The sequence below is a fragment of the Myodes glareolus genome, chromosome 19 (genome assembly GCF_982192425.1).
Source record: "Myodes glareolus chromosome 19, mMyoGla1.1, whole genome shotgun sequence".
Taxonomy (NCBI): domain Eukaryota; kingdom Metazoa; phylum Chordata; class Mammalia; order Rodentia; family Cricetidae; genus Myodes; species Myodes glareolus.
The window spans coordinates 44,956,871-45,101,049 of NC_142044.1; the positions used below are offsets into that span (position 1 = coordinate 44,956,871).

Genomic DNA, 144,179 nt, shown 5'->3' on the forward strand with positions numbered 1-144,179 from the left:
AAATCAGAAGAATTGAGTAAAGTGGAACAAAGTCCTTATGATTCTGTCCAGAAGGCAGAATTATATGCCATCCTTATGGTGCTTAGGGATTTTAAAGAACCTCTTAATATAATTACTGACTCACAATATGCAGAAAGAGTTATTTTGCATATTGAAACTGCTGAATTTATACCTGACGATACAGAACTGACCTCATTGTTTATCCAGGTACAAGACATGATCAGAAACAGGTTCTGTCCTATGTATATAACGCATATCCGATCCCATACGGGTCTGCCATGTCCTCTAGCACAAGGTAATGCAGATATTGATCAATTATTGATTGGTAGTGTGCTGCAGGCATCTGAATTTCATAAAAAACATCATGTCAATAGCAAAGGCTTCAAAAAAGAGTTTTCTATTACATGGCAACAAGCTAAGGAGATTGTAAAGAAATGCCCTACTTGCTCTTTTTATAACCAAACACCATTGCCTGCAGGGACTAATCCAAAGGGTATTAAAAGGAATGAAATTTGGCAGATGAATGTGTTTCACTTTCCAGAATTTGGCAAATTAAAATATGTACATCACACCATTGACACGTACTCAGGTTTCCAATGGGCAACTGCTTTAAGCTCAGAAAAAGCTGATTCAATAATCACTCATTTGTTAGAAGTTATGGCCATCATGGGTATACCTACACAGATAAAGACAGATAATGGTCCAGCTTATGTTTCTAGGAAAATGACACGATTTTTTGGGAAGAGAGATAGAGCCAGGCATCCCACAGGACCTGCTGAGAATGGCATGAAAGCCTCGAGCTTCAAAAAGTGGCCCTGGGCATCCAGGACGTGCTCAGGATGGAAGCAGAAGGGCTTCTCCCAGACAGTCTCATCCTTCAGCACTGAGGACAGGTTGGTGAGGAGGGTCATCCCCTGGCAGGAGGCAAACGGTGGAACATGGATTGCGATGGGGTTTCCAGTACCCTGGTTACCATGGTCACATGCACAACCTCTCCCTATAGACACGGGTTCTTTCGTTCACCTCAACCTCAGATCCCTTTGGTACCATTTTCTGGTACCATTCAAGGCCATACGACAAAGCTACCCTAAGTACCCAAATCAGAGGCTGCACTGTGTGTAGTGCTCCCTGCAATCCTGTGGCTTATTCCACTAGCCATCCTCTTCCCTGGGGAGCCCTGGGCAATGGCTGCAGTGTACTCACACTCAGGCTGGGCCCTTCACCATCTGCAGATCCAGGATGTGGAGGTCTTGGTCTTTATACCCTCTGTTTGTCCAGTGGTGACCCAGGGACAACAGTGACCGTGCCTACCTTGGGGATGAGGAAGCCCTGTACTTCAATGTCATGGGATGTCATGTGTGGTATATTCACTGGGACGATGTCACTAAATCTCTGCACCTCATGAATGACAGCATTGGTGTAGGGCATGCGGGCCTGGTCAGCCATCTCTGGACGCCGCACCTGCCCTATGACTTCATCAATCTCCTGTTGGACATGGCCTGGAAGAACAGCTTCCCCTCAGTGAAGCAGTTCCTTAGTGGCTCTAACTTGACCTTCTATCACTGGGTGAGTAGGTGATTGTTTGTAAGTGTGTGCCCACCTCTCTACATCTCACCCATCACCCACCAGCCTCCTTGGTGAAGGTGTCACAGAGGTGTCCAGCCTCCTCTGTCACCACTGATCCACGGATTTCTTGCCCAGGCCAAAGTCTCGCATGGTGGACAAAGCAAATCGCCGCTGTTCTCTCCATTCGTGACCATAAGGTGCTAACGCCACACCTGCAGGGACATCTGTGTGTAACCAAGGATACATGGCTGTGCTGTCTGCTCTGCTCCCAACATTTCCCTGTGGTCAGTCTGAGCCATCAGTGCCCCAGCACTTTGCTATCACAATCAGCACAGGCCACTTTGGAGGCTCCACCCTCTATTGCAGTGACTTCCATTGAAACATATTGCCTGAACACAGTCCCTCCATTAACCCTGTCCATCTTCTGGTCACTGCTCCTTAATCCCTATTCTCTCTGCCCTGTCCCCATTATAACTCTTTGCCTTTTCCTTTGGGCCCATAGCCCAGAAAACCATAGACGGGCATTGGAGGGCGATCAGCAGTGTCCTCTCCACAGGTCACCAGCACTTACCGCACCGCCTTCAGTCCATTGATCACAGGCTTCCAGGCCATCTGCAGGCTGAACACGTCACCATAGCGCTGTCGAAGCTGAAGTAGAAAGACAGAACTCTTAGAAAATGGAGGTCCCTAGCAGACTGGACAATCGAAGCACAAACATGCATGTGTGTCTGTGTGCATATGTATTGTGTCACATGTGTAGTTGCACATAAGCACATTATATGTTATCCATTATTGAGCCTTGGTCCTGTCCTGTGCTGGGCAAATGCTCTACCACTGACCACATCTCTCGCCTGAGGTATGACACCTTGTGCCTGCATGATCCTGTCTTCTAAATCTAGCAAAGTTCTCACTGTAGATATGATCATTAAGATGTCACCTTGCTAGAAAAAGGTCCGTGCTCCCTCATACCCCACCATACATGAGGGAATTCAGGTTCCTGAGATGGGCAGCAAGGCCTGACACCTTACAGCAGCAAGAGATTATAGCAGACACAGCCCATCCTCACTACATGCTACAATGAAACCTGACTCTTCCCCTCTGTGACTGAGAACACAGCCAATGATGGGATCACAAAAGAACTGGGGCCTCCCTGACCTCTGTCCTGTCCAACCACACTCCACACCTGTCTCCATGGCCTTTTCCATATATGTCTCTGCTCTTAGAAAGACCACAGAATCCTTAGAACCAGAAGGAAGTCCCACAAGGCAACCACCAAGCCTCTTCCACTTGGTGGCCATATTCCTGTCTATCCTGTGGCTTCAGCACCACCATATACTGCTGGGGGCACCATGACCTCTACTGCCCTCCACTGCCATCTCCCTCACCTTGTACACACTATATGGCATGTTCTCGAAGTCCACCTGCAGGAGGTTACCCAGCCCAGGAAGGGGCACAGGACCTGGAGGGTAGCGGGCAGTCCAGAACTTGTGTCAGTGCATCAGGTCCACCAGGAGCAGGAAGATGGCCGTGAATAGGACCAGAGACCACAGTCCATCTCCAGACTGGGCACCTGGTCCCTAATGAAGGAAAGAATGCTACACTTTGTTCTCTACCCTGAGCCAAGTAGCTGTGTTTACTGTTCAGTCAGGTTGTGTAGCAAGACATCAGGCAAATCCAGGGCAAGTCAGGCTCAGAGGTTCCTGCCCTCTCTTCTCTCCCTGGGTACTTATCCGTGGAACTAGCTTCAGCTTCTCCTCAGGGAACTGAACACAGTGGCCATGTAGGGCTGGGCACTGTGAGCACAGTGGGCAGGCGACCAGTGGTCCCTCTCTTAAGGTACAGCAGAAGGTATAGCAAAGTCAGTCAGTGATGTGCCACACTGGAAGAGTTCTGGGGGCCTGAGGCCATTGTCTCAGAATGAATGTGGACATGTTTGAAGCTTCGTTGAACGAACACTCAACTCACAGGACAGGAGGTGTGACTGACTCTGCATGAACCATCACTGTGTAGCAAGGGTCACTGAAGTGGCTTGTGTGGCTAGACAAGGAGGGTGAGAGAGAGGCAGTGTGCAGAAGGCAGCCACAGCCCAGGGAGCCATGAGTAGAGGCATGAGGTCAATCAACACATGAGGAAGGCTAACCTCATAACCTGGGAACTTCTTAGCTCTGATCTGAAAAACCTAGGAAATCGTCTACAACTCTTACGAGATTCCTGAAGAGGCCAGCAGGATGTCCAGGTGCTTGTCACAGGGAGGCCACTGTCTACTTTTATTCACCCTTTACTTCCTGCTGGGTGGAGCCCTGTGTCCGCCATTATCATACTCTGGGAATGGATTGGGTGTTTCCATCGTGCTACACAGGCGTTTTGAGGGACTTGTGAACTTTGCCAGAAACATGGAAAGACCGCCAGGGAGGCTCAAGGAGCACTTTGTTGATAGGACACAAGGATACAGCACTTTAGTACACACCACCTCTGCATCACAAACTCCGGCTTCAAACTCTACTACAGAGCCTCAGTACTGAAAACAGCCTGGTTTGGTGTGAAAACAGAAAGAAGGACAAATGGAACTGAATCAAAGACCCGGATATCAACCCACACACCTACAAACCCTGATTTTTGACAAAGAAGCAAAAAATATCAAATGGAAAAAAGAAAGCATAATCAACAAATGGTGCTGTCATAGCTGGATATCAACACGTAGCAGAATGAAAATACATCCATATCTATCGCCATGCACAAAACTTAAATCTGAATGGATAAAAGACATCAACATAAAACAACTGGGAAGTACACTTGAACACACTGGCACAGGAGACCACTTCTTAAATATAACCCAATTATCATAGACACTGAGAGAATCAATTAATAAATGGAACCTTCTGAAACTGAGAAGCTTCTGAAAAGTAAAGGACATGGTCAAAAAGACAAAATGGCAGCCTACAGAATGGGAAAAGATCTTCACTAACCACACAGCAAACAGAGGTCTGATCTCCAAAATATACAAAGAACTCCAGAAATTGGTCATCAAAAGAGCAAGTTATACAGAAAAAAAAAAAGGAATACAGACCAAAACAGAGAACTCTCAACAGAGGAATCTAAAATGGCTGAAAGACACTTAAGGAAATGCTCAGCATCCTTAACCATCAAAGAAATGTGAATCAAAACAACTCTGAGATTCCATCTTTCACCTGTAAGAATGGCCAAAATCAAAAACACTGATGACAACTTATGCTGGAGAGTTTGAGGGATAAAGGGAACACTCCTCCACTGCTGATAGGAGTGCAAGCTGGTACAGCCCCTTTGGATATCAGTATGGCAATTTCTCAGAAAATTAGAAAACAACCTACCTCTAGACCCAGCAATACCAGTTTTGGGTATGTATCCAAAGGATACTAAATAGTATCACAAAGACATGTGCTCAACTATGTTCATAGAAGCATTGTTTGTCATAGCCAGAACCTGGAAACAACCTAAATGTTCCTCGACCGTAGACTGGGTAAGGAAAATGTGGTGCATTTAAAAAATAGAGTACTACACAGCAGAAAAAAAAAATGACATCTTGAAATTTGTATGCAAAAGACAGATCTACAAATTCCACACAGGATATACAACACTTGTGTGAAGCCATTGTTTCAAGAAGTTCTTCTGTTAAGAAGTCCCATGCTTTCACTCTTTCTTATTTCATTAAGGCATAAGAATAAGGATTTTTTCTTCCAGAGTTTCTGTCCCTATTCTGATAATAAGTGACTGTTCTAGTAATAAGGTCACATTCTAATGAGGAAAAATCCTGGATGATACAACTCTATAGAAGATTTAACCAAGATCTATAATGTATTGTTAAGGAAAGACCTCGTGTTCACGTAAATGTTAAAACCTTCGTATAGTAGACATATAGAGCTCTTTCATTTCATGCTATCCATCTGTGAAGCTCTGAAGAGCTTGGTATTGGAATAGTGAAAGGTGACAAATCAATCTTAGTGATGATCTAAAATAAAACAATAAATACTGTATTAATAATAAAAAAAGACAGATCTAGAAAACATCATATTGAGTGAGGTAACCCAGATCCAGAAAGACAGTTATCATATGTCCTACTCATAAGTGACTTTTAGACATAAATAAAGAAAAATCAGCCTGCAATTCAGTCCCTGAGAACCTAGACAACAATGAGCACCCTAAGAGAGACATATGTAGATCTGATCTACATGGGAAGTAGAAAAAGACAAGATCTCCTGAGTAAATTGAGAGCAAAGGAACCATGGGAGAGGGCAGAAGGGGAGGGGAGAAGAAGGGAGGTGAGCAGAAGAAAATATATAGCTCAATAAAATTAATAAAAAATTAAAAGAATTTAAAAAAAGAGTAAATGCCCATGATTGGTTTTGTAGTGAGTTGGGGGCAGGGAGAGGACGGTGGCTACAGCCTCTTGAGTCTTGTGGACAGGTGTGAGGTTGCAGAATTGACCAGGAAGTCCTGACTCAGAACCTGGGCCCTTCTTACTTCAGATCCAAGAATGTTGAGAAATGCCAACAACTGTGAGATAGTCACTGGTGACCCTTAGGTTAGGTGAGCTGCTAGGCACATGGTGGTCTCTTTCCTTTATTCACCCTTTGTTTCTCCTCATGCCAGAGGTCTGTGGTTAGTATGGGCGGCCATGGGGAAAATGTAAGATGACTTCCAAGCCTTCCAACAAATGACACTTGTGTGCTGGGCACACTGTATGTGCCAAGTCATAACTCCTGGGGTCAGCAAAAGTGCAGTCGCTGTCCTTGCTAGGGATACAGAGCTGTGAAGGTCAAAGACTCAGAAGTCCCAGTGGAATCCAGGCAGGTGCTCTCTGCTGCCCCTCCAGTGTGGCAGAAGGGAGACATGAGGTGAGTTAGAGCCAGATTCACACTATGCAGCCCTCAGCAAGGACTAGACCCTGGGTCATCTCCTCTCGGCTACCCCTAATGCCCCCCTCCTCTGCCCACATCTGTGTCATTAGACCTGTGAAGGACTCCATGCTTGTTGATGTCCTAAAGACCCAAGTCTGCTCCCTGTTCCTCTCCAGGACTCCTGGCCACGCAAAACCCAGTTACACAGGATGGAGTTCTAGGTTAGACTGCAGACAACGGTCTTTGTTCAGCTCCAACTGACTGAATTTTGCCCTGAATGGAATCAGGACACTAGCCTGGGTCACAGTCAGGAGGGGAGGGACAGAGACAACTGTGCTCTGGTCACTCATAGGCTCAGGCTGGTGACTTCCTCCTGGTTTGCACCAGGATCCTCCCAAGGTAACTTCAGAGACCTAATGGCTAGGCCGGGATGCTAGGTTTCACACCTTCTGCTTCTTCTCGAATCTCTACGTCTCTTCTGTGTGCCACATATAATCACATGAAAGACAAGCCACAGTGCTGACTGGGTCTGATCTTCCTACTTCAGACTGAGTGAGGCCCTGAGAGGTGAGAGGTAAGTGCACCGAGCAGGTGAGGGTGTCACACACTGTATGTTGTACAGGTTCCTGGTCTGTCACCAGCTCATGGGAGATGATCTGGATGCTCTGGTAACATCTGCCTGCTAACACTGTTTGCTTCCCTTTATCCTCAGTCCATGGTCTCTCAGTCACGTGAACACTTGTGTCCTGTAAGTCCAGGGGGACTGCGGTCTTGGAATCCATGTCAGCTGCACAGATGTGCCATGTCTACAACAGGAAGGTGGAACTGAGTCCATGACTGTCATTGGTCATCGGTGTTCCCAGATTCACAATTCTCTGTGCACGTGTCATCAGATAGTTAATCACTGTCCTTTGGACTCCACTGGAAGAGGACAAATGGAATCTGGGCATGTCTGGCTTGGACTGTCCTCTGTGCCCTTCCTTTTGTTGGCACAACTGCCTGGGTTCATTGAAGTGAAGACCAACACTGACAACTAAAGCCATTCCTAGTTCTGTGCTTTCTCTCCCTAGCCATGTTGGGAAGTGCAAAGCCAGTCAGTTTAGGAAGAGTGATGACTCACTGGGGTCATTGTGACTCAGACTGTTGACTTGGGAAAGCTCATTAGGGCAAAGGACAGCCTGGGTTTGTTTGGTGTTGGTGAAACTCCCATACCTGAATGGTTACTTCACCCCTCTTGGTATGACAGGAGGGTAGTTATGGAAACACAAACCACAAAACTTATGCTTGAGATGACATATGGAAAATACTGAATCAGTCTCATATATAATTCCTGGATGTTTTTGTTTATTCCCAAAATGAAAACAAAGGAAACTGTCGAATTATGTCATCACACTGAACGAATCTCAATTTCAACTTTCCAAGTTGTCAGTGGGCTGAAACTGTTCTGGAGCAGACATGATCTCATGTCTTCTCGCCACAAAGAACAGAGTCCAAGGGCATAGGGTGTAGGGCAAAGCCCAGCAGCCACTGAATTGAGTTACCTAGTGGCATTGTTTCTTATGTGGGTGAGCAGTGTCATCAGTCTCATGAAAACCTGAACTCCAATGGAATATGATGGGCACACTGGAGGCTCTTGGTTCTGAGTGTTATGCAAGTGTGATCATACATACACAGGACCACAGCTCACTTGAGACAATGCATCCCAGGTAGGAAGGAGGACCACAATCCTTGATCATAGATTATATAATTGTACATGTAGGTGATGGGGAGGTTTCATGATACCATATAAGAACATTAAACAAATTCAGCAAAGATATCAGGTAACACAAGAAAACCACTTGTTGTTTTTTTAATCTAACAATGAACCATCTGAGAACTGAATGACAAGTGGTAGTATATATAAAATAGCACCAAAAAGAACAAATATTTTAGGGTAAGTCAGTGGCTCTCACAGACTGCTGCTTGCTGTGTAAGCATGAGGACACGCATTCATTCCCGAGCATCTGAACCCACCAACCACTAGTGCAATCCCAGTGCTAGGAAGGCAGCAAAGTTGGGTGCTCAGTTGCTGGCCAGCCAATCTAGCTCAATTAGTTGGCTCGAAGTTCAGTGAAACCATCTCAATAAACAAGATGGAGAACAATTGGAGAATACATTCAACTTTGACTTCTGGCTTCCACACAGCAATGAGGACATGCATACATGTTCATTTGTTCTCCCCTGAAGAAGTCACACACAAACATGTGCACACTTATATAAGACAATGAATAAATTACTTGCACAGTGACCTATAAAAATCATCAGGAGTGAATAATATGTAAATAGAATGCACTGCCGAAGTAAAATTTATTTTTTGTTTGTTCTTCTTTTGGTTTGTTTTTTGGGGGATGGCAGGATTGAGACAGGGCTTCTCTGTGTAGCTCTGGCTGTCCTGGAACTTGCTCTGTAAACCTGGCTGGCCTAGAACTCAAGTACTGGGATTAAAGGCATGTGCCATCATACCTGCCAAGAAGTAAAAATTTAGAGAACATTAATATGGGAAGTAAGACTTGCTTTATTGTTCACAGGTTAAATGGAAATTCTGTTACTCAATAGGATTTAAGCATTCAATACAATTCCTACCAGATTCCAAAATTCCTAACATTTATATGGAATATCGAGACCACAAATGTTACCAAACATTAGCTACACACAGTGTAAATGAACTGCCGGTGAAATAAGCCATACAAACAAAAAAAAGTGGGATTACACTATGTAAATTCAAATAAAGTCTGTCATTATTAGCAGCTTAATGCGGTGAGGTATGGAGAGCTATCATCTATGGACAGGGTTTTTAATTTTTCCTTTTAAATTGTATGTTTGTGTGTGTGTTTAATGTATGAGCACATGAGGACTTCTGAGAACAATTATAAGGAGTTCTTTCCTGCTGCCTTTACATGGTTTCTGGGGATCAAACTCAGGTCTCCAGTTTTGTGCAACAAGTGCCTTTCCTGACTGAGCTACCTCTCTGGCCTAGAACTTCAGTTCTGAAGACAAAAACATCTGTGGATGGACAGTGGAGGTGGTTGCCTGTCAATGGACTTGACAAATTGGGTCTAGATTGAGAAATGCCCTTGGAGGTCATTAAAGGACACATCTGTGGGTCTTTCAATAAATAATAGATGATAAGCATTTTTGATCTAGAAATGGGATTAATCCCTTGGTATGCTCAAAATATAATGGTTTTACTGGACAATGATGAAAAACAGGTTGTGGTGAGAGTTAGAGGAAATAGGAGCTGGGTGTATGACTTTGTCCTAGCTCCTTCTTCCTATCCAGAATGCTGTGAACATCCTCCTTGTGCATATGTTCTGGATATTTTCATGTTCTGCCCAAGCAAATGCACTACAGGGTGATAATGTATAAATCTTCCCTACTTGAGTTGTTCTTTCAAGTATTTTGGTCAGAGCTCCCAAATACTAACACAGGGAGCCTGGGGGTTCTGTTCACTGGTAGGATCTGCTGCATATAAGGACTTGGCTCCAGCACCAGAAAATAGGGGAAGAGGTGGAAGCTAAAAATATATTATTATTCACAGGAGAGTTAACTCAGTTTGGGGAGTTAATCCTTTACATTCCAAAATAAATGTTGGTGATGTGGGATGTCCTTCTGTATGTGTTGCTTTTATTGGTTAGTGAACAAATCTATTTCAGTCAGTGGCTTAGAAGAGTAAAGCCAGGTGGGAAATCTGAACAGAGATAGAGAGAGCAGGCAGAGTCAAGCAGATGTCAGCCAGCTGCCAAGGAAACAAGACATGTAGAAAATGAAGTAATGCCTGGGCTACATGGCAATACATAGACTAATAGAAATGGGTTAATTTAAAATGTAAGAACTAGCTAGGAATTTGCCTGAGCCACTGGCCAAACAGTGTTGTAGTTAATAGTTTCTATATGCTTATTCGAATCAGTGTGGCTGGGAAATGGGAGTCTCCGTTTACATAATGGCACCCAACATTCAGCAACATACAGTCACATAAAGCCTAAGAAAGTTTTTTTTTAAAGGGGCTTCTAGACTCACAAAAAGGGGAGTCAATTGGAGCCTCTTGGTAGCCACATATTTTCAGATAGGCTCTGTTTGTTGGCGGCAAGCAAAGGTGTGGCTCCTTTAAAAGGCTTCCTTACTCAATATTAGCAGCAAAAACTGCATGGTTCCTTTAAGAGACAGTTTCTTTTGGGAGGTCCTGCTACAGAACACTTGAGTGGTGTTTGTGGGCAGCATGCTACAAATTACTTGGTGTCAGCATGGGCCAACTATTTCCCAGAGTTGGGGTAGTAAACAAGACTCCCAGAGCTGGCAGTAAATGGATCTCTGCCATGTTGGAAAGCCAAGCAGGGTGGAACCAACAGGCAAAGTGGTTGCTCTGATCCTAGCCATGTCTGCATACAGTTTAAAGCAATGATCAAAAAGGATTACGGATATGCAATAAGGACATATTCTGACAAAAATGGGTCTAATGTGTTTAAAAATGTACATGGACTCAAAAAAAAGGAAAATGGGTATAGGCAGTTATAGAAATAATTTTTAAAAATAAAGTCTTTAAAGAGACAATAAAATTAACATAAAAAACCATGAAAAGATGAAAAATACAGTCTGGATTATGTATATTATTGTGTTTTCTTTGTATATTTTGACTGCAAATGAGCTAACTACAAAGAGACATTTCATTGTACAAATCTGCTAAACTAAACCAACATATATACCTTTTATACACACACACATATGTATGTATGTGTGTATATATATGTGTGTGTGTGTGTGTGTGTGTGTGTGTGTGTGTATAAAAGGTATCTTGACTTCATAATTTGAGCCTAAGGATATGTTACTTTGGAAAAGAGATTTTGCTTTTGTTTCCATAGAAGATGAGATCCTGTGGATTCCTTCCAGACTAATGTGGTTTGATGGAACAAGACCTCTCCCCCAAAGTCCATTAACACTAAAAATATTTTGCCCAACAAACAGCAGGAAGAAGTTTGGAAAAAACTACATTAAAATTCCCAAAATGACTTTTATAAATGTTTGTTTTCAGTAAATTTCCAAATAAATAAATAAATAAATGAAAAAAGAAAGAAAAAAAGGTAAATCTTAGTTTATTGATACAAATTAAGGTCAATTTTGTTACACTATATATTATAAATATATATATATATATATTATAGTATGTGTATACAGAGATTTCTCCTCTTGTTTAAGGTATTAGGTTTATGTACCTCATTTAAAATGTAATGTATAATTAAAAATACAGGATAGTCAACTATAACAGTCAAATTTTACTCATATTAGGTTTTCTAGATGTGTCGAGATATATTTCAGATATATAGGTATTCTTCCAACCTTTCAGAATACAGAATATGGAATTTAAAATGTTTTAAGAACTTAGACTTCTCTCAACAGTGAGATATATCTGCTTTGGCAGCATCAATTACTTCAGAGATGTTGATAGATATAGAAGAAACTTGTTATGAAATTTGCCTTCAATGTGACAAGGCTAGCCATTTGAGCAAGAAATTGTTCTTGCCTGAACTGCTTGATTAGGTATGCTGTAAGAGCTGAACATACAGGACCCACAGAGAAGTGACTGCCAAACTTTCCAAAAGACAGAATAGTCCTTCATAGTTCCTACTTCAAAAAAGAAACTGCCAGACATTCTGTAGAACAGAAAAAAGCAACTGACAAACTTTGCTAGTACAAGGTAGAACAGATCTTCAAATTTCCTGCTTCACTGAAAAGTCTGCCTGATATTATGGGCCTATAGACCGAAGATGAATGCCCCAATGTTACAAAAGAACTTTGGATGACTGTCCAGGCATCAAAATATTTTTGTCATTTCTAGAACTTTGGAAGTTGCTTACAATGCACTTCCTGTTTACTTAGGTAATATATTATTCTGGGGTCTTTTATGGAGTTGAAGACTAATAGTTACAATCATAATTTTCTTAGTTATGATAAAAGATAAATTAGATATATAACTTTATACACAGATAGATGATAAAAGTATTTTCCTTAATTTGCCAAATGTAAATAGACTAAATATTTCAACTATAATTTTTGCTTGATACCTACTTTCTATATGTAATTTTACTATGTTAAAGTTAAAACCTTCCTTTGTAATTAGATATAAAAGAGGAGATGATGCGGGATGTCCTTCTGTACATGTGTTACTTTTATTGGTTGATGAAAAAAGCTGTTTTGGCCAATGGCTTAGCAGAGTAAGTCAGGCTGAACTCTGGGAGAGAGGGAGGCAGAGAGAGAGAGAGAGAGAGAAAGAGAGAGAGAGGAGTCAAGCAGATGCCAGCCAGCTGCTGAAGAAGCAAAACATGCAGAAAATGAGGTAATGCCGCAATCACATAGCGATACCTAGACTAATAGAAATGGGTTAATTTAAGATGTGAGAGCTAGCTGGGAATATACCTGAGCCATAGGCCAAACAGTGTTGGAATTAAAATAGTTTGTTACTACTCAGGTCTGGGCAGCAGGAAAACAAAAGTGCACTCTCTGTTTATATGTCTTACTCTTGAGGAGTTAGACTATGGGGAGTTAGTTATCTAACATTTACTGGTGTCAAGGAGGTAAGAATTAAAAAAAAAAAAAGGAGTCTGAGCTGTGGGCCGTAACATTCTGTTTAGGTCAGAGTCTTGGAATGCTTAAGTTTGATCTTAAGTTTGGTAAGAAGACCAAGGTCAGCTCTGTGGAGTTCTCCATGCCTCCAGAATTGTCCTCCCTTCTCCCATCCCTACCAAATCCAAAATTTTCAGTTCTCTAAGACTTTTGAACTTCCCATTGATCCTTGCTAGGTCACACAGGTTGCTGGAAGCATTCTCCTTTGTCTGAACAGATATCTTCAGAGAGGACATGAAGGAATCATCTCCCTGGACTGTTGTCTGTCACCTCTTACTGCTGCAAATTTTCGCTTTAGCCTTGAGAATGGCAACGTTTCTAACTGAATACTTTCAGCAATTTGAAACATCACAGGGTCTTAGGGACTACCATCACCAATATCTGTCATCCAAAAGGAACTGTAGTGATTTATACAAACTCATTTTATTTGCCCAGAGTCTTGTCTTCTGGTTGTAGCTCATCAAACTATGGGTGTCTATGTGTGATACAGGTTTAGCTGGCACTTGCTGAACATCAGCACAGGTGTCCCTTTCTCTTCTCCCTTCCTCCTTTTATTTTTATTTATTTGTTATTATCATTATTAAAGATACAGGCTGCTTTTTAATTCTTTATACAACTCCTACTAGCCTAGAACTTGTATTCTGCTGCTGGCCTCATACGTTGAATGTGCATGCTTATGCCACTGTTTGTGACACAGGACTTTTTCATAATATACAAGCTGTTGTGGAGGGATGACATGGTAAGGGTTAGTTGTAGATTCTTGTCTGAGAACCCAGCACACAAGAATTGAGGTTAGATCAAGAAATCAAATGACCACCTTAAGATTTATTATTTATTAGTCTGGAATTGGTACCCTTGCTAGTGTACAACTGTACAGAGCTGTAGAGGCTTGGGCTAACTGGAACTATGAAAATGCCATGGTCAGTGTACTAGTACTGTCCACTGGGCATCAAAAAACTAAAGGAAGGGCTTTATGTTAGCCAGGAGCTCCCCAAGGCATATTAAGCCAGCCTAGGATCTGACTCTATCCTCCAAGACACCCTGGAAAAGGCACAGGGATATAGACAACCCAAAGATACCTGCTAAGTATAGCTTGAAGACTTCTTGTTTCATAAGGTGGTCCTGGGATTCCAGAAAGCGTTCAGGATGGAAAGGGGTGGGGCATCTCCCATCCTTCATCACCATGGCCAGGTTGGTGATGTGTCTCAGCAGGAGGCACAGAGTATGAACCTGTGGTCAATGGGAATACCAAGATCCTAGATACTAAGTTCATATGCATAAACTCTGCCCCTAGAGGCTTCTTGCCCGCTCCCAAGAAGAGTCCCATAGTTCTCCTTGCCCAAGCCTGTGTCTGTATGTAGTGCTTTCTAAAATCAGTCAGCACTTGCTTTCATTTGTTCTCTCACTTCCTGGGAACTCTATCGGCAATGGCTGCATCACTGTAGATGCACTCATCGGTATGCTGGAAATCCAGAATGAGGTAGCCTTTATTTGGGGTGGCTGTGCTAGGGAGGAGAGTCCGTGATTAATTAGGGGAAGCCCTATACTTCAATTTCCTAAGATGTCATATGGGACCAATTCACTGGCATCTTATCCCCAAAAAACTGCACCTCAAGGACCATGGTAGTGGTAAAAAGCACACAGGCCTGGGTGCCTTCTGTGGAGGCCACACCAGGCCCCATGAGGCCACCAGCCTCCTTTTGGACATAGCCTGGAGACTGCATATTCCCTCAGCGAAAAAGTATAAAGACTTCACCCCAATGTTTTTTTATCTCTGTGTTGAGAGCTGATCCATATGAGAAAGATACCCACTACTTTTGTGAAAATCTGGGTCACGCCAGTGCTAGGAGCCACACGTGTCACAAGTCTGGGACTGCAATCATACTTTTGCCTCCAACCTCAGCCTTACACCACATTATCTAAGGACAGGATCATGCACAGAACCCAAACCAACAGGGTCAGATGGCTACATTCCTGCTTAATAGGTTAGCAACCACAAACATGTTGTCATCAAAGTTGCTCTTGGGGTTCCTCCTGTCCTGGACCAGGCACAGTGTGCTCAGGAACATAAAGAAGTCCCATAATCGTTTTATTGTTTTCAGACAGCCCAGGTACCAGGTTACTGGTTTTAAAAACATACAACCCACCAGACACTGATGTCCACAGTCTCTTACTTTTCCCATCTCAGCCAGCAAGGCATCAATAAGGTCTTAAGGATGCTATTTAGGATCTCAGACCATCTTCTACCCTGCCATTAGCTCATACAGCAGGGGTGCCTTCTGCCTAGGGCAGACTTTGCTAGGCAGTCCTGGCATGTGCAGAAGCATCAGGAATATCTTCTGCGCCCGTGACACCCAGAAAGGGTGTGGATGCTCCTGTGTACACTGTTCACCAGGACCTGTCTCAGTTCCCAGTTTAGTCCAGTATTAACCTATCCATCTTCCCCAACCCATCACTGGTCTCATCTCTAGTTCTAGCCTTTAGAGTCCCTTACAGTCTTGCTTTATTGAGAATTTATTCTAGCCTGCAAATCTCAAAGGCTGGTATGGTCATCACATGGAAGTACAGACCCTCAACTTCTTTGGAGTCTTAGACTTGGGCTGTTCCTCTCCTTCCTACTGCCTGTGCAGCTCCACAGCATCCTTCACGCATGAAAAAACTTCTGGAGAGGCTCTAGTGCATGAAGCTGGTTCTACAAGACTCCCGTGAGCACAGTGGTACCTTCTGAATGAATACAAACCTCCATGTTTCCTTCTAGCAGAACCAGCACCCAAGCAAAATGTGTGGGTACACTCTACAAACCACATTGCAGATTGACCTAGGATTGCGTTAGAGCTGAATGGGTGTCCTGGAAGTGAGGATGTGGATTAAGTTGACCTTATCCCACACTGTGGCTCCTCTCCCTCCCTTCCTTGTGTCCTTTAGTCCATCACTCACTGGCCTGTCAACTAGTACTGAAACAATGAGCATTCTCAGTCATTAACTGCTCCAATGATTTCTTGTGTAGGCTGAAGCTGTGCAGGGTTAACACAGAATACCTGTGTCAACAGCTGCTCCTGTCACTTCCAGTCCATGGGATATGTGATGGTTTGAAAAAAAATGCCACCCCATAGGCTCATAAGGTGTGGCACTATTAGGTGTGGTATTGGAGAAAGTGTGTGCCACTGAGATGCTGCTTTGAAGTTTCAGATGTTCAAGCTAGGCTCAGTGTGTCTCACTCTCTTCCTGCTTCCTGTGGATCCAGATGTAGAGCTCTTGTCTCTCTCTCCAATACCATGTCTGTGAGCTTGCTGCCACACTTTCCACAATAAAGAACTGAACATCTGAACTATAAGCCAGTCCAAATAAAATGTATTCCTTTATAAGAGTTGCAATGGTCATGGCGTCTCTTCATAGCAATAGAACCCCTGAAACAGGGTACCACATGTAGTATGTTTGTAAGCAAGTATCCCTGGTGGTGCATCCTACTCCCAACATTGCTCTCCACCTCTGGGCTCAGCAGCCAGCACCGCCCTGAGCCCCTCCTCCATTCCTTCCACATACTATTTCTCTTTCTTAGACTCCACTGTAGAATCCAGTAGCTTTTACTGTATCTCTTGACTACATCACCATCCCCACTAGCCTCTGTTCTGGTCACTGACCCTTCTGTGCCATCTTTGCTAGCCGCTGCCCCCCCCCCCGACCTTTGTCTTTGGATAGGAACAGGTGGGTGATCTAAGAAGTTCTCTCCACATTTTACCAGCACCTTCTGCATGGTTTCCAATCTGTTGATCACAACCAATGGCATCCAGGCTAGTTGTAGGATAGTCACCTCTCTGAAGCAGTGTTTTAGCTAAAGCAGAAGATGGGAGCACACTTACCAAGAACCCCAGCAGATATAAGGACCAGACATAGCAAGAGGTTTGCTGTGTGTTGTTACTGAACCCAGGGTCTCAGATATTCAAAGCAATGCTAATCACTGAGTTGCTTCCCCAGTCTGAGATATGTTGCCATGTCACTGGGAATTGTATTATATCTAAGTTCAGCAAAGGGCTGGTATTAGATGTGATTACCAGCAGTGACCTTGTCAGAATCAGAACTCAGTTTCTTGAGGTATAAGACCTACATAGCATTAAGATACTTGACCAGTCCTAGCACCTCTTTCCACTGTTTCCTGACTAAAATCCTGCTCTAGAACCTGACATCTCTCCACCACCAATACCCAAACAAATCCATTGATGTGATCAATGACTCAAGCCTTCATCATGTCTGCTGCCTCTGACTGGATTGCAAATCAGTTTGCACAAGAGCACAAGTTTGCCCCTATGTCTTAGTACTCCTATACTTCTGCTCTTGGAAAGTGAAGACTGTCCTCGGGTCCTGTAATCCCTTTCTCTTGGGGAATGTTTGTGGATTCACTATGTACCACTAAGGGCACCATTACCTCTGTTGCCGTCTATTACCAACTCCCCCACTTTGTACTAGTGGTAGGTATATTCTCAACATACCTTAAATTAAAATTAGAGGAGGCTTGAGCCTTCCAAGGATTATGTGCCATCATTAGTCCTCCCCAGGATCCGCAGAGAGCTGCAGTTCTGTACTGTCTGCACATGACAATCTATTGGTGGCCAATATGGATTTACTGTTTTAGAAAAATTCAAACTGCCCATAATCTGGGACCTCTATCATAGGGTGAAAGACACAATGTGCTGGTGGGCCCTCTGGACATCGTCATGAGACTGGAGTTCAAAAGTACTGCACTGATAAGGTGGATTGAGTCTACACCTGAGACCCATAGGCTTCACGGGGAGGGGCTGTAAGACCCAAACGCTTTCATGAGAATTTTATAAACCAATTATGGAGTTGTTGCAGCCAGCCAGCACAGGTTCATTAATAGGATGAAAGTTTGAGCATTTTTCTGACATGGTTTCCCTTTGTCAGGCGTAGCTATGTCACTGGGAGAAAACTTCCAACTCACACAGCTCCTCCCCAAGAGTGACAAATACAAGGAGATGGCAGTCTCGTGAGTGGCAGTCCCAACAACTATCACTTGGGGGAGCCAGAGATCAAGGACAGTAGAACATTGGAAAGTAGGCCCAAACTCACAGGCAATTTTTTAATGGGCAGTTTCTGTTCTCCAAGTTGTAAAAATTGTGGATATTAGCTCCTGAACAACATATATAAATTCAATGTCACTGAAATACATAGAAACCATGCCTAGGATGTACATAATTCTAAAACAACTTCAAGTCTAAAATTTAAATATGCACTTAAAAGAGGGGCTGGAGAGATAATGGCTCAATAGCTAAGAGCAGTGACCTTACAGAGGACTTAGGTTCAGTTCCCAGCACCCACATTATCGGCTCACATCAGTTCCAAAGGCTCTTCTGCCCTCTCCCAGCCTCCACATGTACTAGGCACACAAGTGACACACAGTTGTACATGCAGGCAAAAGTTCCATAGACATAGAATGAAATAAAATTTAAAGTTTTTAATGAGTATTGGAAAGAATCTACTACATACCTACAAGCATAGTCAACATAAAAGACACCTTCAGACGCTGGTGAGGATGTAAATCAACAGGAACTCCCATTCATGGGTCATGAGAATATAAATGGTAGATTCATTTGAAAAGAAGTTTAGCATTACTTACAACAAAACATATCCTTATCACATGACACATTAATCTGAAAGCTTATACCTACACAGGAACCCGCACAGTATTTATGGCAGCTCTACGTATAAGCGCCCAAACTGGAAGCGATCAAGATGTCCTTGAGCAAACAAAAAGCTAGAAAAACTGGGCATATCTAGACAATGGAGTAATTTTTGGCAGCAGCAAAGAATTAAGCTGTGTATCCATAAACACATGAAGAAACCATAAATGTGAATTACTAAATTGAAAGCAGCCAATCTGAAATGGCTACATACATACATATATACATACATACACACGTCTCTAACTATATGACAGTCTAGAAAAGGAAAAACTATGAAGATGATAAAAAATATCAGTGGTTGACAGGTTTGGTGAGGAAACGGAGGAGCAAACCATCCTGTAAGAGACTGTAATGGGAATAGATGGACGCCATAAATTTGTACAAATCCACAAAGCGTACAGCACCAAGAGCAAACCCTGATGTAGGTGCATCACTTACAACAAACATGCTCCTTCACTGGTGGCATTAATAACGGGGAAGGCTGCACATGACTGGAGGATGTGGGTACATAGGAGCTTATCTTCCATTCAATACAACAGTAAACCAAAAGCTGCTTTTAAAAAAAAAATCTATTACAACACACATGCACTGACCTTAAAAACTGCAGGAGCTGAAAGGCACAGTCAGCTAGGGCACTGCAGACATCAGAAAACTGTCATCAAGAGGAGCCCAACAGGGCCACTGCCCACCTCAGACTCATTTCTGAATTCAGTTTAAGGAAAGACAGACAATCATACTAAAGCCGTGCCCTGGTGTCATCAGAAAGGAACAAAAGGCAAAGTGACAAACATCTGCTGTCAGGAGAGTATTTTCCTCAAGATACATATTTTTCAAGTTTTATGACTTAGTCCTTGACACCTGAAATCTATCAATTGCATTTTAGCTGTGTTTATCATTTCTATTCAGGTCTTGGGCAGCTGCCTGAGCAGGGTCCCATGGCTGACACAGCACACCACTCACATCCATACCACCATCCAGGCAGGTGAGGTGAGAAATAGACCACACTGCTTGGTACAGTCATTAAAGCAAATTAACCTGCCATTTCTGCGGCCCTGAATTGATGAACACACTAGAACTCATTTATAATTACTTACTTCCAACTCAAAACACTATTTCCAATATTTCTTCTGTTCTCTTAAAAATAAAAGTCCATTAACATTGAATTATACATTTACAATCCTTAAAATTAATGCTGATTGGGAATATGTCCTCATGTCAACTTCAAAAAGTCAGAATGGTCCCATGGGGCAGAAAAGAACCGTGGCTCTGCTGACAAGAACCACTTAGACTTAGAGAGGCCAGGGGACAAAGGACTGATGGTGGCCTCCTGGGGAATAAACAGAGCCAAGGTCCCCTTTGGGAGGCTGGTCCTGAAGAAGGAAGAGACACATTCACTTAAAGTAAATGAAAAAGGACACAAGGTTAAAATGAAGTTTATTATGTTTTTGATTTTTTTTTTGATTTTTTTTTCGATTTTTGTTTTTTTAAATAAAACTGTTTGTAAAACAGCTATTTTATCCCCACGGCAGAGTGACCCCTGAAAGATGCACATATCCCTTCTTAAGGCCTTAACAAGATTTTTTTTGTACTTTTTTTCTTTTTTTAAAACTCATATATTTAAAAATTATACAATTTACAAAACAAAACAATACAACATAAAGATACATGTAGCATGGGGCCACATATCTAACAAGCCCCCTTTTCCATTATAAAAATGAAAGCAATAAAGTGTTAGAGTGGGTGGTTCTGGCCAGCTTTACCCACCCAAATGGTTCACATGCTGTTCTCTCCCAGACCTGGCCTATTTCAGCAGCAGAGGCCTGGGCCTCCATGGGTTCCATGGATTCTGTGGGTCCACATGGGTCCCAGCTACATGGAATGTGTCAAGGAAAGAGGGAGCCAGAGGGAAGCCATTCCTTAGTATATCTGTTGCTGTGAGGCTACTTTACCTACTTGGTGGAGCCACAGTGATGCAGGACACAGACATGACCTTGGGGCATCTCCCAATTTCACCACCACCCCCCCAAAAAAGAAAAAAAATAAAAATAGTGTTTCTGGAAAGGAAAAAAATTTATTTTTGAGTTTAAACATCATTCCCCCCCTTTTGAAGATGACCATCCCCCTTCTGCCCTCCCCGCAAACCTCCCCTGTAAGACAGACTGATCAGAGGAAAGGTGATATCGTTTGTCTGCTCCTTCAGTCCTGGTCTAGTGTTCACTGAATTGTTGTGAGACAGGCTAAAGATCAAAGTCACACCTCATCCTTCATGAGATGAGTTTGTTCAATTCAATTTCACATTTAAATTTCATTGTCATTGGAACAAATTTTGAGTTAACTAGATAATTTTAAAATAGAATCAAAAGGGATAGCGCACCTTTCATTTAAACAAAGTCTTTCCAGACTAAAAATAGATTTATATATATATATTTTTATCCCTCCCTTTTAACCCCCCCTTCCCCTTCAGCCCCCCTCCCCCCTCCCCCATATTGTCACTATGGAGATTGTGTCCATGGAAACAGCCATTCCAACATCTTGTGTCTTTCTTTCCTGTGGTGTCACCAGTTTGAGTGTGATGTGAGAACATATGAAGGAAGTGCTGGCATGGGCAGGCGCAATGGGGGTGCAGGGCAGGGCAGGGTGGGGTGTGGTTGCACAGCAGGAAGATTCCATTCCATCATGTGTGTCCACCACCTTCTCTCATCTCCACAGTCTCACCTGAAAAACAAGCAGTAGATAGAGGGTGCTGTGAAGATCTATATGGTCTCAGCACAGCTGTGGTAGCGATGGGAGGATACGAGTTTCAATAGGTATCTTACACTCATACCTTTTTGTAGATGGCAGCTGGTTTTGAACACATCCAAGATCAATGCTAGAACTATCATGAGGTTTTGGACCAAACACAGGGAAAAACAGCAGTGATTTAAGCTAATGGGCTTTGCATGGAAGGGATCAAGACAAAACAAGATTCCCCTTCATCTCTTTCTCAAGTCTCTCCCGTTCTTGCCACCAATAGATAAACTTCAGAGTAGAACCCAAGTCCTGCCTCCACAAAGCTTTCCAATAAACAACAGCTAAGAAGGTTAAATTGTGTGAAGGACCTAAGAATGTATCATTCAAGTACACATACACACACCGGCCCTTTACAAAAAGTCCGGTAAGGAGGAAGGCACTTTGCAGTATAGTGCAGCCCGAGACTCCAGCTCTGAGAATACAGGTGTTTTACCACAGCACTAAGGTAGCTTGAATCCATCTTCAAGATGAGGAAGCTCAAGTTCAGGGAGGTGACACTTGCAGCCCAAAGCACGTGGTTAGTTCAATGCAAGATTTGGGTGTATAGTTACCCAATCCTTTGCTAACTAGGTTCCAGGGACTGTGTTTCATTGTATGAGACATGGCTGAGAAGAGGTAATTAGGCTTCCTGTGAGCTTTCTGCCATTCCAACCTGTAAATATTCTCTTTAAATTTTACTGAGCATGTGGCTACTGTCCATATGATTATCACTAAGAATGGGAATGTGATAAGACCAACTCAGCAGCAGAACTCTTATATGGTACTTAACTACCACACTACAACCACAAAACAATAAGCACCTAATGTTCAGCAAGGAGAACAGAGAATTCTCTTTGGACTCCCCCACCTACCCTGTGGCCTGAACCTGAGAGGGCTTCCTTTGTATCCTTCTCCACCAACTCTAAGCCTGACTCCCAACTACAGCAGGCATCACTCAGCTCAACTATGCCAGGATTCAGAGGCAGACTCTTCTCTGAAGTACATGTGATTCCTACCTGAAGAGGAATTGAATTCTGACTCAGTGCAGATTTATGGCATCGGGGAAATGTGATAGACTAAGGGTTTCCTTTTGGAGGTATGACCCCAGCAGCACTTCCCTAGAAGAAACTAGGATTGAGGTGGCACTCATTCATCTGTGGATGGGCTGCACGCTGCTCAGAGAGAACAGGAAGGATGCCACCCCTTTCTTTTCATGGCTGTTTTGTGCAGGGCATATGGGTAGGTGGCATCCCTAGCACCCAGGACAGAACATCACTTCAAATGATGCTTTCTGTTCCCTGTCTACTACATCTCAGGGCCCAGCAGAGAAGCCACATTCAGGGGTCCTTTTGTCAGAAGACTGTGTAAACCTGCAATGAACCCAAAGAGTAACAATCAATCTTTCTTTGATTCCGGAGAGGGCTTCTTTGTGTACCCTTAGCTGTCCTAGAACTAGCTCTGTTTTTCAAGACAGGGTTTCTCTGTAGCTTTGGAGCCTGTCCACCAACTAGCTCTGTAGATCTGGCTGGCCCCAAACTCACAGATATCCACCTGTCTCTGCCTCCTGAGTGCTGGGATAAAAGGTGGGCATCATCACTGCCTGGTGAGTTAACTATCCAACACAACAGACCTACCATGATAAGATGCTTTCTCATCCTCAGAAATGGATGGGACATGGCCTACTGGACAAGTATCCAAAGACTTTACCTCTCTTACATTCTTAGCCTGGTGAGGACAAGTGCACAAATCCCACATGTTGAAGCAACATCTTCTAGTCCCTAGCATTGGGTATTTTCTGCTAGATAGAGCAGTTTTAGCTCTCAGAAACACACAACTAGGTAGCATACAATGGCCAGTGTGCTCTGTATTTGCCAAGGCCTTGTCAAATCCTCCTGAGTTCATCACTGTTATTTCTTATGAAGCATAGAGATACTAAGTAGCTTTAACCTCAGTCACAAAGCCCCTTTCACAACGTTCTGTGTGAAGAAATGGGCTACCAGAAGGTCAGAACACATGCACACTCACTGTCCCATCTCTGCTTTGTGTGACTTAATGGTGGCTATCCTGAGCCCGAGTATTCTTTGAGGACAGTGGTTTGTTTTTGTCCCTTAGCCTTTGTCACTGAGGCTTCAATAGCTAATTGGCTTTTGAAGAACAATGACTGACCTCAATGTAACAACTGAACAGATAAGCATAGAAAAAAAAGTTTTTTATTGTACAATATGTTTGCAAAGAATATTCCAGATATTATGACTGAACACAGGGTCTGCTCTTTTACTCAATAGGTGACTGCTACAAACACCAACAGACTTGAAGCCCATCCCCACAAGAAGGTCAGGTCTATTATGGCCAGATACCAGCCCATGAAGGATGGAGTTAAAACTGCTCAGTCTTTCTGTTCAAAGTCCATTCTGCTTCCAGTCTAGAGCTGGAAACATCTAAGAATGAGTAGGGATGATAACCTAGGTCCCTAAGAGACAGGTTCCCAAGGCCCAAATTTTCTAAAACTCAGGCTGGAATTCAGGTTAAAATCAAGTTTCAAATGAACTCATTTTTACTTCACCCAAGCCTTCTAACACACACTTACTTCGGGGATCCGAATTCCCCTTAGAATTCGACTCCAACCATCAGGGTCAATACAGAAACTCTTACAGACACTGCAGAGCCTACTTAGGCACAGTGGCAATAAAGTGCGTAAGTTCCACTGAAGGCCAATACAATTCTCCAAAACCCATATATGTATCTCCCACCACTTTGTACTGAGGGCCACAGGACTGTACCAGAAGGATTATGCACAGCCTGTAAAGCCCAACAGCTTCTGTAAGTGCAGAAATGACAATGTCTTGTCAGTCCACAGTCTTCTTATGTTTGGGTCTTGTGCCCCAAGAACAAATGAAGTGGTTCCAATCTGTCTTTCACACTGTGCTCTGCTCCAGGCATTCATTTCCAACCCTACTCCCTGCAAGAGGAAGGCATAGAGAAAAAGCACAATAGCAATGCACTCACCATCCCCACCAGGGAGTCTGGGGGAGCCCACATCTGCATCCAGACCTATCCCACAGTAGAATGCAAACAGACTTCTCTGAAGTCAGCACTTGAACTACCAATTAAACATTTTCTTGGAGGAGGAACACCACATACTATTAGATTAATTCAACTGTTCTTCAAATTAACATTGATTTTTTTCCAAAAATGAAAAACCTCCCAGTTGTATCCAGAAAGAAGGCACACTCCACAGAGAATATGCCTGCTGTGTCTGTGGGAAAAAGAAGATCCTCCATTTAGAGAATGATACCTCAATACAGCTAGGCCCACTGTGCAGAGCCCATGTCACAATGATTCTGTTCTTTTTACTCCCTACTTTTTTTCATCTCTCGGTGACAGAGCAGGGCAGGAAGGGTAAACCAAGCTTCCAGGGCCCATATCTTCTGAACTGCATTCTCATGGCTGCACAGAGACACTCACTACAATCAGTTTAACCCCTTGACACTGTTAAAAATCCACATGACAGTCTGAGGCCATAAGAGGCTGGAGGCTCAGACACACATGGAGCTTGGTGAGGAGGTGGTGGGAGCCCAGCAGGCCCCAACTCACCTGTGCTTGCTGTCCATTCCCACGTGCACATTGCCCCCCTCACCCCCGCTCCGACTGCTCTGTGCTGAGGCTGCCTTTCGCGGTCTTGTTCTGCAAGGGGAGGAGAGGGCACGGAAGGGGAGGCTGACGCCGGCCAAAGCCAAGGGGAGACAAGACAAAAGGACAGAACAGAAAATACAGAGTCGGAACCAGGGAGGGTAGTGGTAAGGAAAGGAAAGGATTGGCACATGGAAAAGGAAATAAAAATCAGAGTCAGTACTGAATGACAAACAGGAGACACCCAGATGGGGCTTTCTGAGACAAAATGTGATCACAGGTAAAAATAGAGAGAATGTTGTCTGACCCTGAGATCCACCTCTGAAAGCATTCTTAGAAGGAAACGTAAGAGTCTGCCAGGAGCATTCTGAGGTCAGTTTTCTACAGATGGTTCCTTTGCTTTTTTTTTTTCCTGGTCCTTTTTGAGGATTGAGTGGTCAATGACCACCAGATGTCAGTGTAACCTCAGCTAGACAGGTGCAGTGCAGGAAACACAGGCAGCAGAGCTCTCTACCCTGACCCTCCTCCTTTACCCCATCTGGCCTTCTGTGGCATCTCAAAAAATGAGTTACTTTCATTTTTCCACCTTTCCTAAAGGGAATGACCATGAAAGCCCCACTTAAGCACACTGGGAAATGAGTCAGTGGCAACCCATCCCTATTCATTGTTGGGTTGCTTCTGCTGTGCTACTGGGGAGAGAATGAGAGTTTCCCCAAGCTCTGGGGTTGACTCTATTTCCTAGACAAAGATATGTTTCTATACCAGGCCCTGTATCAACTCACTAAGAATTGATCCATAAACTAGGTAGAGTTCTAGTAAACTCAAAAAGAAAACAGTAATAGTTTCATTGAGTCTGATCTTCTAATTTCTTGTATTAAACAGACATCCCCCTCAAAACACCATACCTCTTCCCATCTTACCATGAAGGGTGTTGGCCCCCTGCCCCAGGGATTCTTTTAGCTTTGTGCACCCCCTAACTTTCAAAGACTGGGAGAGAGCTTCAGCTAAAGGTATATGTTGGTCAGATAGGCATGGGTCAAGTCTTTCAATGCTCGGGACTTTAAATCTTTTAAAGGGAACTACCCTTATTCTCTAGTTGCACAGCCAGTCTCACTTAAGAGTGCAGAGGTCTATGACTCACCTTGTGCTTGGGGCATCTCACCGAGAAGTTCTCCTCATGCAGCAAACAATCTACAAAACCAAGAAGACAGTCAAATGAGCCTTTGCATGCTCAACCAAGGCAGGGCTATACTGGCTAAACTGATAGAAAGGAACATAAGACACCTCAATACTGATTTATTTCCTTTCTTATTTCTGATTGTATATATGCAATACTCTTTATTTAAATGAAAAATGAAAGTAGTTGCATAAAGGTCAGATGCCATGGGACACATACACTTTTTCCCAGTTTTGTTATGCTTAGTGGGTTTTCCAGGGAACTGCCATGGGGTGCTCACATGGCAGCTGGAGTTCAGATCCTGTCTTGCTATCTTTCTAATAAGAAAACATCAGTGACAACCAAAATCATCTATGATAATAACATGTTATCAAATCACAAAAAAAATTAGTATTTTTTTAAAAAAGTGGTTGATGATAAGGGTAAACAACCATGATATAGTTACACAAAAATCACTCCAACAACCAGGATATACAAATGTGTAACTAAACCTTAAATTTCATTAACATTTTTTTTGCTGGGTGGTGGCAGTACACACCTTTACTCCCAGCACTCAGGAGGCAGAGGCAGGTGGATCTCTGTGAATTTGAGGCCAGCCTGGTCTATAAGAGCTAGTTCCAGGACAGGCTCCAAAGTTACAGAAATACCCTGTCTCAGAAAACCAGGATTTTTTTTTTTTACATACATCTAAAAAAAGGACTGAGTGCACACCTTTAATCTCAGTACTTGGCAGAGGCAGGTGGATCTCTGTGAGTTCAAGACCAGCCTGGCCTACAAGAGCGAGTTCCAGGACAGGCTACAAAGCTACAGAAAAACCCTGTCTTGAAAAACCAAAAAGATTGAAATGAAATCTTCCAAAACATATCAGAGACTCATTTGTAGGAAGAAAAGGGTGATTTCCACTAGAGATTTCTCTCTATATTTCCAAAATGGCAATGCTTAATTAAGCATCAAAGATATTGTGTTCAGCTAACCTCATAGGATCAATGCAAAACCTTTTCTTAAAAAAAAAAAAAAAACCACCACCACCACTACCACCAACAAAAAAAACTACCTGAAATACAGTGACACCCTCCCCCTTTGCATTTATTCAAGAGAGTCAGTTTTCAAGACAGAATGGCGACCAAGCCTGGAAGCCCGGCTGTCACCTGCATCCCACAGCCCCTAGAGACACAAGAAGACACTTTTGACGTGATCACACAATAGGCATGGCACACTTCAGAGGGAAAACAAAGTCTCATAAGGGTGATTTTAATTCCTGGAGGGAAAAAAATGATATATTGCAACTTTTAACTCAGTGACAGCATGCCTGATGGCAGCCAAGAATACATGTGCCTTCAGGTAAGTCCAGCTTTAAGGCACAAGAGTGGTGTATGGAACAGGGCAGATAAATCTAATTAATGAGTTCACTCTCTACATCACAGCTCTGAGAAACTGACAGTCAGGTCACTGGTGCAAGATGTGGTGGCAGGATGTTAATAAATATTGATCACGCGCTCTCAGAGAGCTCTCAGGCACCACAGCAATAAGCTGTAGTGCTTACCTTATTAAGTTTACTATTTAACCAGTTTAAAATGAGACACAGATTAGCAGCCTATATAGCCACATATTTCAAATGTAAGCAGAGGAAAACACAAATGAAAACTTCTCAGGTCCTCAGTATCCTGAACAGTTAAGATACTTGGAGAATTTGGCTCACTTCAGTATTACCTGCCTATGGAGTCTCAGATCACCTCAACTACAGAGTAAGCTATCAGCTTTCTCAGATCAAGGCCCCAGAACTCAGTTAACCTCTAGGCCCCTCCCTCCGGCATGCAACAAGCATAGCAGTAAGCAAAATATGTTAATTAAAAACCCACACGTTCATAGCATGACCAAGACTCCTGCTGCTCCAATCTGCCAGTGAGTTTAGAACAGGAGGAGGCAGACAACTGAAGCTCAGGGAAGCATTCTCTTCTCACCTGGAGTCTCCAGCAGACTGTGCCACCAATCTCTAAGTCCAGTCAAACATGGCACCTGTGAAGCTTGGCCACCATAATGCCACAGAGTTTACAAAAACATTCAGGATAGGGACCATGTCAGTTGCAAAAGGTACCATCAGAAAGGCACAAGTGGGTTTATTCACCCTCAGAATAAAAGAATAGTGTGACCAGCTGTGACAGGCCATTAATAAAATGTTTCTTAAAGTTAGAAAATGTTTCTTTCTGAGTTAAAAGGAAAAAATAGTCACAATTAAAATAATATAAATATACATTACTTGGGGAGATGGAATTCGCCTGAAGAAGTCTTACAGAATGTGCCTACCTCTGCCATTGCAGAACCACTGCTCTGTTCTCTTCTCATACAAATCTGTGAATCATGAGGAACTGGAATTCCACTCTTAGCAAAAGTCAGAACATAGGCAGAAAGCTTAGAAGCTGGAAGGGTAGAGGGGAGATTAATCCAACTGCCCTAGTGCTACTGAGGTAAGAGCGAAGAGTACAAACAAGTGTAGTGAAATCCCAAATGAGGACTCTGACAGGTGTCAGGTCCCCACGTGGTCAGCCAGCAACAATCACTTGATTTGTTTTTTCTACGGCCCTGACACTACCTTGCAGTACACAGGGCCTGGTCAGAATTCCTATAGGGTAGAAAACAAAGCAACAATTCATCAGATCACATGAGCTAGAAAAGACTCACAAAGTGGATCAGTCAACAAGATGGCTTCCAGAAACAACCATCACCTCCATACTTTCATTACCCTCTAAGCTTAAAGGCCAGGGTTACTTTGCTCAGTATTTCCTAACAAGGTCCATAAAGCTCAGGTACACTATCCACATACATATATATACTATCCATATACTCTATCCATATACACATATACACATACATATACACCATCCATATACATATATACACTATCCACTGTCCTTTAGATTCCTTGGTACCAGACACAGGCAGGCACCAGCTTGGCTAGCCACCTCTGGTACGGGAAAAGTGTCTGTATTCTGTCAATCATGTTTTAAATAAAACGCTGATTGGCCAGGCAGGAGGTGTAGGTGGGAAAACCAGACAGGAAGTGGAAATGATGCAAGGAGAGCATGAGAATTCTGTGGAGGAGGAAGCTGATTCCTCCCACTCCTGCCCAGATCACCGAAGCAGCAGGATGTGAGCTGCCCCACTGAAAAAGGTACTGAGCCACATGGCTAACATAGATCAGAAAAATGGGTTAATCAAGATGTGAGAGTTAGCCAGTAAGAAGTCTGACCTAATGGGCCAATCAGCATTACAACTTATAGAGTCCTTTGTGTGATTTTTCTCTGGGACTAAACAGCTGGGGGAACTGGGCAGGACAAAAACCCCAACAAGCCGACCCCTCATGTTACACACCTCAGCACATCATCCTTACACTAGTAGAGATGGACACTACAGCCTGTTGGCCACTCCTAAAGCATGTGGAGGAATGAGTCCTCAGTGCTGATAAAGCCCCTCCCAGAAGATGCCTTACCTTTGTGTTTTGTCATGAACCCACCCTAGGCTCTGACCCCATTACTCAAACATGGAAGTCTTCAGCAGAGAGAAAAATGTCCAGCTATGTTTCTTCATGAGAGTTAAAGAAAAATGTTCCCAGGCAAGATTCTTCACACACAGTAGAATTATTAATGAGCTACTACAGTCTTATTCCTTGTCTCAATTGTTGTGTTCAACATTTGTTCAGAATCAGAACTTATGTTCTTTTAACTATATCCTCTATCTGAAAACAAACTCTTCTGTAACCTTAACAACCAACACAGAAAATCTAATGATGGTGTCAGAAATGTGGGACTACACTGGGTGTGGGAGTTGCAAGAGTCAGAGGACCATCTGAAACAAAGACTCTCAAAGCTATCAAGAGTTCTTCAAAGATTTGGATGCTGGCAGCAAGGCACAGATGAAAACGTAATACTGTTACTCCACCAATAAATTAGGGCCACTTAAACCCAGAGACTTATCTTGACTGTGAATTTAAAAAAAAAAATCAATCAGGGTCAATGAACACACCTTCCCTAAATATAAGGCATATTACACAGAACTCCTGAGGAGACAATGGAATAAGCACAAAAATCCAGGATCCAGGCCTGTGGAGTTGTGCAGGACCTCAAGGTCCTTGCAACTTGGATTATCAAGACTGATGTGTCTACAGCTTGTAAAGCTGCATCTTTGATACCAGTTCTGCACTTATAAAGAGCCGAGTACAGCTGAGGCAGTCATACCACACCCCTGAACCAGACCTCTCCCTTGCTGAAAACTTGGTTAGGTTTGTTAAACAGAGACACTATGGGATTAACAGGGGCAGGGGGTGGAATGAAGAGTTTGGGTAGGCACGCATGCAAGACTGGAAGAGAAAGAGACAGGCATCATTTATTTACTCTCAGTGGAGGTCTTGCTTTTGATAAGGTGGGTTTGGGTTGGCAAGCTTCTATTAGAAGCCATCTCCTAAAACCCCTAGCCATACTACCCGAACTTTATTAAGATCTATTCTGCTATGAGTCATACACAGCTATTTGATTTCAACTTTAAAATTTTAACTTCCACCAGGAGGTTTTGATACACACTTTTAATCCCAGCACTCAGGGAATAGAGGCAGGCAAATCCCTGAGTTCGAGGCAGTCTGGTCTACAGAGTGAGTTTCAGGATAGTGAGGGCTACACAGAGAAACTCTGTCATGAAAACTGTCTTTTTCTGTGATATTTTGATTGTGTCTGATAAATAAAACTTGCTTGGAATTATTGGGCAGAGCTTGCCACTAGCTGATCATAGAAGTTTGTAGAGAGAGGAGACAGGAAGCGGTAAGGCGGGGCTGAGAGAGAATCTTGGCCCTTTTGGACGGAGGAACTTATGAGGTAAGAAGTAAATGGTGACTGCTACCTGTTCCCTGATCTTTCAGGTTCTTACCCCAAAGTTTGACTCCCAAATTTTTACTGATAAAGATTAATTAATGTTTCATCTGGTGCCCAACTTTTGGGGCAACAATTCACAAAACAGTCACTTGCTCGAGGCTTTGCAGCTACCAGTATCCACCAGAGCTGCACCTACTGAAGTCACTGTGCTGCTGGCTGGCTTTTCCTCTTTTCCCCCAAGCCCTCTGAGTGAGTCTGGGATTTTCCTGTTGCAGCCTCTCTACAGCAATCTCCAGAAGCCCCAAAGTCCACCAGAGTTAGCCCCTTGACACCAGCCAGCTCCTTCTTCAGGCAGCTCTGTGCTTTCATTTCCTGTTGGTCACACATGCTGCTTTCACATGTTCCTCTCTGTCTGCCTTTCAGATGGCTGACTCTTTGGCTTCTTTCCCATGGGTTGTGGGCTTTCTCTGAACCCTTTCTTCAGGATGCTGACACATTATCAGTGGCAGCTGTCCTCAGCCAGGCTGTGTAACATCTGTGTTCTCTGCCTAGACGTGTCAGCCTTATACTTATCATTATCAGCCATTTGGTGAAACACCTTGGAATTCTTAAAGGGGCAAAATTAGTTTTAAGAGAGATATAGAGACAGAGATTTTTTTTCCTACATTAAAAGATGGGAAACACTATTATGATAGAGGGAGTTTAGGTCTCTCTCTGTATATAAACCATTCCACAATGGATGGTTTAAGATGGAACATTCAAATGAGGCAATAATTAACTTAGCTGAGATTTATATAATGTCAGTTATAAATGTTATTGGTTTGGTAATTGTTTTATCCCTAAAAAAGTTGGTTGATATGAGTGTCAAGATACAGGCCTTAGAGAAAGGTTACTAAAGAAAATAATGCAATTCTGACTGATAAGCTACAAGCCTTACAAAACTTACAAAACTTAAAAAACAGAAAATAGAGATATTCAGACAAACACAGAGGAATTTAGGGGAGAACCAACCTCACCATTATATTATAAAATTAGAGAGGAACATCCCAAGGTTATCAAAAAACCAACATTAATTTATCTAGTCACCATATAGGACCAACTGCCAAATGACAGACATCTCCAAGGCTGTTTAATAGATTTGAGGAGATGTAATGAAGTGATAATCTCATATGGTATGCATTCACCTTTTGTGAAGCAGATGTTAAATTCATGGTCAACTAATAATAGAATTCTACCACAAGACTGCAGAGACTTGATTATCGAGCGCTACTGGAATCTGGTCCTCAATTACAGTGGAGGAACTGGCGAGGCTAAGACCACTGAACAAAGAAGTAGGGTTGAAGGTATAAAAATTTCCCAAGTCCAACTCCTTGGAGAGGATGGTTACACTGATGTACAGAGACAGTTTACATATGATGAACACATCTTGACTCTATGCCGTGCAGCAGCTTTGAATGCTTGGAACAGAATTGAAGAAGTCAAAAAGAACTGAGACATTTACTAAAGTTATACAGGGCCCAAAAGAAACCTTCACTGATTTCTTACAAAGATTGACTTCAATTATAAATAGAATGATACCAAATTCAGATGCAACACAAATTATAATTGAATCTTTGGATTCTGAAAATGCTAATTCACAATGCAAAAGGATAATTGTGCCTTTAAAGGCAAGGTCAGCACCCATAGAATAATAGATTTGAGATAGTCAATATTGAATTGCATAATCATGATCATGCTTGGATAGGAGAGGTGATTTCCAATGACTTGAAGAAAACCCAAAATGTCAGATGTTTTCAATTGCAGTAAACAGGGTCACCTAAAAAGTAGGCAGGGTGTTCCTAGAAACAATGTATTTTCTAGCAATAATACCAAGAGAAGACTCCCCTCTCCTGGAGTATGCAGAAGGTGCAGCAAAGAACTTATGACCAATGAATGTAGATCAACAAGGGACAAACAAGGTAACCCTTTGCCATTGGGAAATGGCTTGGGGGGGCCCTTTTGCATACCCCCATGTCAAATTTGGTTGAATCATTCTCTGCTACCATGGGGGAAACTCCTCCCCAAAGCAATTAAAGGACTTAATGCCTCCACTGTGTTAAAAAAAAAATAACAACAACAACAAAAAAACCATATTGTTCTGGATAATAGAACAGCCTTAGAAGATAAAACAAAACTTTCAAGAGAAACCATAAATTAAATATGATGAAGACTAGATTTAAACAAGAGAAATCTCTTGATTAGAAGAGATGATAGCTCAAGAAACAGCATGACCGGGGGGAGTGGGAGGGCGTTGGGAGGAGGGGCGTAAATGGAAACTTTTTATAATTTAATAAAATTACTAAAAAAAAAAAAAAAAAAAAAAGAAAAGAAACAGCATGACCATTCAATCTAAACTAACTTCTAAGACTGACAAATGCTTTTCACGTGATCAGATATAACTTGCCAAAAAGGAAGTTCTCCCAAATTAGGGTTGGGACAGGGTTTTGCTTTTGTCCTTTCAAGAGAATGAAGGCATCCAACTAAGGAACTGATGACCATGGGACAAATGAGACATTTGAAGAAAAAGGATGAATCATCCAGAGAAAATGTCCCAAGAAAAAGAGGAAATTGGTCTACTGGTATATCACATCTCCAACAGAACAAAATTTCATAAATCTTCCCAAATGTTTGTTTCTGCTATTCTCTACAGACATAATGCAAATGGTCTTCTTTAGTACCAGTTTAATTAAAAAGTAGAGCTGTCTTTGGAGTTGGAGTATGATTCTCTCCATGAAACCCAACCATGGTTGTTAAAAGGAAAATCCAAAATCTCTGTCTCAAGTCAGAAGACCCACCAGATATGGGACAGAAGAAAAACCAAAATTAAGGGACTATTCTATTGCCAGCAATCTCATAAGTCTTTGGTTTATTTTGACTCTTTAAAACTTCTCTTAAGGTATAACTATCATTTAAAAATTTGTAAAATTAATATATACATTAAACTTTTTGTCATATTAATGGTCATACAGAGTACTAACTAATTCTAAAAAAAGGCTTCATCTAGCTTTCTATACATGACTTTGGGTTTGAGTTTCTATCAGGTAACTAGGAATTAAGTTTTTGTACTCTGGATGTACATAACAAATTATGGTCCTTAAACCTCTTCGAGATCTGCTGCACAACATGTAAAATATTTAAGTTTTCTGCAGTGAACCAGGACCATGCCTAACAGCAATCTTTGAAGTCTCCAAATGGAGGGTGGGGCCCCACAAAGATGACTCCACCAGAAATAAAATAACACCACTAAGCTGAAAAACAAAACAATACTCAAAGATGGGCTGTGGATTATAAACTGCTCGGGACAATTTCAAGGTGGCTAGGTGAGAAGGTCCAGTCTCACAGACTACTCTACCCAGGACTTGAGACAAGCCCTGCATTTCCCATTACATAGAGACTGGACAACAAATGATACAGATAGCTCTTCCAGGATTTGATAATTATTCTTTTTTTTTTTTCAGAGTCCCCTAAAGATGCCATCGTCCCCAGACAAGAAGAAATAATTATAAAACAATGATGTTTTATAATTATAAAAACAAAAAATTATAAAACAAAAATAAAATAATGATGCCTACATTCCCAAGACGTGGGGTGAGTGATTTTTGATCATTTGGTGGGTTATGAATATTTGTCACCATTTAGGGGAGTTGGTTACAGCTTGTTATTGGTAATGGTCAGGAAAAAAAGCTGAAAAAAAGGAGATTAGATTCAGGAATGTTGTTCTGAAAAGAAAAGAGGGGGATATAGAAATGATAGAGTAAGAGGGTAGATTATTAAATCTACTTTTAAACCAAAAAAGGACTACTAGTTTTAAATATTTTACATTGGTTTGAATTTTTGTATACTGAGTCCAATTTTATTTTTGTCATACTGTATGTTTCTACTCTTATTTATAATATTTTTGAATACTGATATAAATTTAAGATTATTTTTGTTAGAAAATGTTGTGCATACATTTCTACTCTTGTTCAAGGTATTGTACCTATGCAGCTCATTTTAAAATGTAATGCAAATTTCTAGTCCTGGAAAGGTATTATCACAAATTATTAAGGATAATAAAGAAATGCAGGCTAGTAGTTAGTCACCTATAACAATCAAACTTGTAGTCACATTAGGTATGTTTTCAAGGTCAAACAGACATATTTTAGGTAGACAGGTAATTTTCAAACACTTCAGAGACCTACAGAATACAACATTTAAGATGTTTTAATAACATGCAAATCTTTTTTTTAAATGACAATAAGACATGTCTGCTCCTGGCAGCACCAATCTATTTCAGAGAAGATGGTAGCACTGAAGAAACTCCATATGGAGTTTACGTCTTCGTAGCCACTGGACAAGAAACTGCCCCTGTTTCAAGCTGAAGGTATGCTGTCTAAATTGGACAAGCACAACACAAAAGTGTCAAACTTTGCCAAGAAAAAGCAGAACAGTACTTCAAAAATCTTGCGTCACAGAAAAGTGTCAAATATTCTAGGCTTGCAGGCCAAAGATACATGCCCCAACGTTACAGAGAAACCTTGGTGAATGTCCAGGCAGCCAGCTATTTCTATCATTTCTTCAATTTGGGAGTTGATGTTGAGCATTTCTTCTTTACTTGGGTAATATTACATCACTTTCAGGTCTCTGATGTCAAGTTAAAGACTAAACAATTAATAGTTTTCCATGTTAATAAATTCAGAAAAGAAACTCACAAAAGAGGTATAAAGGGTATATGATTGAAAGACATTTAAAAGAAGATAGTTTTGGGTTGGTAATGCAAGTTAGGATAGGAAGTGAATTAGGTACAACACTTTGGACTCACCAAGAAAGGATAGAAATGGAGCATTTTCTCTGGATTTGTCAAATGCAAATGTACTAGACATGTAAAAGTAATCATTGCCTATATATGTGTATATAATTACTGTACTTATATATGGTTTTAGTATGTTAGCTAAAACCTTCACTTTTTATTTAGACAAAAATGGGGAAATGTGTGATATTTTGATTGTATTCTGGCAAAAAAAGAAAAAAAGAAACCTTTCTTGGAGTCAGAGGGCAGAACTAGCCACTAGCTGTTGAAGGACTGTAGAGAGAGGAAACAGGAAGTGGTAAAGCAGGGCTGAGATCCTTTCTGAGATCTCAGAAGGATCCTTTTTGAGAAAGGATCTCAGCCCTTTTGGACAGAGGAAAAAAAGAGGTAGGAAGCAACTGGCAGCTGCTCCCTGTTCTCTGATCTTTCAAGTTCTTAACTTAGTATTTTGACTCCCAATTTTTTGATAGATTAACATTCCCCCTCTCTCTCACACACACACAGTTTCCTTAGTCCCATTATCCACATTTCAAGTACTCAATGGTCACATATGGGTGAAGCTACCATTCCACCCCACCTCCACCCCTGAGCAGAAAGGTCTACAGCATTTCTATTACTGTGGAACATTCCAGTGAACAATATGCTTTACCCCTGAGAAACTGTACCAGGAAATAGACAGAAATAGACTGGGAGCTGGAAGCAGCATTCTAAGGCCCTTGCTGTTGCAAACCTTGCTGCCATCACAGCTGATATTTAAGGGTAAACATGAGGCATGCTGAAAGTCGAAGGGGTTACCTGTCAAAGTGTACAAGCTTCTGTTGCTGAACAGTCTTTGCGTGGGAGACCAGGCACTGACTGGGACAGTCAATTACTGCATAACTCCCTCATTCAAAACCATACACTTCAGAATTCTCATTTAAGAGAAGCTTCAAGTAAAGAAAACCAGATATTCTCATGTAACTACAAGCAATGAATATAATAAAGAAAAGGAACTGCTTGACTTTAAAAAGATTTAACAGTCTAAGCACAAGTTAGGGTGAATAGCTGAAACAACATGAAAACGTACTAGCAGGGAGAATGAGGTCAATTGTGAAGGTACATGCCTACAACCTCAGCACTTAGGAGCAGACAGTAGGATCAGTTCAAGGTTATTCCCGGTCACATAGTGAATTTGAAGTGAACATGGGCTACGTGAGATCATATCTCAAGAAAACAAATAGGGAGGAGAAAGAAAAAAGTACAAGTAGAGGTATAAGGAAGGAGAAAGGAAAACAAAAGTCCAAAACCCAAATCCCATAAAACAATGGTTCAAGGTTCTTTACTTCCTTCCTACCTATCCCTATAGTCAATGCCATGCCCATAAAGTAATTGCACACAAACGCCTATATTCAACATTTTTAAAAACCTCTATACAATTCTTTTCCTTTTTAGTGCCTCTAATAGAAACTTGGAGAAAAGACATAGAAGGAAAAGAAGGACATAGAGGATGTTGACTCAATACAAATAGTTACCTGGGAAGGAGAAACTTAATTTGGGAAACTGACTCATAAGACTGGCCTCTGGGTGTGTCTGTGGAGCATTTTCTTGACTAACGACTGACTGGTTTTGACGGGCCCAACCCTCTGTAGACAGTGCCACTCCTGGACAAGTGGTCCTGAGTTATATAAGAAAGTAAGTTAAGGAGGTCAGATGGCTCAGTGGTTAAGAGCACTGACTGCAATTCCCAGCACCCACCTGGTGGCTTACAACCATCTGTAAATCAAGTTTCAGGAATCCAATACCCAGTTCTGACCTCCAAAGGCATCAGATAGGCACACGGTGCACATACATGCAAACATGCATACATATAAAGTAATAAGTTGAAAAGAAAAAAAAAGGAAAAGAAAGAAAAAGAAAACTGATCAAGACATTAAAAGCAAACCAGTACACAGCATTCCTCTGTAGTCTGAGCTTCAGTTCCTGCCTCCAGGTTCTTGTCCTGACATTCTTTAGCAATGGTCCATGATCTCAGAGTTGTAAAATGAAACAGACCCTTTCCTTCCACAGGTTGTTTTTGGTCAGTGTGATCACAGCAACAGAGAAACTTAACTAGGACACCAAGTATGTAATCCCAATGCTGGGGGAACGGGAAACAGAGACCAGAGGATCCAGCCCAGCTCAAAACAAACAAAATGATGAGCTCCAAGTTCAGTGAAACCTTGTCTCAAGGGAATGAAGTGGAGCATGATAGAGGATCTGTCACTCTAGTGCACCTACAACTCCCCATAAAACAAACAAATTCCATTATAGCACTTCCTTTTTTTAAAAAAAAATTATTATTTTTATTTTATATGCCATTAGTGTTTTTCCTGCACACATGTCCGTGTGAGGCTTTCAGATCCCCTGAAACTGGAGCTACAGTGAGTTTTGAGCTGCCATGTGGATGTTGGGTCTTCTGAAAGAACATCCAGTGCTCTAAACCTCTGAGCCATCTCTCCAGCCCCCAAAATTATTTTTGTTAACTCTCCCCTGTTCCTGTACCCCATCTGTTTTATTTTTCCCCTCAGTAACCAGTACTCCGTTTTCACGTCACATGTATTCTATGATTCCTTTTTCCTCCCTGCTAAAACCACTTCTCCATTCACAGTCCCCTTTTTAATTTTGTGACCTACATTCACACCCACACCCCCACACACGAACACACACTATAAAAATTAGAATCTAAGATCTGAATGAGAGAAATGTGTAGTATTTGTCTGGGTTACTTTGCTCAGTACTGTTTCTTTCCATCTACTTTTTAATAATAGTGTTTTCCAATTCATCTACAGATTCAGTGAAATTCCTATCAAAATTTTAATAGTTTCTTTTTCACAGAAACGTGTAAGTTTATCATGAATTTCAAATGGAACAAAGAAGTACCTAAAATAGTGAAAACAATCTTGGGAGGAAAATAAGGCACAAATTTTCCAATTTTCTTGTTCCTATTTTTTTGGAGGAGGAGCGAGCATACTTGGAGACCAAACATGCCAAAGCAAGCATTCTACCATTCCCAATTTCAAAACCTACTGCAAAGCTATAGTAATCATGATAGTGGAATATTGGATAGAATCAAGAAATAAGTTCAAGCACAGTGGTTAAGTGATTTTCAACAAAATGACAAAATTCAATGACAGAAGAATGGTCATTTCTGTAAACTGAAGTAGGACAACTAGATAACTGCTCACAAAAAACAGATCTGAATTGTTGTTATTCCGCAAAACAGTCAAATACTAAAATAAAAGAACTAAAGTTTTAAAACTCTTAGGAAAAAGATCACCAAAACCCCACTTTGGATTAGGTGTTTATTACTTTAGGATGTTAACAAAAGAAATAATAAGATGAATTAGACTTTATCAAGAGCCAACTTTTCCTGGGGGTCTATCTCAGTTGGTAGAGTGCTTATCTAGCATACATGATGTCCTGGGTTCCATGCTCAGTATTATGTAAATTAGGCATGGTGGTGTACACCTGTAATCTCAGCACTAGGGAAGTAGAGGTAGGGCATCAGGAGTTCAAGATCATCCTTGACTACATAAGCAAGTTTGAAGCCACTTGGGCTACATGAGACCTTGTTTCAAAAAACACCTTCAGAAAGGTGAAAAGAAATGAAAGAAAATATTTGCAATCCATGTATTTGGTAAGGGGGGCTTAGAATTCTTAATACTTTACAGTAAAAAGAATAAAATAATTTAACAGTGGGCAAAAAAACTGGAATAGACACTTCTCGATAGAAGCTGTACAAATGGACAATAAATACATAGATGCTTAACATTAATAGATATGTACAAAATTAATCAACAGCAACACAGCATTTCATACCCATCGGGATGTCTATAGTGATAATAAAGACACCTAAGTATGGTTGGTAAAGATTTTGGGAAATTGGAACCCTAATACATTGCTGGTTCGAATGTAATACTTTGGAAAACCATATGGCAGTTATCCAAAGGTTAAACATGGAGTTAACATGCAAAGAGAACTGAAATCCTATGATCATACAAAGGCTTGTGTGTGACTTTTCTGTGGCAGCATGACACACAAGTGAAAACTGAAAACAAACCCCATGTTCATCAACTGATAAAAGGTAAATCCAACACAGCAATAAATCGTTAGGCAGTGAAAATGAATGAAGTGCTATCACATGCTGCAACATCTGAACCTTAGAAATCAGAAGTGTGTGTGATCCCAACTTACCTGCGTCAATGGCACATGGGTAATGGTATCGGAAGGAGCAGCCTTTGTTGTAGCAGCCCAAGGTAGCGCCAGCCTCCTGGCAGTGGGAGCATTTCTGAAAGGGAGAAATGAGCATGTCAGTAACTCCAGACCTGCCCCTCTCTTGCAGGCTTTTCTTTATCTCATCTGTTAGACCTCAGCATGGCCTTTGTGGTTAGAGATATCTGTGGTGGTAGGATAGGTTGATCCATCTCTCAACCACCACTCATTAACCACACCATGGGAAGAGATCCAGCAGACTGTTTTAAGGCCAGGCCTCATAAATAACTTCAAATCAAACAAAACACACCAAGGCAAGTAAGTGACACTATACATGTGGTAGACACACCATGGGTGTAGCTACTCTGGTACTACCCTACAGTGGGTATACCAGACCTACCTGTTTTAGCTACTCCCATGATCTACTGGTAAATTCCTCTGTTACTATGCAATGCCTACAGATCCTGCTTCTATTTCTGCCATAGAAATCTTGTGGAGATGGGGAGTTAAAGTATACATGCACACAAACACACACTTTTACAATTAAAAGTAGAATTTGGTTCCTTGTTCTTATATTTTTAAGATTTTATTTTTAATTTTGCTCTACTTTATCCCAAATGCCCAATACAAATATATTTTTCTTTCCAGAAAATATGGGTTCCTGTACACAAATGGTATTTTTATACATGAATCCTATTTTAAATGTACTAGGAAACCTGCCATGAATTTCTGGCTAAGCGAGATACTATTCTCTAATTGCAATGCTCCTCCTTATATGGTCAGACTTTCTTTAAGCAGGGCATATCTCTATTACCACTTCCATGTGGCTGCTGTGAGTATTCATTCTGTCAATCCCACCAACATTATCAAAATGCAACCACATGTGGCCCTGCTAAGGAAAATATGCAGATTAGTTATCCTTCTTGGGTGTGGCTATGACCCACCCAGAAAAGCTAACCAGAAGACACAGACACTTGTTCCTGATTCTATGAAAAATAAAGTGTGTGTGGCTCCTTAAACCTTCACATCTGAGCTGGCTAAGCTCCCAGAATACTGGTACCTATGGAGCCTAAATGTTCACCATGTCTCAGGATGGGATAGTTATGAACATTAACAATGCAGTCACCTGATAGAAAATGTACCTGTCCATTGTACAGGTTGGAAAGGTAAAGTAGCAGAGGACAGGACTAGCATTAGGTCAGAGCTAAGAATGTCTATCAGAGACAAATGATGCAGAAACTTAAGCCTCCCTCTCAGAAGACTAAGAGGACCAAGATCAATTTAGGAGCAAATAATCACTAAATGTTTACCATGTATCCTTGTGCCTATGAGAAGAAAGCAAAGATCATTTAGTCTAGAGTAAAACAAGGTCAGTTAAGAGCGCTGTCTATTACTCCTTCAGGATAAAAGGTCTCATTGCCAAACCAAAAGAACAAGAGTATGGCCAACCTGTCAGTGGAAAACTGCCAGCTGTTCCTGCTGTCTACCTTTTTACTCAAGGTACCCAAACACTCATGTATCCAGAGAGTTTGAGTTTCAGGCCTTCTCCATCTTGGAAGATGAATCTCAGTTCATGGCAGCCACTGATGAATGAATAAATCAAGTACTTTTCAAAGTCTGCAAGCAAATGTGCTTCTGCAACAGTTTTGCTCTTAAATATGGACTAGTTGGAAAACAACAGCATTCTGGGGGCAGAATCAAGCAGATTTCTATGAATTTCAGGCCAGCCTGGTCTATATAGTGAGTTCCAGAACAGATAAGGCTACACAGTGAGACCTGCCCTTCTGGTACTTTTACCTCAAAACAAAACCAACCAAACAGAAAACCAGACCATCTTGTTCAGCCTCTCTTGAGTATAGAACAACAGGATCTGTGACAATTGCCTAATCACAAAAAGACAATCCTGACAAATCCCAGCTGTGGGGACAAAAGAGCAGAAGAATGAGAGACTTGGACTCTGTCACACTGCTGAGCACTAACTCAACCAACCCAAAGATCAAGGACCATCAACCTCCACACTTGTGATGGAACAACACAGACACACTCTTTTCAATTAATTTTACAACTTATAGTCAACATATCCTAATTTTTCAGATACAGAAAAATCTGAGTGGAGTTGGACAAGGAAGGGTTAAGTGTACAGACTAAAATCTAAACAACTATGCTGTAAGTGACTCTTTCACTGCCTCATGATGTCTTACCAGCCAATTTCCTGACCTCTGTTCAGTCCATCTTCACGAAAAATACTCACAGTGCTCACTTCACAGAAACGTTAAGTGTTGAATGCACGAATGCGGAGTTAGAACAGTGGTTGGAACAGAGCTGCTGTTCTGTCAGTCACGGTAACTACAGGCCAGAGATACAAGTCCTACTGACCAAAACTTGAACAATCACCCATTGAGTGGCCTTGTTACTGCTACTTACAGATGATGACAGAGTAGACAAGGGGCTGGGAATGGACGCCTGCTCCTTTCCTACTTCAACATCAGCTGTTCTGCCCCTCACAGAACCTCTCAAAGCAATCTGATCACAAACAGCCCAGTGCTGTGGGAACTCCTTAAGCCAATAACCTTTAAGATACCAACCCACTTTAGGCATAGTCTCATGTACTAGAAATGCAGGCAAAAAAATATGCACTGGTTTCCTGGCTGCTGAACTTGGTTCCAGTTCCCAGGGCACACAGAGGATTGCAGATCGCTACTCTGTGAGTTTATAACCAAATAAATAAATCTTTTTTATACTCCATTTTGGGCTATTGTGAAACTTTTGTATGCCAACAAACTGGTGCCCACCATCTGGCATGGGTCCACATAAGACCTAAAAAAGCCTAAGAAAGCTTAAAAATGAGAGCTTCTAGAGCCACAAAACAGGGAGCAAAGTACAGCTTCTTGATTGCTGCATTTTTTTTTTCAGATGGGCTCTATTTGCTGGCTGCAAGCTTCTTTAAAAGGTGGCTTCCTGTTTTGTGTTAGCATCACGGAATGGCTCTGGCTCTTTGGGGAGGAACTGTTATAGAGCATTTAAATGGAGTTTGTGAGCAGAGGGCAAGTTGCTTAATGGTGGTGACACAGACCCCTGTGTCCCTGGAGCTAGGGCAGTGAGTATAGCTCACAGCGCTGGTAGTGAACATGCCTCCAGCATGCTGGACTGGGCGGAAAAAAACAGGGCCGTGGAGTTGGTCACAACCACGCCCACTTAACGTTTTTAAAGAAAAAAAAAAGTACTCCTGGTCAGAAAATGACTACAAATATACAATAAAGACAGACTCAGATGAAAATGACCCCTGAATAGGTCACAGTGTTGGATAAATGTACATAGGCTTGGGAGAGAGAAGAAAAAGAGTATAGACAGTCATAAAAAGAAATAGTTTCAAAAAATAAAACAAAATGTTTAAAGAGACCATAACAATAATATAAAAGAGTACAGACAGCCATAGATTAAAAGAGTAAAGAAAAATAAGTCACACAAAGATGGAATATACACAGAGAGTCTATTATGCATATTGTTGTATTTTCTTTGAATTTTTTGATTGCAGAAATATTTGTTTCTAGGGGCTACTAAGCTAAACCAACATACATACATACATACATACATACACATACATAGTGTCTTGACTTCAAAATTTGAGTCTAAGAATATGTTGTTTTGGAAAAGCAGTTCTGCTTTTGCTTCCACAGAAGATGAGAACCCGTGGATTCCTTCCAGGTAGTTTGATGGAACAAGACCCCCGAAAAGTTTTGCAAAAACCCTAGAAAGACTTCACCCAACAAAAAGCAGAAAGCAGTTTGGAGACTACACCCAAATTCCCAAAATGATTGTTCACAAATGTAAATTTACATATAAACGGGGTTGATTATAAGTGATAAATGGTCACAATTTCTTAAAATAATAGATAAATAAATAAAAGAGGATATGATATAAAGATGAATACTTTGTATTGGTATGGATCTTGGCTACTGATACGTACTTAAGGTTGATTGTTATACTGTGTATATTTCTGTTCTTGTTTAAGGTATTGTATTTGTGCAGCTCATTTAAAATACAAAGTATAACTAAAAATTACAGATTAATAGTCATTTATAATAGTCAAACTTGCAGTCATGTTTGTTAAGTTTTCTAGGTGTATAGAAAACTACAGAATATGGTATTTAAATAACTTAGGATTCTGTTAACATGAGACAGGATCACACCAATCTAAAACCAAGAGAATGTTGGTCACTGAAGACATTCCACTTGGAGCTTGTTTTCTTCTTGGCAAAACTTGCCATTGGGCAAAGAACTGTCCATGCCTTGACCACTGACAAAATGTACTGTGTCCAGATTGGACAAGCAGAATACAAGAAAAATGACTGCCAGACCTTGCCAAGACAGGGTAAGACAGTTTTTAAAAGTTTCCTGCCTCTGAAAATGGTCTATCACTTACTCTAGGCCTTAGCCAAAGTTGGTTACCCCTGTGTTGCAAATGAGACTTTGGGTGATTGCCCCAGTTGTCTGTCATTTCTTGTACCTTTTGGAAGTTGCTTGATTGCACTTCCTGTTTACTCAAGTAATATTGTTTCCCTTCTCAGGCCTTCGATGGGGTTGAAGACTAGATAGTCATAGTTACTTTCCCCTTATGACTTAGCCAAGCCATTTTTAATATAAGACTTAAGCCTTCTTATGATAGGATAACTACTGAAACATTTATTATGTTTCTTGTTTAATGTTGTTCATGCTGGTTATAATTCTAATTTATATGTATGTTTTTGCCTCCTTTTCCCTAGACAATATCTGACATTTGTTCTTATTGTATATAGTTTTGTATTAGGCCTAGAACTCTCTTATTTAGACAAAAGGGGGAGGTGCTCTGATAACTCATTCAGACAATAGCCTTTAAGATACCAGCCCACTTTGGGCGTGATCTCATGTACTATAAATACAGACAAAAAGCATGTGCAGGTCTCTTGGCTGCTGAATTTGGTTCCAGTTCCCAGCACACAACAGGGGAATGTGGATCACTACTCTTTCTGTAGTCTATTCTCAGGTAAATAAACCTTTGTTATACTCCATTTCGGGCTATTGTGGAACTCTTTTGTATGCCAACAGCCCAGACTACATGTCTTGTCTTTTTCATGAAAACAGAGAATTCCTCACCAGAAAATTACATCAGTAAAATGCTATTTTATTCTTTCAACTAAAAGCATGACATGGAGCTGGAGAGATGGACCAGTGGTCAAGAGAACTTGTTACTCTTCCAGAGGTTCCAAGCTTGGTTCCCAGTATCCACATAGTGGCTTGAAACCATCTCTAACACCAGATCCAGAGTTCCAGGGGATACCTTTTTCTGACTTTCTGAGGCACCAGGCACTAACATAGTGCACATAAAAACATGTAGCCAAAACACTCATATAGATAAAATAAAATTTAAAAAGCACAGTAAAAGTACTACACTGTACCAAAAAAAAAGAGACATCCTACAGAAATTATTAGGACACCTTACAAACAGTTAAGTTCAGGGGTCCTCAAAAGTGTAGTCTGAAAACCAGAAGCACCAGGAGGAACTTAAAGGACAAATTCTTAATCCATGTTCCAAAAAAAAGCAATTGTAGTATATAATGCAGATTCAGAAGCATTAACCAACTCTTTACTTGTAACACAGATCCAAGAGATACAATGACTGGCTAGAATCCACGTTTCCTGAAAGCCATTTAGTGTTTACTAGACTCCTGTACCATAGCAATCTAAAGATTACAGGTACAGAATTGAGGCCTCCAATAATGTTCATCTGAATCCCTAGAATCAGAAACATTTAATACTTTGCATAGGTGGTAAGCCTCAAAATGGAGAGAATGTACTAATTACCTGGGGATGGATCTATTTTCAACATACATATTGATTAAAAACAAAGGTCCTCTCTCAGAGTGGGGCAGAACGATAGGCTTCAGAGAGATGTGAAAACGGGACCAGGTAAGAAAGGGCCACAAGCCAAAGAATGTAGGTAGTTATAGCTCAAAAAAGGCAATAAAATCTTCCCTAGGCTTCCAGAAAAGGAGCAGAACCAGATGACAACTGAATTCCAGAGAGTGGGAGTTGTATTGGGCTTGTAACCTGCAGAACAGGTAACAGTTATGTGGTGTACCAACAGCACATACGTGAGAATTACTGAGACACTCATGGTGACAGAAGTTACTGTTCACTTTTCTGTGACGTTCTCTAATGTAAAAACATTTCTCCCTCATGGGAAAATCTACAATTTCATTTCCTTTTCATAAAGGCAGTTTTGTTATAACAAGGTCCCCAAAGGTAGCACACTGGGTCTGTTTCCAGTGTTTTGTTTTCTCCTAGCTGAAGACGCAGAAGTTCTTAAAGCAAAGCGGATTGCTAAAATCATATAGGCAGGGAGCAATGAACTTGTAACTGTAGCATCTTTTTTTTTTTGATTTTTTAAAATCTTTTTTTAAATTTTTGTTACTATAATACAATTACATCATTTCTCACCCCGTCCCTTTCCATCAAACTTTCTGATATACCCTGCTTCCCTTGCAGAAGCAAGAAAAGAATTACACGATTTGTAAGAACCAGAGGATTAAGGAGATTGTATCTTTAGTAATGTCAGATCTACATCCATAGTCTTACCAATATGAGTACCCAAAAGTGATATGAACAGTGACGATAACAGAGACACACTAAAGTGGACAGGGGGAAACCCATGAGTCCTCAACTTGATGCTCACTTTTATGTTATTTCTCAGATGACATTCTTTGTAATCTGTTAAGCTGGTGATGTATACCATGTTCTCAAGTCCATACTGATACTATCCTTCTGATGAAATTAGCATGCTGCTGAGACATTTATGAACTATATGTCGAAAAATCCTATTTCTTAACTGAATTGCATTCTAGTCAAATGTTTCCAGGTGTAATTTTGTTTTAAACCAATATATTTCTTTTCGTGGCGTTCCGCTAGCTCGCCATGATCGTATAGTGGCTAGTACTCTGCGTTGTAGCATCTTTTCTTAAAACTAACCACAAGTTCAACACTGCTCATCCTGCCAATGCTCCTTTTAGCTCCTCTTCATTCATTCAACCACCCCACACTTTACAAGTACCTCCTGATGCCTTTAATCCCAACACTCATGAGGCAGCATGGTGAACCTCTGTGTTCCAAGATAGCCTTGTCTACATAACAAAGCCAAACAATCAAAAGAATTAGAAAATAAAGTACCTCCTATGCACCAACTGTCAAAAACAAAATATAAAAACCTATCTCTATAAAATCTCCATTTGTACATTCTATACCCAAACCTTTCTTTAGCCACTATAACTTACAATTAGATTTTTATTCCTTATGTTTTACCTAAAGGAAAAAAAAATAGTGCAATTATTTAAAGTCTCTGCCTAGCAAATGTCCTTGATTTAGGGGCACTGAGTATACAGTGTCAGAACCCAGACAAAACAGGCTCGGTGGTGGCTTAAGTATCATTTAGATTTCTTTTCTTTTTATGAGACAAAGTTTTTCTGTGTAGTCCTGGCTATCCTGGAACTTGCTCTATATACAGACATCTGTCTGCCTCAGCTTCTCAAATGCTGGGACTAAAGGTGTATACCACCATCACCTAGCCCACTTTTCTTTCTTTGAGACAGGGTTTCACTTTGTAGCCTTGGCTACGCTGGAACTTGCTATGTGGGCTAGGTTGGTCTCAAACTCAAAGTTCCACTTGCCTCTTCTAAGTACAAGGATTTGTTACCACCACACCCAACTAGATTTTTTTTTCCCCAAAAGACACAGCATACTGAACTGATGAAGGAAGGGAAATTTTTATTTTCTTTTAATAGAAAGTTAAAATTATTTTCAAGCAACTCTGACAAAAAAACAAACATACAAACAAAAAACATAAAACCCTTCTATTTCTGAACACTATAACTTGTAAATGAATTACAAATGTCTTAGTTTCTGGGCAGATTCAAACAGACATTCAGCTTGATCTTTCACAAGTGTTTGTCACTGTCTAGAGGCAGGGTCTAGAAGTGGCAAACTACAGGGGCTGAATCAACTAGGAGCCATCTAATTCTCCTTTTAAGGGAGGCTGCAAAGGAAGAACACTGCATGACTCTTCATTCCCAGAACAGCACTTCCCTCTGAGATGCAACAGTGACCTGAATAATCGTGCTGCTTAATGGACATCTTTGAGCAGCCTAAAGAGCTGCAGCAATTGGGTCAGAGTATTGTTAGCATATGGATGCTGATCAATTCTGTGCAAAGCTTGTAGATTGCACTCTGTACCACTGTATCCTACAGCTTTCAGTCACCACTATGTTCTTCTGTTCACACTTAACAGTATTTATTCAGTCATGTTTATTCATCCCCTAAACTGGGAGCTCTACCATCTCCTGACGAGGAGCACTGAAATACAGGCAGATGGAAGACTATAAGGGCTGACACTTAAGAGACTTGGAGCAAACTAATACAGTTGACTCTTCCAATATTGGTTAAAAAGCTGAAACTTGGAAAAATATGGAAAAAGTATTCATTTTTGGCTACCAATAAAAAGTTTATTCTCTTTTAATTATACCTCCTATATCTAGGGCAGAAACATCTGTTGATCTCACTATGCACTCTTACTAAATGACTGCAACATGGTCTCTATCCAAAGCATTACAGTTCCCATTATGGTCATAGGAGCATTTTCCTTTGATGCAACTCTTCATTTGATCAATTCTCTTTCCACAGGGCTTAAAAGTGTTGGTCGGGACCATTTATGCTCTCTTTTTCCTTCCTTGCAGCAAGACACTCTCCTTAGGTTTCTCCATCAAAGTTCTCATCTGGGAGAGATGTACTACGTTTTGAAGGATGGCACTTGTGCCAGCCCTAGAACCATACCCTGAGTTGATATATCAGAGTCAACTCAGAGGGACAAGGAAGTCAGAGCTCTTTCTAGGACCATTTATTTGGTGCAAGAGGCGCACAAATGTACTAGTTGCATTCATGTCTCACAAGCTGTTCTAAAGGTGTCAATTTCAGAACCTACTGCATTTATTAAAGGCACAGTTGTGAGTATAAGAAATCAGCTACCAGTCGTTATTAGCAGCACTCACTGGATAAAGGCTACTTTTGAATTTAAGACAAGTTTCCAGGTTTGACTGGCATTTTAGAATGAACATGATTGGTTTAATGTGACTATTATTCAGGACCAAATTAGCAAAGGTCTAGTGATGTGGGATTTCCCTCTGTATGCTGTGATTACCATTAATGAATAAAAAACTGCTTTGAGCCTATAGCAGATCAGGGAGGAGTGGAACAGAACTAGGCGGAGAGGACTGGACTAAATGCTGGGAGAAAGAAGGGTGGAGTCAGAGAGAAGCCACGTAGTCCCGCTGGAGACAGATGGGAACTTTAGCCGGTAAGCCATAGCTATGTGGCAATAGACAGATTAATAAAAATGGATTAAATTAAGATCTAAGAGTTAGCCAATAAGAAGCTAGAGCTAATGGGCCAAGCAGTGTTTTAAATAATAGTTTCTATGTGATTATTTCAGGGCTGGGCAGCCGGGAACCAACAAGCAGTCTCCTCCAACAGCCTAGTGAACAAAGGCCAAAAAAGTTGTCATATCAACAACAGGAAATTTGCTTTATCTTCCTCATGAAGTTGTGTAAAATCACTGTAAGAGAATCTTACAAGCTACAAAGGAATGTAATTGTTTTGAACATCAAATTCATAAAATATATCCTTGTACAAATGTTTTATTGGTACTCACTAATGTTAAAATCGGGTATAGTATACATGGTATAGTATGCATCATATAGTCTAGTAAATTAAGACAAACTAAGTTATTTATCTATTAACTTATTTTTTTCCACTTACATCAGTGCCTAAAATAAGCAGACCATGGGGACCTGTTGGTTTTATAACAGCCTTTTATAAGTGAGGCATTTCATCACCTTTCTAAGGGTGAAAACAGCCAGCTCCTGCCAGCTTCATTCACACTCCTAGCAACTGTTTACTTTCACGAAACATCCTCTGAGTTCTTCGATGGTTGACCAATCCATATTAAGATTTTTTTTAAGCTTCTTGTAGCATTTTGCATTTGAAGATGTTTAAACAGGAACAGAAATACACTTGGACACATAACAAAATAGAACAATTAACAGGAGCCCAAAAGCATTAAAAACTACATTAAGAAGGGTTTACTGAATTCAATCTGGGCAACCTGAGTTCTGTACGTCTGTCAGGCTCTGCAGACAGTACCTGAATAATGAGTGATAAACAGACTTGCTGCTGGTAGCTGTAGGAGGAGGCCGGAAGAGGCCACTTGTTTCCCGGCAGCTCAGACCCCCAAAATAATCATAAAGAGATTGTATTAATTAAAACACTGCTTCGCCCATTAGCTCTAGTTTCTTATTAGCTAATTCTTACATCTTAATTTAAACCATCTCCATTAATCTGTGTATCGTCATGTGGCAGTGGCTTACCAGGTAAAATTCCCAGCATCTGTCTCTGGTGGCTCAATGTTGTTCCTCTGACTCTGCCCCTCTTCCTCCCAGCTTTCAGTTCCATCTTCCCTCCCTACCCAAGCTCTGCCCTATCAACAGGCCAAGGCAGTTTCTTTATTCATTAATGGCAATTATAGCACACAAAGGGGACTCCTACATCAGGTACCAGTGCCCTGCCACTACTCCCAGCCACAGGTCTTCAGCTAGCCTCACTCTTGTCATACAGCACTACTCACTAATGCTAGACTGTAGCTGATGGAGACCCTAATGCTACAGAAGCCAAAGGATCAGATGTACTACACACAACCAGGAATCTACCAACTTACCTTCCCTACCTCCTCCAAGTCATCTGCTTTCCACAATGATTAGCAGAGGACAGAACCCTTTCACACCTATTTTAGTCGAACCATCATCTTTCAAAGAAAACAAAATGTAGGAACAAGGACAGTTACTGAGTATGGGATAGAGGGAGTCCTGGTATTGGAGGTGGACATGCACACCAAAGGCTGACCTCAGACCAATGGTCACAGGACCCAAGAGATGTACTGTGGTGTGATGTAAAATATTATTTTAACTATGTAAAGATGTGCTACATTTATTTATATTGCATTTGTTAAACTATGTAAAGAAGTTATTGTACTTGTTTTACCTTGACTGCCTAAGGAACCTGACTGGTCTGAACAACCAATAGCTAGGCAGTAAAGGAATAGGTGGGGCTGGTGGGCAGACAGAATAAATAGGAAAGAATGAGAGAAGGGGAAGAAGAGAACGAGGAAAAAAGAGAGGGACACACATGGGGCCAGAAACCAGTCACTAGCCAGCCAGACATGAGAAGCAGTGAAAGTAAGATACACAGAAGGAAAGAAAGGTAAAAAGCCCAAAGGCAAAGCATAGATAAAGAGAAACAGGTTAAGTTAAAAGAGCTAGCAAGAAATGAGCCTAAGCTAAGGCTGAGCATTCATAACTAATAAGTCTCTATGTCACGATTTGGGAGCAGGTTGGTGGCATAAAAGAAAAGCCTGCTACAGTGGTGAGCCCTGGTATCCGGTGATGTAAGCAGTATTTTGAAGAGGCAGCTCACACACACCACTTGCTTTGGACACTTCTTTCTCAAGAAAGATTCCATTACCAAGCAGGGCAATTTGGACTTGGAAGTAAAATCTAAGTGAGAGTGAAGAATAAATTAAATCTCTAATGAGTCTTTCTGAGTAACTGAAGGCAAAGCTAGAAACACAGTCTATCTTCCTATTGAAGAATACAGATCTTCTGTTGCCTTACAGTTATGACTCTATATAATAATATTATTATAAAGAGAATAGGCTTCATTCAAGTGACTTCAAGGTATAACCCAAAACTTGTATTCTAAAATAAATCTATAGTCATTTGTGGGGGCTCTCACATTTACAAGCTCAGTATGTGAGAAGCTGAAGCATGAGGATCATCACAAGCCTGAGGACAAGCCTAGGAGGCATACTGAGTTCCAAATCTGCCAATTTTACAGAGTGAGAAACCCTATCTTAAAAAGTTAACTAAATCTTTGTTGGCAAACTTTAAGTAGGAAGATACGAATTCCATGAAACAAGCATTTCAGTTATTGTAGTTGGCATTTCCTACATGTGCCTTCTGTATATGTCCTGAGGTACCTTTGCTTGTTCTCCATCTGCAATACAGAGTCTAAAAACAGATAAAGTGGTAGGTGTAGTGGCATAAACCTTAAATCCCATCACTTCAGAAGCAGAGGCAAGCAGATTAACTCAAGGCCACCCTAGTTATAGCTAAGGCTATAAAGTGACACTCTGTCTCAAAAAATAATAAAAATCAAATCATAGTTTAGTAATAAAGGTGATTCTTTTTTAAAAAAAAAAAGATCAGATGAAGAACAGAAATAAGAATCTGAGGTACACACTGGGATGTAGAGTTGCACTGCTCATGGTAGCAGTGCCTCTCCAGAAGGACTAACACTTGGCCTTACTTCTCTTGGACTTTGTGAGCCTGCTGTGTTTGTATGTATTTGTCTGTCTTTAAGTCAGTAACATGGAGATAAATCTTCAGCTGAGAGAGGTGAAGGGGAATCTTTTGTTATATGAAGACGTTTGTCAACAAAAACTAACAGTAGTATTCCTAGTCACTTTCTATTACTTTCCATTCCAGCAGCTGGAGACCAGGTGGGAAGGGAGGGTAGTTTGCAAAGTGGTCTACTGCTAGAGACTAAGGTAAACCAGACATGCTGTCCCACAACACACTTCTTCTGGAGCTGCTAAACACTTTTACAGGTTCCGCACAATACCTTTACCTATGCTCAGTCATCCTGCTTTAGTGTGAACACGATGAATGATGATATACAAACGTGAGATTATGGCAGGCACCAGTAATTATGCCTAACAAGTTGTTCATGAAAGGAAAAGCTCATGATTATCACACATGGACTGAATGTCAACTGCCATTATAACAGATACAGGCACTAGCGACTTGTGGGTTTTAAATGCTCTGCCATTCACTAACTCCAATTCTCTGCAGTTTATAGTCTTCAGAATCAGCAAAAGTAATTTTTTTCAGGAGGTTTTTCTTTTTCTTTTTTTCTTTTTTTTTTTGGTTTTTCTACATAGTTTCTCTGTGAAACAGTCCTGGCTGTCCTGGAACTCACTGTACAGACCAGGCTGGCCTCAAACTCACAGAAATCCACCTGCCTCTGCCTCCCAATAGCTGGGATTAAAGGTGTGCACCACCACCGCCAATCTAAAGCAATTTCACAAACAAAATGCATCCACTTGTAACAATTTAAGGTAAATCCATTCTCCATTCCTTCTATATAATAAAACATTACTCACAAGAGTTGGTTTAATCATGCTTCTCTTACACAAAGTGTACCCATGTTGTTATGCTAATAAACTGCGAGAACCATGATTATTATGTCTCAATACAGGCTTCACTAGTGATGTTCTGTGAGTGACACCCAGTTGGTTTGTTTTTTAATTAGTTTGTATTTTATCTTACCCACAGGTATAAATATTTTGTTAAAATAATTTTAATTTTACAGCCCAGGAAGAAAATCACGCAACCTCTCTGAAAGTATGTTTTGTCTAAGTAAGTTTTTTCCATGTTAAAAGGTTAGAAAGGAAGGACTCTGGAGAAAGGACTAGGTTTAAGGCAGTAATCAGCACTTTTCCTCTGCAAACTGAGAAAAGGCTGAACCCAGCAGGAGCAACAACCAGCAGCAGCCCATGATGAAGAGAGAACAACATCTTCTAAGTGTAGAAATACATCTTATAGACAGAGCTTAAAAACCTAGAACTCTAAGCTTCTTATTTTTCTTTTACCCTTTGCTCAAATAGTGAAGTGGCTGGGTTAAAGAATGGTTATGTTTTGTGCTTTGTGAAGCTAAAAGATTCAGATGAAAGCTGAAATCACCAACCAGGGAAGTGACTCTACAGCACTGTTTCTCTCTAGGGCTCAGTCCACCTGTGAGCTCAGTATACATGCCCAGAAAGCCAATTACTAAGCTGCTTATGAGGTACCCAAATAAAAATGACTATGTTTTGACATACTATCTGCTACAATCAGACACCTGTAATAAGATTTCTAACCTATGAAGATACTACTGAAACACAATCTCCAAAGACCATCCTAACGTTCTGCACTAAAAGCCTTTATTTTTGACTCTCTGCATACTTACATTTGCATTTAATTCCCCCTTTCTTGCCCAGGCCGTTGCCTATCTCCCCAACACTCTCATCTCTGTAAACTTTCATCTGAGTAACTAAGACTTTATAATCAGCTCCTAGAAGTCCCATCCCTAAATAACATAGGAAGTAAATAACATATAAGAAATGAGTTCCCATCCTCTCCATACTCCACAGCTGGAATTAAATTTCAACACTGAAATGTTGGGAGACACTCAATCATATGGAAATGGTAGCATATTTAAGCTACTGCCAATAAAACTGCCTATATATCATGGTTCCCACACTCCATTAACCCTTGGCCCCAGCCTCCTAGCCAGGCCTTAGAGACCATCACTTGATTGAGAAGTGATGCTATGAGAACACTGAGCATATCTCAGGTCACTCTGACTTTCACAGGCATTCTCACTCAAGGCCCTTTTATTCCTGGTAACCTGTATTGGAAGGCACAAGTTTTCAAGAGCACGGCAGTGCTAAAGTATGTGACCAACTCATCAATACTAAGTTCTCTGAAATGGCATCTTAGTTTTTCTAAGTATGATTTTGTCAACTGCAGCTGCCCTTCCCAAAAGTGAAAGGTGTATTACAAATGAAGACTAAGGATACAACACTTGGAGACTGCACAGGGTAATGGTTACAAGTTCAATCCATTACACTTCATTCTGTTTCAGACTCTCCCAGGAAGAAGACAGTCAGTAAAAGGCCAAGGGTACTTCAACAGATAAAGAAAATGAAAACTTCCAAGTAACATGACAAGGTTAGAAACTCACAATGTTTAAAATGTTTCTCTTCATTTGTTTTCTGTCATTTGTATGTATAGTGTACATGCATGTATTGGACCAAGGATCGACATCCAGTGTCTTTTTCTCCATCTTTTCTTGGGGTGGGGGGTGCACAGGAGAATGGACACCAAATCCCGAGAGTTGGAGTTACAGATACTTGTGAGCAGTCATGTGGGTCCTCTGGAAAAATAGCCAGTACATTAAACCACTGAGCTATCTCTCTAGCACAATATCTCCAAAAGGGGGCATGGTCCACAGGCTAACTGCTAATGACTGCTTCTGCCTGAGATGCATATGGGAGAGGAAGGCAGCAACAGTGAGACAGCCAGGAGAAGAAGTCGGTCAGATTAAAAATGAAGAATACAATATACTCTTGGATCACAAGCTTTTGAGGGCACAGTAGAAGAGCCTGGGAAAGCGAGAGACTGCGGGTCTTGATGTATACTAATGTATACTGATTTCATCTGCCACTAAATCTTATAAACAATTAAGTCAATCCAATAGCAGAGGGTCTGCATGTGTAGGACTCTGGACAGGGCAGACCTGAGGCTCAAGTCAAGTGAGCTTTTTGGTGCTTACACAAACTCCACCACTAAGGGACCATGGCTTCACAGCATTTATACAGGTGTTGACATAAGCTAAGTTACAATGCTACTTGGCTGAAAACAAATTAGGAAACCATCCATAAGAACCCTTCAATTGGAAATGATCACACTTTTAACATACACAAGAGATATCCTTGAACTAATAGAAATAAGATACAAATCCTTGTTTCCTTCCCAATTGTTCTTCCTCCAAGATTTCCTGTTTTAAGAATTGGCACTGCACACTGGTGGACTGTCTTCATTCCTTATCCTTAAGGATAAGGTTCTTGCCTACCTTTCCAATCTCTCTGTGCTCTTATTTCAGCCACCTCTGATACAAACAGTCCCTCCTATTGCCTAACCCATCAAGCTTAGTCCCTCGTGGTGGCCTGCTATACCAGTCATTCCCTCTAAAGTGTTCTCTGATCCCAAGGCTGACTCTTCATCATTCTCCTCTCAGATTCTCAGAAAGATTTTTCCTGGTCCTAATCTAAAGCAGTCACCTAGTCTTCATCACATGGCTCATTTCACTTTCTTGAGATGATTTATTCCTGGCACATAATGGATCCTGATTAGATGCTAGGTGGATGAATGGAGTAGTTTGTGCTGGTAAAGCAGGATGGGCATGCATGCCTAGCTTTCAGAAAGCTAACCTCAGGGATTAGAGAGAGGGCTCAGCAGCTAAAAGCACTTCTTTGCATACATGAGGACTGGAATTTGGATCCTAGCAACACATAGCAAGCTGGGTGGTGCCAAGGTTGATGGAAACAAAAGGATCAATGGAACTGGCTGGCTTCTAAAATAGCCAAAACATAAGCCCCACCAAAGTTTGAGACTGGCTCAGACAAACAGGCAGAGAGTGATAAGCAAAAGAACACCTAATATCTAGAGACTTGGATACCTATAAACATCATGTGTATATGCACGCACGCACGCGCGCACACACACATGCACACCCTAAAACAAAACAAACAAAAAAAGAAACTAAGAAGGATCTGCTCAGCATAGAGAATGAACTGATGCAATCAAATGACAATATGAGGAAACTAGTGAAGATGTCATTCTGATGGGAGGATAAAAACTTCAGCCATGACTATCTCATGACTGGAGATAAGAGATAGAAAGATTTGAGTTATTTAGGAAGCAATCAACAGAACACGTAACTGATGAGAGGAGCCTAAGATAGTTTCCAGGCTTATGGGTGGTGGGGTAGGAAACAAGGTATGGCACCTGTATGTTCTGGTTGCAAGACTTTATTAGGGGGACTGGCAGACCTAACTTATGTTCAGAGTGTCATGAGGTCATGCTTTTACACAGGGAACATTTTCTTAATATGTCAGTCTGCTGTCACCATTATCACCAGCTTACAACTCAAATGTTCACCAAAAGGCAGACATTAAACATATGAAAAACCTTACACAAAAGCAGAACTTACATGAAGGTCCCTGACATATTACACTTAAAAAACAAGCACAGGGACAAGGAGTTAAGATTACCACTGGTTGTCCAACTCTTATGCATTATTTTCCCTAAGGACCGACCATATCTATATATCTCCACTTACATTATCATATCAAAACACATCTATCTCTATAAAGTGGCTCTAGGTCTGGAAAGTTGGAAGAGCATTTCTTGCTTTTCCAAAAGATCTAAGTTCAGTTCCCAGCACCCATGTCAAACAACTCACAACTGCCTGTATCTCTAGCTCCAGGATAGTCTCTTCTAGCTTCCTTACACACACACACACACACACACACACACACACACATATGTATGGGAGGTGCAAAGTCTCAAACTAGTAAACCGTCTTTTTGTAGAGGGGCTGTCCTTTACAGAGTATTAATATACTTTTATTTCTATAACTCTACAAATTCAACAAAGGGAATCATCTAGCAATTATCATTTTGCTTCTAATTATTACCCTACTAGAGCACTTTAAAATAGTTTTGTATAGGCCAGAGCCAGAGACTGCTGAGGGTCCGGACATGGATCCGGGACCTTCAAGAGAGCAGACCTAAGCCAATACCTCAGTGGGTCTGGGCGTGAGTCTAGGACCACCCAGGAACTAGGCCGGAGACAGGACCTCTGCCAGTATGGCTGTGAGTGAACCTAGGTCCTCTGAGGGAATAGGCAGGAACCAGAGATCTCGGCGGGGGTCAGGCATGAGTCTGGAACCTCAGAAAGAATAGGCCTGAGCCAGGACATCTGTGGATTCAGGCATTGGTATGGGACATCAAAGGGAATAGGCAGAACCTGGAACCTCTGCAGGTTCGAGCGTGAGTCTGGGAAGTAAGCCCGTCCTCTGCGGGTTCAGGAGCACCTGAGCCTGGGACCTCTGAGGCAGTAGACCAGAACCAGAAACCTTTCCAGGTCCAACTCCAACCCAGGGACTTCTGCAGGAGGGAATTCAGACCAGGATCTACAGATACAGGTCAAAGCCAGTAACCTAGACCAAAGTTGCCCAGAAGCAAGGAACTCCACAGTGGGCAACAAATTCCACAGGAGTGGAACTGAACGTGACTCCTAGGGCAGAGAGGGCCTGAGGAAACAAGCTCCACTGGGAGCAGAAGCCAGGAGCAAATCCAGTCCTGGGAGCCAACACAGTCCCAAAACACTGGCAGATCAGGATTGAGCCAGCGACCAGATCCAGAGTCAGCGATCTCCACCAGAACAGGTCCAACACCAAGCCAGGGGCTTCTGCAGGAGGGGATCCATATCAGGATTTACAAAAACAGATCAAAGCCAGCAACCTAGGATAAAGTAGGCCTGAGACAGCAAACTACAAGGGAGCAGAGCAAAGCACAGGAACACTGAGCTATCTCCAGCAACAGGAGTAACCACAGGAGTAACTAGAACTGTGACACTGACTGTACCACGAGGAACAACCATCTGAGCTTTGGATTCCCTGGCACTTAGAAGATTATTCAACAGAATCTCAGACAGCCCCAACCACACCTAATAGAGGAAAAGATGAATAGAAAAGGTAAAATCACACACTACACCACAAAGAGCAACACAATACCAGCAAAACCTAAAGACCCTACAACAGCAAGACCTAAACAATCAAATATGAAATGACCTAAAAAAAAATAACTTCAAGAGAATGTTTGAAATTCTTAAAGATGAAATGAGAAATTCCCTTAAAGAAATGGAGGAAAAGACAAACAAAAATTGGAAGACATCAGTAAATCACTTAAAGAAAACCAAGAAAAAGAAATCAAACATATAAAACAAACTATCCAGGACTTGAAAACTGAAATAGAAACAATAAAGAAAACATAAGCCAAAGGAATTATAGAAACACAAATCATGAGAAAAAGACTAGGAACCACAAACGCAAACATGAACAGCAGAATACAAGAAATGGAAGAGAGAATCTCAAGCACTGAAGATACAATAGAGGAAATAGACTCATCAGATAAAGAAAACATTAAATCTGGGCTGGAGAGATGGCTCAGCGGTTAAGAGCATTGCCTGCTGTTCCAAAGGTCCTGAGTTCAATTCCCAGCAACCACATGGTGACTCACAATCATCTGTAATGAGGTCTGGTGCCCTCTTCTGGCCTTCAGGCATACACGCAGACAGAATATTGTATACATAATAAATAAATAAACATTTAAAATTTAAAAAAAAAACATTAAATCTAACAAAAGCTTAACCCAAAAATATCCATGAAATATGGGACACCATAAAAATGCCAACTCTTAGAATAATAGGTATAGAAGAAGGAGAAGTTCAACTCAAAGGCACAGAAAATTTATTTAACAAAATCATAGGGAAAAACTTTCCCTACCTAAAGAAAGATATGCCTATGAAGATACAAGAAGCTTACAAAACACCAAATAGACTGGATCCCAAAAAAAGTCCTCTCACCACATAATAATCAAAACACTAAACATACAGATAAAGAAAGAATATTAAGAACTGCGAAGGAAAAAGGTCAAGTAACATATAAAGGTAGACCTATCAGAATTACACCTGACTTCTCAGTGGAAACAATGAAAGCCAGAAGGTCATGGTCAAGCATTATGCAGACATTAAGAGACCATGGATGCCAGCCCAGACTACTATACCCAGCAAAACTGTCAATCACCATAGAAGGACAAAACAAGATATTCCATGACAAATCTAGATTTCACCAATACCTAGCCACAAACCCAGCCCTACACAAAATGCTAGAAGGAAAACTCCAACCCAAGGAAGATGGCTACACCAACAAAAACACACACAATTGATGATCTCATTACAGCCAATCCTGAAAGAAAAAAACGCATAAATTAACATCACCAACGATGAAAACTAAATTAACAGGAGATAGAAACCTTAATGTAAATGGACTCAACTCACCTATAAAAAGGCACAGGCTAACAGATTGGAGACAAAAACAGAATCCATCCTTCTGCAAACAAGAAATGCACCTCAACCTCAAAGACAGACATCGGCTCAGAGTAAAGGGCTGAGAAAAAAAATATACCAATCAAATGGACCTAAGAAACAAGCAGGTGTAGCTATCCTAATATGTAACAGAATAGACTTCAAGCTAAAATCAGACAAAAGAGACAAAGAAGATCATTTCATATTAGTCACAGGAAAAATCCATCAAGAGGAAATTTCAATACTGAACATCTATGCTCCAAATACAAGGGCACCCTCATATGCCAAAGAAACACTTCTAAAGCTTAAATCATACATTAAACCCCACACACAAATAGTGGGAGACTTCAACACTCCCCTCTCACCACTGGACAGGTCAATCAGACAAAAAATGAACAGAGAAATAAGAGAACTAACAGATGTTATGACTCAAATGAACTTAACAGATGTCTATAGAATATTCCATCCAAATAGAAAAGAATATACCTTCTTCTCAGCACCTCATGGAACCTTCTCTAAAATTGGCCACACATTAGGTAACAAAACAAACCTCAACAAATGCAAAAAAAAAAAAAAAAACTGGAATAACCTAATGTACCTTATCAGATCACCATGGTTTAAAACTAGAAGTCAATGGTGATATTCAAGATAGTCATCAGTCTGACTATGGGACAAGGTCAGTTCAGGCACTCTCTCTCCTCCACTGCCCAAGGACATCCTGTGGACACCTGGAAACCCCTCTAGAGCCAAGCCTCTTGCCAACCCCAAAATGGCTCCCTTAATTAAGATATCTTCTTCTCTGCTCCCATATCCGTTCTTTCTCCATCTCAACCATCCCACTCCAAGCTCTCCCCAACCCTCCCCTTCTCCCTTCTCTCTCTCCTTCTCCCCTTTCCCCCACCCCACCCCCATGCTCCCAGCTCCCAACTTTTGCCTGGCAATCTTGTCTGCTTCCAATTTCCAGGAGGATCTATATATGTTTTTCTTTGGGTTCACCTTATTACTTAGCTTTTCTAGGATCGCAAATTTGTCCTTTGTTTATGGCTAAAATCCACTAATGAGTGATGACATACCATATTCATATTTTGAGTCTGGGTTACCTCACTCAGGGTAGAACCTTCGTCAGGCGACAGATGGAGATAGAAACAGAGACCTACACAGGAACACTGGACTGAGCTCCCAAGGTCCAGTTGAAGAGCAGAAGGAGGGAAAATAAGAGCAAGGAAGTCAGGATCGCGAGGGGTTGGTCCACCCACTGAGACAGTGTGCCTGATCTAATGGGAGCTCAGGAAAGCCAGCTGGACTGAGACTGAAGGAGCATGGGATCAAACTGGACCCTCTGAATGTGGCTGACAAATGGGGCAGACTGAGAAGCCAATGATAATGGCACTGGGATTTATCTCTACTGCATGTACTGACTTTTTGGGATTCTAGTATATTTGAATGCATATCTTCCTAAGCCTGGATGGAGGGGGGAGGGCCTTGGACTTCCCACAGGGCAGGATATCCTGCCCTCTCTTAGGACTGGAGGGGGAGGGGAGGAGAGAGAGGGGAAGGGGAGGAGTGGGAGGGAAATGGAAGGAGGGGAGGAAGAGGAAATTTTGAATGGTATTATTTATAAAGCAATAAAAAATTTAAAAATTAAAAAAATAAAACTAGAAGTCAACAGCAATACTAATTCCAGAAAACCCACAAAAACATGGAAATTAAACAATGCTCACCTGAATCATCAATGGATCAAGGAAGAAATAAAGGGGGAAATTAAAGACATCCTAAAATTCAATGAAAATGACCACACAACATACCCAAATTTATGAGACACAATGAAAGCAGTGTTAAGAGGCAAGTTCATAGCACTAAACGCCTACATAAAAAAGCTGGAAATATGCCACACTAGTGAATTAACAGAACATTTGAAAACTTTAGAACAAAAAGAAGCAAACTCACCTAAGAGGCAGGAAATAATAAAATTAAGAGCTGAAATCAACAAAATAGAAACAAAAAAAAAACAACACAAAGAATCAATGAGAGAAAGAGTTGGTTCTTCGAGAAAAATCAACAAAATAGACAAATCTTTATCCAAATTAACCAAAAGGCAGAGAGAGAATATTCAAATTAACAAAATCAGAAATGAAAAGGGGGACATAGCAGACACAGAGGAAATACAGAGGATCATCAGGTCATATTTTGAAAACCTGTCCTCCACAAAATTGGAAAACTTAAAAGAAATGGACAACTTTCTGAATAAATATCACTTACCAAAATTAAATCAAGACCAGATAAGCAAATTAAACAGACCTATAACTGCTGAAGAAATAGAAACAGTCATCCAAAGTCTCCCAACCAAAAAAAGCTCAGGACCAGATGGTTTCAGCTCGGAATTCTACAAGACTTTCAAAGAAGAACTAATACCAATACTCCTCAAATTATTCCACACAACAGAAACAGAAGGAACATTGCCAAACTTTTTTTATGAGGCTACAATTACAATTACAACCTTCCTCAAGACCCAGTAATACCACTTTTTGGTATATATCCAGAGGAAGCTCAATCGTGCCACAAGGACATGTGCTCAACTATGTTCATAGTAGCTTTGTTTGTCATAACCAAAACCTGGAAACAACCTAAATGCCCCTCGACTGAAGAATGGATAAGGAAAATGTGGTACATTTACACAATGGAGTACGACACAGCAGTAAAAAATGACAGCTTGAATTTTGCAGGAAAATGGATGGAGCTAGAAAGCATTATTTTGAGTGAGGTAACTCAGACACAGAAAGACAATTATCACATGTACTCACTCATTGGTGGTTTTTAAACATAAAGGAAAGAAAGTCAGCCTACAAACCACAATCCCAGAGAACTTAGACAACAATGCAGAAACTAAGAGAGACTTACATAGATCTAATCTACATGGGAAGTAGAAAGTAGAAAAAGACAAGATCTCCTGAGTAAATTGGGAGCATGGGGATCTTGGAGGAGGTTTGAAGGGGGGAGGAGAGGCAAGGAGGGGAACAGAGAAAAATGTAGCGCTCAATAAATATCAATAAAAAAATGTAAAAATGTTTAAAAATTTTATTTTTGTATAAAGTAATTTTTACTTAAAAAAAAAAAAAAACAACAGGGGCCTGACATCCGAAACAAACAAAAAAAAATTGAATGAAATGCCGGTAGTGGTGGATCCCACTTCTATCCAAGGGATTTCTATCTTTTGAGATTCAATTTGGTTTGAAACTTTGTTCATTTGCATAAACTATGGGGGAGTTTGTAAGTGCTTCTTATTCATTTCTTGAAGTATGTGCCAGTATTTTTCTAATTAAGCATCAGATCCTAAGTGTCTACAGCCCAAATAAATCTACCAAGCCTGGTTTACTTCATGAATTAGGAATAATGTGACTGTCGGGGTCCGTGGGTCCCAACATAGAAAACTATTTTCCCTAACTGGACCAGTACGGAGGCACAAGAAATAATCAGACACAACTTACACCATCGTCACGGAAGGGCATCTCAGGCTTCTCTCCATCCTGAAGATCTACCCACGTTTCTTCTACCAAACATCTTTATCCCTCGCCCCCCACCCCAAGGTGGATACCTCATTAATATTCTCTGCCAGGCTTGGGAGAACACCTGCAACTAAGTCATCAGCTTTGGCAAACACCTCTCCCCAGGCGATCTACATCTGTAACAAAAGAGAAAGGAGTAGCACATCCTGGCTATTGTTGGGGCAGTGACAGCCTGTCTGCAGGTCTACAGACCACCTCAAGTGGGACTCACTGCTTCTGAGCCGGACTGCCACACCATATAGATATATGGGCCTACATGTGACCCTAGGCCATCACTGTATCAGGTGCAGTCCTGTCTTCTATTTTGTATTTTCCTGTATCTCCTGTTCCCTGTAAGTGAAACTATGCCAGGCTGATAAAGAAAACATGCATCCATAGCTTCAATTCCCACTTCAAAATCCATTTGACTAAACAATAAAGTAGTGCACTTCGTCTCGACCCAATTCAATGTTTCAAAGGCCTTAAGCTGCATTCTAGGAACTCTGGGAAATAGCTGCTGCAGTGCAAAACAGGGAAGGGTCTTTAGGCCAGTAAAATGATTGCTTCACCTCAGCTCTCACCACAATCAAGTGTGATCTTAGTTTCCTAATACTATGTGAACTATCTTGCGGAGAATTACAAAGAAACCCCAAACAGTCAAAGCTTTGTTCTGACTGTTATCATACTGCCAATGCTAACTTCAAGCTGGCTATGTAGCCAAGGATGACCTAGAATTCTTGATCCTCCTCCCAAGTGCAGAGTATGTGACGCAAAACTCAGCTAGAAAACAGTGAATTGCCCTTCCTATCTCCTCTTCCAAATTACATCATAATGTAGCTTATGAGACAATAAGAATAACAAGTTCTTTGCTCTCTTTTCAAGGCTTTTCTCTGTGGGGACGTTTTTTAGCCATACTTTATGATTTCCTATTTTTCTTGACTTGGATTTAAAAATTTACATTTTGGTGCTCGTGAGATGGCTTGGTGATAAAGGCACTAAGTGCCAAGCCTGATGACCTAAGTTCAATCCCTGGAACCTATGTGGTAGAAAAAAACAACTCTTGCTTCTCTGAACTCCCCAGTAGTCTATGACACCTCCCTTCTCTTAAAAGGTAATTTTAATTTTTCAAGTTTACTATTTTTACATTTATTTCAAAAGCTAAATAAAAATAATCAGTCCTTATTTAAAAACTCTATACTAAAGTCTACTGCTGACTTAATCAGGTCTTTCGAACTGAAATGTTTCCATATCTAGTTTTTCTTCTGTTCACAACACATCAACTATAAACTTTTCTCCTCTTTTCCATTACTGGTGTACTTCCATGTACCCTGTTGTCCACCCCAGCCACTTGCTCAAAAAGCTAGAACCTTAGCAGCTATATCCTGGGCCCCTTCACTTAGCTTTAGCTGCCCTATCTAGCTAGTATAAAATCTGTCCAGTATAAATCCTAAAACACTTTGAGTCTATCCCCTCTGATTTTCTTGTCTCCTTCACATTCAGATGGCATTAGCTACACTCTTTCCAACTCCTCTACTTGCCACTCACTTCTTCCTTCCTCTTTCTTGAGCTTCTTTATTACACAAACCTGGCCACATAGTTCCTACGTTTATAAATCTCTCTAGGTGTATGGAGATGCCCATCAATTGAAAGCCATTAGGACTACTTTAAAGCACATTAGCGCCCTCTAGAGTTCACACTTCATTAACTGAGTAGGGATTAGACATAGGTAGAGAGGTGTTTGCCCTGATATAGCACACACTCTTAATTAGTTTGAATCTCCATTATAATACTAGTATTTTGAAAAGGTTTACTTAAAAAAAGGGGAGGGGGGAGATGCACCTTTATTCCTAGCAATGAGGAGGCAGAGGCAAGTGGATTCTGTGAGTTTGAGGCCCACCTGGCCTACTATTTATAGTGGGTTCCAGGACAGCCAGGGCTATGTAGAAAGATCCGCTTCAAAAAAAAAAACAAAACAAAACAAAAATCCACTATAGACTAGGGATATAGCTCAGTGGTAGATACTTGCATAGCACGTACGAGTCCCTGGGTTAAACAACTTCATTACCAGGCAGACTCTGTTCATCCTTTGATAGATCTCCTTGACTTAAACCTCACTGGAAACTCCTCACAGAAACACTCAGAGCAGTGCATCCTAAGAGATTATAGATGAGGTCAAGCTGAAAATTTAAATTCACCACCACAGATTTCCTTCAACTTTCTTATATACAGAGATTAATGGCTTTATCGAATTTTTGTTTTGTTTTGTTATTTTTCAAGACAGACTTTCTCTGTGTAACATAGCTGTCTGGGAACTCACTTTGCAGATGAGGCTGGTCTCAAACTCACAAAAATCCTTCTGCCTCTGACTCCTGAGTACTGGGATTTAAGGTATGCACCACCATACCCAGCCATGTGTCTTTATTTTTTGAGACAATGTCTTACTATCATGACAGGACTGGAACTCACTATGTAGACCAGGCTAGCCTCAAACTCACACAGATCCACCTGCTTCTACCAAAACAAAGTCAGTCGGTTGTGACAATGAATGTTAATTAAAATCCTTGCAGTTGGGAAGCTGAAGCAGGAGAAACAGGAATTCAAGGACAGCCTATGCCACACAGATCTTGTTTCAAAGCAAGAAAGGAAAGAAGAAGCATTAACATGAAAGCCAATTAAGCTGACTCTTAAGTATAATAAAATGCCATTACTTTCTCTTCCTTTTCCCATTTTACTGGGTAGTTGACCAAGAATACAGATGTTCAAGTGTTCTGAAAAGTTAAGTTTAAAATACAAAGCTAGCATTCTCGTCTTAAGGTAAGATGTAAAATAAACAGAAGAATATAAGAGTTAGGAAAATGAGCTGAAAGCTGCAGTATGAGACTGAAGAGAGGTGAGTTGCTGGTGCTGTCGGAGAATGACATGTGCAGCCTTGATGGAACTATGGCAGAGGCACATAAAATCTAAAAACAGAGCTTTAGGTTCAAAGAAGCACTAAGTCAAAAGACTTTTACATCATTCTCCTTAAATGAAGTATTTCAAATTTCTATCCTTTAAAGAGTAAAATTAAAGCACTTCTGAAACAGTTGTGATTTCAACTCCAGTTCTAAAAAACAAAAAGTATTTCCATCACCTAAATCCCAGGGATTGAACTCAGGTTTGGCACCAATCACTATTACCTGCTGAACCATCTCAAGGGCTCTGAAATGCTCAGGAATTTTTGTTATTGTTATTGTTGCTTCGGGTTTTTTTTTTCCATTCAATCACTAAATTGTGAAAGGAGGGGGATTAAAAAATACATTATCATATTTATTTTATTTGTTCCAATTATAACATTCCAGATTTTATTTTAGGATCAAATCTGTCAAGTAGTAGGCTAACATTTTGAGTAGCAATTTTAACGTTTTCACTTAAATGCTATTCACCGGTCACACTTCAGAAGAAGGAGCTAATTGTGATTTAAGGTAGCTCCATCATTTATAAATAAAGTCTTTTACTTTCTGTAACACTGACTACAAATTTAGATACAGAGTAAGGGATTGAGCCTGATTATTGGTGGTGACCAACAATCTGATTAAATATAGTAGACTGAAATGTTTACACACATGGTCTCTTCCCACAGAGGAAAGTGTGTAAATTCCCAGGTATACTGCTAGATTTGCCAACCTGACATAGGTAGAGTCATTTGGGAAGATAACCTAAATTGATAAAATACCTCTACCAGATTTGCCTTCAGGCAAGTCTCTGATGTGTTTTTAAATTAGTTATTGATGTGGGAGGGTCAGATCCAGTGCAAGTGATACCACCAAGCCAGTGGTCATGAATTATAAGCAAATAAGCTGAGCAAGCCAGTAAGCAGCCTCTCCATCAGTTCCCACCTCCTGGTTCCTGTCTTGAGTTCCTGCTCTGACTTCCCTGGATGATGGACCACCAATTCTAAGATAAAATAATTCGCTTCCTCCCCAAGCTGCTTTTGGTCATGGTGTTTTATCATAGCAATAGAAATCCTAAGACCTGAAGGCTAATGAGGATGTGAAGTAAGAAAACATACAAATTCTGAAAGCTGGAAATTGGATTAAGAAGTAAATGATCCAGTGAGTTCAAAGGAAGCAAAGAGTAAAGTGTAAAAGAAAACAATTAGCCAGGCATGCTAGCACACACTTTTAATCCCAAAACTAGAAAGGCAGAGGCAAGCGGATCTCTGTGAGTTCCATGCTAGCCTGATCTACAAATCAGTTCCAAGGCACCCAGGATTGTTACACAGAGATACCCTGTCTGGAAAAAAGAAAGAAAAGAAGAAAAAGGAAAAAAAAAAAAGGAACAGCTAGAAAGACAAATGACCGGGGGCTGGAGAGATGACTCAGTGGTTAAGAGCATTGCCTGCTCTTCCAAAGGTACTGAGTTTGATTCCCAGCAACCACAGCCACATGTAATGGGGTCTGGTGCCCTCTTCTGGCCTGCAGGCATATACATATATACACAGACAGAACACTGTATACATAAGAGAGAGAGAGAGAGAGAAAGAGAGAGAGAGAGAGAGAGAGAGAGAGAGAGAGAGAGAGAGAGAGAGAGAGACAAATGACCTTGTGGCACAGAACCTAGGAAGGCCCAGGTCCTTGAGAAGGGTATATGTGAGGTGGGGCTGGAAAATGGGAGCACTAGCTCAAAGTCTGAGAAGTAAAATTCCCTAACTCAAACAAACTTAATTAGGAGAACTGTTCTCCCTAGGGTAACAAGTGCTATACTGATAACAAGTGGGAAGATGTCAAGGTCTACACAGTGAATGCTTTGTCCATACTGTAACAGAAACTTCTAAATAATCATTTTTTTAGCATCTTTTTCCCCTGAGTGAACAGTCATGAACAATCAAACATTTTGGTTGAGTTTGAGACCAGCCTGAACTACAGAGCTAGTTCCAGAACAGCCAGGACTACACAGAAAGAGAGAGACCCTGTCTCGAAAAACAAAACAAAAAGCAACAGCAGCAATGAAAGTAAGTTAGTAACTAGAGCAAATGTCAGGCGTGGTAGTTCACACCTGCAATCCCAGATCTTGGAAGGCTGAAACAAAAGCATTGTGAGTTTGAGGTCAGCCTGGGTTACAGAGTAAGACCCTTCACCAAATCAATAAAACTGAACAAAATCTAAAGCAATTAAATGCTTTTAAATATATATATATTATACATAATATATATATTATATACATAATAATATATAATTATATAATATATAATATATATAAAATCATAGCGTGATTTGTATCACATTGAAAATGGTTTATAGAAATTAATCAAATAAATGGCAATAAACTATTACTCAGAAACTAATTGACATACTTACGAAAGCTGTACTGCTGAAAGTAAATAACCCCCTAACAAGCAGGGATCAAGGTTGAGAAGGGATAAAACAGAAATCCTTGTTTCCTCAAAACTATATAGGCAAAAACATAAGTTTACAATCTACAGAGACATTACTGATGAAAATATAAGCTACTCCTTTCCAAAATTTTCATTTGGGTCAAGGAAAGAACTAATGATCCATAAAAATAAAGACTAAGGTATAAGAAACAAAGCCAAAGTGAAGTAACCAGAACCCAAGCTTGTAATCAGATTTTCCTACTCACCATTTCTCTGGCAATTTCCAGCGCTTCCTGCAGGCCATAGAGCCTGCCACAGACCAGGTAGATTCCATTGGCCCAGAGAATACAACCCTCATGGACCCAAAATTCGTTGCTGTCAAGAGGTAGTTCAGGAATTTGTAACTCCAGCTCAGGACCACCTTCCGAAGTGGTAGGTACAGAGGGCTTTGTGTCCAAAACAGCCTTTTCACTGCTGCCCTCAGTGGCTGCTTTTTTACAAGGGAGTCCCCTGGACAGGGACCGAGGGCCTCCACCACAGTCTTCTGAGCGGTGGCGCCGCTTGAACCTAGGATGAGCAGCCAGGCTCCTCTGCTCCTTCTGCTGCTGCTGCTCCTCCTCCTCCTCAGTGTCTGTTTTAGAACCATTAGAAGCACTTTTGTGCCGAACCTTGACCTTGCTCTGCATTTCTGTGGACCTCTTAGGAGGTGGATTCTTCGGAAGAGTGGCTGCATAATCTTGGGGATAAAAGGGTCCAAAAAGATCACCCATGTTCCGGTAACTGGCCCACTTGCCACAGAGACAACAAACTAGGTGTCCCATAACAGAAGATTCTGTTACCACAGGCCCCTGTAGCATAAAGGATGAAGCTGGGAGCACCTTGCTTTCCGTGCTGCTGGGGGGAGGGGTCAGAGATCTCTGACCCTTCCGGCTCCTCACCAATTTGGTCTGTTCTTCTTCTTCAGCATTAATGATTGTACAAACAGCTCCAAGTTCACACTTATTTACTACATGGATATAAGGGAAAAAAGACTTGTTCTTGGCATCAGCTTTATCTAGAGGCTGGGTAGCATACTTTAGTTTGATCTCTGGTTCTTGAGGTTCTACAATAGGAACTGCTTGTTTGGTTTTCCGCTTCCTTGGCTGGGCCCCAGGCTTCCTTCTCTCCCTCCTTTGCCTCTGCTTTTTTGGCTTTGGCTCTCCATCTGCAGAACCTTCTGGTATCTGAGGAGGTTGAGTGGGTGGAGGTGGTGGTTGCTGCTGCTTCTTTTGCTTATTCACACTACCGATGGGTCTCCCCTTTTTCTTTCCTGATGGGAAATACCCTTTTGGGGGGAAACTTTCTTGTTTGGGTGAAATCATGACTGTTTCATTCTCTTTCTCTTCAGCCTTGGGGTTTGCCTCAGGAGCCAAAATGCCCACTGGAGCTACATTCTTTGAGTCAGGAAAGATTAGTGGTGCTGCCCCACCCAGGGAACCATCTGGTCTCCCTTGGTTACCACCAGGCTTCTGTGAAGCTGTGGATGTCATAGTACCAGAAGGTTCCTTTCCAGCAGGAGCTGTTTCTGCATGTACCTCAGTCTTGACTTTATCATCCCCACTGCCACGCCAGTCTTCAGAAGTCCCTGGGAGAGGCTTTTCAACATTTGATTCCTGGTTAGTTGCACTGACTACATCAGTAACCTCACCTTTTCTCTTCTCCATCTCAGTCTCTTGAGTAACCACAGCCCCACCTTCAGGAGGACCAGTCTTCAGAGACAGTATATCATCCAGTGTGACTGTGTCTCCCCCAGCCTCAGCACTATTCGTGGATGCACTCCTCCTAATATTTGGGGATGTGATCTTCTGAACTATAGCTTCCAATTTCAATCCCCGTCCCTTCCGTGGGGGCAGTATTTTGGTCTTGGCAGGGCTCGTGAGGGTAACAGCAGGACAGTTTCTATTGTCTGGATTTGGAAGATCCTTGGAGGCATCTCTCTTAGGGATAGACTTGATATCCTGACTGTGAGAAAGATGGGTGTAGGAATTGTATGCCTTATCAGCACCTTCCTTGGATGGGTGAAGGAGGCGCCCTTTATCATCAGTGTTACTGTTTTTTACATCTTGGGACTGTCTCTTACTGGGAATAGGGGAGATAAAAGAACGGACCCGCCTCCGCATGATTAAGGGATTTTGAGAAGAATGATCTTCTTGACCTGGAAGCCGTAGCATTACATTACTAGGTTTGGATGACTGTGTAGATTCGGTTAGTACATGTCCATCTGTCTCATGGGGTGGCCCATACCTTTTCTGATTAGACATTCCTGGAGGACCACTGCTTTTGGCTGGAGAAGTCTGCCGAGAAAGATCCCAACAAGACTCTTGTAACTTCTGAGAGCTGTGCTTCAATTCCATGCCTTTGGTAGGCAAACCATCACTAGACATGAGACAGCGCCCAGCTTCCTGAGTGCTTGGGTCATGGTACGTCCCTACTGGTGGGCCATACATCATACCATCTTTGTCATTTTTCAGGGGGCTCCGTACTCTGTCAAGAAACTGCTGCTGCCGTGGGCTCTTCCGTGGCCCTTCTTGCCTATGCTGTGCAGCAGCAATCACTCCCTGAGCAGAACTGCTGGTCCAATCTTTATACTCCTCTTGTTGCTGTTGGTATATCTGTCTCTTATAATGGAGCTGGGAATTCAAACCAGTATTAGGGTCCCCATAAGCATGAGCCCTAGTGTTTGTGTGGTAAGCAGAGGCCAGGCTTTCTGAGTTGGGAGAAAAAGGAGCATGTAAAGAACTCCTGTTGGCCCTCTCTGAAAAAGTCATGTGTGGGTTCATATGATGAGGGTCTCCCCCTGGACCTCTGCTCCTGCCTGGAGACATTTTCAGTTTTTCTGCAAAGTCATGGTACTGAGAAGAAGACCGACCCCGCATAGTCTCCCGGCTACCAACTCTACCAGGCACCCGCCTCATTGGTGTGGACCTACTGTCTTGGGGGCCATAGTCTGAAATGGAATCATGGGCTGCTGCTCCAGGGCTGACATTGCCACGATAAGACTCATGCTTGATGCTGGTAGAATGGCAGTGGTCTCCAGATTTCTTGTTGAAACTAGCTTGAGATTTGGATTGTTCAAAGTCTTCCTCTTTTATCTGCCCACTCTGGGATTTCAGCTTTGTTTCCATGGACACCAACCCACCTGGAAGAATGACTGACTGACTTAAACTTGGGTTGAGACGCTCATTCCTCCCAATTCGGGCATCAGCACCCATATGTCCCAATGCGTGAGCCCCTGGATCCCTGACAATCTGTCTTAGTGGAGAAATATCACAGATCACTGACCTCCTTTCAGAAAGGGAGCCTCCAGGCTCATGGGCTGATGATGGAGGCTCTATCTCAAACTTTCTGGGAATGGGATAGTCAGACAAATTGATCTGTTTCATTTCAGGAGCTGTGCCGCCTGACTTCCTTTCCCATGGTCCCCAATGGGGATTTTCTAACAGGGATCCGATGCTCTTGTTCAGAAGGCCCCTGCTGGCTAATTCATTGGTTTGACTGACTAAGATGTTGGGCCTTGCAGTTCCTTCCAGGGCACTAGTCATCCCTTGATGTTCCTGAGCACTTCTCGGATACCTTCTGTCAGGATGGTGGTGGTAACCCTGAAGTACTTCCTGTAGGAGGCTTGGGAACTTCTCATTTCTACCCTTTCGTTCCCCATGGCTGGTAAAATCCCCCTTTTCTTGTCCTGAAGGATACTGAGGAAAACCACTGACATTTCGTGGTATAGCTGATCCAAAACTCTCTTTGTAACTGTAGCGCAAACTTCCAGGAGATTTGTTAGGCTCAGTCCTGCCTGTGAAAGTTGGGCCTACTGCAGAGTGGCTACTTTGGCTATTCCCCTCTCCATTGTGGCTAGAGCTATTATCACCATTCTTGTTTCCTTTGCTCCCTCCTCCTGGAGGATCTGGTTGTGACAGTGAAATGTGGCTGGCTTCCTTTGTACCACTATTGCTAGGTGGCCTCTGACTGGCAGCAGGATCCTCCTCTTGGGATCCTTTATCTTGTCCACCAGATTTTTCTACCCGACCTGTCATGGCTTCCCGGGAGACAATCACCCCAATTGTCTTCTCATTGACTTTTGTGTTCCCCTCAGACAGCGGTGTGTCCTTAGCACCTGGAGAGGCAGCTTCTTCCCTAGCTGCAGGACTGGTACTGAGCCTAGGGGCCTCGTTCTGAGCACCTTGTGTTGGTGAGGAGCCAGCTTTCTCTGAAGCTCCACACTTGTAAGTGGTGTCAGAGCTAGTGCTCTGACCACTTAGTTGCCTCACTCTCTCACCTTGATCTTCCGAACTACTGGAACAACCTCCATCCAATGACTCTGCCATAGGGGACTTTAGCTGTTCTTCAGGCTGTGAAGAGCCTTCTGAGTTTGTACAGCTATCTGCTTTCTTGGATGATGATGAGGGCCTCTTGGAAGTCTTCTTCTGAGGTGTCAAGGCATCAGAAAGTAACATGTGCTGGACAGTATTAGGAAGATTGGCCACTTGAGTACTCAGAGCACTCAAACTACTCAACCCAGGATCCGTCAATCGCTTTTCGGGCACGCCTTCTAATCCAAATCCTTTGAATCCTGCAGCATGAGAATTAGGACTAGGCATCATTGATGGGGTTGGACTGAGTTGGGGCATTAGCTGTAAAATTCGGTTTCTGGAACTCATGGCCACACTGCCTTGCCCACACTGAAGATTCTCACCACTCTGCATGAGAGGAGAAGGGGTAGAGCTACAGCTTGGAGACTGAACCACAGAAGCAGCTGGAGAAGGGTTAGAAATAGGGCTGAAGTTCTGGTGAAACTGCATAGGGGACCTTACAGGAACCTCAGGCTGATTGTACTGCCCCACCTGGGTCTGCAGGGGCAGCTTGGTGGCAGCATTGGTGTACTGCATCACATGCTGGGGGGGATGTTGCTGTTGTTGCTGTGGCTGCTGCTGCTGTTGCTGCTGCTGAGGTTGTGGCTGTTGCTGTGGCTGCTGCTGCTGCTGCTGCCCCTGCTGGGTTCCTGGTGGAATCTTTGTCTGTTCAAAATTCTTCATAGACTGAGGCTGATAGCTATAATTTGATTGTGTTCCATAAGCCTGTGCATTAGAACCCACATTATGACCTTCATACTGGGATCCAGCATTCACACTGTAACTGCCATCATAGCTTTGTCCAGACTGACTGAAACGCTGTGGTGAAGGAAAGGAGGAAGAGGAAGAGGAGGAAGCAGAAGACTGGTAGTGTTGGCCAAACTGACCCACTCTTAACTGATAACCAGCAGAAGATGGCAGAGTGGAGGGTCGCTGCATTGGTTGTAGATGGGATGAGCCAGAAGCTGGCTGTCCAGTGGCTTGGGGCAGAGGTTGATGGGATTGGTAAAGCTGCTGTCTCAACTGCTGTACTTGCTGCTGTTGCTGCTGTTGTTGTTGCTGCTGTTGCTGTTGCTGCTGCTGTTGGCTGGAGGCCTGCTGTTGATACTGAGCACTCCCAGGAGAGAAAGGCCCTGTGTAATCCTGCTGATAATGAGAAACACCACCAAGGGCAGAGTGCTGTGCTTGAAATTGGCTCACATGACCCTCACTCCCATACTGATTGCCAAAGCTGCTCCCCTGGGGAGGTCCATAGCTCTGCACAGGACCAGAAGGCCTTCGCTGAGGCTGTGGGGTTCCTGCTGCCACAGGGTCTTTGTTGCCTGCCATGTAGTAAAAATCTCCAGCTTCTTTTCTGAAACCCTGGTAGCCTTGATGGCCAGAGGTCTCACTAGCCATGGTTGCAGTAGCAGCTGCTGTTCCTCGCCGTCCACTACTGTTGCTGCCAGTGCCACCACTGCCACTGTTTGCTCCCCCAAAATTCTGGAACATCTGGGCTTGACGAGGGCTGAACTCTTCTACACGGGATGAGCTGTGTACCTCCTGTGGGTAGCTCTGTTGGTTTCCGTGGTAACTGCTTTGCTCCCGAAAGGACTGCATACTGTTCAGCAGCACAGCAGCAGGCCAACAGCCCTCCTACAAAAGGAAAAGAAAGAAAAGGATGAGCCATACATCTGACTGGTACAAACAAAAATCAAGCCTAAATAACCCAATGACCAGATAAAGCAGACTGCTTTAAATTTCACCTCCTTTTTCCTTATTCTATCCATTTCTGATAATGCAAATAAGCAGGGAAATAGTCTAAAGAATGAAGGCATCTGTAACACAACAAAGAAAACACTAGGTACATACAAACATATTCAATAAAGTCTTTTAAAAACATCATTATTAGATAAACAAACCTCACAAATTCAACTGGGATAAATATTCAACTGGGGTAAATAGTAGGATGTTATTACAAGCAACAAAAAAAATATTTCTTAATTAATCTTCAGTTATAGTAGGGAAGGGTAACACAAACCACTTTCATCTCTTTATTTTCAATCATTAGACTGGCTGCTAAAGTGAGGTACCTCAAATAATGATGAGGCAGTTCTTTCAGCGGCTATTCATACCTGCTCCACTCACCGACTGACAAACAGAACTACCCTGAGACTCAAATGCAAACCACTTCAGGTTGACTGTAATTACCAACTGCCTATGATGACTATTTTCTAGGACACTCAACTCTTTGCTATTATGGATTCCTTAGTCACCCATATAAACATCCAATCTAACCCCCTCTTGACATAAAATTGTGTCCCAAGAACCCCCTCTTGACCACCTACCCTCAACTTCCAGGTATTAAGTGCTAGATATAGGCCAGCATAGGCCAGAGAATAGCAGTTACTAGTCTTTTTTTTTTTCCTTTGAGGTTCCAAGAAGTTTCAGTACTTCTATTTTCCATGTGGCTTTCCATTTGCCATCTAAAATTCAGTTGTTACTATTATTCCTATGGTAAAGAACAATAAAAAAACAAAGAGCTGAAAAGAATATCCAGAAAGATGGTTCCGAGGCTAAAAGTACCCGGGTTTAGTGACTGGCTTACAAAAATGTGGAACTCCAGTTCCAGGAGATCTGACACCCTGTTCTCATCTTCTTGGGTACAGGCATATACGTAGTACACATATACACAGAAAGCATTTGTTGCTCTTGCAGAAAGGACCTGAGTTTGATTCCCAATACCAACATGGTAGCTCACAATTATCTCTAACTCCCATTGCAGGGGATCTGATACCCTCTTCTAATCCCTGAAGGTACCAGGCTCACACACAGTGCACAGACATACACACAGACAAAACATTCATAAAGTAAATATGAAACCAACAAATTAACCAACCATTCATATAATACATACATACATACATACATACATACATAAAAATGTATGTGTACATCCAGGACCCAGGTTTCCAGAGTTATCTGACTGAGCTGCTACTTCTGCATCTCTATTAATATACCACCCTCTTATTTAAATAGATTTTTCCATGTTTATTTTTAGTTATGTGGATGTATATGTGTCTATGTATGAATATATGTACTTGAGAGCAGAAAAAGATGTTGGAAATCTAAGAGCTGGAATGTTATAGACAGTTGTTGAGTCAACAGAAGTGGGTGCTGGGAATGGAACCTGGGTCTTCTGCCAGAGCAATATATCCTCTTGCCTACTGAGCCCTTTTTTCAGCCTCTTAAATTGATTTTACTTTTGCTTTTGCTTGGGCTTGTCTCCTTTCTCAGAGTCAAAAAAGAGTAAGACAAGGTCAAACTTCTTCAAAGGACTTTAAAAACGAACCTTTAAAAAGTTATGAAAGCTTATGAAATATACATAGCTAGTCCTAATATACTTTTCCCACAGTGGCCTATGGAGCTTGTGTCTTAGTCCCCCTTAAAGGAAGTAAAAATGGAGCTGCCTATAGGCAACTAATTACATTTGCCATCTCCTTGCTTTGGGCTAGGCCACCAACACTCTGCTCTGCTTACCATGCTCACTTAGATACTTACACCACCCCCTTCCTGCCAGCCACATGCTTGTCCTTCTCACCTCTTTTCAGTCTCTGGACAAACATTAGCTGTTAGCAAGACCTCCTCCTGAGTATCTTGTTTAAAACAGCTACTACGAACCCTCATCTTTGTTCCTCCTTCCTCCCCTACTTTGTTCCCTCACTCTCAATACAGCTACAGTAAAGTCTAATAAATAAAAGCAAAGAAATGTTTACTGTCTTACTGTCTTACCTCTCCCTTCAACTTAAAACATAAACTCCTAAAAAGCAGAGACTGCTGTTTCTAGCTATAATATTCATATGTCAGTCAAACAGTAAGGCACAGAAGCAGACATTTTGCATGGACGATGAAATGGCTTAAAAAATTAGGTCTTACAGAACTAAGCTAGAGCTCACATATTCAGAGATAGTGCTAAGGGGGTGAGAGAAGAAGTATCATCAATCTAAAAACAGAGCTGGAAGACACTTAAAAGCTACCTGTAAAATCTTTTGGGTTCAGTTCTATGGAAAACCGCAAGTTAACTTGCCTACACATGAGAAATATGAGGAAACACTTCAAAAGTAAACAAATACACAGCAGATGAGCAGCAACTTTAAACTGTTTTCGTGTGTGTGTGTGTGTGTGTCCTTCCCCCCCAAGCCCCCCCACACACACACACAGTGTTTCTCTGTGTAGCCCTGGCTGTCTTGGACCTTACTCTGTAGACCAGCATGGCCTCGAAATCAGAAATCCAACTTATTCTGCCTCCCTAGTACTGGGATTAAAGGTGTATACCACCACCACCCAGTGACACATTTTTTTAAAAGACTGATTTTGTGTGTTTATGCCTGAGTAAGTATATGCTATGTATGTGAAGGTGCCCTGGAGGCCAGCTCGAGTTACAAGCAGTTGTGAGCTGCCCAAGATAGGTAGGTACTGGGAACCCAACTCAGGTCCTTTGGAATAGCAGCAACAAGCATTCTTAACTACTGAGTCATCTCTCTAGCCCTAAAATAATCTCTAGCCCTAAGATATGGACATTTTTGTTTGGTTTAGTCTTTGTTGTTGCTGTTGAGACAGGGTCTCTCTCTATAGCCCTGGTTATCCTACAACTCAATATAAAGATCAAGCTGGCCTCAAACTCAGCACAGGGATCCTTCTGCCTCTGCCTCCTGAGTGCAGGCATTAAAGAAACATGTGCTACCAAGCCTGGCTCCTGACCCACTTCTAAAATACCTTATAACTAATATAGCTAGACATGGGACTAAGTCTGATTATGTATGTCACATGACTCAAACCTAGCCTTTTAAATGTCCATATTAAAAAAGAACTGTCAGGATCTGAAGAAAACCACTTCTTGTCACCTTCAAATGCCTCTTCAACAGATACCATTTCTTCCATGAGTCTGCTTAAACACCATCTACTTAGGTGTTTAATGTTTGACTCTGTTCCAGCAATTACAATGTTACTAACTCAAGCCTCACAAGACCCGACTCTCATTTTACAGATGAGCAAACTGAGGTACAGAATTCATCAAGTTCATGAGAGCACCACTGGCCACATCTGTCCTACTACATTATGCAGAGGACTCTCTATCAGGTCATAACATGTCCCTTCAGTGCTGTCCCTCCAATTCTGTTCCAGCTGGTTCTCTACTCCTCCAATCTTTAGGACTGCCAAGAACAATTCCATCAACATCTAAACTTCCCTTGTTTCTAGCATACTTCTAGTTCTTAGAATTTAGTTCTTAGTGGCTGACGAGAGATAAACTGAACAAAACATTAAAGTTAGCAGCTAACTGAAGGTATGAAAAGCTGCTTCCAGAGTTAATCTCCTTACAGACACTGTCTGTGTTGTTTAGTTAACTCTTCTGTAAAACTAGCTTCTGAAGGTCTGAATGTAAATCATGCCATTTGCTTCCTATTTTTCCTAAATCAGAGCTACCAGGAGACCACTTTAGATATCAGCAATTTGGCCTGGGGCTGCCTGGTTATTTTAAACCACATCTCTACAGAGAAAACAGACATGGAAAAATTCCTCTGTGGCCCTGTTCCTAGCCCTGTACTAAACACCCCTTTACTGTGGATTATTCCTCTTTTCCTATAGTAATATAGTTTATAGACTTGAAAGAAAAAAAAATGATAGCCATTATCTCCTGCAGAGTACATACTCTTGGTGCACATGAAGTATGAGTACCAAATGTGCTCCAAGTTTATACTTTGTAGGAGTTTCTAGTAAAGCAGTCAGGAAAAGTAAAATGTCAGAATTAGAAAATATAAGCTTGAAGTATTTGCAATTTATCAGCATATAAAATATCCCAATATGATCTGAGAGAGAGAGAGAGAGAGAGAGAGAGAGGAGAGAGATCCCAAAGTCAGCTGGTCATCAATGGGGATTTTCACGTGTATCTGAAAGAGATTTACCAACACACTTTTCTTCCCTTTCCTCAAACTTCACATTTCAGATGGGCCACAGAGGTGTACCAATGAGGTCCAGACTATCCCAGCTGTGACTGCTCTCTCCAGGCTGGTGGAAAGCTGGTAACCTCACCGTTTTATAGAAAACTAGCATTAATTTTTATTGTCTTTGTCATCATCTAAGAGCATTACACTCCCCAATCCATTCTTTTCTCCCTAAAGTCCTCTCAAATATCTTCAAGAAAGTTCTTAGCTTCCCAAGGAGGTTTAACTAATGGCCTTCTATTGCCAGAAAAACAACAGAGTATGTTCCTTACTTTAAAAAAATAAAATAAAATAAAATAAAGAACAAACAAAAAACTTCAGTCTTCGAGACAATAATTCTACTTAAATACCATGTGAGGATATAAGGATATACTATCTGCCCTCGTGACTCATTCTTCACCCAGTGATAAACTACTTTACAACCTTGGAGGGACAGTACAAAGACAATGGACAGGCTCTACCACCCTCCAGCTTCTGCCCCAGTTTGGAGACAGTGAAGAAATATACTCTCCTGGCTCTGACTAGGCAATTTCTGAGGCTGGGAAAGCATTTCTACAAACAGGGATGGCTCTGTCAGATATCTGGCAACCTAAACATTTAGCCATTTTCTCTGAGCTCAGAAACTACTTCTTGCCCTTGAGCTCAGGAGGTATCAACAATGCCAGGCCAGAAGATGCTGCTTTCCCAGTTTGGCCGTCCTTCTGCACTGCTGTCCACATTCAACAGATCAGGAGCTGGGGCGGTAGTGGTGCTACTTTTCAGAGTCTTTTCCAGCAGTGTTAAAGAGAAGAACAAGGGCGATTAGATTAAAAAGATCGGAAAAAGAGAGGCTGTTACGACCTAGAGGCAACTGCATGCAGCAGATATAGACTCCCACCAGTTCCCTCACAAATGTCCAAGAATATCTACTATGATAGTTCAGTCTCTGGTCAGCATGAACAGGCTCTCCCAATTCCAGTTCTTCCCATGTTGGCCCAATCCTTAATTTTTTTTCTGTTGTTTTTGTTTTTTTTTTCTTCTCCTTTTAGGTTTTTTGAGACAGGGTTTCTCTGTGTAACAGTCTTGGCCATCCCAAAACCACTTTTAGATCAGGCTGACCTAGACCTCCCAGAGATCCATCTGCCTCTGCCTCCCAAGTGCTGGGATCAAAGATGTGTGCCACAACACTCAACTATAATCCTTAATTCTTGTACTAAAATTTCTCATAGAATACAAAGCTTCTCTTTTCCTGAATGAACTCTAAATGATACAATTAAATGTTCCTCAAATTACCAGCTTGAATGTGCCACCTTTTTTCTACCAGGGCCCTAATTGATAAAGTTCTCATTCCCAGAATCTCAAAGTACACTATTATCACTTGGGGAGTGAGAGACTTCTATTTCACATAATATGATATACAACAGGGACTAAAAACAAAACATTTAGAGATGTCAGACCAAATACAAGCGACACTACAAGAAACATACAAGGTTCAAGAGTAGCAATTGGAAGTTAGGCTGTGAACCAGAATGTGAGATGGTCTTCAGGACTCCATTAACCATTATGACAGGATTCTCACGTCAAAATGCTAGGTTGTGCCATTTGTAGTGGGAATGTTTCTATAAAGTCGACTCATATTTATTCTTAGTAAGTCACCTGTTTTTTGGGGTTTTTTTGAAGCAAGTCTCACTCATTGCTCAGACTGGCCTGAAACTCACAGCAATCCTCCTGCCTCAGTCTCCTGAGTACTGAGACATGACTGTGAGCCAACATGTGTGGCTTAATTTATTTTCAACAGCAAAGACAATGAAATATTGTTCTTTCCCTGACCACCTCAACAGATGAGTCCCAACTCATCTTTTTTAGTTTGCAAGGCTTTGCTAAATCACAAACCTGTTCTTTTCTATTTGTCCTAATCTCTGGTTCTGACAAGGACACTTTCATCTTCCTGATCTGGAAAAAAAAATTATACAAAATTCTATGTTCCAGCATCAGTCATAGAAACAAAAGAATACATTTTCCTCTACTTACTATTTTGACAATATATTCCCCACAGTCCTGAATGGCCTACAGTTTCTTCTTGGTGGTTTCTGCTGTTTCTATCCAACAATCTCGTTCAGAAGTACCCCGAGCCATCATCATTCTCCATTGTCTGAAGCATCCATTCTCAGGTTCAGAAATGCCCTCCTACTGTATCCTCTCCTACCCTATCAGGTCACATGGGCCCCAGGATCCCAGGAGTTTGATGAAATGTGATTTTCTCTACAAGTTAGCCTTAAAGCAAGCCATTCTTTGTTTACTTCACTTAATGAAACTGAACAGTACAGTATGTTTACATTTAACCAGTATCTAAGGAATGAGCTACTACTATTACTAATAATTACTATATATTAAGCAAATTCCAACATGTCCGGCTCTCTGGTTTTTATGTGTGTACATAGACACAAGGGGGAAAACTGATGAATTATGACATGTTCTAAGTCACTTTCTAGGATATGTTTTAACTCAAATTCTTTTGATTCTTAAACTCATGATTCTTTCACTACACCATAAGTTAAACAAGAAACATCTCAAATCCACATTTGTTTTCCTTTTTGAAAATTCTGATCAACAATTTGGGTCAGGTCTAAATTAACAATGGCTATTGCTAATTTATTGCAGGCCTAACACATGCTACACACACCACCAGGCACTTTAAATGTTAATAGACTCTCTCCTTACCGTATCTACAATGTGTTAGTATTCCCTTTTATAAACCAAGGCTTAGAAGTTACATAAATTAGTCATGTGTCTCATAAGCAGAAAGACAAAATATAAGACACCCACTTCAGAATCAGTCTACAGTTCTGGCAAGAAAAAACCTTTCCCAAACCAGCAACAGGACAATGCTGCTCTACTCATAGAAAAGAAACACTAAAAAAGGAATCTTTAAGTTTGTCAAATTGAGTCTTCTATCTTAAAACCTGAATTTATCTGTCTTATCTGCTTTATGTGCATGCAAACTAAGCAGATTAGATCAAATATCTGTCCAGTGATTTGTTGAGTTTTTCCTAGTTTGTATCTAGTTTGCAAAAAGAATTTAGCTTGTCCTTGAGGACAAGAACCTCAGTACAATTAGTGCTGATGCCACTGGAAGCTCTCTGGCAACGAAATCCCAAAAAGGACTCTGAAAACATCATAGGAAACCAAGTCAGTCGGAACTCACAAACTTTTGGTATCTCAGGAAAAACAAACCTGCAATGTTTGGAAGTTGGCTCTTGGCAAGCAGTGATGGTGCATGCTTTTAATCATAGCACCTGGGAAGCTGAGAAAAGAGGATCATCACAAACTAAGGCCAACATAGGAGAAAGAACTACACAGGAGATCCTATCTCAAAAAACCCACCCCAATTTTTTTCCAAAAAAATTTAAGGGAGACAGACATGGTGGCACACACCTTTAATATAAGCACCTGGGAAGTAGAAGCAGATAGGCATACATCTGTGACTTAGAAGTCACCCTGGTCTACAGAGGAGTTCCAGGCCAGCCAGGGCTGCATAATAAGTTCTGAATCAATGCCAACTTAGGAGATCATATCCCATCTGGTGAAATAGGCTGAGCGCAGTACAAACATAACAAAAGCAGCATACATTCTTAAGAATTTCTAAAGATATAAATTGGTAATTTAAAAAAGACTATTCCAGTGTGACTTAAGAAAACTGCCAACAAGCTATAAGTCTTTTATCACTTGAAAATGATTAAGCAAAGTATGTCATAGCTACTTAAATAGTACATAAATCAGTAATTGTGAAGACCAGCCACACGGAATGCCTACTATGTGCATACCTGTGCTACAAGTCCATTTGGAAACTGGACATTCTTATAGTTGGATGACAAAGAAAATGATGTGGATAAATAAAAAGCTTTTGACCATCTACAATGGCAGGATTCATATGCCCTCACATACAAAGAATAAAATCTACACTAAAGGACTTTACATCATCTTAGCTAACAGCAATGCATTTCTGCCCAAGGGAAAGATACACGGACACCCCACAAACCCAGAGGCATGGGGGATGACCAGACATGCCCTGCCCCACCCAGGAATTCAAAGCCAACACACTGCATACCTTACACACTACAGTGCCCAAGTGGGTATGCATATCACTGGCTCAGAGGGTTTTAAATTTATTTTTGTTTGGTTTTTCTAAGAAACGGGTCTGAAAACTAGGAATGATGATGCACACCTGTAATCCCAGGAATCAGGAGTTAGAGGCAGATGAATCTCTGTGAGTTCAAGATCAACCTTGTCTATATAATGAGTTTCAGGACAGTTGGGGCTGTGTAGAAAGATCCTGTCTCAAAAATAAACACACGGGGGCTGGAGAGATGGCTCAGAGGTTAAGAGCATTGCCTGCTCTTCCAAAGGTCCTGAGTTCAATTCCCAGCAACCACGTGGTGGCTCACAACCATCTGTAATGGGGTCTGGTGCCCTCTTCTGGCATGCAGGCATACACACAGACAGAATATTGTATACACAATAAATAAATGAATAAATAAATAAATAAATATTTAAGAAAAAACAAGCACACATACACAAAGCAAAAAAACAAGGCTTAAAAACAGCTCAATTCCCTGATTTCCCACTATACATTACATACACAATTGGCAGGTCTGCTTTTAGACATAAGCCCCAAGAGCCCAGAGGATAAAGATGAAGCTCCTGGAGGTTTGACTGCAGCTCATATCCTAGTTCCATACTCACTCCCTAATGCTATCTAACTTACACAAACGGGCATCCAAGAGTCAATTCAAAAAGCTACATGGGGGAGCATGATAGCTCAACAGTTACCAGAAAGTAGGATCTCCTGTGTAGTCCTTTCTAGAGAGATGCTCTGTGGTTAAGTTAAATTTCCAGCAACCACATAATGGCTCACAGCCATCTGTAATGACATCTGGTGCCCTCTTCTGGCCATCAGGCTTACATGCAGACAGAACACTATACATAATAAATATTTCTTAAAAGTGCTATGTATATATAGCTACCATTCTTTTAACTATTTTTACACATATAGTTACATGTTAAAGATCACGCTTATTAGTCCAATTCCAGCCCAACATTTCTGGGTTCTTTTCATCTTTGCGTGTTTGTTAATTCCTTTCTCAGACAGCAAGAAACCTAGCTCTCATAATCTTTAACATATACATACCTGACAGTTTACTTCTTTTGCTCAAGAAAACCACCTTCCAAAAAAATTCAGTCTCATGCTTGTACCCTGCTCCGACTACTTTCCCAGCCATGGAACTTTCCACTATCTCTGTGGCACACTTCTATTATAGTTTGAAAAAAACTAATTCCAAAATTCATATAAAGAAAAATCTAAACAATATATGTGGTGGTTTGAAAGAAAATGGCCCACAAAGGGAGTGGCACTGTTAGGAAGTGTGGCTTTGTTGGAGTAGGTGTGGCCTTGTTGAAGTGTATCACAGTTGAGGGGAGCCTTGAGGTCTCATACATGTTCAAGTCATACTCAGTGAGACAGTCTTCCTGTTGACTGCATATCAACATGTAGCAGCAACAAGAAGTTCCTTCTCCAGCACCATGTCTGCCTACATGCTGCCTTTCTTCCTGACATAATAATGAATTAAACCTCCGAACTGTAAGTCAGCCCCAATTAAATGTTTTCCTTTATGAGTTGCTGTGGTCATGGTTGTCTCCTCAGCAATAGAAACCTTAAGACAATATGTGAGAATAGTAAAGGAAAATTGGAAAACTATAAAAAGGTGGAAAATACTTGCCCTAACCATATATCAAAACGTTTAAGTATAATTAAAATAAAGGGGGGTAGAGACAAGCATACCACTTGGGAGGATGGGGAGATAACTGTTAGACCTCACCTGACAATATCCATAAAAACTGCAGGTAACTTTAAAAGCTAAACACCATCTTTTAAAAAAATTAAAAGAAAATACAAAACCATTTAGTCTTTGAGATCAAACTGACATTCTCAGTTTTGTTCGACTGGTTTATTTGTTTCGTTGGTTTTTCAGTTTTTGGGTTTTGTTTTTTGTTTTGTATTGTTGTTGTTGTTGTTTTTGGTTTTTTGGGTTTTTTTTTTGTATAGCCCTGAACATCCTGGAACTTCTGCAGACCAGGCTGGCCTCAAACTCAGAGACCCACTTCCCTCTGCCTCCCAAGTGCTGGGATTAAAGGCATGTGCCACCACTGCCCGGCTTTCAGCTTGTTTTTTGAGAAAAGGTTTTGCGAGGTAGCTCAGGCAGCCTCTAACTTACAATCTTCCTGGCTTAGATTCATGAAATTTATGAAAGCACAAGCCATTTTTAGTTTCTCACTATTGTGTCTTACCAAACAGAACTTAAATTTCTTTGAAAAAAAAAAAACATTGATTTGCCTAGGAACAGGCAAAATACAAGGTAGGTAAACACTTCACTCTGCCACAAAGACAGAATATGCTTTCCATCTGATGGAGATGGAGCCAGCAAGTGTCAGGAAGAAATTGTCATTTTATAGAACCATGTGTGTGTGCGTGCACGTGAGTGTATGCATATACATTTACTGTAACAGGTTAACAATGGGATCTATTCACCAAAGCAGCTTTTCCACCCAGATATGAACAAGGATAAACCTCAGTGGCAATGCAAGTGAAGAGGGACCTGGTATTTGGAAGGAATAAAATGGTACTGAAGACACAACAATAGAAACATTTGCTAAATCATAAGTGTGGTGATAACATGCGACCTTTGAGAGAAAGTATTGTTAAAGCCTAGATTTTTTTATGTTGACATATTTAACGGTTCCCTATATAATCAGTTTGAAAAAAAATAGTAAAATTTATGCAATTCAAGACCTTTTAGCTTCTGCCACCAACAAAACTTCCCCATTCGTTTCTCATGGTCTATCTTTCAGACTCAGGCCTCAGACTTGTAGGCTTTAGATCTGCTCCCATGTCTTGAATACTAGTTCCCTTCCATTTTCACTGTCTGACTAACCAGAGTCCCCTGGTCTAACACTCTTTAAGAGTTGTCTTTAAGTGAATTAATCACTCCTGCCAGTCCTGCAGTTCCAGGCATCACAGATTCAGAATCAGACAAATTCAGTCTGAACTCAGCTTTGCAGCTTACTGCTACTAAAATGTTCAATGTATTATGCACTTTAAATCTCAGTTTCTTCAAGCATAGAACAGAAATGCCCCTCTGGTCTGACATTGATAAAATAAATGATACACCACACCATTCTGTGGGCCACAACTGTGCAGCACATGGATGGGAAGCACTGCTGTTCTCTGAAGCTCATGGCAGGGTCTCAGGCACCACAGGCCTAAAGAACCATATTCTGCATGTCAGGCAATTGTGGTACTGTTTAACAAAGACAAAGGTCTTGAGGATGTAAGGGCCCCAAATTGGAATTTATCTGAAGTCTCCTATGAGTTTTGAACTAGATGGTGACACACTCTGGTTTTAGTTTTCAAATGCCTTGACTGTTTTATAGAAAACAAGTAGGGGAGGAGGAGAGCAGAAGCATATTTAGTAAATAAGTTATTTTAGTAATCTGGATGAGGGATGTTGGCTGCACAGATGAATGTGGTGTTGATGGAAGTGGTGTGTCAAAGAAAGGACATATTTTGAATTCAGGGCCAACAGAAATTGCTGGTGTATCAGAAGTAAACATGAGGGACACACACAGCACAGCAACACTAGCTGAACACCAGTGCTTTACATCCTTTACAAGCGAAAACTCAAGTCTGTACCATCATACCAGGTGTGCACAGCTGACAGCCTCACTTTATTAAAATGAAGACAATAAAGCAAGGTGAAATGACTGATGAAGGCCCTAACAGTAGGTAGCAGATCTGAGTCCTGGTAGCGGGCTTGTATAACAGTACTCTAGTACCATCTCCTACAGTGCAACTGCAAAAATGGGCACTACTGGGGAGGGGGATAGACTGGAGCACAATAGGAGTGATGTTTTGCCTGCCATGCCATCTTTGAGATTCCCACTAGACATCTGAGTGGAGGGAGAGATGTCAGATAGACTGTTGGCATAACTGGATCTAAGGTGGGGATAAGGGTAAAAGAAGTCAGCAGCAGAGAATTCAAAGTCAAAAGAATGAATGAGACCAATTGAAATAGGTTGTAAAATCAATTTAGAGGGTCTTGAACTAAACACTTAAAAAAAACGGAAGGCAGAAAATAACAGATGATGGATCACAGTAAAATGAAGTACACAAAACTGTAGAAACAGCTCAGTGTTTAAAACCATACACTCACTGTTTTTACAGGACGCAAGCTCAACTCCTAATAGCCTAGCCACAACCACCTGCAAGGGGATCTGATTCTGTGACCTCCCAAAGCATCTATAAACACACACATACAAAATGAGAAAAAAAATAAACCTTTAAGTGATTTGAAGGGGGAAATGAGGAAAATGGGGGACACTTTAACTGGGAAGGGAGAAGGAAGTCAATATAGAAGAAAAAGAGGGAGGGGAGAAAATAAGTAAAGCACAAACAAAAACCAAGAATAGGCAGGCATCAGAAACTCCCTTTCAAATCATCGTTCAGGGGAGTTTTGAAAACAATACAGGCTACTGTTGTTGCCCGCAGTAGTCTCCCAGAAGTTGAAGGTAAGTCCTTATTGTTGAAGGCACCAATCATTTCAGACACAGGACCCTGAAGACCTGAATATAACCTGAAAGTGTTTTCCCGAAGAGTAGCTTTTACAGTACAGGAGGGTATTATGCGTGTTTCTGTGGTGGTCTGAATAAAAATGGCCTCCCCACAGGTTCAAAGGGAGTGGCACTATGAGGAGGTGTGGCCTTGTTGGAGTGTGCATGTGAAAGAATGTCACCAGGGATGGGCACTGAGGTATCAAGAGCTTGAGCCAGGCCCAGGCTCTCTCTCTTCCTGCTGCCTGCTGATCAGGATGCAGAATTCTCAACCACCTCTCCAGCACCATGTCTGTCTGCATGCTGCCATGCTTCCTGCCATGACGAGAATGGACTAAACCTCTGGACCTGTAAACCAGCCCCAATTAATTGTCTTCCTTATTCAAAGTTGCCATGGTCATGGGGTCTCTTCACAGCAATAGAAACCCAAACTAAGACAGCTTCCAAGAAAGGAAAGCATCCAATAGCTCTTTCCAGCTGCAAAACCTATGAACCACAACAACGATCAGTACAGTACCTTTAAGGGTGTGATTCTGGCACACATCTCAGTGGTAACAGCTGTCTAACTGGAGTGAAGGCCATTCAACATGAGGAAAACTATGCCTATTATTTGAAAACTAACTATATAGGATAAGTGAGATTTGCAATTTTTAGAAAATAACCTACTTCTAACACTTGATTAAATATGCATAATGCCTAACCAAATTCTAAATATTTATCTTTATAGCCCTCATCAAAAGAGTAGTTCTCACTATCAAGAAAAAACTTTGAAACAGAAAGACCATTACTGAAATCCACAATTGATCAAAATACAGAGGTGCCTAGTCAAAATGAATCCATCTGCAACATTAACTCCTGCACCTAAGGATGGGGGCTGGGATGGAAGAACTGTTAAGAGCCAAAAGACCAAGAAATCTGCTCTGAGACTGTGTCTCCTATAAATGACATGGAAGTTTCACCTACAACACTTCAATAATTGTTCCCTACACGTACCACCAACAGACATACTAGAGATTTCACAGGCTACCACTTATCATCAAAGATCTATAAGCAACAAAGGAATGCTGGAAGAAATAGTCTTCCCCAGGGATGAGTCCCTAAATGGTTATCCATTACCAAGTAGTCAGCCTTGAAATAATACATAAAAGAAACAGTAATAGGACTGAATAAAGAATGTGTGTGTGTGTGTGTGTGTATGTGTGTGTGTGTGTAACAAAGAGAAAAGGCCATGAACTCCAGAGGGAACAAGGAAGGATACATGAACAGGGTTGAAAGAAGAAAAGGGAAATGATACTTCATTTTTTATAAAAAGGATTTAAAGAAACAAAATACCATTAAACAAAGATGAAGCACACAAACTATTTTATGAAACAAGTTTAATTTTTTAATTTTCATATATGTGATACCAGGTTGTCACTTGGTGTGGTGGGGTTTTTTGTTGGTGGTGGGTTGTTTTGAGTTTTTTTTTGGGGGGGGGGCTGCTGTTTGTCTTTTGTGAACAGGGTTTCTCTATGTCCTGGCTGCCTTGGAATTTGCCCTGTAAACCAGGCTGGCCTGGAACTCATAGAGATCCACCTGCCTCTTCCAAGTGCTGAGGTTAAAGGAGTAAGCCACCACTGCCCAGCTAATATGGTTATTTCCCCTTCAACTTTATCCAGTGTGGAACCTTGGTACTCCTAAGGCTGAGCACAGGGCACGCATTCAAACATAAGGCAACTTAAGCTCACAGTGCATGCTATCTTTCTGACAAAAATAAAGCTCACACATGAAGAACAACATTTTAGAATGGGGGTATAACTTAATGGTTAGCATGCAAAAAGTCCTGGATTCAATCCACAGCTAACAACAGTTTTACTTTAAACAATGGGAGGAACTAACAGTAAAAAGGGTTTTGTATAATCCCTGCCTCCATTCTCTGCTTTGAACCTCACTGAAGTAAAAGAAGCAGGTTGATTTTTTTAACCTTATCTACAAGGTGCTGAACATAATATGTCACTACTTCTGATAGATTAAAAACTGTTTCATTTACATTAAAAATTAAATAATGCAAATCAAAAGATGGCTTTTTAAAGCTTTTTTTCCTTGAAAAAACTTTTCCAGGGGCTGACCCTTGAAAGCAAGCTTCTGAATATAGACAACAAAACGTAAAAACACTGAGATCTGCTTCAAGCTAAATGCAGGCTACTAGATATTTAGAATTTGGAAAGCTTTTAAAACCAACTTGAAAATACCCAAATTTACGGGAAGTTAAACCCAACAACACACTGCAAAACAACAGTGCCAACTAACAACCTCAGAAAAGAAATGTAAGATAAGACAAACAGATTTTAATGTGTGCTTGGCCTTCTTGCACAAACCAATGAGAAAGGTAGTCAACCAAAGCATTCCAACTTGATTTTATTGAAGGTACCAAAGTCACAGGTCAACCAATCAAATGAAGCAAAAGGCAGAACAAAGTTCTATAAGTCTGATCCACTTAGATAAAAGCCAATTGGGCTTTTTACAGTTTACAGGGTCCTCTCCATCTAGACGAGGATGAAGGCAAGGGAGAAAACTATATGAATGAAAAGAAGATAAAAATGGGAAAAAGTAAAATTCCACGGTTGCCACAAAGTCACAACTCCAAAATAATATGTTAGCTCTCAATCTACTTTATTAAAACTCTATGTGTGATCCTGTATATGGGGAAATATATCTATGTATATGTGTGTGACTTGCATGTGGATGCCTTGGATGTCATCCTCAGAACATCTACCTCCTTCAGACTAAAGCACACTAATAATGCTACAGTAGATGACAAGTGAACCCCAAAGATTCTCCAGTGCAGGGATTACAAACACAAATCACTTCACCATGAATTCTGGGTATCAAACTATATGTTCCTTGTGCTTACAAGACAAGTGCCTTACTGACTGAGCTACCCATGTCAACCTTGCAGCTCTTATATGAGCATCAGTAAGCGAAAGGGATTTCTAAAACATTGAGTTTCCCTATATATAAACAAAACCCAAAACCACTAAAGTCCACACCTATTAAGAAGAAATAGTTTATTTGCAGTGTCCAAGAAGAGGACCAACAATTGACATGTTGGAGAGTAGAGAGATAGCTAAGCAGTTAAAAGGTTCCTACTGTTCTTGTAAAGGACCAAGCTGGGGTTCCTGAGCCTATGTGGGGGAGGAGGTGACCTCACAATTGCCTATAACTGCAGTTCTAGGTGATCTCTAGTCTCCACAGGCACTACACTGGCATGTAATATATAATTTAAATGAAATATTTTTAAAAAATAAGTAGCTGGTTAGCTTAAATTCAGCAGATCACAAAGAAACACAGAAGGAACCAGTAAGATGGCTCATCCTCTAAAAGTGCCTGCCACTAAGACCTATGACCTGAGATTGACGCCCCCCCAAAAAAAAAAATCAACCCATCCTCACACACACACAAGCACACACATCGTACACAAAATAATGTATTTTTCTTAAAAAAAATAAGCATATCAACACAGCAGCATAAGATCTTCATGAATGCTGTGACCTCTAGACCCCATTTTAGATTCTCTTATTATTACTAAGGGAAAGGGGCAGGAGGACTGTAAACCTAATAGACAATGAGATAAAGGAAAACTCCTGGTAATTGTTAGTTGCCTTTCCACAGAGATCTGAGAAGCAATGAGCATAAAACCTAGCATCCCCTCCTCAACTGACAATCCCTCTAAGGTGAGGTTATCCGAAGGGATCCAGACGAAAAGCGCTGCACTACTAGACAGGACAAAGTCATGTCCGTCCTGGGACAAGGAGTGGCGAGCACTGCTCTCTTACCTGCAGTCAGGAGAAATGAGGTCAAGAAAAATAGACTTTAAAAAAGAAAATCTAGAAGCTGAGTGTGGCAGAGGCAAGCAAATCTCTTTGAGTTTGAGGCCAGCTTGGTCTACAGAATGAGCTCTAGGACAGTCAAGGCTACACAGAGAAATCTTGTCTCAAAAAAGAAAAAAACCTAGAAACAGAATTATATTTTAGTAAGCAGAATAAGAAAACTTTTATTTTAGCAAGGTACAACTACTTCCCTATTTAACTTGTGTGCTATTGATTCTCCTGGATAATACACTGAAGAAAGCAATATGTTTAGAATCAGGAAACCTAAGTTTAAATACTTCCTCGTTTTATCTCTTGTAAAAATCTATCCATACTACTCTCCTCATTTGTAAAATGGAATAAAGTGATACCTCACAGTAATAAGCTACAATAATGTAAATTATCATCATAGTATCCCCACCCTCACCTTAGCCCTCTCTGAGGTCAACTTCTGAGCCAATAAAAAAAAATAAATTAAAAAAATATAAAAAGTAAGAAATAAGCAACAAAAAAATAGAAAACAGATTAGCCACAAATCAAACAAAAGTCAAAACTACAAACAATATATACCAAAAACTACTTGGCAGCAATTAATTTCCATGCCATTGTCAAATGATGAAAACTCCCCTACCCTGAGCTCTACAGGCCATTCATGAAAACATGTTGGGGTAAAGTCCTCATTAACTCTCTAATTCAATCAAGAATACTAAGCGCCATCTCACTCTACACTGTAGGGGTCACAAGCCACATGCCTAGTTGCTACTCTTCCTACCCAGGGACACTACCTGGCTATCAGAACCTCACACTTAGATAGATGGCCTCTTAAGTTTAAGAATTTCTCTTCTCATCATTGGCATAAAGCTAGTAAACACCTGAACCTCAAATCATTCTAAAATATGTCACACCTTTGATTCTAAAAGAGGTAAACAGATCACTGAGTTTGAGGCTAGCCTGGTCTACAGAGGAAGTTCCAGGACAGCCAGGCTACACATCCCATTTAAAAAATAAAAATAAAAATAAAAAAATAAACTACCAAAAATACAAACCAGAAAAGGTGATAGAAAAGATACAGTAAGAAAGACCAAGAGAGGGCTGGAGAAATGGCTCAGCGATTAAGAGCACTGACTGCTCTTCCAGAGGACCCGGGGTTCAATTCCCAGCACCCATATGGCAGCTCACAACTGTCTGAAAATCCAGTTCCAGGGGACCTGATACCTTCACACCAATGCACATAAAAATAAAAGATAAATAAATCATAATTTAAAAAAAAAGAAAGACCAAGAGAGAATGTAGTGAGGCAGTATATAAAAAGAACCACTAGAAATTTTTCCACAAATTTTCCCAAGCCACAGATTCAAGATATTGAATACATGGAGTATATATGTACAGGGTTGAGCAGATGAGAGCCTAGATTAAAGTATTTAAAGACATATTAAATTCTTTTTTAAAAATTTATTTATGTTTGTGTGCACTGATGCTTTGCTTGCATGTATGTCTGTGTGAGGATGCCAGATCCCCCGGAGTTGGAGTTACAGACAGTTGTGAGTTGCTATGCGGGTGCTGGGAATTGAACCCGGACCCTCAGGAAGAAAAGCTTGTTAACTGCTGAGTCATCTCCCAGCCCAGGCATGTTGAATTCTAACAATCCCACCATCTATGTACTCTCAAACAAAATGACAGGAACAAAATGCTAGGGAGCAGAATTCTTAAAATCTTTATTATCATGTGTGTAGATGTTTGGTCTGGTTTGCATCCATGTCTATGCATCATATGCACTCATGAGGTCTTCAGAGGGCAAAGGATTCCCTGAAACTGCACTTACTTGATGTGTGTGCTGGGAACTGAACCCTAGCTTCTGGAAGAGCCAGTGCTTTTTAATGCTGAGCCACCTCTCCAGGTCAGAGGGAGGCAATTTTTAAGGAACTAAAGGTGAACACTGACGGGCACTGAAGGACCACTGACAGGAACACACTATGCTCAGTCAACATTCCAAATGCCACACTATTTGTATGACTCATACTCCAGACTTTGAGCATGAAAAACTCAAAGAACAATCTTTTAATAAGAATTTTTTTAAAAGAAAATTCTTTTTGTGGGAGGGGTTAATAAATATATTTTAACCATTTTTTAATATAGATTTAAACACTATAGTTAAGGGAGGAGAGGTGCTCATAGAGAAAAGACAAACCTAAGAACATGGGTGTTGGATTCTTCAAAGGATGGCCAGAAAAGACAAATCTAACAGGTAATTCTTAATTATCTCTATTCAAGATGACATCAATAATCAAAAGTACCTTTTCCTCTATTACTTAAGCTGGTATGAAGAACCTGAGTCCTACCAGTAATTAGTGAGAGGAAAGCCTTCAGTAGCCAGCAGAGAAAGACCTGCAGGAAACTTACCTTAGAAGGGAGCAAGAGACACATAGCAACATGTTTGGAAAGCAGAGTTTCTCTCTCATTCCATAAACTATTTGCCATTTAGAAGTGTCCCTAAAATTCTATGCTTGGAGTGTGACCTTCAGACTAAAACACGAGAGGTAAAATCAATATATAACTCTAAAGGTCTGTCTCTCTTAGGAAAAAAGTTAACTTTCAAATTTTTACTTGTGCTGAAACTGACACTCAAAACTTGGTTTTTCCAAATCTCACAGTCCTAAACTATACAGTTTTAAAGAGATCTGAAAAATCTTAAAGATATCTGAAAGAAATAAGAGTAAATAAAAATATAGACACCTAAATAGATTTCAAAATCATTTTTTTCTTCTACCTCTAGAATTCCACTATTGTCCAAACCTGCATAGGACTTATTCATGGGAGCCCCTAAGGTGGCTCAACAGTAGAAGCATTTGCTGAGCAAAACAGATAACTAAGGTTCAATCTCCACCCAGGACCCACTTAAAAAGCCAGATGCGACCAGCACATCTGTAATCCCAACACTCTTACAATAAGATGAGAGAGAGAATTGGCCAGAAGCTTGTAGGCCAGCTAGCCTACAGCAGTGGTTCTCAACCTCTGGGTCTCAACCCCTCTTGGAGTCAAATGACCGTTTGACAGGGATTATATATCAGATATCCTATATATCAGATATTTATATTATGATTTATAACAGTAGCAAAATTACAGTTATGAAGTAGCAATGAAAATAATTTTACAGTTGGGGGTCACTATAACATGAGGAACTGTATTAAAGGGTTGCTGTATTAGGAAGGTTGAGAATCACTGGCCTAGACAGAGTGAACTGACAGGAATGACAAGACCCTGCCCTAACAAACACTTTGAGAACCAACTCCCAAAAGCTGTCGTCTGACCCCCATTATGTGTGTCTGCATAGGCATGCATGCACACACAGAGCCCACTCTAACAACAAGCAAGTTCCAAGCCAATGAGAGACCGTGTCTCAAAAGCAAGGTAGAAGGCATCTAAGGAACAACACCCAAAGCTGACTTTTGGTCTCCACATATAACTACAGGCAATGTACATGCACCACACAAACATGCACTCATGCCAAAAAAATAAAAAAATAAAAGTAAATAATCAAAGGACTTGGAGACATTTCTCTGAGGAAGGAAGAAACACAAATGGCCAACAAGCATATGGAAAAATGCTCAACATCATTAGTCACTATGTAAATTCAAGTCAAAACCATTATCACACACCTTTAATTCCAGCACTGGGAAGGGAGGCGGAGGCCGGCAGATCTCTGAGTTCAAGGCTAGCCTGTACTAGAGTTCCAGGACAACCAGGGATACAGAGAGAAACCCTGTTTTCGAAAATAAAAATAATAATAATAAAGTTTCATAAAACTAAAAAATTACAAATGCTGGCCAGGATCCAGGGAAACTAGAAGTCCCATACTTTGTGATGGGAATGTAAAATAGTATAACCACTTTGAAACAGAATATAGCACTCCTGAAAGACTGTTACAGAGTTAATATATAACCAGCATTCTGTAGAACAAATACTTTCTTTCTAAACAGCATCTCATGTATTCTAGAATAGCCTCAATTGAACTATGTAGACAAAGATGACCCTGAACTTCTGATTTTCTGACCCCACTACCTTCCTAGTGCTGGGGATTACAAGTGTATAGCATCACATTTGGTTTATGGGACACAAGATTGAATAAAGACTTCATGTGCTAAGTAAGCACTCTTTAAACAAGGCTACATTTCTAACCATAAAAAAATTACTAAATGCCAATGCTTATTGTCACATTATTCAAACTAGGCCAAAGGTAAAAAGAACACAAACATACACTAATAGATAATGGACAAAAGGGTCTACAGTATACTTACAATGCAGCATTACTCAATCAATCATAAGAGGACTGAAGTTCTGCTACATTGTACAAGGACAAACCTTGAAAACAATGCTAGTAAAATAAGCCAGAGACAAAAGGACAAACATGATTCTATATATATCACATAACTAGAACATGCAAATTCAGAAACAGATTAGAAGATTGGAGGTTACAAGGACCTGAAAGGGCAGGAAATGGGGAGTTATTGCTTAATGCCTCAAGTTTCTATTTGGGGTAATGAAAATGTTTTGGAAACAGTGATAGTAGTTGCACAACACTGTGAATGTAATTAGTGCCACTTAACTGTGCACGTAAAAAGGCAAAAATGACTGTTATCTATCCACCCATATAAAAATACAACTTAATTTTTAAAACTTCAAGGAAAATTAATGTATAGACACTTCAGAAGATAGTTTGGCAGTTTCTTACAAAGCTAAATCTATTGATGAATTATCAGCAAGCCATACATCTAATTATTCAAACAAGAGAAACATGAAAACACGCTTTATTTATATTTGTCAAAAATTGTTAGCAACTCAGATGTCCCCTCAGTAGTAAACAGATAAACAAACTGGTGAAATACCATAAATAAAATACTAACAATGATAAAAAAATATGACCTATTAATCTTCAGAAAGATGTAGAACTAGCTGGGTGTGGTGGCACACACATAAAAATCCCAGCACACAGGAAGCAGAGGCAGGAGAATCATTCCAAGTTTGAGGCCAAGCAAGACTACTACATAGCAAGACCCAGTCAAAAAAAGAAGACAACAACAAAGAACCTTTGAAGAATTACTGTATGAGAAAACCGGCTTGAAAAGGCTACAGACAGTATAATTCCAATTATATGACATTCTGAAAAAGACAGTGAAAAAGATCTGTGGTTGCTAAAGATATGGGGAATGGGGGGGCACAACAACTGGGGGAGCCAGGTATGGAGCTAGAACAGGCACATGAGCATACAAAGGGGCCTACAGAGTAGTCAATCCCTGTTCGATGCCATCATGGTAGAATCACAAAATTATGTATTGGTAAATTCCAAAGAATGAACTCAAATATGAACTATGAATTTTCAATACTAATATATGAATAATTGTTCACCAACAGTACAAAAGCAATACATTAACATAAGATGTTAACAATAAAAGTTGGTTGGAGTTAGGGGAAGGAGGTATACAGAAAGGCTGTTATCTACTGGTCATTTTTTTTCTATAGATCTAAAACTACTCTAAAGAATGACTGAATAAGGGCTGGAGAGATGGCTCAGAGGTTAAGAGCATTGCCTACTCTTCCAAAGGTCCTGAGTTCAATTCCCAGCAACCACATGGTGGCTCACAACCATTTATAATGGGGTCTGGTGCCCTCTTCTGGCATGCAGGCATACACACAGACAGAATATTGTATACATAGTAAGTAAGTAAATAAATAAATGATAAAAAAAGAATGACTGCATAAGAACTAAAAGGGCCAGAGATAGCTGAATGGTTAAGAGCACTTGTTGCTCTTACAGAGGATTTGAACTCTATTCTCAGCACCACATGCATGGCAGCTCATAACTGCCTATTACTCTAGTTCCAGGGGATTTGATGCCTTTTTCTGTCCTTCATAGGTATCACGCAAGCACACAGTGTACAAGACATATATGAAGGCAAAACACTCATACACAGAACAGAGAGTAATGACACATGCTTTTGATCTCAGTAGAGGTAGGAGGATCTCTGAGTTCAACACCAGCTTGGTCTACAAAGCAGGTTCCAGGACAGCAAGGGCTGTTACACAGAAACCTTGTTTTGAAACATTTTTAAAAAAAACTCATACATAAATATTTAATAAACAGAAAGGAGGGAATGAACTCCAACATGCTCTCTCTGGCTTCCAACACGTACATGTGCATATTCACCACATCATAACAAATAATAAACATATTTATGTCAAAGGGAAGAAGAAAAAAATGTCCAAGAGAAGAGGAATATGGATGTGAGAGTGCCTGCCTAAACACACACAAAGTCCCAAGTTCTATCTCCAACACAGAGGAAACAAAAATTACAAACCAAAGAGATGATTAGTTAAAGAAATGTGAGCTTTTACAGAAGAAAGGACATTTGAGAAAAGCCTTGAAAAATAGCAGCCTCATGAAATGCTTACTGGCTAATGTCAAAGACACGGACCTACAACTGAGAATGGAGACATTTCTGAGTGCACAGGTAATATGAGGAAGCTGCGAGTTGGGACAAAGACAGATAGGTGCCTACAAATGATCCACACACACAAAAAAAAGAGAGATGGCAAGAACTGAATTTGGAAGACTTTCTGGCAGTAGATAAGAAGACACTGGGAAAGATGTTATTTTCAGGAGGCTGGAGAAGCAACTTAGGCAGGTCTTCCTCCATGCCCATTTAACCCACTTACTTCCAACTACATCTATAATAGCCATGAGATGCCTCCTGCAGAGGGTTCCTCAGCATCTCTGCAGGGTACCTTCAACACCTACACTTTATACAAATGTCTAAAAAAAAAAAATAATCATTCCTACAAAAATCAATTATAAGTCAGTATCATAGAGGGATATAACCTTAAGGTACATAGTCCAATCAGTATGTGAGCCCCTTCTGTGTACCAAATACTATTCTAAGGAACATGGATGAAGATATTTCTATCCTATGAAGTTCACATTAGGAGAGGAAACAGACAAGAGGCAAAATGCCAGATGATGACTTAAGGAAACACAAAGAAGAAAAAGAGGCTGCCTGAAACCTAAGCAGGCATAGAAGGTCTTCTGCATAGAGAGGAAGAAACAGCCACATGGTATGAGATTGTTATAACACATCTTACATAAGAGGAAAACAAATTTCAGAGGCACATAGATCCTGGCCCTGGTTCTATCACATAGTGACTAAGTAACCACTCTTAAATTACAGCACTCTTAAATTTATTTCTTTTATCCTCATTTTACTGATAAAGCATTAACCTTGTTATAGTGCTATTTTTAAGAAATAATGAATATAAACATTGTACCTGGTACTTGGGACACGATCTCAAAGTGCTCATCTGTGATTTATTACATCTGTGGTTTAATATGCACAGACACTACTTATTTTTTTTAAGATTTTATTTATTATGTATACAATACAGTGTTCTGCCTCCATGTATGACTGCATGCCAGAAGAGGGCACCAGACCTCATTGTAGATGGTTGTGAGCCACCATGTAGTTGCTGGGAATTGAACTCAGAACCTCTGGAAGAGCAGTCAGCGTCCTTAACCTCTGAGCCATTTCCAGCCCTGACACTACTTACTTCTCTATCAAAAAATTTTGCTGGGGGGCTGGAGATATGGCTCAGCGGTTAAGAGCACTGACTGCTCTTCCAGAGGACCCGGGTTCAATTCCCAGCACCCACATGGCAGCTCACAACTGTCTGAAAATCCAGTTCCAGGGGATCTGACACCTTCACACCAATGCACATAAAATAAAGTTAAATAAATCATTAAAAAATTTAAAAAAAATTTGCTGGCCTCAAACTCAGATATCCACCTGTCCGTGCCTCCCAAATGCTAGAATTAAGGTCATGTACAATTACACCTGGCCCTAAAAACTATACACAATCTAGCCTAAATTGTCTGAAATAAATATGATATTCCTCAGTAGTAATTAAGAACCACTTCCGGGATCTCCATAGATATCATGTGGATGCTCAATTTTCCTACATAAAATGGTTCATTTTTATAAGCTACAAAAATGACCTCTCATATAATTTAAATGTAGATAAATTAAAATAATCATTACTACGTAAAAGCTATCAAAATAGTTATATTGTATTATTCACTGAATAATGATAAAAATATAAATTTTAAATTACTTTTCATTTCTGTTTGGCTGAATCAGTGGATGTGGAAACCACAGATACAGAGGGTCAAATTTAATGAGTCTTTTGTTCTCGAAACAGAACACTATACTATTTCATAAAATAACCCCCCCACCTCCAGCCACAAAAACACTTCTAAAAGCTATTTTAGCTAAGATATATATATTAGGTTAACAATCGTGACTTTTCTTATTTTTAATTTTTTTTCTTTTCAAGACAGGGCTTCTCTGTAACTTTTTTCTTTAACATAGTATTTCCATAGATAACTATTTTCACATAACTACTTCAACTAGAATAAAAGTATACTATTATGAGATTAGTTTTTATACTGTTAATTTAGTGGTTAAATCCTTTCTTTTCTTTCGAGACAGGGTTTCTCTGTAGCTTTGGAGCCTGTCCTGGAACGAGCTCTTATAGACCAGGCTGGCCTCGAACTCAGAGATCCTCCTGCCTCTGCCTCCCAAGTACGGGGATTAAAGGCGTGCACCACCATCGCCTGGCAAATCTTACTTTTAATAGAAAATATTACAAGATGTTTACTTTAATAGGTGAATATGCTTAATTGGGTCAACAAAAAAGAAATTAATGAATTAAGTCTTGATTCACTTATAAATGGAAGAAGACAAAACTTCCTCTTTTCCTCTTCTCAAATGACTTAATTTAGAGTGAACTAAAGCAAAGATAAAACATTACTTCACTCTTCTCTAGAAGCTTCCATCACTTAATAATTTGCAAATGAACTCAGATATATGACTTTTACATGACCAATACTGTGATATCACACTGGCAAAGACACTTCTTGGGCTGAATTATCATTAGGATCCAGGAAAAAAAATTCCTAATGAACCACAAGCAAGCCTCTTCAGCAGGTACAGGTAGGCCAATGTCAAATATTATAAATATTCTTATAAAATGGGGGGGTGGAGATAACACTTGGCCTGCTGAGAAATATTTATTAAGCTTTCCTAAAATACAATTACACACACACTTTAGCTACTATCACAAGAATTCAATTTCAACTCATTATCTGTGTGTGATATATGCATGTGTACACATCTGTAGGGGCAGAGGTTGAGGACATTTATATTCCTCTATGATTCTTTTTTGAGAGTGGTACTCAGGGGAGAGCATGATAAGGTTCTCTCACTGGACCTGGAGCTCACTGATTTGGAAAGACGAGCTGGCCAGCAAGTTCCAGGGATCCTTCTGTATATGCCTCTCCAGAGTTAAGAGTCACGTGTACCACATGCCACAGGTAGGTATTAGGATTGTGAACTCAGTCCTGAACGCTTATACAGCAGGTATTTTGCCAACTGAGTCATCTCCCTAATCCTCAACTCCTTAATAACCTTTTCAAGATACTCATTTTACATACAGGTATGTGACAAAATAAATTAGAAGAACTTGAATATATAGATTTCTGCTAAAATCATAGTCTAATATTTTTATTCTGAAAATAAGTTGACTTTTTAAATCTAGCAGACAGTTGACTAAGCATCATTCTTTGAAACAAAGTTTGATACTCAGTGTATAAAATAAAGCAAATAAAACAAAAATAAGCAGTAACAAATTCATGGAACCCACTAACTGAGAAACGACCCTCAACAGTGAAAGCATCTGACCCTTCCCATGGTATATTTCTTGGGAGAATTGGCTGCAAAAACTCTATTTTCCTTATTGATCACTCAAAAATATTTGCTAAGCACAAACCACGTACTACTCTGCAGGCTGGGAATGTGATGGTGACGTATCCTTTTCCTTATCCTCTCACAGATGGGTCCCAGAAAGGCGGTTTTTCATTCTCCTTTTTCTAAGATCCTAAACCAAATTTTCCCTCTTCCAAGGGATCATGTACTTACTTGCCAAGTGGCTCCCCACTCATTTAAATTAAATACAGAATAACATCAGGTACAGTTAAAAGCAAAGTTCTGAGCCAGGGTGCCCAACACCAAAGCTGACTCTGCTATGTATTAGGGTGATCTTGGTCAAGTTACTCAATTCTTCCAGGATGCAGTTTGCTCATCTGGAAAATGGGAGATATCATTATCTCCTAAGTTTTCTAAGAATCCCAGCACTCGGGAGGCAGAGGTAGGCATATCTCTGTGAGTTTGAGGCCAGCCTGGTCTACAAGAGCTAGTTCCAGGACAGGCTCTAAAAAACTACACCGAAACCCTGTCTCAAAAAACAAACAAACAAAAGGATTAAATAAGCCAACATTTGTCAAGTATTTAAAAAGTCTAGCTCTTAGAATCTGTTATATAAAATTATGTTATTTATAATGAGGTTTGGTCACTGCAATATCCTTGCCTATCTGTTTTGATGTTAAAGCAGATTAGTATCAGAATTTCCTACAAGCCCATTTTATTTAAACCAGTTGTTATATTGGGTTTTGGCCATGTGGAAAAGAAGAGGAAGAGGCAAAACTCACCAATTCATCACTTGGCTCCAACCCTCCCATCTCTCCATCCCCAGTCTTCCGCACAGTGAGAAAAAAAAGCCTCTCAATCATACACTACACCTCTCTTCCCAAACCATCTTCTGTTTATGTGAATCAAGTACACAAGTTCAAAGTCCATCTATCTCAGTCTGAGGCAGCTTGGGCACCACTTTCTTCTGACTACCCACCTTGTCAACTTCATACCATGCTCCAGAGTCCACTTTGCTGTAGCAATATACCACATACTTTTAACCCGTCTTAAAGAACTTATCTTTGGAATGCTCCCACACAGCTCTCTCTCCTAGCTATCCTTTAAGGTCCACTAAATGTCTCTCCTCCTCTACAGCTTGTCTCATACTCTTTCCATACTCAATCAGGAGTAACAGCCTCTTCCATGGTTCTACCCTAGCTGTCATTACACCACTCTTCCAGCCTTATAGATCTTTTGCAAATTTTATACATGTTAATTTTCTATGTCTGACTCTCCTACAGACACTGAACTCTTGGGAAAAAAGGGACATATTTTATTTTGGCATTTCTTGTACATAGAATGGAATATACTTAGCAGTCTTGGCTGAAGTGAAATATTTTTCTCAGATGTAGTTCATTCCCTAAGTTTCATGTACCTGTGTCCCATATCTTAAGGGAAAGTCAACTTTCAGCACATTAGTCAGTGTAGCAAATTTTTATTCTAATTTCATAGAAACACTGATAGCATCTATGTTTTTCATTCCAACTCAACTTTCTCCTATGGAATACACTAGAATTCAATTCCACTTCCACAAAGTCTTGTCCAATCAGAAGATGAAAATCTATTGTTATTATAATTATCTTTGCAGTCCTGGAGATGGAACTGGGGTCTTGCACATGTTAAGCAAATACTTTACCCAGCCCCCTTTGTCAGGTTTAAACTAACTGGGAAACTAACTACTGATTTCAATATATGTACTTTTTCATTTTGTCTATTCACCTAAGTGCAGGTAGCGATAAACTGTTCATGTTGATTTCATTGGTTGGGCAAGAGTTTGCAGAAGTCATTCTGTTCTTAAAGATGTATTTCCCAAACTCCCCTCTAGTATACAAATGACTGCTACTGTTCTAAAATTCTCTAAAAATTCTGAGCTTTCCTCAGAGGCCAGAGAGTTCTCCAGTTTCTTCATCTAACCCACCAATGCTCCCTCTGGGCCTTTCTGCAGTTGTTTTACAGAACTGAGAAGCAGTTGGCCACTGCTCTTGAACATACCCAAGAAGCAAGATTTTCATTATCTCATTGCTCCTATCAGATTAAATTAACTCAAGTCATATTTCCTCTTAAGTTTTCTCTATTGTTAATTACTCATAGAAACACCTTGCAAATTTTCTACGATGAATTTAAATTCAACATATGTGAAGCTGTGTCAACTTATGTGAAAAGACAAAAACATAAAGACAAAAAGCTTAACACAGCATCTTGGCCACCTGAAAGGGGGCAAATTTGTGGGGAGATAAACATATGTCCTATTACATAACCTATGACCTACACTGACTATGGACAGAGACAGAAGTTGAGGGTAGATCACAATAGACCAATGGATCATAAGCAAAACAGTACTTTCATTGTCAAAGCCATATAAATGGCTCTGACTGGGACCTGAGAGTACAGTAAAGAGCTGTTTGAAAATAGTTCTCAAGTCTTTTTGTCTTTTAAACAAAAATTTTAAGTAGGGATACAAGGGATAACAGAAGAGCTGCTCTGCTGGGCCTGGGGAAGAATGAACTTCACTCTCATCCCCCATCTGTGCCATTTCTGCAGAACTAGGATGACCCAGCAACCAAGGGTAAAAGTGCTTCCAATCTCAGCCTGGTGTTTTATTTTGGTTTGGTTTGAGACAGGGTCTTTCTGTGTGAACCTGGCTATCCTAGAACTCACTATGTAGACCACCCTGGTCTCCAGCTAACAGAAATCTGCCTACCTCTGCCTCTAGAATGCTGGGATTAATGACACCCAGCTTTGGTGTTTTATTTTTGTGTGCAGTTTTATGTATATTTATGCAGGAGGCATTTCAGAGTCAGAAGACAAGCTTGGGTATAGGTCTTCAGGTACCTTCCTCATTTTGTTTGCGGCAGGGGTCTCTAATTGTCCTGGAACTTTATCAAGCAGGATAAGCTTCTGGGCATTCAAACTCAGGTCTTCACATTTGTGAGGCAAGTGCTTTATCAACTGAGCTATCCCTCCAGACCAACTCCTATTGTGTTTTGCTTTCCATGTATGTATGTTCATATTCATGTATAAACATGGGGGCGCCTAGAGGCCAGAGAATGACATGGAATATTTTTTCTCAATTGCTCTCCATCTTATTTTTTGAGACAGGGTCTCTTACTAAACTTACTGATCCACTTAAACTGGCTGGCTAGCTAGGCATCCTCCTGTCTCCTCACCAATGAGATTACAGGTTGGAACTACAGTGTCTGTTTTGTTTCATTTTGTTGACAGAGAATCTCACTATGTAGTCTTAGTGGATCTAGAACTCGTGTAGACCAGGCTGGCCTCCAACTCACAGAGATCTACCTACCTTTGCTTCCCGACCACATAACTGACTTTTTAAAAAAATCACAGGTACTAGAGAAAAACAATTTGGGAAGAAGGCAAAAACAAAAGGAGGAAAACCAAAGAAAAATAAAATTGTTCAGGTAAGAAAGATGATGATGATGCTTCAAGTTGGAAGTGACAGATTTAAAATGAATTCTGGAATCTAGTCAACTCCTAAATTGTTTTCAGATATAATTTACTTACAATAAAATTATAAACAACACAAGATCTAATCAGGTTTGATGTCTACCAAGGCCTAGAACAAGCTGGCAAGGGTGGCAAACGTCCTTAATCCCATCATTTGGGAAGCAGAGGCAGGTGGATCTCAGTGAGTTCAAGGTTAGCCTGTTTTACAAAGTGAGTTTCGGGACAGCAAGGATGTAGAGAAACCTTGACTTGAGGGAAAAACACATACACACACACTGAAATAATGTTACATCGAGAAACACTGTCCTGAAAAACAAGAAAAAGGGGAAGGGAGACATGTCCATCCTCCAGAATAGAGATTCTCAACCTTTGGTCATAACCCTTTGGGGTCCAACAGTCTTTTCACCAGTAGGGAGAGGGGCTGGAAAGCGTTATCACATAACAGATATCCTGCATACCCAATACTTACATTATGATTTGTAACAGTAGCAAAATTAGTTATGAAGTAGCAACAAATTAATTTGTGGTTGGGAGGTCACCACATGAGGAACTGCATGAGGAAAGTAGAGAATCACTGCTCTAGAAACTTATGTCCCCCTCCTAGTCAAGCCTCTTCTGCCCAAAGTGGGAGGAGGGGGGAATCAAAGCCAGACACGGACAAAGACCTGTAATCTCAATATTTGGAAGGTGGAGGCAGAAAGATCAGAAGTTCAATGCTACCTTCAGCCATATAACAAGTTTGAGGCCAGCTTGGGCATTACTTGTTAATCCTGTTCCTGATTATCACAGGTTAGTTTTGGTTTATAAATAAGAGGAGCCATTTTCTAGCTTTTCACGCAGCATATCTGTGAGACTCATCTTTATTACAGTACCAGTGGATTGTTCCTTTTTGTTGTGGAGGAACCTTCTTCCATTACATGCATATACAAGTTTGTTCATCTTGATGGACAGACATCTGGACTATGTCCAGGGTATGATCATTATGAGAATAAATGCTATAAGCATTCCTGCATACAGCTTAGTTGTGGAAATTTTTGTTTCTTCTGAATAAATACATAAAAATGAAACTGCTTGGTCACAAAATATACATGCTCAACTTTCTAGAAATTTCTTTAAGTTTCCCAAAGTGGTTTCATCGTTTTACACACCCACCAACAGTGTATCAGACTCCTTGACATACTGTCTGAGAAACTCGATCTATGCTACAACCAAACTAGCATCCTTTTAGCTCTCCAAACACACTTCACTATTTTAAGAACTTTGCAGATGTACACCAAGAATACTTTTTCTTCTTACTCCACTTTCTATACTGCTTATTTTTCTGGTATTTATTCATTCCACAAATACCATGAAAGATGAGAAAAGGCTAGATGTACTGGATGGAGGAAGTAGCATCTTCAAGGAACTGAAAAGTCAATCTAGCTAGAAAACTGCAAAAGCATCAAGATAAAAGCACTCAGAGAGGTAGCAGGAGTCAGGCAGAAGTGGTCTGTTTTCTCTACAAGGTGCTATTGAAAACCATGAAAATATTTCAATCAGAAAGAGAGGGGATTCTTATACTCTGGGCAAGGTAGGATAGAGCCAGGTCTAAGTAGAAATAGGAGGTCATGTTAAAAGGCCACCAACATTCCACTGAGTATGAGTATGTCACTACAAGTAGTGGGAACAGAAAATGAAAGAAGTGTTATTACAGGAGTTACATTATGGGGCTGCAGAGATGACTCCACAGTTGAGAGCACTGGCTGCTCTTCTAGGGAACCTAAGTCAGATTCCCAGTACCCACAGGGCAGCACACAATCATCTGGAACTCATTCCAGGCAATCTTATACTCTCTTCTGGCCTCTGCAAGCACCAGGCACACAAGCAGTGCACAGACATAAAAATAGGAAAAACACTCATACACATATAATTAAAAACCATTTTTAAAAAGAAAGCTGTTTTATGAAAATAGTATTGACGGGGGGCTGGAGAGATGCCTCAGTGGTTAAGAGCATTGCCTGCTCTTCCAAAGGTCCTGAGTTCAATTCCCAGCAACCACATGGTGGCTCACAACCATCTGTAATGAGGTCTGGTGCCCTCTTCTGGCCTGCAGGCATACACACAGACAGAATATTGTATACATAATAAATAAATAAATATTTTTTTAAAAAAAAGAAAATAGTATTGACAGCAACTCTATGATAAGACGTTGACTTGGCAAACTGGAAAAGTAGTGATACCATTGGGAAAAAGGAGACCTATGGAAAAGTTAATATGAAACAGGATTATTGTTCCTTTTATTCACTGTGGATAGTCAGTGTGACTAGCGACTAGTCAGAAGAACTTAAGGGAGATCATTTGTAGTGCCCTGTAAAGGGCTTCAAGAAGAAAAAAAAAGTGTCTGTTTCTAATTGTCCTAATAAAAACTGCAAAGACCTAAGTGTGGTGGATTATGCCTAGCACTCGTGAGAAAGTTCACGGACAGTACAAGAATGAGACCTTGTTTCAAAATCAAAACAAAAACAGTAGATATCCTAGTGCTGAAAACATCCTTTGGTATGTTTATATTTAAGGCTTCAGATTAAGATGGTAAACACTAGTGACTTCTCTACGTCTGTTATCTTGCTAGGTATAGCTTCAAACAGAGGATCCCAAGTGAAAGATGGTCAGAGAATCAAGGGCAGCTATAAGAGGCTCTGGTAAGGGATGACACAGTAAGTACATGAGACAACTTTGCTGTCAAAATCTAGGAAGTTCATCTTCTTTCCCAACTAACTGGTGTATAGTTTGCTTTTTGTTTTCCTTTTCATCTATGATTACAGAATTTTAGAACCAGAAGAAACCCCAAGAAACAAGCAGTGGGAGCTGGAGAGATGGCTCAGCAGTTAAGAGTGCTGGCTGCTCTTCCCTAGAACCTGAGTTGGGTTCTCAACACCCACGTCAAACAGCTGTAACTCCACCTGCTCTAGGGGATACGCTCTTCTAGCCTCCACAGATACCCAGACACCACACATACAAATAAATAAGTAATACAATCTTTCAAAAAAGAAACAATCTACTTTAACCCTTTGACTTTTGAGTTTAGGAAACTGAAAGAACGGTGACTTTACACTGATACAGTCAAAGGTGGGACTCGCTCTTTACGACCCAGGCGAAGTGCTTGTCATCCAAACGTAAGTACCTGACCTGATCCCCAGCACCCACATAAAGCCTGGGTATACAGCTGGTCTCCACCCAGAAAAGTCCATGAGCACCTGAGTACCTGACCTGATCCCCAGCACCCACATATAGGTTAGGCACCACACAGCTATTCTCCACCCGGTCATGTTCACGTGTATCTGCATGCACATACATACATCTACACAAACATCTGAGTTTTAAATGGACTCCAATTTAAAAGAAAAAAAGTTGCCAGGATATGATGAGCTATGCGTGCCTTTAATCCCAGCATCTAGAAGGCTGAGGCAGGTGAATTTCTGCAAGTTCTGGTAGCAAGGTCTATGAAGACAGTTCCAGAACTGCTAGAGCTACAAAGAGAAACCTGGTCTACAAACAAACAAAAAACTCCATGCAGTTCCAATCTTAAGAAAGAAACATCCTAACAATATAAAATTGTAGACAAAGACTTACTTTTCACAAAGATAAACCATATCGGCTCCTTAGACCCCACTGGCTTCTCACCCTGATTATGTCTTGCTTCTCAATGCAAAACACGGAGAACTGTCCCCATAGTTATGCTTATCATCAACTGTCCAGTTAAAATGAGGCCTTTTAAATATGGAGATAACTTTTGACGTGTGGCTAAAATTGGGCTCTAGGATTCAAGAGTTAAGGTCCCAGCAGTACTGTGTTCTCCCTTTAGCTCCACATCTCAGTTACAGGACAGCCCTGGTTTCACGTCTAAGATCAAAAGAATGAGCCATTACTTTGAAAGTCAGAAAAATACCCACTGTGCTTCTTATTAAGTGAAGTGGCACATACCTGATCCTAGCACTTGTGAGGTGGAAGCAGGAGGATCAGAGGTTCAGGGTCATCTTAACTGAAGAGTGAGGATGAGCCAGCCTGGGATACAAAGGGGGGGGGGGCCTATTGAGAAGAGCAGGAGTAGTATCAAGTATTTACTCAATTGCTACTACAGCTGGCCAGACGAAATTCGGAACAGGTTCTGTGTGTTATTTTTTAAATGAGGAAGAAAGCAAGTTAGTTGTAGAAAGCACATATTTAATGGTGGTAGCAGACTATAAGAAGGGCACATCACTTCCTAGAAGTGGCTCTGGGTACTTTTTCCAGAGATTCAAGGCCAAAGTAAATTACCTGACAGTACTTTTTACTTGGCCTACAGATTAATCTGACTGCCCAGTCGACAGAATGTCAGCAGAACAAGGACCACCTTTAAAGACACTCCACATCACTATCATGTTGAGCTTTATTTCTTTTCCAGATAGGCTTGCTCACTATGTAGTTCAAGCTGGCCTTAAACTCACAGTCCTGCTTTTGCCTCATGAGTTCTGGGATTATAGGTGGTCACCGCCACATCCACCTATATATTTTTAAATCTCTTTGTAGTTATTACCAAATGACATTCTTCTTACTTTTTTACTGTTTACATTCTGTTTTCAGAATGGCTCCTTCTCTAATTGGCCCACCAATGCATCTCCCATGCTTTAGAGCAGCCTATGAACACCTGTTATTGCAAATTACAAGATATATACAGAATCTTAACCAACATTCAGGGATGTAATGTTCAAACAAATCTATTTTACATTGTGCTGATTGATAGTCAAGGGTCCCAAACCTACAGAACAGCTTACAGTAGGGGTAGTTTTCTAGTAGCTAGTATGTTCTCATTTTTCATAGTTTTTCATGTTTTTAAGACAGGGTCTCCTAGAGCTTCGGCCAGCCTGGAACACTATGCAGCCTCAAAGTCATAGAGAGACCTGCCTAGCTCTGAGAGTGCTGGAACTGAAAGCATATACCACCACACCCAGCCCTATGTTTTTATTTGTTTTACCAGACAGGTTTCTCTGTGTAGTCCTGGCTGTCCTACAACTCACTCTGTAGACCAGAGATCTGCATGCCTCTGCCTCCCAGAGTGCAGGAATTAAAGGCCTCACCACCGGTCCTTTGTTCTTAAATCTACATAAAGAATTACTAGATGAGGCCACAGTTATACCAACAATGTGTTATATAGCATATCTTCCTGCTAGTCCTGTGTATCACCTGCAAAGCAAGCATGGTCCTAATAAAGAAAACTCCAAATTTTATTTGTAATCACTAGAATCTTTTCAACTATACTGTGAGTATAATGGTCACAAGATTCTGGAGAGGATTAGGGAATGTAGCTCAGTGGCAGAGGTATCTGCCTAGCTAGCACAAATAAGGCTCTGGTCTTAATCCCCAACATCACCTCCACAAGGCTTTCAAGGGCCTTAACCTAAAACTACCCACAAGAGGAAGTAACGCTTAAAGAAAGAGGGTGGGAGGGGTTCTCTTTTGCATAAATTTATGTCACCAGTCTCACTTGGCCAAAGAGAAAACATAACTGTAAAACAGCAACAGACAAGACAACCTTTCATATCTTGTAGTGCTTTCAACTAGTATTTCCAGCTCAAGAAAGAATGCCAGAAGTAGGTAGGAAAAAGAAACCTCTTACAGATTAAATCTTAGGCATACCAGCAAAGTTGGTCAAGCACGAGCAAACTGAAAGTTCAGGAAACTCCCAAAGGTCACAAAAATCATTTTCCAGTATTTCATCCAAGTTCAGATTTCATATTCACCATAGTTTTCGTTGGTTTGTGTGTGTGAGGGAAAGTAGGCTGGAATGACAGCAGGAAGATACAGATTTTAGGGTCACGCCTATCGCTAGCTGATCTGAACCTCAAGCAGTCAAGTTATAAAGAACCCGGTAACAAGCTTTGGGGTTTAGTAGAGGAGAGTCATAGTCAAACCCCACCTCTCACTAGCTCTATATACTCTGAGGAAAAAGAATGATAAACAACTCTCAGGCCTTCGGGCAGACATTTTAAGACAGTTTAAAATTCCTTGGCCAGAGTTTACAGATTGTTTTTGTTTTTAATGCAGATGTTAGTATCCTTTCCGATCTCTAAGAGAAAGTTAAACTTAATAAAAGACCAATTCTAATATAATCTAAAATAGATGTGACCATTTCAGCTACATACCACTTCATTTTACATAGTTAAAAGTATTCTGCTAAAATATTTTAACATCAAAAAGGCAAATCTATTATCTTAAATGTAAGGTCTTCTCTCACATACACATAAATGCACAAACCACCTCACTAAAGTTTTAGGAATTTTTCTTTATAAGCTATAAAACAGGCATACTTAATACACACTTGAGTGTTGATAAGTGCTCCCAATTTGAGTAGATGGAGCTTTTTCAAATCAACAAGGTCATAATTCAAGTCTTAATAGAATTGTTTATTTTGGAAAATTTCAAATTAATTCATCTGTGCATACATATCTCCTTTTGTGATAGGTCTGGCATCAATATAAAAGAAAATCTCTATTAAAGCATATACAAGATTGATATTATGAGCCCATTCTCCCATCTGATGTTAAGACCATTTTTAAACTGCAGACAAAATAAAAAGATGATCTAAGAAAGACAGTGAACTGGGTGTGGTGCACAGATTTATAATCCCAGAAAGATCTCTGAATGTTCAAGACCGGCCAGGTCTAAATAGCCAAAACAAAAAATAGAAATAAATAAAAATTTAAAAAGGCACAGAACATCATATTATGCATATGTCTTTCAAATATTACAATACTGAAAGTCTAGAACAAACAAGAGTAGGATCTGAGGTAGGTCTAGAAGAAGTTACCATTCAAAAACATATGACCCATAGCCCTCACACACCAAATAAATAAATAAATAAATAAATAAATAAATAAATAAATAAATAAAAAAAAACCCATCAGGGAAACTAATTGGGGTTCTGCCAGGAGGCTGCTACCATGAAGGAACAAACGGGGTGCAAATAATTACTGCATCCTGAGGTAGATGTTAATTCTACTAGCCTACCACTTCACATTGTGAAACTACTTCATCCCTACTCGAAGCCCGAAGTTGGAAATTTCAAGTCAGCCAAATGTCACCTAAAAGAACTTGAAATAGTACCCCTTCCCAACATGGAAAGGGCTTCCAATAAAAACAGACCCAATCATCTTATTCACATTTCACAAGTAGCCAGTGTCCAAAACCTTTTTTCTGAAAACTCTTCCACAAAGTAAAAATATAATGATTTGCTCTCGACCCAGGCTAGACCACTATTAATAGCGTGCACTTTCTCTTCAGAGGCACATTAAAACACTGGAGATTTGAGGGAAAACTACCCGGACCAAGTTACTTTTCAATCCACTAAGACACATCATGCATCTCAGAAAAGCTGCAACAGTCAAAATGAGAGCACAGAACAGGAGTGGGAGAACCACCAAACCAAACTCAAACAGACCTACGAAATGTCTGGCCTACAAGGGAGTCTTTAACAGAAATGTAATTGAGGCACTGAGAGGGTAGGTAACTTGCCCAGAGCTACAGTTTTATTTGGTGGCCAAGCTGGAAGTGCATTCCTGGTCTCCTAGATTGGAATTTAGTAGTTTCCCCAGCCGCCAATGCCATCCCGCGTAAAACATTTTATAAAACTCTTCACTAAGGCTGTTAGCATAAGGGTCCAATTATCATTCAAAGATCACCCTGTTAGATAATAGCTCAAAAAATTCCATCCATTTTATAGCATTTACCAGAATCATCTAATCTCTGGCGGGAGAACGCAGAGCAAGGGGAGAAATCCCCAGTTCTGACTCGTCCCCAAAGGGGTTCAATACAGACAGGCAAGCAACGCTGGTGTCCGGACCCACAAACCGTGGAGGAATCCTCAGCACCACTCGCTCCAACACTAAATTCCACTCGCGTCGCGGCGCACTCAAGACGTTCCACCTCCCTCCGCAGGCCGGATAGCCAACTCTCCTTTAAACCACCACTTTCCCAAGAAAAGAGGGAAGAGAGACTCAGAAGCTCGCCTTTCCACCCCCAGCCCCCCGATAGAGAGCTCCTTCCCGGGCTCGGCGGGACCCCACACCCTGCCTGGCTCACCGCGGCGGGGGAGGGGAGAGCGCCCCACACAGGAAGTGCATCCTGCGCCCCGAGCTTGCGCCCCGCCGCCGGGTACCTGCCCTGGGCCGCCAGCAGGCGACAGGCAGCCGCATCCACATGGCCTCAGGTGTTCGCGCGGCCCCTCCCCGGCCCGCTCCAAGCCCGGCCCGCTCCAAGCCCGGCCCTCCACCGCGCCAGCCTCGCCTCCAGCCCGCAGCCGAGAGGCCAGCAACGCCGGTCCCCACGGGGCTGCCAGGAGCGCGGACCCCTCTGCACCCCAGGCCGCAATGAGCAGGTATCTGCGCCCGCAGCCCGAGCACTCCCGGCCCCCTCCAGCCCGGATGCCCGACCGGGCCGTTGACCCCCTCAGCAGCCCACGCCGGTCCCCTTAACCCCCTCAGCGACTCCCGAGGCTCAACACTCGCAGGGCGGGCCGGGCCACGACCTGTGCTCCCAGCAGCCAGGGCGCGCGGCGCGGCCCGGCCCCGGGCCCCTCAGGCCGTCCCTTTCCTCCGGCCGGGCGGCGGTTACCTGCAGGAGCCCCCCGACCCGTCCCTCAGTCTCCGCCGGCACTAGGAGGGGAGGGGGCGGCGGCGCGGCGCGGGATGGGGGTGGGGGCGCCTCTACCACCTCCAGCGCGGACGCCCAGGCCGACGGCGGGGCGGGCCGGGGCCGCGGCCCCTAGAGGCTCGCTCCGGCCCGCGCGCTCGCTCGATTACTCTCCGCTCCGGCGCGCTTCAGGGAGGGCTCCCCCGGCTGAGGCCGTGGCCGCCTCGCTGGGGCCGAAGGCGGCTCGGCTCCGGGTTTTTTCTCTCCATTCTCCCAACACACAGGAAATAACAGAGCGTCAGCTGACGGCGCGCAGCCAATGAGGCGGCTCTGGGCCCCGGCGCGCGGGCGGGCGGGAGGGCGCGCGGCGGGGCGGGGCGCGCGGCGGGGGCGGGGTCGGGGGCGGGGTGGCGCGCGTGCCCACCCGCGTGCGGCAGCATCGCTAGGCGCAGGCGAGGAGACCCCACTCTGCGGTCCGGGACCACGCGCCCAGCGCTACCTCCAGCCCTGCGCTTGAGGCTACCCCGTGGGGTACCCTCAAGACAACTTTCTGGGGAGTTGGTGGCACAGAACCCTCCACTGGGATTTCTGGAGTTGTCCCTGAGTCTCCAAAGCCGAAGTCGCGCCTTCAGCAGTCGCAGGAACCTATGACAATATAATACAGTTAGTTGAGCGGTCATCAGGATAGCTCCTGCTTTGCTCGCATCCACCGGGCCCAGCTGGGTCCCGCCACGCCGGCCTGGTGTGTACTGCTGCTGTCTCTGCCCGTGGTGCCTAATGGCTTTTCCTGAATGAACAACTTAGTCTCTGAAACTCGGTATCCTTCATTATGAAAGGAAGGAAGGCAGCCTAATTCAAATTTAAAATAGACACGTCCATGCCAGTAGTTTGCAGTGGCACTGAGATTCTGCACTCCTGGATGGCAGGACCAGAACTGAAGTTAATTCCGGGGCTGTGCCTCAGGCCCTACCTAACCTGCCTTCCTTTGTATCCCTGATGTCTGTACAGAGCAAAGGGCTAACTTGCTTTTTCCTCAAGAAAATCTCATGTAGAACCACTGTCCTGTAGATTGCAGTGTCATGTGCCCAGTCCCTGCTATGCAAAGTGAGACCAGCAAGGATGAATTTGAGTAATTACATTCAGCTTCTGGCAGACCAGAGACCTCTCCACTTTAGACCTCAGTTTCTCATCGATTCAAGAGGAAGGAGGAGAGTTTGAATTAGGTATTCCTAAAACTACTGATTCTAAATTAAGCCTACAAATGGCCTAGATAGATGTTGGGAGAGTATGTGGCTTCTTCTCCTAAAGCAACCCAAGTTGCGAGTAAATTGGGATCCAAAACGTGCTATGGGTGTACGAAGGAGGCTGACGGGAATCAGTTGTGATCTGGGAACCTGGTTTCATATATCTGGGATCTACAGCTCCCTGAGGCTTGACTTTTGCCCTTTCACCTTTATTCCACCTAGCACTTGCCTCAGGCTACCCACAGAGGGTCTGGGGTTCCCAGACAGGGCCTGAGTGGTTCTGGGGCCCCTGGCAGGAGGATGTGGTGAAGGTAATGATTTCTCCTGGCTTCTGTCCCATCTCACCAAGAGGGGGCTGATTCCAATGCAGGTCAGGACGATTCCAGGGGATTTGATTCCCCCACACCTCTTGCACTCCAGGCAAAGTGCCAAGTCCTGGAGCTGAGCTGAACAGGCCGCCAGGCCCTGCCCTCTGGCTGTTCCCATTGTTTGCTCAGTTTCATTTTCAAATTCTCAGGCACTACAGCTTTTAGGAGACCAAAGCCTGGCTTCAGCTCGTATCAGGACTGCAGGAAGGGATTCTCAACAGACCCAAAGTGTTCTGTACCAAAAAAAAAAAAAACCCAAAACCAAAAAACCTGGAGCATATAGACATTTTCTTTGGCGACTAAGTGTCTAAGTGTTGAGGGCATCTCTAGCTTCCTGAGCCAGTGCATGAAGCACCCTTCTTCCTCGGTTTCACTTTGTCTCAAGTGGGTAAGGAAGCAGGAACAAAATACAGCAGATCTCACTAGGAAAAGAATGGAGAGAGACCCTGGGCCCAGTTCCTGCCTTTCCTGAGGTAACCTCCTCCCTACTTAACAGAATACTGTGCAAGTGACCACTGCATGGAAACTTGCCCATTCCGTAGCCAGGTCTACCACGGGCCCTTTTAGTCCCTGGTGACCTACCATGTTCCTTTGTAGACTATCCCACAGAGGCAAAGCATTCAGCGAAAGCATTCAGCAGACAGATATTAGTACTATTCCTAGGCCATGTGTAGCCGTGGACAAATCATTTCACCTCTCTGAGTGCCAGACCTGAGCCCCTAATGTTAGCTGGCTTATAGGTATTGTGGGCATCTAAAGATAGCTGCTGCCTAAAGAATCCTTGCAGTCCCAGACACAACTCCAGCTATACCTTAAGGCATGGTGGTGCACACCTATAATCCCAGCTTCCTGGAGGCTGAAATAAGAGAATCACTGTAAATTTGAGGCCAATACAGCAAGTGGGCAGATGAGGCTCGGATAAATTCATTTACTGCCCCCAAAGCCCTACAACTCAGAACCCCATAGGGGTAGTAATTTTGTTTTACTTTGAGACAGGGTCTCACTATGTAGCCAAGGCTGGCCTCAAGTCGTAATTCTCCCACCTCAGCCTCTGGAGTGCTGGGATCACAGCCCTGACACTGTTGTGTCCCTCATCACAAATGTATCCATCTTTGTTTTCCTTCTCAACTTTGTTGTCTTTTAAGAAAAGCAGAGTAAATGAGAAGCTGGTCCTTTTTCCCCATCTCTCCTAACCCAGTCCCCTTCAAAATACTTACTGAGCAGAGTCACTGTGTATCAATTCCAGAGGCAAAATTAATCCTTTCTCTCCTCCTCTGACTCAGAGATGGCTTTTGGAAACCCTGTGTTATTCCTTTTATTACAAACTTCTCCGCCCTTCTCTAGGAACCTGGGCCACTCTGGGATTACAAATGGAGCCTTCTGCCTCTAGGTCACTGATTCTGCTACCATCTGTCAGCATGGATTGATTGAGGAGACTGGCCCTGCTTGGTGGCAGATCAGTGACTTGTGAGAACTGAGCCAGGGTGTCTGCCTTCAGCGGCAGGCTAGTGTCCTTACCAGCACTAGCTGACTTTTTTGAGCACCCCAACAGCCCTTACCTTTCTCCTTCGACAGGCCCCTACTCTCCTTCCTCTTGGAAGGGGCCACCTGCTAGCAACACCAAGAAGGAAGCCTGGAATCCTTGCTCATAAGCTTGGAGCGTGACCTCTAGACTTCCAGGAGGCAGCTTACAGTCTGTAGTTAACAAAGGGGAAATCCCCCATCATGCCATGCCTGTCCCAAGACAGGTAACTTCCCTTGGCAAAGGGTGGAGATTCTGACCAGGCACAGCTTGATGCTTTGGGCATACCCTCATGGCAGCACGTGCAGGACTTTGAGACTCTAAGCCATGAACAGTTCTCAGGCAAGGTGAAGGAAGACTATAAGGCTGGGAATGGGGATGCCCAAAACTATAGATAAAAGGACCTGTTGCTGCCGCTGTGCACAAGAGACCTCTGCCCAGAGTCATAGAAAGGGGTGAGACTGGAGTGGGGGCCTGCAGGGCCTTGTATCTTGTGAAGGGCTTGACATGACTATGACCCTTACAGTCTCATAGTGGCCTCTGCTCACCAGCCTACCCCTCCACTCTGCCCTCCAAGATCAAAGTCATGGTTCCCACTGGTCCCACTGGGTTGTGAGTATGTCTGTACTGGTTATTGGCCATTTCTACCTCCCTTTGGTGTCTGGCACCCTATGCAAGAAAAGGCATATGTCCACAAAAATTACATATCAATTATTACGAGACATACCAGGTACTGGGCAGACTTCCTTTTAAAACACCCTAATTAATGTTTGAAACAACCTCATGAGGTTGATAGTGATATCATACCCTCTAGGTCATTTACAAATGCACCCTCTGAGATGCAGGGAATTTCAGTAACTTGTCCTAAGTCATTCAGCTCGAAAAAGGCAGAGCTGGAATTTGGTCCCAGACCCCCAGAGACTGTACTTCTAATTATCCAGCTTCCTAGGGCTCAGTGACTACTGGAAAGAGGGGGCAGACAGCTGGTAGGCCAGTCTACAGGTGACCAGGGAAAGACACCATAGAGAACAAAGGACTCAGAGGCAGCTTCTCCCACCAGTGTGTTGAGACCACGGGGGACAGTCTGGGCAATTCACACACCATTCACACAGCAGCATCCATTTCCCCACAGATGAACAAGGAGGACCCTGACAGGTGGCAGGAAACACTAGTTTTCCATCCAGCTTGGAATTCACTGTACATTTGGGCTGAACTCTTCCTGGGCAGCACTGGCATGCCGTACCAACCCAAGACACAGAACTGGGGACCGGTCTGGTCTCACCAGTGTATATATTCTTCAGCAAATCATCTAAGGGCTTAGCGTCTCAACTTCTTTATCTATAAATTAGGATTTGGGCTATAGGGAGCAATCACTCTTCCTGCCTCCTGGGAATGGGATCCTTTCCTGGGTGATGCTTCTCACTCCTCATTAAAAGCCTGTGAGGCACCCACTCGCCATCTTCAAGATACTGAGCAGAAAGTAAGCACACAGAGGGGTGAGTGACGAGTTCCAAGTCAGACAGGCAGTAAAAAGCAGACCGGGGACTGGTACCCAGCCTCCCGGCTTCAGAGCTTTTCACTAAGTCATTCAGAGTGCTATGGAGTTAAAGTTGAATGATCTGGCTGTAGTACTAACGGAGGCACAGTCTAAGCATTAACTCACTTAACCCTCACAGCAGAACTATGAAGTGGATAGTGTTCTTCCTTTTGCGAGTAAGGAAACCAAGGCACAGCAGCTAGGCAGGGTCTGAGCTAAAACACAGACCCAGGCGAGTAGGGCTGCCAAGCCCCTGCATCGCTTCATCATGCAGTAACAATGGGAGGTTCCTTTCCATTGGGATTATTTCTGCTTGAAAGCTCAAGACTTTTAGCCACATCATTGTCTGGGCGCCACAGGAAGGCAATGCCACATGCTGAGGCATGCTGGGAAAAGACTTTGTTCCATCCTGTTTTGTTGACATGCTCTTCATTTTTAAGCCTAAAACCTAAGTTTCCTGCTAAGAATGCAAACGGTGGAGAAAAAAACGCAGCCATGATAAGGGCCACTGCTTCCCGAGCCACACTGTTCCTCGGGCTCGCGACTCTATGTGTCATTTAACCTCAGCTTTCTCAAGGCCAGAGCATCGCCCCAGTTCATGGCTCCCTACAAAGATGCTCAAAAGTACACAGCTACTAAGTGGTAGACCCAGGAGCTGCCCTCAAGTTCTTCCCCTCAAAGTCTCACCCTTGACCACAGTGGCTACCTTGTAAGAGGATCCCAGGGCTTTTACACTGGACATAATAGCGGCAATGTTCCTGTTCATGTTCCACCCTGGGTTGGTCATACCATGTTGTACTAGGATCCAGGTGTAAGGGTGCAGAGCTAGGTGCTCCCTTCCCAACGAGGATGGCTCAGAAATGGGGACACTGAGGTTCCCATTCCAGTGACTTGGGAATGGCGGCCCTGCTACCAAGCCAACTATCTTCCAGAAAAAGAGGCATCGTGTGAAAAGCTGCCCTGCTTCTCCCTACCTCCCAGATAGCTCTCAAGGACAACTGCCAGAACTTACGACTGCCTTGGAAACAGAAAGTAATGGAGCCGTGAATTCTCCAACTCACAATCAGCCTTGACTCCAGGCTCTTTTTTGTGAGCCGCTTTCGTCCCTTCCGCCAAGTTACTGCAGTCCCATGAGCGCTTTTCCCTGGCTCCACAGTATGCAGTGGCTGCTGAGTGGCTTCCGAAGTCCCACTCTCTGGATACAAAGCCCTCTCTTGGCTTAGCTCACTTTGCCAACCTCCACTCCCTTGTTTCATTGTCTCCGCCAAACCAAACAAGTTGTGTCCCTGTCCTGTGCTGGCCTATCCCCAGAGGCAGAGGTGCCTGCTCCTCTTGCTTCGCAGAGACTGAAATTAAACCTTGCTTTTTTGGGTCTGAGTCAAACGCTGCCTCCTTCACAAAGCTCTACCTTAACCATTCACTCAGTGCTGATTGAGTCTTTATCATACGCCAAGCATTGAATAAAGGGTCCTTGTTGTCACGATGTTTGTGGTCGCCTGGGGCTTCATGTTGAGGCTGGATGAGTTCCGGGAGAAGTGCTGCAGGGGCAAAGGCCCTGAAGCAGGAGGAAGCAAAGAGAGCAGAAGGGGGGTGGGGAGGTGGGGTAGGAAGCAGTACAGTGCAAGTCAAAAGAGAAAGTGGAGGTGCAGCTGCAAGAAGGTTCAGGTCACAGGCTTTGGAACTTTATCCCAAGGTAAAAGGAGTCACAGAGTCTTTTTGTCTGTTTTTTCGAGACAGGGTTTCTCTATAGTCTTTGGAGCCTGTCCTGGAACTAGCTCTTGTAGACCAGGCTGGTCTCAAACTCAGAGAGATCCACCTGCCTCTGCCTCCCAAGTGCTGGGATTAAAGGTGTGCACCACTGCCACCACCGCCAGGCTGAGTCACGAATTCTCAATAGAGGGCATTGGCTAATGCTCACCTCTAATCCACCTTTCTAGTTGCCCTGTGACTGAGCCTCTTAGACACTGAAGCCCTGTTTAAGCATTCCCATCCGTGTCTCTGACCGCTGGGGGTAATTTTTCACATCCTTTCTCTTGGGCTGAGCTCAAGGGCAATATTGACTTCTGATCGTCTTATTTCATCCCCATTCACTAACCCAGTGCCCAGAATGAGGAACTGTCCAGAAACCTCTGTTGCATGACCTAGGTGACCACATATCCCCTGTAGGGAACAAGGCTGCCTGAGGGGTCTTCCTCATTCTCTGCAAGTTAGTTACAGAGTACAAAGGTTTCAATGAAGCCAGAACTCCAGAAGCCCTTGAGAGCAAAACATGTTTTGATGGCCATGCCCAGTATCCGCATAGGGACTGCAGAGGATCCACCCGTGGTCATCACACAAAGGACCAGAAACAAAAATGTCACAGCTGCTTACAACACATTCCACAGAAGCAATCCCACAAAGTCAACTTCTACTGTGAGGTTGCTTACTGCCTTGATTTCAAATGAGGAAACTGAGGCCCTGGAAAGGAGGACCCCTGGGAAGTTATGACAGCCCTGACCTAAGTTCAGATTCCCTGTGGTGGTCTTGTAGGGCTGACAGACTTTCCAGGCATTTCTTTCACAACTGTTTCCAACTGACATATTTCATCAGGATGTCAGTCACACCAGCAGTGGGAGCCAGCACACCAGTTCTCAGAAGCTCTACCTCTCTGCATCAGAACCGCATGCTCAGCTCCCAGGCTCCAAGGCTGGCCGCTTAGCTGAGGCAGAGAGAGGCTTGGGCCTGGCATGCTGCAGGTACTCAGTTAACACTGATCTAACAGAGGCATCTGACTTGAAATAACAAAGGAAAATATGCCTGCAGCTTCCACATGCAGTAGTCTCCATGCTGAGTGTATTGCCTGTACTAACCCCCAGCATTCTCACAGCAGTGCTATGAGCCAAGTCCCACTGGTTCCCACTGATAGGTAGAAACAGACAAAAGGCAGTAAATACATAGCCTGAGGTTGCAAGCTAGCAAATGGCTGAGACAGGATTTGAACCCTTGTAATGCACTTAAAACAACCCCATGTGTGCAAATGTGCACCCTGGGTGGAGGGTGCGAGTGTTCCTGAAAAGCCACAGTCTTGTGAAGCACCCCTCCTTCCCACACACCCGATGTCAGTATATCCCTGCAGCAAGCGATGGCAGACTTGCTTCCATGGTAGCAACCTCATCCCAAGTTTTGTGTCTCCTGATCCTCCTATCAGTGGTCTCTGGACTCCTAACATTATAATCTGCTTCTCCTCCCTTTTGGTAGCAAATGGGTCTAAGAACTTTCGATGACATCCCTATGCTCTGGGGCCTTCAGTTTTTTTCATCCCAGGGAGATTATTATTGCTCACTGCAACCCCATCCGTAGCTGTTCCGGGGAAGGAAGATGCTACAACTACCCAGCACCGACTCAGTGGAGCCAAGTGGCTGGTTCTAAAGCTTGTGCTGGCAGGAGGGGCAGTGCTTGTGATCTCTGGGATGCTGAGTGGCAGTGCCAGCTGCGGCCAGTTCCCAAACCCCAGACCCCATACCTAGATGTACTCAGCATGTGGCAAACGCCAAGGGTCTCCTGATGCTGCTCCCTTGCTCCACCCGTGGCCCCCTCCCCTCGCCTAGTGGGGAATAGCAGTAGGCAAGCCAGGCAGAGGTCGCCCATCTGCAGGCTGCCTGCAGAATGAGAGGGAAAATCATTCTTTCTGGAAAAACCAGTGGACAGATGATCCTGCCCAAGGCACAGCCTACGTGGAAACCATCCAAGAAAATCAGCAACAGGAAAACCAGAGCCCTTCAGAGAAGTAGGAAACCTAAGCAGGTCTTAGTTCTCCACAGGAAGGGAAGCTGAGCTTCAGGATGGTGGTCTTCTACGTTCAGGGCCCCTCAGTGTATCAGTGGCTCTGCCATGTATTCAACCAAGGGCTCAGTTGCAAAGGTGGGGGCCCTTGCCCCCACTGATCTTCACTCCAGCATCTACTTCCCTATCTTGCCCTCAGTAACCAGGGACACTGGCCAGCCTCACCGAGAAAATGCCAAGTCTCTAGCGCTTTTTCCCTGCACTTTCTGCTCTGGGCTACCTGTACCTCCACCTTCCCTAGCAGAGCTCAGGGCAGGCAGAAACTATTCAAAGTAGGCAACAGGACAGTGCCTCACCCAGTTTACAGTAAGTACACTCTTATCACCCAGCATGATAACACGCCCATTTCATGGCTACAGAAACTGAGCTTTAGAGGAATTATGCAACTGATACACACACACACTTACTGTATCTAGGTGCTGGGACTTTACTCTGGTCTGTCCTCTCGTCAAGCTAACAGCAAGCTCCCCCTATCCTGGAGAGATCGGCTTTAAGATGGTTGGTCTGAGAGAACTAAATCCTGTAACCTTCATCACAACCCTGTGACATGGGTACCACTACTACCCCAGGACACCAAGACTCAAGGCAGGTGACCTGTCAGAACGCCACACAAAGACTAAATCCAAGCAGCATGGCCTTGAGTCTTTGGGCACCTTCTGTAAAACCTACGGCTGGAAACTAGCAACCCCGCCTTTATGGGAGGTTCAGGTCACCCCAGGGTCCAGTCTGGAGATGCAGCTCCAGGAACCTGCCTCCAAATTCTCCAAATCATCTCCTTCAGCAATGTTGCCTCCAGCTCAGAATGTAGACTGTCTGGTCCATGAATGCAGCACAGGGTCCTGGGTTTAATTCTCAATGAGAAAAAGAAGAGGAATGGAAACTAAGAAAGTTAAACCCATCTTTAAAGTTAAGTGTGGAACCATCCACAAATCCCCACAACGCAAGGCAGCTTGACAGGCCTGACCTGGCAGAAGCTAGCATGATTCTTGAGAGTGGTCTAAGATAGAAACATATCTGAGGGTGCATTTCAATGACATTTTTATGGGTAACCTGCCCAGCCTGCCAACAGGTCCAGCTTGCCCTGCCTCTAGACCCTGTCCCACTGTGAAAAAAACCAGGTGCCTCTCACTCTGTGGAAGCTCTGCTAGCTCCCTTCCTTCCCTTCGCCAGGTACATTCTCTTCTGCCTTAGCCTGGCAGACTCCTACCCATCCTTCAAAATCCTAAGAAGCCGCCTTCCCTATGAAGCCTCTCTTGATTGACCTGTTGAGACTAACAAGGTAAAAAGGGAGACTTTGACTGTTTGTTTTGTTTTTGTTTTCTTGCACCTCTAATAGCCACAGCTGCCACAGCTGAACACCCGGTCTGGACCTGCCATCTTCTTAATCCCTGTCAGGGATCTACAGAAAGATGACTGCTCCCAGGCCACTGCCTCTTAAAGCTGCAGCTCTGAGGCTTGCTCAAGGTCACACAGCTAGAGCTTGCTTTAAAGTAACCAAGGACCAGGGAGCTACTGTTCCAGTCGGGCTCAGTCTACATGGGGGTAGCCGGAGGAGGGGTTTCCATGCCAGCTGTAATTGAACAGGCCATCTGTGGATCTAAGCAAGGTAAAGCAAACTAGCCCAGTGCTCTGAGCATTCCTGGACAAAATGCTCTAGAGCCTACAGCCTGGAATGGACTTAGGAGAAAATCCATCTGCACCCCCTTTCCTTTTCCATCTGACACACAGTTCCATGGAACACCAAAACACTGCAAGCCATCAGAGTGGCCAAACCCTAGGATGCACAAGATGGCAGCTGTTCTTCATCCAGCTCCTGTTGCCCAGCTTACAGTTAGTTCTTCCCTCAAAACCAAGGCTGCATACAAAGCTCCATTGGGAAAGTTTTCCTTTGGGTGGCTTTGCCAAAAGAACTGGGCCTATCAAACTGTCCAGGACGGAATTAGGGATAGTTGTTGCATCTTGGTGGTCGTACTTCATTAGCGAACTCTAAGTTACTCCGCTACCTCGAGCTCCAGGCACAAGTCTCCATGCTCAGCTCTGAATAGGTGTCAGGAATTTACAAGGGTGCCTTAAAAGTCCCTGTGCTCGAGGCCACCCACCCAGGCTCTGCACCCAGAGGACTGGGGCAGGCCACCAGTGTGGTCAGAGCGGTAAGAGGGAACAAGACCCAAGCCCTGGAGGAGAAACTGAGTCCAGAGGACTCAACCAGGTAAAAAGGAAGTAAGAAGGTCTGGGGTGGGATCAACTCTAGAGGAAGCAGAACTAGAAGGGTCACAGCAAGAGGTTGAGACTGTGGCAAGCTGGGCTTCTGGTTCCATTTCCCTGACCCTCCACTATAAAGGATTCTCGGCTTAGTCTCAGCCCAGAACTCTTCCCCAGTGGAACGTGAGCACAGCCTAGCCCTTGGTAAAACCCACTCTATGCATCCCCTAAGAGCATGCTCCAAGCAGAATAACCCCCTGTGTCCATGTCACTGTACCTGCTGAACCTTGTGGCAGCCCAGAACCTTGAGCTATGGCTGCCTCCTGGCCTAGAGAAGACTCACACTCCCTGCCCTCAAGGCCTAGTGAAAAAGTCAAGGTCCTAGGACATTTTGCCAACATTCCCTGGCAGGCCAGGCCAGTATTGCAGCCAGAGGTGGGCATGAAGAGGTCCCATCACAGTATGGTCCAGGGCTGTCTCTAGTCACTTTCTGAAAGCAGCTGTGGGCAGAAGCAGCCTTCAGAGACCTCAGGTCACCCAGGCTAAAGGAGGAACAAAGTGTGTCTCTGGCCTGGGGCAGGGGACCTAAGAAAAAAGAAGATGACCTAGAGCAAACACTTGGAGGCCTGAAAGGTGCCTGAGCCTCCTACAGAATAAGGAGGTACTGGAAAACCAGGCAAGAGGGGACTCCTCCCGCCATGCCGGCCTGTCTATCTCCAGCTCTTCACTGTAAAAGAAATGGAAGAAGCACACGCCAGACAGAAAAAAAAAAAAAAAAAAAAAAGGGAGGAACAAATAAAATCCCTAACTGCCGCCCACAGGCTCCCTTGGTGGGTCTGGGCCAAGACCTTGGCCTGGGTCACTTGCCTCTGCTTTTCCCAGGAAACCACTGGTGCCAAATTTGCATTTACCACAAACAGACAACACAATGTCATAATCCTTCTCCTGTCATTCTCCCCTCTCTGCCTCCTCCCACCTCAGACACACACGCTAACACAAAATGACGGCTCCCTCGACAGACTGAATGAGCAAAGCTCTGGATCTGCCTCCTAATTGTTGGCGTTTCTCTTCGGCCTGTGCTCTGTGCCCATCGCCCAACTCGCAGCAGACCACCCACTGCCCCCTCCTTTGTCCCGCATTACCACTGACAAATGGCCTGCTGGAGGTAAAAGAATATGTCAGGAAATAATGGGGGGGGGGGTGCAGCCCCTGCCTCCTCCTAAAGCTTCTGTATCTCACTGCCGGGGTCCTGGCCACAGAGGGCAGCTAGACCAGAGGGGACAGGGACAGTAACAAGAATCTGGCCCCTGAGACCCTGACCTGAGGCCTTGCCCTTCACACCCCTGCTGCTGCGGCAGCACTCGGCCAGCAGCCCCGGCCACCCCTCCTCTCGCGGCCGCCCTCCTGGGCACTGCTCTGAGCATCCCCCGCGCTCCCCTCCCTCCATCGCTCTTTATGGCAGTTTCAAAGCTGCAGCCGCCACTCGAGCAGCTGCGGCCTTTGATGGGGACAAGGCAGTGAAGGCCGCCCAGGAGGCCCCTGCCTGGCCCGTCCCTGGCCCGCTGGCCCCTGCACGCCCCCGGGGAACCTGGGGCCGGCGCGGCGCAACGCCCAGCGGGCACGCCTCACACGCCAGAGCAAACTTTCGCGACCGTGGGAGAGGCCCCGCGCACGCCGTTACCTTTGCAGCTGCATCCTCCCCTGGCACTTGCCCCAGACCCCCTGACAGCCCACAGCAGGCAAGCCGGCAGGAAAACAACCCCCCCGCGGAGGAAGGGAAAGCGAGAAACCGAGAAGAAAAAAGAAAGGGGGCAGTTTCTCCTCTCAATCTCAGTCTCTTCACAGCTCCTCCTGCCCAAGCAAGCAAGTGAAGTCACAGGGCCGGGGCGGTGACATCAGCTGAGCCTCTGACATCACGGCCCCTGCCGGATCACACCTCTGCAGGGTGGAGATGGAGGAGCAGCAGGGAGGAGGAATGGGTGGATAGAAGAGGGAGAGGAGTACCAGATCCCTCCATCGCCCTCAACTGCCGAGAGCGCTTGCCAACGTTTGGGGGGGGGGGGGGGGCTAAGGAGGAGGGGCATGGCTCATCTCTAAAGAATACGTTTTATTTCTCTAGATAGGGGTGATTATGTGTCTATTTATAATTGGGCCCAGAGTGGATGGCTTAAAAGGGGCCAATGCCCACCGCAGATGGGGAAATCAAAGCTTAGAGCAAGGGATAAGGGTAAGAGTGCCCACTCACATACCTACTGTGTGCTATGAATTGGCACCTGCACCTTGGATAGTGATCATAAAGGCCAAAGAGGACTCCATTATACCTGGTGAGCTCAGAAGGGGAAGAGCCTTCCTGAGGCTGCACAGCAAGAAGATGGCTATACTTGGCGCCAGGAGTCACTAAGGAAGTAAGGCTGGCACAGCGGTTGGAGAGCAGCTGGTCAAGGCCACCGGGGGCATACCTAGAACAACACACACTCAGTGGCTTCAGCGGCAGGTGGAGCAGTTCCAAGCCCTCCATCAGGGGTGACAGCAGAAGGAAGTCTGACCTGGAACTGTAGCTCTGCCCCTCAGTGCCAAAGTAGGAGTGCTAAGCAAGTAAACCCCTTGCCTGGTCCTGAGGACTTCACAGTCCCTCAGTCCCTCTTTTTAACTCCATGACATAACTGAGAGGTAAGGACCCATCTTTATATTCAGAAAAGGAAACCAAAGCCCAGAAAGTAGCCCCAGGAGTCTAGGTCCAGGTACAGGAAACCACAGTCACATCAAACCAAACCTGCTTAGGCTTAGCCTGTTGAGGCCTCCCCTGTCCAAATGTCTACTGCTGCTCACTTTTGACAGCAGTCCCAATAAAACCCTGCAGGCCCAATCTACCAACTGCAAAACAGTTCCCTACCCTGTGCCACATGGCACTGGGGTTGCCCGCTTCGTCAGTCTCAGCAGACACGTGCATCTGAGCTTCGATGCTTGCTGAGAGCCCACTGTATGCTAGGCCCCAAGCCTCAATTATTTTCTACTGATCATCATTTCCCAAGCCCTGGAACAAGTGTTGCCACCATGCTTTCTGTACCAGCCCTTCCCCTACCAAGGGCATGCATGGTCTGTCTTTAAGACCTGACTTGGTATAGAATCCACAGCAGGCATGGGGTAAGCTTCCAGGTAAACTGGTCACTCAGAAAGGATATGTTTGCAAGGCCAAGACAGAAAGCTAGAACACAGTTATGGATTGATTAGGATCTCTGCCTCTGGCCCTTTGCACTTGCTGTTTTCTGTGCCTGGAACACCCCCTCTCCCCACTGCCAGCCCTCCCTTTATTACACAAGGATCCTGACTTAGGTAACACTTCCACAGGGAAGCCTGTCCTCAAGACCAACCTAGATGCTGCTTCTCCAAGGCTTCCTGAACTATATCCCAGAAGGCAGCAAGAAGTAGTGGGACAGAGGCTTTGAGGAAAACTGCTCAGGTTCCTACTTTAGCACCCCAACTCACAGATAAGCCACTTGGCTCCTCTAAATCTATTTCATCCTATGTGAAGACGGGAACACTAACAATAGTGTCCACTGGAGGGTCTCAGCGAGGGCTGACCCTCCCTGCCTATTCAGCCGCCTGTTCAACCCCAATGGGGCTTCAAATTCAGCCAAGGACACAGGTTGATTTTATTCTCTGATTATTGTCAAAGTGCCTGCAAACAGTGGACACTTAAGAAATACACACTGGGCAGGCATGGGTGGTCCATATCTTTAATTCCAGCACTACAGAGACAGAAGCAGGTGGATCTCTGTAAGTTTGAGTCTACATATGGAGTTCCAGACCAGCTACATAGTGAGACCCCGTCCCAAAAAAGAAAGAAAGAAAGAAAAATATACACAGAGGGACCTAGGCAAGGGCAACTGAAATCAAGGGTTGGAGAATTCAATTTGGCAGGCACCTACATTAGACTGGCTTTAAACTTTGGCTTTTCTACTTCCTTCCTGTGAGATCTAAAGCAAGTTACTTAATTTCTCTAAGCCACACAGGCTCCACCTGTAAAATGGGAGGAAGACAAGAGCTTCCCTTTTAAGGTTGTAAGATATTATAAGATAAGGGATGCTAAGTGTTCAGAAGGGTTCAAACTGCGCTGGAGCCAGATCAAGGTTCGCTACCTTCACTACTTTATCTGATCAGAGCCAACAAAGTGCTTCTGCAAAGAGGCTTTGGAAAGGGTGTGACATCAGAGGGACACAGACTGGGCTCCCACATAACTGGACCACACCTTGCCTTCCCTTTCTTGAAGCAGACCTCTGCTTTCCTGAGACTCTGGTTTCTGACAAGAAATACAAACAAAATGTCTACAGACACATGGCTAGCACTGAGCAGAACTGCAACTATCGTGGGGGCTCTGTCGCCCTCCACAGCATGGACATGTGTGCAACTAAGAGCTCCTTGAGGCAGCATGAGTGAAGTGAGGCCAAAAGAAGAAGCAGAAACGCAGACAAGGGAAACGAAGGAACCAGCACCAGGAAAGGCTTCCTGGAAGAGAGGGAGCAAGCTCAGTCAGAACACCCGGCCCAGGAATGGGAGGTGGGAGCAAACGCATGGACTTGGTGGGGACATCCAATCCAAAATGCAAAGCTCATTTCTAAGGTGGCAACTCCCAGGCACACTTGGATCGACAGACCCAACCTCATTTATTTTGGAGATGTGGATTTGGGAATTATGGTGGCTGAACTGGAAGATCTGGAGAATACCAAGCTTCCATCCTGTTGATGATCAAGGCCAACGTCACAGAAACAAGAACTGAGCTGAGAGGGATGCTAGAATCATCTTTCCAACCATTTTACAGATGAGCAAACTGAGGCCCAGATGACTGAACTATATTACCCCAACTCACACAGTTAATAATAAAACAGAGCCAGAATTCTACTCGAAGCTAATCCCAGTTACTGTTTTTAACCAATGCACTCTACTGCTTCTCATCAGAATGTGCATCCATTCCATGCTGTATGCACACACCCATGCTGTACACACACACCCATCCTGCATGCATGCACCCTTCCACCCCATCCTCTATTTATATAACTATCTACTCCATAATGCATCCATTCATGCATGCATGCACCAATCTAAATCATCATGCACGCACTCATCCACCCCATCCTCCATGTATGAACCTATGCCATCATCAGGCATCCATATACTCATCCATTCCATTGCACATGTGCACCCATCCATCATTCATCATGCATCCATCATGTATGCATGCACCAATCTAAATCATCATGCATGCATGCACCTAGCCTCCATGTATGCACCTATCTATCCTGTCCATCCCATCAAGCATATATACATGCCTGTACCTGTCCAAACCATCACAGATGTGCGTGCACCCATCCATTCCATTTGGCATGCATACACCCTTCCATCACATCACACATGCATGCACCCATCCATCACATCACACATGCATGCATGCATTCAAGCAGTGCTTATTTGAACTCCTGCTGTTCCAAACACTGAGATGTCAACAATGAATGCAGTGCCACTGTACCCAGCTGCTTTAGAGCTCACTAAAATCAGTCCTCCTGCAAAGCCTGGCTTCAAATTTAGCTGCTCAAGACCACAGACCACTCTACTGCTGGGAAACCACAAACCAACCCCCTTTCAAGGGCCATTACATTGCTTGCATGGGAAAAGGAGAATGAAGACAATTGATCCAGTATCTACTTCTGGGCAGAATGCTGAGTTGTTTGGAGGGCTACAGTCTCACTAACAACAACAACCAAAAAAAAAAAAAATTGGAAATGTTCAGTCCAGGGGCTTGAGACAACTGAACATCTGAGTTCTACCACAAGAGCTTTTGGCAAGCAGTTCCCTGGGAAAGGAAGTGGGTCAACTGTACATACTAGGTTCTGGAGCTCCCGGACCTTTCTTCCTAAGAGCTGAGCACCTACTCTGATCCAGACCCACTATGCTGTTCCATCCCAAAAGGCTGGCATGACTACCCATTTCTTGCAAATAGAGAAACTGAGGCTCAGAGAAAGGAAGACTTGTTGGAGGTCAACACAGGTCTGGCTGGCTCCAGAGATTGTGATCCTCAACACCAAAGATTTGCTTAACCTTAGACAAACAGTTCATCTCTGCTCTCCTCACCTCTGAAGTGAATGCCAGAAGAAAACATCAAGTCTCTTCCTGCCTCAGCTCTCACTGCAGCTGGCCAACTTTCTCCTGACCCTCTTCCCTCCAGCTTTAATCCTTCCCCCACCAGTGCCCATGGCAAGACTGCAAAACTACCCAGAATGAAGCTTGTAAAACAGGAATTAAATGTCTTTCCTTGGGCCTCCATTTTAGGGAGGCAATTATTTTATACCCATTTTACAGATGAGGCCATAGGTCGTGATCTATAAGATGAACGATCATTACTCTCTTCCAAGGTTCCTGCAACAGATCTGTCATTGCCTGAAGAAGAGTGGATGGCTGCTACAGTCTGGTTCTCTGTGATGTTATTAACCATGACCCCCAACAACTGGACAGCATAATACCACTCCTGAAAAAAAAAATGCTCATCGCCTGTTTCCTCCATAAAATATGAAAAGAACAGTTCTTAAAAGAAAGCATGCACCCCCATTTTGCAGATGAGGAAATGGAAGCCAGAAAGGGTGACCTAAAGTGTTCAGGAAAGCTGAAACTCAGAATTTGTGACCCAGAACATAATAGTAAGAGGAAGGCTGGGGTGTCAGTGGGCTGCAAATTTGAATGGCACGCTTCTGTGGGCTGGCAGCCTGCCAAGAGCCACAAACAAGGGGTGTTCTGCTCACCCACAGGGCCATCAGGAACCTGCAGCCTTCCCTGGGCACAGCTGCTACCCTGGCAGACCCCTAAAAAGCCCCCCAAAGAATCTCTGCGCTCCAGAGCTTTTTTCCCATTCCAAACATGCCAGAGCCCCGCGGACCCCGGAGGCTGCTACTTAGCGCCAGATTAATCACACCGAATTCTCCATCCAGATATTGCGTGCAGGCCGAACTCCCACCGCTAATCGCCGTAATATTCTCCTCGGCGTGTGCAGGCGGCTGGGGCGATGTTCCAGGAATATTAATTCTCCACAGCCGGCTCACTCCCGCCGCACGCATGCGCCCCCTGCACCGCTGGCTGCTGGTAGGGGAGCGGGTCTGGCCAGGGGGCCAGGAGCCTGTGGGAAGCTGGGCCAGGCCCCAACTATCCCTGAGCACCAGGCTGGCCAAGTAAAAACCAGTGGTCCAAATCCTAGTCAAGGTCTTAATGCCAGAGAAGTTGCAGCTCTTGCCTGTGGGAGGGTTTGCCCCCCCCCAATATTTACTGCCTCTCTCCCCTTAGTCCTGACCCCTAGCTTCCTGCCTCACAACCTTCAGGTAAACTCAGGGCCCCAAGAAGTCACACAGGTTCTCTGATGTCCTCTCAACACAGCAATGCTTTGAAAAATGGGCAGCTAGGGGCCAACTAATCCGGGGAGGGGGGGGGGGGGCTGAGGAGCACACACACACAAAGGAATAAAAACCTTTCATCTGCTTGAAATAAAAAAGCGTGGGTGGCAGAGGAGACTGGCAGTGTCTCAGCTATGGAGCTAACCCAGACCTGGAGGGGACATGCTGGGTCTGTGGAAGCCAGGCTCTGCTGCTGGCCCTTGCTGAGTTCAAGGATACAGTGTAACTAACTGGTAATGCAAGGCACTGAGGAATGAGGGAACCGGGGCAGAAGGTCTGTGGCAGCTGGAAGGTCCCTAAGGAAAAGGAGCACTTGCTTGTCCAGGGCTGACTGGTTTTGAGGACATAATGACCTCTGGACCTCCTCTCTGTGGGGTGAGACACTGGTCTGTCTTTAAAGAGTTCCTGGTAAGCCTGGTGGTCCAAAGCAGGGCTCAGCTGGGGACCTGGAGACCTCCTGCCCACCCGGAGCATGACAGGGAAAAGCCGCATTTTCAGCTGCTTAATCTCAAATCAGCCATGGGAGGCAGCTTCAGGCTGTCCATTTAAGGAAAAAGACACAAGACAGACAGTGTCCCATTCAGGTCAGCCTTCAGGTCACCAGAACTTGAATCCAGGACGTCCTCTTCAGCAGGTTCTGTGACTCTATTTCCTTCCCTCTTTCACAACCTTGAAGGTCCGTCTAGCTCCCATAGACCTATCGAACATGGACAAGAATTTATTGATTGCCTACTGTGTGCCTAGCCCAGGAATCCAGAAATAATGTTCCTTGAGCTCAGTCTGCTGAGGAGAAAAGTAAACTGACGGTTATCGTGCAGCCTGAGGTACAGGGTCAGGGGCCCCTCTCCACAGCCTGGGAGTTAGGAAGGACTTCCAGGAGGTGGTAAAACTAGTGTGGATCAGGCAGAGACTTCCATGGGGGTCACAGGTCTTGGATCCAGGCAGACTGACCAGATTCCCCTAACAGCATGAGATTTGGATGGTCTGCCCAATGTTAGTGCCACGTATGGGTGATGGCACCTGCCAAGACAGCAATGAAGACAGCTTCTTGGGGAATCCAATGTGGCCAGTAGGAGAATGGTGCACAGGGAAGGGGTGGGCAGGTGGACATCCATAGATCCACGTCATCTGAGCCAGCCCTGCTTACCACAGCCTGGGCTAGGCCAGGCCAGATGAAGGTGGAATCCTGGGTCCATCGGACAGGAGAGCATCCTGAACTTCATCATAACTCTGGACCAGTACTGAAAGCGAGAGGCACAGCCTTTAAGAACACAGGAATGTGGACCAGTTCAAAAGAAGCCAGCAGTGGGGGTTACTAGAGAGTCTGGGGGTTCAACTCCGTTCCTTTCTAGTACAGATCAGAACTGAAGTTTAGGATACACACATGGTAGACCTGCAGGACAAGCCCTGGCTCTGAGGCTCCACCCCCAACATCCAGCAAAGGCCTAGCTGAAGGAAGCAGCTGACCCTCTGACCCCATGGGCCTGAGGTGTCTGGCACCTCTCCATACATACATACCTACCATACATTTCTCATAAACACATGAAAGCCAAAAGGTTTTTCTCTAGTTCTCAGATAAGGAAACTGAGGCTCAGAAACAAATAAGCATGCCTGGGCCCTTCTCACATGCTAGAGGCCACAACTTCACAGGGTCTAGGTAAATATCCCCAATTTGCAAGTGGGAGCTCATCCAAGTGCCGCAGGTAGAAGGCGGCAATGCCGTATGGCTTCCAGGTCCAGACCTGTGTGTCTGTGCCCAGCTCCACCCAAGGCCCTGGTGCTCGGGGACCAAGGATACAGTAAAAGGACCTTTCCGTTCTCATCTTGTCTGAGGTCTCCCTGCTTTGGACTCGGATGAGATTTGGTACTCAGCAGACACTCTGAAACTGATGACACATTAGGGCTCATCCCTCCCTTCTAGAGGAGGGAACATCTCAGCCTGTCAACTGCTACCACGTGGGTAATAGGATCCCAGGCAGTGAACAGCAGGTCCCACGAGGCTTCCCAGAGGAGGAAGGTTTGGGCAGGAACCTAGATCAAGAGGCCTATCCAAGCTTCAAAGTACCATGCGGGAGACATGGAGAAGACAAGGGCCCCATGAGACTCTCAGGCCAATGCCTCTGTGCCTGTGGCTTCTGCATCTCTGGTGCACATGCTTTCAAGTTCAGTTCCAGCAGGTTCAATGCCACGAGAGTCCTACTGTGTCTGATCATGGACAGCGCAGACACATCGTTTCCTCATTCCTTCCACTCTCCTCAGTCCTGCTGGCTCCAGATCCCACATCCCCTTAGCCAGGTGCTTCCCAAGGAAAGGCAGGGCCTGGGACTTGCAGGTGTGAGGAGTGGGGGACCGGGATTCAGGCTTAGCTATGAAGCAAGGCAGGGGCAGGACATAACCTGAGTGGATGAGGGGCCCAGTCTCCATGAGGTAACCTCCTGTTCAGGCCCAAGACCTGCAGCAGGCCGACAGCTATTATTATTCTTCCTTAGTGGCTTTCCCAGATCCCATCATTTAGACTGCTGGCCTCTGGCCACTGGGTCAAAGGAAAAGACCCAGATCTGACCCCGACCTCCTTTTCCTGGCTGACTCAACAAACCACGTGACTGCTCCAAACCTCAGTTTGTTCATCTGAAATATGGGCTGACCACACCAGGGGTCAGAGTGATTAGTCACAAAGTGAGTGACCCTGGGGCTGGACATCTCAGAGGAATAAGAACTGGGCCTGTCCTGTACAAGAAACCACACACTCGATATCCTTTAGTGATCCCGACAACCCCGGAGAGGGAGGGATTGCTGCCCTATATTCACAAGTGAGAATCTGAAGGTAACGAGGTGAGGACTGGTCCAAGACCAAAGCTGCACACACTCCAGGGGAACCTTACCTGGTTGTAAAAGGCATTTTTCAGCTATGGAAAAAAGTGGACAGAGAGGTCAGGGGTACCTGAAGCCCTGGCCTGTAGAGGCAAGAAGCCTAGCCAACAGCATACAGTCTGTGAAGAAGGATCCCTTACCCCATCCCCTCTGGAGCCTGCAGCCATCTTGGCTCTACAAGGGCTTTTTTTCTTTTCTTTTCCTTTTTTTTTTTTTTTTAAATCCAAGAGCCAGGAAGGGCCTGGGCGGTGGGCACAGGCGGCCAGGTAAGCCTCTGGGTAGAGAAAGGCCGGCAGCCCACTCCCCTCCGGGCCCCACTTGGCGCCTGCAGCTCGGTGCAGTCTCCAGGTCCCCGCGCTGCGTTCACATAGGCAGGCACCTGCCAATCTCAGCCCACGGCCTCCGCCCAGCCCCCCTCTCCCGGAGGACAGATAATTCTCTCGCTCTCCCAGCCTGACAAAATAACTAATGCTAACTCAATAAAGTCCCCCTTGAAGGTTTTTAATTACCAGACTGTGCCGAAGACTAAAGACTCCAGGAATGGGAGGGGAGGCCTGGGGAGGATGGTGGGAGTAGGCGTGGCAGAAGCTCCACCGGGCTGGTGGCAAAGTGCCCTCCCTCCCACTTGGGGAGAGGGCTGGGCAGGGCCGGTGCTGTCCAGGGTGCTGGGTCCAGCAGCCATTGGATTTAGAATTGCTGCTGGCAATAGCAGCCATTGATGGAGGCCCAGTTAGGCTCCTGGCAGACTTTGGTGATTTTTATCTTTGAGCTTCATGGCCAACCACACAGTGGACACCTCCCCAGTGAACAGAAAATACTAAGCCTGCAGTCACCAGCAAGACTGGACTGTCCAGTTTTACAAGGCGTCAGACAGTGGGTCTGGCTACCCACAGGTAGAATACAGACCTATGACATGGAATGAAGGAGCTATGCACAAAGGTGGCTGTCAAAGACAGTGCCCTGTGTGCTAACCGTGGCTTTGGGCAGAGTGACGTGCTTGGGACACAGCCTAGCATCAGTGGGACCCAGGCTACCCAAAAGGCCTAATGGGGGCCGCACTCAGCAGAAGGGAGCGAGCGTCACAGTTGGCATACAAACCCCACAATTACAGCCAAGAGCAAAGACAACATCTAAAAAGACGCTCATAGTGGCCTTTACCCTAACATACTACTGTACTCCTCTCTTAGCACAGGCACCCTGTGAGCCAGCCCAACAGTTCCACGGAATCCACTCTGGGCTCACTCAGTCATGGGCCCCTTTTAGCCTTCAAGACCTTTGATCTGGCATTTATCCTTCTCCAGGATGAATAACAGGCCCTAGATAAGCTTTCTGGAACTCCCCACCTTGAACTTTTAGGTCAAACGTCACCTCCTACCTGTTAATAGCGACCTTCTCCAGCAGTGCTCCTGTGCACCTCCACGGGATGGTCAGCACCTCTCATCCTCAGGCTTAGAATACAGACTGAGTTCATTCTCAGATCCAGGGTACAGGCTCTGAGTCAGCCTGCTGGGGTCCCAAGCTTGCCTTGACCCTGAATTAGGCTGTAAGTGGGTATGTTTCTTTATATACACACCAAGGAGTAAGAATAGTCCCTAACTCAGATACAGGTTTTGAGGGCTACTAAATTCATATTTGTTAAGATTCAGCATAGTACCTAGTAAGTGCCTGGGGTTGCCAGGCAACCACCACCATCATCTTCTTCAGTAGCAGCCTATCTTTCCCTATCTAGGCATCAGTTACCAGGATGCTCCATCCTTTGCTCCCAGCACAGCCCTGAACACAAGAACATGCTGAACTACCCATGAGACAGGCCACAAGGCTTAAACTGGCCCCATTTTCTGGATGTGGACACAGAGGCCGCAGGAGGTTCCACATTGCTCCACAGCCCCTCTGCCCAAGATGTGCTCCCTTTACTCTGTCTTCCTCAGATCTGCTCTTTCCAGTTCTGCAGAGATAGCACCTTGGGGGCAGTGCTGACAGCCGGTGCAGCTGTGCTTCGCTCTCCAGGGGCTTCAAGGGGTGGTAGGAAGGCCCCAACACCCAGCCCTGACTGGAGTCTTCTGGCTGGGATCACAGCCCTACTACGATGGAGCTGCTGCCCACCAGCCGGCCCCTTGGCATCAGGCCCTGGATGGCAGCCAGCTGGGAGAGGAAGCATCTTGGCTGGCAGCCAGCTCACAGTGCCCGAGCTGTCAGCCGGGAGGCAGGCCAGGCAGGGCTGAGACCCCCTGCCCCTGAACAGGGCCCTGGCCAGGCCACCAGGATGGGGCCAAGCTCCTCCTCCCACCAGAGATGCAAGGGGGCCCTGTCAATGCCAGCCCTAGGCAGGGAGAAGGGACATAATCTTGCTGGGTCCCCATTTATTCAGCTCAGCTTTTCACAAGCAGCAACTGTTGTGGAAGCAGCACGTGGAGCAGGAGATTTTCAAGTCAAATAATAATAAAAACAGCAACAACTCCAGCTGACATTGAGCAAGCACTTACTCCGCACCGGGTGCCACTGCACAGACTCCTCTGGGAGGGAGGATGCCATTACTATCAGACGTAGCAGCTGAGCTCAGAAAGGGGCAATAACTCACCTAGAGCCACACAGCATGTCGCAAACAGGCTTGAAACTGGAACCTGTGCCTCAACCCTGATACTCCACTGGCTTAAGCAGGCCTAGGTGCCTGGTCAGGGCAGAGCCTCATGCATCTTTGAGTGCGGAATTCAAGACTGGGCATGGCGGTGCAGAGATAAACACTCAGTCCAGGTACGCATATTTATTCAAACCTCAGCTGAGGCTGAGGTTGGAGTGGTAGCCCACAGGTTAAAAGTACATATTGCTCTTCCAGAGGACCTGAGTTCCCAGTTTACAATCACCTGACTCCAGCTCATGGAATCCGACGCCCCCTTCTGGCCTCCTGGGGCACTGCATTCATATGCATAAAATCCACACTCAGACACTCACATATACACATAATTAAAAACAAAAAATATTTTCTTTAAAACACAAAGCATTTGGAGCTTCTCACCCTAGTAAATTAAGCTTTCAGAAGACGGCACTGTCTCAAGCTCCACTGCTACCTGCCCAAGGAGAGCTAGTGACTCCCACAGCTACATAGATGAGGTGCCCAGGCCCAGGCTTACCGGATACCAACGCTCCTCCCAGAGAGGAGACTGGAAAGGAGGATTGGAAAAGCACATGTTTGTTCTCTGAGATACAATTCAAATACCCTGTGGGAGTGGTCTCGAACATCTCTGGGGAGGGGTCATCATTTGGCAGGCTTTCTTGGAGGTGGAGTCTGGACTGAGGCAACTCCCAGGGGAGGGGGCTTGGGATGGAATTTCCACCCAAACATCCCAGACATTTTGGGTATAGGATGCCAGGGGCTGGGGTGAGGCTTCCACCCAAACACTACCTGCCCAAGGAGAGCTAGTGACTCACCCACAGCTAAACAGATGAGATGCAAACCAGGGCTCCCAGCATTCTCCTCATCAGATTCCCAGCCCCACAGGGAGGCCCAGAGTCACACTACTTAGCTCCCAAAGTTACTTAGCCCAGGAGGTTAAAGGGGAGCTGGGATGCAGGACAGGCAGTACTGACCAGAGGAGGATGGCACCCCAGGGAAGGCAGGAGCAGTCCAGTATCACTCAAGAGAGCAAGGAAGGGTCACCAAGGGTCACATGTGGGAGGGGCTTGGACTGGGGTCCATCGTGAGCAGACCCCCGCAGCAGGGGGCTAGCCTGCTTGAGGATCTTGTCACCTTTCTCATCCTATAGCACTAGTGCTAGGGCTGGCCGGCCAGATAATACCTGCCTGTCCCCTATGAATGGCCAGGTGCATAACACTCTTGCCAGCTGGTAAGATGCCAGCTTGGCCCTAATCGCTTCTCTCTGCACGAGTTTGCCCTCCAGAAGGACAGATTCAACCATAGAAAATGAAGCAACATGGGAGGGTGTTGGGAGGGGGGGCGGAAATGGAAACTTTTATAATTTAATAAAATTTACTAAAAAAAAAAAAAATGAAGCAACAGAACCTGGGGTCAGGATGGCGGATGGCCCCTCTCCCAAGAGCTAGACAGCCTCCTGTGCATCTGGGGGCCATCCTTGTAGCTGGTGGGCAGGAGTGCCAGGGAAGGAGCAGGGAGGCCGCATGATGCCAGGACCAACAAGGCTATGGTGTCCCCAGTATCCCATCCGGGGCACAGTAAATGACAACAGCAGTGAACGGACACTAAGGGTTTCTATACCGCACCCCCGGGAACTAGAAGAATTTGCCGGAGAAGCCTTGAGAGAACCCGAGAGGACTAAGAGTGCTGGGTGGTAGGCGGACATCATGAACCCCCAGAAAATCTGGGGCCCTTCTTCAGCCCTCACTAAAGGAGGGTAGCAGCAAGGCAAGGCAGGGGTGTGGTCCTTCTGAGGGGATCTGCCAAAGCTTTGCTCCCGCTCTTCTCCCCCCCCCCCCCCCCCCCCCCGGTCAACCCCACACTTGCACCACACCCCCCTCTCACTCCTCCTGCGGGGCAGCTTTCAAAGCTATAGGGCCTGTCCCTTCCCGCCTTGGAGAGAAGGGTTACAGCCTTGAACTGAGGCGGAGCCCAAGCCGCAAATCCAGGACACTCAGGAACTCTGCGGTACTAGGGTACAGGGTAGAGAGGTGCCATCCTCCTGAGAGCCCACTCCAAGACAGGTCACCAGTCCTTTCTTCTCCCAGGCTCCAACTGGCCAACCTCTGCACTTCTCCCCAATGGTGGGGTACCCTCCCCCCATCTGGATCTAGCTGGGCAGGAGCCAGGGAATTAGCTGATACCTGGAGCGGGAGAGTAGAGAATAGGGGAGGAGGAGGAAATGCAGAGGAGAGGGAGGTGGAAACGAGAGGAGGAGGAGGAGGAGGAGGAGGAAGTGGAGGGGAGAGGGAGGTGGGAAAGAGGAGGAGGAAGTGGAGGGGAGTGGGAGGAGGGAAAGAAGAGGGGTAGAAGGGAAAAGTGGAGGGGGGCAGATGGGGGAGAGAGAACTGTGGAAGAATGGAAGGGAGGAGAGGGGAAGGGGGGCTGGGTGGGAGGGACCCGTGGGGGAGGGGCAGTCTACAATCGCTGCAACATCAAAGCTTTCCCCGCCGCAGCGCGCAGTCACGTGCAACCTCGTTCCTTGCGTTCCTTAGCTGGGAGAAGCTGCTGGGCCCGGGGCTGCTGAAGGAATTTTAAAACGAGGCAGATCGTCTAGAATGGGGGAGTAGAGGGGATGAGTGGAGTTATCTTTAAGTAGGAGACGTGGCGGCAGGTTTGGAAACCTTTCGCCTGGAGCGGCAGGAGCTTGAAGGGCCCCTGCTCAGGGGCTGGGTAGGGGGCCAAGAGCAAGGACCACCCAACTCCTCTGGTGGATGGAGCTTCTGGCCAGTCCAGCCTGGTTGAGAAAGGCTGGAAATCTGGCTTTCATTTAAAAAGCTCTCTCCTTTTAATATTGGCTCCAGTTTAAAAGAAGAGTGGATTCAATTTTTTTTCAGATCTACCATTTGGGTCAAAATACAGCAGGTCCTCACCAGGCCCTTGGGTCTCAGCTGGGATGAGGCTTCTGATAGGCTCTAACCTGCTGTTTCATTTGTGGGATCACTAGAGAGGTGTAGAGGCTTGCTCAAGATCATATGGAGGAGAAGATTAGAACTTGCAGGGGGGGGGTCTCTAGATTCCCAGGCCTGGGGCTGCCCTGCCCCCAACCCCCTCCCCAGGCAGGTTGGTCTGAGGTTCCATAGACCCAGGGACGGTGGGACAATAGGAAGTGTATGGAAGCTTGTGGCAACAGACAGTTCTTAAGACTCCAACCCCCTACCCCTACCCTATGCCCCATGCCTAGCCTTGGGCAGTTCTGCCCTCCATGGAGGAGACAGCTGTCCTGGTACACTGGTAGGAGAGGTCCCCCACAGAAGGCTTCAGGAGGACCCCTAAGAGGGCTAGGCAGGCACTCAACAGGCAAAGTGGGGTGAGAGGTGGGTACCCACAGAGTGGAAGAAAATCGGATGCGGAAGCTTGGGGAACCCTTGGGGGGGGATCAGGACACAGGGCTGGAAGCCTGTTCTTTCCTGAAGTCATTCTTCAGCAAATATTTACCTATCATTTCCTCTGTACCAGACAGAATGTTGGGGCAAATGTGCTACCACCACCATGGGGGGAGGGGGGAGAGGGCTGAGGGAGCCACGATTGCAACAGGTGGGTGACCAGCCCTCCAAGGAACTACTTGTTGCCAGGAGAGAAGACTGTTCTCTGCAGAGCAGCATGAGGCAGGGAACAGCAGGTTCTCCCTAAGTGTGGTAAGTCGGCAGGCAAGGGCAGTAAGCCATGAGAGGAGGCAGCTTTCAGACCTCTCAAGGGTATGCTAAGGGGAAGGTCTGGGTATGCTAAGGAAAACGTCTGGGTGGGGTTGATGCACCCCTTCCTTAGCTCTCTGTCACTGCGGTTTCCTATCTGGAACAGAAGCCAGCTCACTGGCAGCCACCCCCAAGGCTGACTGGCAAGTGTTTCCAAGTCTTACGAACAAAGCCTTTGGCCACATGGACCACTACAGGCTACTACTACACACACATTTCGGAATGGCAGGCCTGAATTCCAGGTTCTGGGCCCTCAAACTCAGGAAAAGTCCCACAACTTGAAATCCTTGGCATTTTGAGAAAGTGCCCTTTTAGAGGACACTTGGGCCCGGGGAAAACCCCATGCAGGTTCTCTATAGTCCTCCAGTCTACATGAGAAGGGCAGCTGAAGAGACACCAGGTGAAGGGTCATGCTTACAGAACCGAGGGGCCATCATCCCACATAAGAACCCAGAAGTGACTAAGGATGGCTCATGAGATGCTAGGAGCCCCATTCTCAGGTCAGGAGACCTGGGCTAGGAAGGCAGTCAGGGTGAGCACCGGACAGGACTCAAGCTGGGGGCTTGTGGGAAGTGGTGAGGAATGAATGACCAGGCTTCTGCAAGGAAGCCAAGGTAACAAGAAGGAGGGGACAAGGTCCTCTCCGTCCTGGCCAGGGGTGGGGGGCTGAAGGTATAGATGCAGCCTTGCACTTCCACCCTCCTACCTTGTACTCTGAAGCTCCCCAAATGATCCTCTATCCCAACTCCACTCTCCAGCCCCTGCAGGAGGGACATTAACAGTCCACTCTACAGATGAGAAAAGCAAGGTCAGGAGAAGAGGCTAAGCAAAGCACACCAGCCGGGGAGAGGCAGAGACCAGAGCTGGGCCCTCCACTTCCCTGGCCTTCATGGACAGGATTCCTGGACGCTTCATAAGAGCTGAGGACAGGGAGGAGGGACACCCTTCTTATTCAAGTCACAGGCCACAGACCCGTGTGGTGCCCTCCCACCCCGCAGCTCAGACTCTATCTGAGCCAGCCCCGCCCACGTGGTACAGCTGTTTTCAGACTGAGGTCAGCTGGTTGAAGCCCAACCTCCAGCCATGATACAGTCAAGTTTAAGACAGGGCAGATTATTATCTCGGCTATCTATTGGATGCCCCTTGTGCCAAATTCTGAAATGTAGACTCTCTCTCCATGCTCCCCACCCTCACCCTAGAAGTTCTGTGCACGGTGATACTAACGGAAAACTGAAGGTCAATGAGGCCAAGCCCCAGCCCAAGACCATTGTTCAGTGCAGGGCAGGAATCTCGGGGTTGAAGAATATTCACTCATTTAACTCATCAGGAGGTGAAGACAACCGCGTCCTAATTCTCCAGGCCAGACACGTGCACAAGTATGGAGAATTGAATTCTCGCGTCTGAGCATGAGCACTAGGCTGAGACTCCTCCAGGCTGTCCGACCCCGCCTCTACTCGCCTTCCCCCATCCAGCAAACCAGGAGAGAAAAGAAGTCTGGCTGGCACCAGGGCTGGTCCCAAACAGCAGTGCCCGTTCCATACATCCACCCAGAGGACCCTTATGGATGGGAGATGAGAGACCTGTTCTAAAACAGGCGCTATGGAAGAGCCTAGAAATGGCTCCAGCCAAAAGGAGGAAGAGGAAGAAGGGAAATGAAAGGCGAGAACTCCAGAGAGAAGAGGTGTGAGAAAAAGGCAAAGAAAGGGCATGGAAGGGGGAAGGGCTGGGGAGGACCACATGGCAGGCCCCCTTCTCTCTCTGGTGTCTGACAGACTACAGCTGGGGCCGAGGCATAGGAAGATCTGCCCAGTCTCTTCCATGGCAAGAACATCAAAGCTGGTTCCCAGCCAGCCCAAAGGTAGCATCCTTTGAGGTTTGGCAGTGATCCGGCCATATTTCAGGCTGATCCGAAGCAGGCGGCGCCCCACCCCCTCCTGCCTGCCTGCCAGGAGATCCCCATCTGGGCTGTCTACTTAATACCCCATTAAGGGAGAAAATATACAGCCAGATCCCTCCCGGCCTCAGCTGCCCATTCCTCTGAAAAGATCAAGGCTGAGCTAGATTCTCTCCGAAAAACTCTATAAACAGACTGCAGACTTGGGGAAAGGCAGGTAAAGCTCAACATGGTGGTGCCTAGCGGGAAGGAGTATGGCACTAGAGACCATCAAGAGCTAGCAGGAGGGGAGCCCTCCAGGTCTCAGCATGAGGCTCTCGTATGGGTTCTTGGCGCCTTATTTACAGGTGGGGAAACTGAGGAACATAGCAGTGCAGTGACTGACGCCGTGCTGAGAGGCTCCAGGTTTAGGCCAACAGTGTACACACCTCCACCAGCAGCCTGGGCCCTGAGAACTATTTATCTGCACAACCCTAGTTTTCCAAACTAGGAACCAGATTCAGAGAGGCTCAGACACCTCCTAGAGAACACACAGAACTCTCCCTGATCACACATGGGGAAGGGACGGCAGGATTTAAGCTGAATACACCCAGGTCCCCTCATCCAGCCCAGGCAAAGCTCGTGTCACCTCAGTAGGGGGCTATCTCTTGCTCCTAGAGGCTACTGGTGAATGAATCAGTTGCTCCAATTCCTCGATTCATACTGGGCAGTGACTACTTCCTCTTGTAAAGGACCATCGCCTTCCTCTTTCCTCCCCAGGTCTCCGCTCCTTCCCACAGAGTCTCCCCCAGGAACCTCAGCCCCCAGATTCCTTCAGGATTTTTACTGTCCACACCGGTCATCCATCCACAGGTGTCTCTAAACTGCTCATCTGACCAAGGATCTCTCAGTCCCCAGGAAGATCAAACTCTTCCTCTGGACCCTTGGCTCACACTGTAAGGCCCTGGTCTTAGCACCCAGTGAGCTGCTCACCTGACATCTGTGGGATCATCATCAGATTGTCTGTTTCATGGCTGTCCCAGGACAGGAACCTCTTTGCACCTACCTTCCAT

The 144,179-nt window shown here is 43.4% G+C and overlaps 1 protein-coding gene and 1 pseudogene across 7 annotated transcripts; both read right to left on the minus strand.

The window, feature by feature from the left end:
• Positions 1-478: 478 nt before the first annotated feature.
• On the minus strand, positions 479-3,879 carry LOC125407501 (cytochrome P450 2D20-like; annotated as a pseudogene). Its single transcript, XR_015735554.1, has 7 exons — positions 3,849-3,879; positions 2,952-3,136; positions 2,049-2,214; positions 1,676-1,778; positions 1,623-1,633; positions 1,312-1,499; positions 479-914 (listed from the first exon to the last, which is right to left on the minus strand). The product of XR_015735554.1 is annotated as a cytochrome P450 2D20-like (transcript).
• A 16,331-nt stretch (positions 3,880-20,210) lies between these two features.
• Positions 20,211-114,156, minus strand: Tcf20 (transcription factor 20). Of its 6 annotated transcripts, XR_014997898.2 has the most exons (7): positions 113,872-114,156; positions 69,337-75,093; positions 40,269-40,362; positions 26,334-26,383; positions 25,157-25,279; positions 24,569-24,818; positions 20,211-21,508 (listed from the first exon to the last, which is right to left on the minus strand). XR_014997898.2 is itself a non-coding variant. In XM_085678489.2 (6 exons), the coding sequence occupies exons 2-5, from the start codon at positions 75,055-75,057 to the stop codon at positions 25,196-25,198; spliced, it is 5,916 nt and encodes a 1,971-aa protein (XP_085534615.2). In that variant the 5' UTR covers positions 75,058-75,093; positions 113,872-114,155; the 3' UTR covers positions 20,211-21,508; positions 25,157-25,195. The 6 variants fall into 6 exon arrangements, 5 of the variants coding, with proteins under 5 accessions (XP_085534615.2, XP_085534611.2, XP_085534618.2 ...); XM_085678489.2 differs by lacking the exon at positions 24,569-24,818 and having other exon boundaries at positions 25,157-25,246; positions 113,872-114,155; XM_085678485.2 differs by lacking the exon at positions 24,569-24,818 and having other exon boundaries at positions 113,872-114,155.
• Between the last annotated feature and the right edge of the window lie 30,023 nt (positions 114,157-144,179).

Coding starts and splice junctions, on each gene's coding strand:
- Tcf20 (XM_085678485.2), bottom strand. CDS start 75,057: ATGCAGTCCTTTCGGGAGCAAAGCAGTTACCACGGAAACCAACAGAGC. Junction 26,384..40,268: donor CCCATGTGCCATTGACGCAG/GTAAGTTGGGAT, acceptor TTGGTTTTGTAG/ATTGTTTGCTGCATGAGGAG. Junction 25,280..26,333: donor TGAGATGCCCCAAGCACAAG/GTGAGTCATAGA, acceptor GGCCGGCGTCAG/CCTCCCCTTCCGTGCCCTCT.